Here is a 105,399-nt window from a genome sequence, read left to right on the forward strand (position 1 = left end):
GTTTCTCTGCTGCAGCAGAGGATCATTCATCTAGGAGCCTCCTCGGTCTCTCTGCACTGGGACGAAGCAGCCAGAGCGCTGCTTTGTCCTCATTTGCATGTAAAGACATGAATGGAAGCATGGAAACAGGTTTTTGCTTTTTTATTTCAGCATTCTTTGTCTTTGGTTGGAAGAGCACTTTGACTTGAAGCCTCTTCAGGTGTCTTCAGTGCATCACCGCCGCTCATGCGTGGATCAGAGATTAATCTCATTGTAACGGTTGAAATGTGTGGTTTAAAGGCGACTTCAATTTGCTGCTATGTGGAGGAGAAATGTCTACTTCTGATAATGTCATGTCTTCCATTTTAAGTCTGATCTCCCATATAAGTAACCATGGTTACCATATTGTGTCTGTACCTATAACAGCCAGCTGCTACCAGCTGAAAATGGCTGAGGACAGTAATGAACATTGTTGTGAATGATGAGAAATTATACGGCTCCGGCGGTGGTTTCTGAGTGGGGGCAATCAAGCCTCGCCGTGCTGATGTTGTACATGAGGCTCTCCAATGAGGTCATATTTCCCAGAAGTCTCGTCTTGCCATGTGAGACGCATCCTGTCTCCCTGTATTGTGTTCTGCTCCCTGTGTGCTCCCTCTCCCACAAGATGCCTCTACTTCACCGGGGTTAAAAATAGACATATCCCCCCGGTACAGCTTGGGCCTAACTTTATTTTCATGGGGGAAATGAAAAGCACACATACTGTGCTGGCTGGAGGGACGGAGAGGAAACAATAACCTTCAAGATCCAATGACAAATCAGTTTCTGTCTGTGTAAGGAAAACACGCACGAGGAGGAACAAAGGAGCAAAGAGGAAGGCGAGTTACAAAGGTTCAGACGTGTGTCGCTTTCTGAGTTCACTCTCAAAGCTTTAATCTCTGTGTTTCGCTGGGTTTTGATCTCAGAGTAGTCCGCCAGAACCGGCGCCGCTTGTAAAATCAGACTCTGCTTCAGGAGTGTAAATACGAAATGAAACACAAGTGAACAAGCAATGTTTCATTCAGCTGGTATATAATCACATTCTTGGGCCCTAACGTGGGCATGCGGATATCGATCGGCCAGCCATAGAATTTATCTCCCTCAGTCTGTCTCGTGCACACGCAGAAGAAACACACGCAAAGAAAAATGACAGGGACACAGTTAAGGGGTTTTTTGTTTTGTTTTGTTTTGTTTTTTTTTTTTCCATTTCTGGTTTTTATCAGGCGGTGAGGAATCCTCTCATCTGATGTGGAGACGAGGAGCGCAAGATGGATAGCGGGAAGAAACGGAGGAGCAGACGAGAGGAGAAGCAGACTGAAGGAGAGGAGCAGGAAAGTGACATTACAGGAGAACGAGGACAGAGGAGGACATGTTGGTAACCAGGGGAGAGGGAGAGTATGGCGAGGCAGAGTGAACGCTGGAGCAGAGTGTGACAGACAAGCAGGAGGAGGAGGAGGATGAGGAGGAGGGGGGGGGGGGGGGGGGAGGAAGGAGGGGGTGGGGAAGCAGAAGAGAGGCGAGCTGAGTCAAAACCCCCGAGCTCCAACGATTTCTCTGTGAAAGACACGGTGCTGAAAAGACGGATGGCGTGTGCCCTCGCCGCCAAGGCATGCTCAAGACAATGACATCATCATCTTCATCTTCATCATCATCATCATCATCATCATCATCAAACCAGGAAGGACGGGAGCCCAGACTCACGCTTGGATCTTTTATTCATCATTACTCACTCGGTTAATCATCATTTCCAGTTTGCTCAGACTGTCACTTTTCTCTGACAAGATCATAAAGTCTTCATAGTGAAAAAAAAATCTTCTGTGAACAAAATAGTATTTTTCTTTTATACACAGTCACACTGTTAATTTTACATATGAGGCTATTATAGTCGCAAAGTGACTTGTGTGTGTGCCGAGATGTAACTTGATTTTATATGTGTTTGTGTGCATGCAGATTTGCACGTGTGCATCAAAATTAGAGAGTGTGTAATTAGATTTGTACCTGCATAATAGAATTTGTGTGTGCCCACAAGGATTTCGTCACCTCCTGTATACCTTAGACGAACACCTCACCAGATTGGATTTGGGTCCCTCGTAGTCTATTTTGCTACTCTTACTGTGTCTCCCTTGCTTTCAGAACACTGACAGACCTGATTTAATAAGATTCAATACGATCCCACATAACGCACGCTAAACTGCATGTTCTGGAAAACAGATTGCACTTTCAGTTTGTAGGTGAAGCACTAAGACTGAGTGAAAACATTTGGAAACAACCACACCTAAATGAGAGGTTTGAGCATTTTAGACCCTGTTTACGTAAAAATGAGCTGCAACCAAAAGCTAATCAGAAGAAGCGTTACAGCAAACATGATCATCACAAAGCAAAAACCACACACACAATCTAGGAGAAGATTGGTCATGAAGTCAAAATGTGATGAACAACAGAAAATATCTTACAATAAAGTCCACAAACAAAGGTTGTGGGGAAGCAGCTGAGGAAATGACTCCTCATTATAACAGCAGCGCCTCCTCTTCAAATACCACAAAAACACTGCCAGCCTTTTCAGAATGTTGGGAATCGCATTGCACTTTATACGTTAATCTAGTCAAGACAAATAGAAACACATTCAAGAAACCAGAAAATTAATGGTATGTTATTCGGCACCCAGCTATTTGTGAGTTTTTTGGTTTGGTCAGAGAGTTTTAGATTTCTAAAACTAGCGATGGGATCGGAACCAGCTCACTTTAACTGCTTCTCCTAACTTTTATTTTATGCAAATGCAAACCAATTCTTGCACACAATCTAAATTTGATATGCAAATCTGTGTATGTATGAGAGTAAGCACAAACACACACACAACTTTTAACATTCACACACATATACTGCTGCTTTAACAGCCCCATATTCTAATGATCATCAGAACAAGAAAAATATTTCAAACATTAAATACTGTATGTAATTTTCTTTTACTGTTAAATACATGTACAACCATAAGTGGACACTTTGGTGTGCAGCACAGGAAAAAAAAAAAGATCACAGGTCTAGTTTTAGGAAGCTACAATCACTGAGCAGAAAGGAGGAGATTCCATCCTTCACACTGTATACGATACGCGGGGATTATATGCCGTAGCTGCAGGTGCTGAAAGCAGGCGTCACTGCGGGCGCCCCTGAGCTGCCATTCTCTTCGCTTTCCTCTGGAGGTAGCGTGCGTTGCCCTCTTCGAAACGTCTCTGCTCGTCCTCTCCTTCAATCTGAAGACAGAAACGACGGGACAAGAAGTGTTGTTGTCAGACGCGTTCATCATCACACAGATTCAGCTCTGGAATGTTTCCTCTCCTCTTATCGCATTAGCTGTGGGCATGGAGATCTGATCTGATTACCCAAACTGTGTTATTGTAATTGCCATTCATACCCCTGGTGAAATACAGATTGAAAATGGAAAAAAAAAAAAAAAAAGAGATGATTTGCATTGACACAATTCTTCTGTCAGCGCTTTTGAAATATATGTGAATATGAAATACAATCTGAACACTGCAACACCGAGGAACAGACTTGATGGTTTTCAGGTAAGTTGAATGGTAGCTTTTCAATGAATCTCACAGAAATTGGATAATAGGACCCAGCATTCTCTCCTAAACCCAGAAAATCAAAGGCACAGCAGACTCCTGTGATGAGGGACATTATGATGGAGGGAACCTGCATGGTGGAGGCGCAAAAGTTGTTCAAACACCACTCCTAAATGGAAAAGGCCCGTCTCAACAATGGCGCTTTGCTGCTTTGAGGTTGCATGTTCAAACATTTAAAAGACATTGTTCACAGGTGGCCTGATGACGCTAAACTGCAAGTTGCTGGTCATTCGTGTGAGGGTTGTCTTTCCATGTGTCTTTCCCATTCAAGACTGTTAACCTGTCCAGGGCGGATGTGCTGTTTACAGCTCTCTGCAGGTGAAAATAAATCAGATGTAGGAGACTGATGGACGGATAACATTCCTAAAGTTAAAGACAAACGGCACAAAGTTCGCGCAGGTTTATGTTAATAATACACCTGAGAACTTTCTCTAACAAAAGATAATGTCACTTTAGCCAGTGATGTAATAATTTTGGCCTTTACGTAATGAAATACTGAATTATATTTTTATTATCATAATTGACAGTATAGTCAAGCATAGTATGAATCTCAAACTTTTATCCACGTTACCTATCTTTGAAAAGCAAACCGCATAAAACCTGCAAAACAAGTTTTTTGTTTTTTTTTGAAGAAGTTAAGTTCAATTTATGTATTATTGGCAGGTTTTACATTATTGGCATTTGTTACACCCCCACCACGGAAACCAAGGCTGAAGTCCAGTACAGCCAAAAGTGAGCAGAATTTCTTCAGTAACATAGGTGAAGTGAAAAGTAATTAACATAATCAATAGATATTTTAAGAAACATGCAGCTGCTGGTTATTGAGTCTCAACCTTGCCAAACAGCATCAGTGTGGTCCCTGTTGTTATTAAAGTAAAGCAGGTAACACGCACTGAAAGTCAAACAATTTTCTGCATCTAGTTAAAAACTGTGGTGCTTTTGCTGTTCTGCTGCTTTGACCACATGCTTCAACTATACGATGCTTCATCCATGAAGGATTCATGATATCAACCGAACCATCGAGCGCAGGGATTCTCTCCTGAGTTCCAGCAGATACGGCTCACTGCTGTGCAGCTCCCTCATGCCTGCGAATAACTTCTTTCTACCTTCAATTAGCCGCGGCTCAGTCGGGGTGTTGATTCGTGGGAGGCTGCACTCGCTAGTCTGTACAGTTTAATTAGACTGCCTGGCAACTTCATGACTTAAACAACAATGCCACCTCCAGTGACTGTGTCAACACTCGCGTTTATGGTGTTGCCTGCTCACCCACACCCTCATCTGCATACTGCTTTAATGCAGAATCGTTCGGGAGCATTTTTTCACATGGGAAATGCTGCGCATTTCAAAGTGAATGCCTGCATTATCGATATGCTCTCGACGAGCTTCTCTGCCGTGGTCACGCCATGTGATCTGCAGATTAAAGACTGCCGGTCATGCAGCGAAAGCAGCTACAAAGCCGACAGATGGCACCTTTAACTTTCTGGAGAGAGGGTGGTGGAAACAAGTGGGACAAAATATCATGCCAGGAATGAGCCCGGGAGGTCACGGCTGAGAAACAGTACGATCATTTAAATGCTGAGGTACAAACTCAGCACCAGTGAGACTCGCTTATCTGCGGAGCAGGTTCAGGAGCGTACTGCCATCAGCGTTATGTGTTTGTTGCATGCTGGTTATATAACTGTCAACGTACTGCTCAGTCAGTTTTGCGTTCGCCATTCAGCTGAAAGTAATGAATGATTACAGTTCATTGACTTTTAAAAGAGTAAGAGAGAGATCAGCGCACAATTTTAAATAAAAATGCATTTCTTTCATCCCGAAAATTAATTCCTATTGAGGAGAGAATAACAGTTTTCCTTTACTGCTATTGTGGGGCAGCAAAAATCCATTCAGGGATCACAAATATTCCACAATAGACGACAATCGGCGATAATTGTCGGTAGTTAGTCATGGGGAATTCGAGCTGTCACGCATGTCGCGAACGAATCATGCAAACACTTATCTGTAGCCATGTATAAAGGCAGACAGCTGCCCCAGCATGTGACTCCGTATATAGTTAGACAGGAGCATTTACCTGGATAACTCATTTATAGGAAGGTAAAGCCAAATCTACAGGGTCATTTCAGCGTCATTACAACCAGTCTGGGTAAGACGACGGCAGGATCCTCGCACTGAACACAGGTTCTATTAATCATCCTGCTCTAGCAGCAGTACAGTGTGACTAACAGACTAATCAACTTCATTAAACTCAGAATTCATCTTAAAATGAACCATCATTCAGAAGAACTGCAGCTCTGTAACCGATGTACATTAAAACAAGTTGAGACGACCATTGATCAGGAGAGGTAATACAGTAAAGACAGAGTGTGTTCTATCGTAGCTTATATGATACATAATGGCTCTGTCTTCAGGATGTTTATTCCACTCACTCTCATTGTTTTTCTCCTTCATCTCCTGCGTCCGCCCCCTCCTCCCTGTCACTCCGGCCTCCGAGGACTCGCCTGTTATTTAATTACACTTTTAAAACCATACGGGGTTTCAGCTTCGGGTTGGCTAATGAACAAACTTATTAAGAGAAGCTGTATACCTGACTACTGCTGACAGCACACAGCAGCTCAACCCGACTCCGGCATGTAACAGCGTGACCACGACTGCAAGACTACTGACATACTGACATCTGAAAAGAACATCTTAATTCTATTACTCAGGTGCTAAAATGGATTTATCTCTCAGTGTGTTTTAATAATGTTACAGAGGCATATCGGCGCTATTAGACATACAAAGTCTGAACATCTCTGCTCCCACCCTCTTCTGCGACATCGCTCTCTGCACTTTACGTCCGTGGGCTGTTAATGCTCATAAAAGTTGCATTTGCACAACTCAGGCTCAAAATGTCCTTTTGGTGTCCCCCACGTAATTGGTATTCCCACAGCAGCTCCAGTCAAATCACTATGATTACACAGGATCTCAGACCACGACCTGTCAAACTTAGACGCGATTCACTTGAATTTCTCTGATCCAGTTTTCCCACTCGGTATTTCAGGGCGAAAGAGAAAAAACCTTCAAATAACAGCTCATTTAAATCATCGTCATGACATGAGTGTGCTAGTGGTAAAGTAGTAAAATAATGTTTTATTTGATTTATTATGTTTTAAGGCACATAAGAAGCAGCAGTGTACCAAAAAAAAAAAAAAAATCAGTTGCTATATCAAATAATCTGCTCTTTGCTTCATGAATCCAGATGTTTTAAAAAGAAAAGTTACACATTTGTGCAGATATTCCATCTCTTCGTCCGTCCATGTAATTTCATTCAAAACCTCAAAGGTCAGGCTTTGATGGAAAGTATGATCTGCTGATTGTGGAGGGTTTGCTTTACTGGGAACCACAACTGTAAAAGCAGAAGGTCAAGTCAACCTATCACAATCGGATTCAGGTTATTTCAGTCTGAAGTGACCTGACAGGCTGACACCGCTGCTGTTTGACCCACACGAGACGAGAATAAAGCAAACTGATGAACAAAAAAAAAAAAAGAAAGACAAAAAAAATCATCTAATTCATTTGTACATGGCAACACTTGACCTGATGAAAAATCTGTCCGAATGATTTTCATGTGGAATAAAGAGAAAGATGGACCATGGCCAGTTTTAATTAATTTGTCACTGCAATTTTAAAATTGTTTTCCTGAGATGAATGGAGTCAAGTAAAAATGCAGACATTTATCAGTGGTGTTTCGCCAGATTCAAACACTTAAGCAGAAGAGAAAATACTTGGTGAGATCGTTATGGTAAAGAGAAGAATAAAAAAAACATCATACATAAAGTCCTCATCTTTGTGCTGAGCCTCTTAATGAATATTAATAAGACTGATTTCCGATGGCTGCTGGGTTGTGATCAGAGAACAAAAACTGATCAAGTGGAGTCTGAATACACTGAAATGTATCAAGAATATCTAATTCTAGTATTTTCTCAGTAGAATGCATAAGATATATGGACATGTCAGGCTTGGTTGTGAACGTACAGAAGTATTGGCTTCAATCCATATGCATAAATAATGCATGGTGAAAATCTCCCGGCGTTCATAATTCACTGCAGTTTCACGGACGGAGCTGTGCTGAGAACAGACGGCGGTTCGGACGAGCACAGAGTCCGAAATCTTCCTCGCTCCGGCACGAGTGCACCCGTTAACCCGTTTCTTATTGTCTTGAATGGGAGGCATCTAAAAATAAATGTGCATCACTTCATGTGGACTACAGGAGGTTGCCATGACAACCGGGCTTGTTTTCGTGTCAAGGGAGGCCAGCTGAGTCTCTGCCAGCGAGGAGGGAGGGAGGACGGAGGAGAAGGAGGGAGGAGCAATGAAGAAAAGAGGGTAAGGAGGAAGACAGAAGAAGTGGGGGATGCTGGGAGACGTGAGATGAAGCGAGGGATGGAATCAAAGACGACAAGATGAAAAGACGTGCACAGCAAAAAAAAAACAAAAAAAAAAAAACCCAGCAAGACGCAAAGACAGTCTTTAAGCATCAGCCATCTTTTCATTCACACCCTAATACCCATTCATAACCTGCACTCAGCCACAGTCCATCTCCCATCTTCTGCCACCAGCTGGTACCCAGCATGCACCGAGCCCCTGTTAACAAGACGCCTTTCAAACCCTGAGGTCAGAAAAAAGGCTTCCCCATTAAAAATACAAAAACAAAAGACGAGCTGAAGGTGGGCTTGTCTCCACGTGAACGTGCACGTATAATCTTTCAGTATGTTTTCCAAGACGCTGCTGTACAGAGCCGAGGATTTCCCCGACGCCCTCCCCGCTCATGCTGTCCTCATGGCCCACTTCAGCTCTGCCCACAGTATGCTTACATTAGTGACAGCCCATCTACAACCCCCCCCAGCACACACGATCACATCCGTGCATGAGGTCCCAAACCGCCGCTGAGCTAAAACTGAAACAGGCATATCTAAAAATAGCAAGTGCATTGAGCTCGATCGGGAGAAATCGAGGATGGGAGAACGGGGGGGGGGGGGAGAAAGCACCTGCAGACAAAAATAGCAGGGGCGCTCCTTTCAGTCGAGCTATTTATAGGAGACAACAGGAGCAAAATCTGCCACGGAGGGTTGAAAATTTAAATATTTGAGGTATGAAATTTTTGTTCTCAGCTTTCTGTAGTGTTTTGTATTTAAACTGAATTGTATTCGGTTTTAATATCCAACATGAATAAAGAAGAGGAATAAAAGACGGCTCCAGAGGTGAAATGCACTGAGTAACAGGAGAAAATTCATACAGGCTCAAGAAGAACATGCAAATTCTTCATGAAACTATCTAGTACACAAACATGTGTCACTACAAGCACTCGAATGACGGAGATGCGATGTGAAATTTCACATGGTCGACCGTGGGAGTGACTCAAACGCACCACGTTTGTCATGCGTTGTTCTGTCATCTGGCTCATTAATGTCATTACTGCACTCCCATCCCTCACAGCCACCTTCTCCACTGTCAGGTGAAGTTCGGGTGTTAATTGGATTGACGTGTTAAACCCTTTTTTTTTTTTCCCCGTGTTTATGCACTGGGAGACCAGATGCAGGTTTCCGATCGTCAGTTCAGCCTGACACTCGCCAGCTTTAAGTCAACCTCCTCCCGGCCGGCCGGTCGGTCGTTACAAATCCAGAAATAGTGCTGATAGGGCCTCGTGCTCCTTCTCTCGCTCATGTAAATAAAAACGCACACGCATTTGTGCTCAGTGATCTGTTGAAGCACGTGCACGTTCACATGCAAAGCTCATTTTCACACATAAGGACCTACACAAGCAGGGAGAAGAGCTCTATTTGTGTTTTTTCAGACGCACGAAGACTGATCTAAACCATAACCAACTTTCCCTACACAACACACACACACACACACACACACACACACACACACACACACACACACACACACACACACACAATCTCTTTATTCTGACTTTTGTTTATCTGAAAAGCTACATCAGAGTAGGCAGCTTGAGCTCCATTTAGATTTCCATTTATAGTGTTGAGGATAAATTATTAAAATCACTGAGGAGATTTTTCTTTCTTTTTTTTAGCTCTCCTCTTTTTTTCTTTTTTTAATTTGAGGTGAAGAGAGAAATTATAATGACTCTAATCATCTCTGCAATTCCCTGCAACTAGAACAAAAGCAACGAGCAGCTCGTGTGCGATGGAAACCTGGCTAATGAATGCAGGCAGGGGGAGGCGGACAATGGGGCTTTTCTGAAATGGAAATGGAAAGACTGACAGGGGCTTTTCAAAAGGCTCACGGGACGGACATTTCTGTCCGACACGACCATCAGAGGAGAAGTTTACGGCAGACAGTGCGCCGTCCTGCGTGGAGGAGAGTTTACCGTCAATAGAGCCACTGCGGTGTCATGACAACACGCCTATAAACAACCTGTGTACACACACGGCTTTGTTCCCTGCTATTTTATTACAGCTCGCTTGTGTCACTGAGAACAAGGCAGGACCCGCAACACCGCATCTGATATTTATCATTTGGTGCTGAGAGGAACTGTTAATCCATAAAAACAAACATCTTTCCTTCACTTATATTATCAAGACTGCTGCCGGGGCGTCACCTTTAACGCCTGCACTCACTCAGTATTCTGCACGTACTTAAAGTTTAATGATTAACTGGTGCAAAGTCAGGGAATTTTGCACAAGTGAGAATAATGACCCAGGATATGGTTTGAATGCTAAATCATCATTTTCTACAGGCTGTGCTGTAGTGTTGCCTCGTAAGCCAGCCCCGCCCACTCCTCATCCGCGTTTGGATTTTGGAGATGGGCTCAGGCTGGGTAGGAGCCCATAGAAGGAGGTTTCACTCGGACTGAAACGGCCGAGCCAATCAGCGTTCCCGCTTTTTTTTTTTCAAATTTTTTTGGTGAATTCCGGTGGCTAAACCGGAAGTGACGCTATCGCTGCGTGTAGCGGAGATTATGGACTTTAACCATCGTCTGAAAGCTGCAATAAGTAAAGTTATAGCCCAAATATACCAAGAATTACAACAATCAAGCAAGAGCAAGAGTCTGCGCCTGGTGAGTTTCTCACAGGAAAAGACGTTTTCGCGTGTCTTTGCGTGTAGGGAAGCTAGAGCTAAAGAGCTAAAGCTAACCCATAGAGAAGCGATGACGTATTTGTTTTGAAGCGCTGATTGGCTGAAGTGCGCTGTCAGTCAAAGGAGTAACCGACGCCCCCTGCAAGACGTTTCTATGGGCTCCTATCCAGACTAAGCTTAATTCCAAATCCAAATGTGGATGAGGAGTGGGCGGGTCTGGTTCACGAGGCTAGCTGTAGTGTGAAGAGTGTTGTAACACTCATGTCCAGTCTGATCCTTGTTTCACATATAAAGAAGTGGCATCATGGGTCATCAGCTAGTCTGAGGTAAGAACATTTGTTGTTGTTTGTAATTTTAAGTTTTCAAACTTTTTTTCAATAAAATCTGTGGTCTCAAACTCATCTAGAATCCTTCTGGATCTCATTTTCTGTGAATTAAAAGTAGTAGAAATGAGCAATGAACCTTCAGCTGCTGTTTTAGGAATCATCTGTAGGAGCCGTCTGCAACCTTTATGAACAAAAAGAACCATTTTTAATCATCTCCAAAAAAATAAATAGATAAATCATCAGGAGAACATCTTGAACCTTTAAAATTAGTCAAGTTAAGTTACTAAAGTTTCACTATTCCTTAGGTTTACATTTATGAAGTTTCACAATTGTAATACAAAACAGTGAACATGTTATTATGGTTTTTTTTAGCTGTTTTGACCTATTTATCGGTTTTTATCTTCTTCTTTTTTTAATTGTAGCCGTTAAAGCTGTTTGGGCTGCATGTTTTAAAAACCTTTCTTCTTGGATTTATTTGTTTAAGTCATTCTTGACTCATTTCAAGCAATTTTAGGTGCTTCAGCTTTTTTGCTTTATAAATATTTTTCAGGAAACAGAAGTCGTTTTGAGAGTGAGTCTGGTGTGCAATAAAATGGATCTCAATAATCTGGTGAAATCTTCTCGGGGGAGGGCGCTATGGAGGGACTATAGAGGTACATGTCTGCCCTGTGATGGACTGGCGACCTGTCCAGGTGTACCCGATCGGCTCCAGCGCCCCTCGACCCCACACAGGATAAAGCGAAATAGAACGCGGATGGATGGATGAACATGGCTTTAATGTTCCTCCACTGTTCAATTACAAATGATAAAAAAAAAAAAGTTAATTGGTATTAAAGGATCATATCAGAGGCAGTCGGGGTGTGTCGGCACCAGGAAATCATTTAAAATGTGCTGAGCTAACCAGATGGCCCGTGTGCTCGCTGTTTGCATATAAACAGGGTCTGGAGCCAGAACAAACAGCAGGCGCCTCCACCCTGTCTGCAGGTAAACACACACACACACTTTACACCGTGACGAGAAGTGCTGAGTCAGACGAGACGTCGGCTGTGGGGGTATCAGCATTCAGCCCCCGGTGCTCAAGGTTAATTCTGACACAAAACCAGGACGTGATGAAGTGAAGAGAGACAAACATGCAGATTCCTCAACAAAAAAGGGGTTTTTTTTCTGCTTCTTTTTTTGATTTTAGCTGTTTCGCTTCACAGATTCTGTTGACTGAAGAACTAACTATAAGACGCAACAATCAGAGCACGGAGTGAAGAAATAGAGGATGAAATGTTCACTGGGAAAGAAGAAAAGAGACAGCCGAGCAGATTTCAATGACTTTTGAAAATAACATTTAGTTCCTGCCTTCCTCTCCATAATTCTATCTGTGGACTGAGAATTTATTCACTCTGTCTTTCAGACAAGCTTCCAGCTGAATCTTAATTTGAAGTATCAAAGCTGAACTGGGGAATCGGCCGAGTACCAACCTTAAGAACCGGGACAGGAAGAGGCTTATTGCCCTTGTCCAGGGAGATGAAGGTGAAGAAAGCTGAGACGGCGCGGTACTTCCCCTTCTCTGCCTCCACAAGCGAGGTAGCATCCACGATCACTTCAATTTCCATCGACTTGTTGCTGACAAATGTGAGCCGGCCCGTCACCGTCAGCACGCAACCTTGAGGAAGAAAAGCAGGAGACAAGCGCATCACGGTTTGCAGTTTTTTTTTTTTTTTTGTAATGCAGACAAGTAAGAACATTTTATTTCATTAAGGCAATTGCAGATTTTTCCCTTCTTCATCTTGATTTATCAACATTCCCCCCAGAGCGCCTCAACGCCCAAAGCAGCAACGTTTGATTCAAGGGTCTTTGTTCTTCAGCCAGCCATAAAAAAATGAGTTTGTTTAAATCTTCAAAGTCTCCATCCATCACGGCTTATGCTTTTTCAAACCACACACACACACACACACACACACACACACACACACACACACACACACACACACACACACACACACACTTCAGGAAACCTGAGAAAATCCACAAACACACTCACACTATCATCTTCAAAGTTTTACAAGGGAAAAAAGTTGGATATGAAGTATTTCATGAAGCAAAAGTGCACACATTCATTCAGCCTTTCTTATGGTTTTATACCACTAAATATTTGTTATTTTGATTTAATTCAGCTCAGTTTAATTCAAATATACACGCATTTAATTCAGTTGTATTTTATAAAATTTTAATGTAATCCATTCCTACTGGGACATTTAATGTGTTTTCTCTTTGCCGTTATCTTTTCAGTACTGTTACCTGGTCCTTGCTTGTTCTGTCTGATGATAAATATGTCAGAGGATTGTTAAAGAATGGTGTTAAACTGCATGAAAAGCAGAAAATAAAGATTCATTGATTTTTTTGACTGATCAGATTCTCAGTTACTGAAAAACTGCACTGGAACAGCCTCGCACAAAGTTTTTAGGTTAAAACAAAGTGAGGCAACCCTGATGGGAACAAGTGTCTCTCTAAAAAGAAGACAAGCTGGAATAAACTAACGTTGCGACATAAAATCACAGGAGGAAAACGTAAGATCTGCTCTGGTAATCGACTTGAGGCTGTTGCATCACAAACTTTTTGAAGTTTGCTCCAGCGAGCGAGTTGGCAGCACGAGAGAGACAATCAATCCCACATTAATACAGACGAGAAGGATGAAAAGCATCGAGCTCGTGTGGCTGTGGTTCGCGATCTGGACTGGGCTGCGAATATGTGTTGCCATGAACATAATTATTCATGCGCCTACCGATCGGCCAAATGTTTTCGAGCTCATCAAAAAAGTTCTTGTTTTCTTTTATCACAGCAAAAAAAAAAGGAGGGAAAAAACCAGTCAAGTTACAGCATTCGGTGCTGCTGATATGTTCTTTATTCTCTTTGATGGGCCTGTACTGTAATATTACTGCTGTTGCCATGGAGACGAAGAGCGAAGGTGTTATCCCTGCAGTCTGAGACTGAACTCCACCGTATGAAGCAGTCAAAGTCCAAAAGAAAGAGGAGAAAAATAGATTTACATGCTAAATTTAAAAAGAGAGACTTTTATCAGGCTGCGTGCCACAAACCCTTCTGACATTATGAGGACGAGCTCCGGGAGGATGAGACGAGATCGTTGCTCAGAAACACTTTGAAAGACTCGCAGCAGCACGAGTTCAGGTCGTCTGCCACAAACTTTTTCTTCGCACATCAACCTTTCCTCGTGATGATGGGAATACAACATGTCATTCTCCAGTTAGCAGAAGTTCGGTGCCATAAATATGACCACGAATATTGTTCATCTCGCCCGCGTCTCAACGTGGAGCAAATTCAGAAGATTTTTGTATGTCTGGTATTTTTTTCTTTGATGATTATGGGGTTTCCTTAAATGAAGAGTGTCAGTAAAGACTGAGGACATCCATCCATCTATCCACTGATCAACCTATCCATCACTAAACTTTCATTTCATCCTACAATAGTGCAGAAAGTAGGACATACAAAAACACTGTTTGACTGGGGAATTCACAAAAGTTTACAAACTATCTACAAACGTGAGAACTTTACAGTCACCATATATTTTGCAATCTGATCAAGACGATTCAAAACTGTTCTTCTGTTCCGTTTCCTAGCTCTCCTTTTGTTATAAAATAAGCACAGTCTTTGTTTTGTGTTTTCATTTGTCGTTCTTAAAAATAAGATTTTACTTTTCTTCAAGCAATGGCAAAAACTGCATCCTCTAATCTGTCTGTCTGTCTTACAGTTTTTCCTAAACTAGATGTAGTGACGTTACGCAACCGCAAAGTGATCTGAAAAATGACATCTGGACGACGAGGCAAGCTGAGCAACAACCTGCAAAAGGACAAACTAATGCACATCCAGGCTGTGGAGGACTCAGATCGCGGCTCCGTGCAGCCTCTTAAGAAACTAGACTGCTTTGTGTCTTCCTGTCTGGAACCTTTGAGTGTTTTTACATGTAATGACTGAGAGCGAGTCCACTCTCATTCAGATAAACTATCTCTGGCACAGATGTATTAGGTCCAGTGAAGAGCTCTGCTCAGTGACATTACACAAAACGCAGCCTTGATGATGGGGGATTTTTTAAAGGCCTTCATGATTAATGATTGATGTATGCAGAAGTAGATGCTGAAGGTCAGCCAACATGAAAAACTGGCAGAGTCCCGTTTCCAAAGCGCTCTTTGATACAGCTAATCTCCAGAGGAGAACGTGTGGACTGGAGAGCCCAGCTTGGTGTCATATTCACTAAACTAGGCTGTAATGTCACTGAACAACAGACTGAATATTTTAGTATTTTAATGTCGCCCAGTAAAGCCTTTTTCTTCTCCACATAGGGAAATTCCATTTGGTCACTTGTGTTGGTCAGTTTGCTCTTCACCCCTCTGTAGGAGCACATATCGCCTACTCTGATAGATCTTTTCACTTATCTATATGACTGTTTTTTGTTATTTTATATTATTGTTGCCGTTATTATTTATCTATCATGTTTATTCGTTTTCTAACTGCTTCTCACTGTTTTGTTTTCTCTGAAAAAAAAAGGCCTATTCATCCCTATTCACTGTATGTATAGTGCGTTTCATGAAGAGATGTGTAATATTGAGCAGAACTGAGTTAACCTTATGGCGCTCCCCTCCACAGATGTGGACCCTTGGGAAATTTAACAACCCACCGCTCTTTTAAAATAAACATCTCTTTATATGACAAATTTCAGTTCTGAATATGTTCTTTTCTTTCCACCAGCCGTGCAGCATCTATTTGTGAAAACACTACATAGAAATGTCAGGACTGCATGAATCATGCCTGATTATTGAAATTAAATATAAAATGGACAAAGAAGAGCAGCATTGTGAACATTCACAATGAAGCCGTGTTCTCTTTCTTCCTGACACTTCGACTCTCACCTTCAACGCTCCTCTTATTCCTCCATGAAATGTCCTTTCATCCAACTGGCAGTTTTTGAAGTTTTACGCCTTTTTAGTTTTTTTTCTTTCTTTCTTTCTTTATTTGTACCTCTGGCTGTTTTTGCCATAGTGGATCAGAGAGCCGACTCAACTTTTCTCCAGAGCATCAATGACTCGGACCTCACAGAATTACATTCTGTGAATGTTTGATGTGAGACAGGTGCTGCTTCACGTTGTGCAAAGTCTCATTATGTAATCTAATGTAGTTCCTCGCCGCCGCCCTTTCGTGTGCGACTGGACACCCACTCTGGACCCCCAGTGACAGTTTTCTATGCAGGCCTAATGAATGATCCTGAGAAACTGCTGTCAAGACGCATTATAGCAGAATGTTAAAGACCTCACCAGAGGAGGTTTTTTCACTCCGCACGCCGCTGATGGCCGCAGTTTGTGCTGTTCCTGCTCTCTCGCTGTGAAGCCCCCACATTTCTTGCCTTTTTGGATTTTTGCTCCATCATTATGCCAGTGGTGCTGCCTGTGCCTTCATTCTCTTTTTGCATCATTGTGCCCTTTTTCTTTCTCCAATCTCATCTGTCTAGTCGAATCTAACATTCATTACAATATGCAGATATTGTTTGTGCAACTTGCACTATTTTACTTCAAAAAGACGTCAGATCGCTTGTTACTGAGGCATACATTGACCTTGAAATGTGAATCTGAGGAGTCTTTAAAAAAATTCAAGAAAAATACACGAAAATCAGCTTTTATAGATGTCTGAAGCTGTGCACATGAAATGCACTGCAGACATGATTTAACAGTATCTGCAGGCTGGACTGCAGTGAATTATTTGTACACCACAGTCTGTTTTCAATCGGAGAGAGGCCTCTTTTGCAGAGCGGCGTGCCTCTCGAGAGCTGTGAGTGTGAAAGTACAGTAAACAGTAAATTAGGTGACAAATGAGGTGTGATATGGAGCACAACAAGAAGAGGATGCGTTTCGTAAATGGGGAAAGCAAAAAGCAAAATCACATCCAAATAATGCATTAACCATTGCCTAATTAAATGCTGCCTGCATAATTTATCTCACTAATAAGCAGCATAAATACATGTAAATGAAGTTGCCCACAACTAGTTGTTTTGAACTGTAATGAGCCACTTCTCTCTCCTCTGAGCAGTCCGAAGCGTCTCTGATCGCAGGTTGAACTAAACACATCACTCTGCTGCTGCTTCTTGGCTCCGAAACACTAATACCGAGTCGTTGAAATGTTTGTAGGTAATAATGCATAAACGTCATGACAGAGTCCTGTTCACGTTAACTTTGCGGACAGCCTGTTGACACTGGGACCAGAGGGGCAGGTCATCTCTGGCCAGTTGAGGGACTCGAACCATTAACCCTCACAGTTACAGCCTTGCTTCTTTAACCACCACTGCACAGATGTTATACTATTGCAAATATTAATCAAACATAATATATGATCCAGTTCAGCTCACCCTGAGGCACAGCTTTTAAAATATGATTTTATTCTACGACTGTTAATTTCTACAATTTTCACTTGACTTCAAGAATTTTTTATAGCCCAAAGTCTTATTTATCTACTGTCTGGGTTTTCTCCATTTTTCCTCTTTAATAATATCCACTAACCTTGTCGGTTTTAAACTGACTGAGAAAAGTGGACAGTTTGGACCTCATACAGCTCGACGTTAAAAAAAACCAAAAAACAAATGAAAACCCTGAACAGACCAGAGTCTGTTTAATGTTCAGGGTTTTATCTTCCCACTTCAACGTGTTTAATGTTCATTTTGTCTTTTTGTCTTCAGACACCTAACACAAGCATCCATAAATGCTGGCTTAATGACATTAGGAGGTAATTAATCAGCATAAACTCCTCCTAGTGTTTTGTGTGATCTTGAACACACACTCTCAATATTCCATATTCATGAAGGAACAAATGAGAATGAGTAAAATTCTGTCTGTCGACTTCGATCCTCGGTGTCCCGGCTTTATACACATGAAAACACTTGAGTCGATCCAGCCCTGTGTGTTCAGCATGTCCTCCAGTGTGTGCGGTGGAATTGTTCAGTGGTGGTTCAGCATCAGACTGACTTCTTTACCTCATGTGAGTGAATCTCGTCCTGAGCTGGGTTCACGTCTTCCGGCTCGGTCTCACCAGAGTTTAACGGATTTGCCATGAAGCTCTGCAGAAAGCTTTTTAATGAGCCACTGATTACAATCAGTTGTGTTTAAGAGGAAAGATATTTCAGGACTGTCATGTTTCTGGACCAGTTTCCTCCCTCGTTGCTTCAGAAAGACAGTTGCTGTATCAGAATAGAAAGAGGAAAGATGTTTCAGCTGTTTCAGCCCATTCTGCCAATAAAGTGGTGCTCAGGAAGTCTGCAGCCATTGACTGTCAGCTGGAGGCTTGATCGCCACTTTAGATTCACCACATACTGAATACCAGATGAAGTTGTTGTGATATTTGCATAAAACATGTGTATCCAAAAAGAGGAATTTCTTTATAAACGTGGAAATCATTTTTACTTGAACCAGTGAAGGATGTTAGACATTTTGGGCATGTTTATTTATAAAAGCATCATTCAAACATTCAGGCAATTTAGGCTCGAAATAATCAGATATAATGGAAAATATGTTGCTTTTACGGGGACAATAAAGAAATCTGTGCAGCTTTTATCAAAGAACTGGACTTGGGTCCTAAAACATTCAGTTCCCTCCACCCTGCTGACTTTTACAAATCAGTGGAGAGGTGATGTGTTTCACTTTTGGCTTGTTCTGCACTCCTTACCATCAAACTTCATTCCCTCAACTTTAATATTTATGCTGGTAGACATGAAATAATATGCAAAGACACTTCGTCTCCGCAGAATAACACGTGGAAGAAAATGTGCTTTTTCCTGGAATAATGAAACCTCAGTCCAAGATGACACACGTGGAAACGGCACGCCAAAGCCTGACATTTACAGTGCTTGCACTTCTGGATTTTAACCTCAAAGTTATTCACTGATGAGAGAAACAAGTGGCAAACACAAGACAAAAAAACTCAAATAAATCCACCGCTGTGGTCTGCATCGCCACTGGCTGCTATTTTCAAGGTCTTCAGGTCTTTTTTCCTAATCACTCTTGCATTTTTCCAAATCACCTCAAGCAAAATGGGAAATCTGCTGGTGACATAACACCCAAGTCACTGTGGAAGCCAGGGGAAATCATGTCAACACCACCTAAACTCAGGGGACAGACCGAGGCTGCAACTGGAGCAGCTCAGAGCAGCGGAAAGATGCGGCCATGGATCCCAGCCAGGCTCCACTGTTGAGTTTTCTGGTCCTGAAATCCCCAGAAAGGTGTGTTTTAAATGTTTAAAAGGTCCCTTCATATCCCACCACTCACTCCTTATTACTCAGACGTTCTCAAGACCCGAGTGAATTATCTCGCTTGAATAAAGCCGTCGGCATTTTTAAACACGTGTACTGTAAATGGAGAGCTGTTGGAGATGACCTGGCATCATCGAACCGCTTCATAATTCAACAGCGAGTGGATCGTCGACTGTTGACACCATGTCCCGGTGTAATTATAACACAGGAAGGTGAGCGCTGGAGGTCTGGACCGCATCAAGCTCAACATATGAACAGAAACACGTGAAGTCTACTGGGTGACCTGTAAGGCCTCTTTCAGGCCTATTTCAACTCATCAAATGACTGAATGAACAAACTGTTCTAAAAGTAGCTCAACTGTATGCAAATGTTCTCCTAAAAGACTGTCTAGCTTAAAAAACCAAATGTTTATTCATGCAGTCATTTCCTCAGTCACACTCAGTCTTTATTTAAATAGAGTAAATATATACTTGGATAAAAATAAAAGCAGCTTCTTGATAATGTTTCAAGTGAAAATGCACTGTTACGGTAAAGTTTAGCATTTCTACAGAAATAGTAAAAAACCTGAAATGTTCTAAAATACAAAAGTAAAAATTGATTTTCAGCTTTTCATTCTCTTTCTTACAGTAACTTAAAGTTTTTCTGGTGTACCTGTGTCGATATACCTGAGATGTTGTGGAAGCACAGTAACAAAATGCAAATATATTGACAGCTTTAATTCAACATGAGACAGCAAAGATAAAGGCAAAGAAAAGAAAAAGGATGAAAAAAAACGGGAGCTGCTGATGCATTATAAAGAAATTCACGTCAGTTAAGCACTTCTCCGAATGTCCCCGCGCCGTGAGGCCAGATTAGGCGTGCGCACGTGTCGGCCTGAATGTTTGTGCCATCTTGAACTGGCCTCGACAGAAACAGCTCTTTGGATCACTTTCTGTAATCAAACAGTCCTGCGGCAGTATAAACAGAAACTCTCCTGTCATCTTAAACTGACACGTCAAAGGCTAAGTGGAGGGCGCTGGTTGTAAAAATCCTCAAATAAATGTCAAGACAGCGTGCTCAGTACTTTTTAATTTTATCATGCGCTCCTCACAGGCTGAGAGGACGTCGCATGGCAAATACAGTATAAATAGACGAAGCTCTGTAATGGAAAATAGCTGAATCATTAACAATGATGTGTTTTTCCAGATGCAGTGTCAGTCCTGCAAAACACAACTGGTTGCGATTAGCAACAGTGTGACAGCTGTTAGCGTTACACAGCCCAATTTAAACCAGCACCGTCTGAGGCTGAATTTAAACACTGCTGAGTTTTCCACATTATCGCGTAATTGGGTTTTTCAGAGATTGCAGTTCATTAGCAGGAAAGAGCCAAAGAAGAAAGCATGTGGACGCAGTTCAGCTCTGTTTCCTCCAGCCAGCACTGCAGCATTTGTGTTTGCTGTGTGTCATATGTGTGTGTGTTTGTGATTACGGAGCTCTCGGGGCGCCGCAGCGTGTCTTCCTCACCCTTTTTGATCTTGCGGTGGAAGTTGATGGCGTCCACTGAAGCCGTGACGATGTTGGTGTTGCAGTGCCGGGCTGCCACGATGCCGGCCACCTCGTCCATCAGCTTCATGGTGACTCCTGTAACACACACACATTCATGCATTACTGACTTATGAGGAGGATCACTAGACTTCACCTCCTTGAGTGGATCTCAAAAACATGATTAATGAAGACACTGTGATGCCTCTGAAAATGTCTTTGGTCGACTATTTCTAAAATTAAGTGTTAGTATTGACTGTTGCACTCTGGACCAGTGAAACTTGTGAGACTCTCTTTCTCTTTATCACCGAACAAGTCTGTAAAAGTAAATGAAGTCATTAAGTCGGAGGGATTCTCGAATGCCTTTTCAGACGCTATTTTGCTGAGATGAGATTGCTGGACGTGGAAGCTAATGGGTTTCCTGATGCAATTAGAAAACTATCCACCTGAAGCTAAATTATGAATGAGTCTGCACACCATTTCCTCAACATTAGCCCCTCGTTCAGACTCATTAGTCCCCTGTTTGTCAGCCGGCTGCCAACATAACGTGTTCCAGTGGACGTTCAGAGAGCTGATATTCATCTGATGGATTGCTGCGAATGCTTGAAGAGAATATTGCATTCTTATTTATGTTGCCTCCACGGTAAAGTCAATAACTCAAGTTCAACTTATAGCCCTGCCGGTGGTTCACTTATTTACTGTCCAGAAAAAGCTTCACCGAGAGAACACTAAAAACAGCTCTGCTTCCTTTGAATGGCATTTTTCTTTTCGTGCAGCTGTGGAGACAATAGCTGTCATTACACTTCAAGTGTTGCAATACAGCCTACAGCCGGTACTGATTCCACTAACTAGTCATGCAGTATGAAGAAAACAAACCAAAGTTAAAAGCCTGACTGTCATGTTGATTTGAGAAATTAAAAAAAACTTTAGTCACTGGCTCATATGGAGTGTGTGTGCCTGTGTGTGTGTGTGTGTGTGTGTGTGTGCGCGCCTGCTGTTTGATTCTTGACTAAATCTCACTGGCTTGCAAGAGCCATTAACGTTGGTTTGAAAAAGGCAGTGCAGCAGTAGGTGCAGCGATAAACATCGCTGCATTGCATGTTCCTCTTGAGTTAATGAGAGTTTTTTTTTTTTTTTTTTTTCCTGCAGGTACACCGGCTTCCTTCTACAAACCAAAGGCCTGCTTGTTAGTGCTGTCGTGAACCGTTCCAGAATGTACACAGATTTTTAACCTAAACTTCTGAGAAAAGGCTGCAGTCTAGTCCGGTGTGGGTAAAACAGAAGATAAATAGATGATGACACACAACACGAAATGTACAAGATACTTTGTTTCTGGCTCAGTATGTTCACTTATCATCTGTCTAATATTGACCAAAAAAACTTTTCATGAAGCACAAAAATAAACAACACGGAACAGATTTTGCATTTTTAATGACCTTCATGGAAATAATTTCTGTTTTTAGTATAACTGTGATAACAGTCTCATCAATGACTGCATGCTCGATCTCACAGTTGCTGCCGCTGCCAATAAAACATGTAAAAATCAGAATGCGGTGTGAGTGGAGGGAAGCCAGCAAATCCTGTGGGCGATGAAACATTTAACAGCCGCCGTTTAAACCTACTGGACGTTCGTCTTTGACATAAAAAAATATAGCTTGGGTGAAGTATCAAGCTTGATCATCATGATGAAGAGTCCAGAGCACTTTCTCACATAATAAGTGCGTCATCTGAAGTGCTTTAAGCCGGAAATCAAAGTTCATAGACAACTATTGAGCTCTCAGCTCATTACTTCCACATTAGAGCAGAGTCCATAGAGCGGACGGACAGGTCCACTGCTCCTGGATTTACATGGTACACGTGCACAGCTCTTCGCGTTACTCGGATAAGAGTCATTTGTTTCTTTACAGAGAGGAGGACATACTGTGTAGATTGAGCGGCTCTGATATGAGAGATATAAGGAAGAGGAAGGAGTCTGCATCTCATCTCGGAAAAAAGCACGTGTCCACATGCAGCGCATGTTCATATATAAAGACAGTCAGACCGTCTGCGAGACGCTCCAGTTGCCCCGGCCACTCCCTCCAAGTCGCTTTTTGTATCTCTCACGATACAGAAAATCAATAAATGTGCTTGCTGATGGCTGATTTTGCTCTCAAAGGTTGGTACCATCTGCACTGTGTGGCTCTATTTATGACAGCCAAATGTGTGGGAGTACAAACAGAATGTGCTTCTTGCTCCCAAATGCAGCATTCGCTGCAAAAGTGGTCCCACTCAGTTGATTAAGAATTAACCACGCTATTACTTTGGCATCCTCTTATCCCAAACGGTTGGAGACTCACTTTCATTTTATTTCACTGATAAAACCAATATGTACAAGTGCATTCTGTCTAAGCCAAACCTAATGTCTCCATTAGGAGCCACAGGATGCTTGTGTACTTAAATTTTTTGTGGATTAATGCTGAATCAAGCTCACGCTCTGATGTGTGGTTGTGTAGAGTGTTTGCTCTTTCAAAGGAAAAGGACCACTCGAACCAAGAGACCATTGATTGGTCAACAGGTTTGGTTGTGATTGAGGCTGACAGATGATTTCAGGAAGGTGACAGCGTGTCTGCCTTAAACCGTGCGTGCACACAGAAGCGTATCTCATCCCTCCATAAGCCGTTTGACAGCCTTTTTCCAAAACCCGTCTTCTGTTTTTCTGTTTTTTTGGGGTTTTTTTTTTGGTCATCTTTGCTATGTTGTGAAAATTGATGGGATCTCACCTAAGATTGAAAATTTCCCCTGAGTACAACACACAGCAGGCTGCTGCTATTCAACGCCCGGAGCGGTCATGTCTGAGCCTGTAACACTTAATGGAGGAAGATCATGACCTGAACAAGATGATGAAATTGAATGTAAACACTGAATTACCCTTAAGTGCCAAACCGCTCAGCCGGAGTTTGCTGGAGTGACCACTAACTCCATCAGGAGCCTAAAATGTTCACTTCAAACCTTGTTTGAGGCAGTGATATTCAACATATTCACTTTGAATTATTGGAACCTGCAAGACTGCATACGTCTAAAACTGTAGAGTTTTGGCTCAACTCTGCAAAGTTCTGCTTCAGCTTTGAGTGTTTGTTTTGGTCTGTATGCTTGTGACTGCTAATAAACAGTATTAAATAAGCGTTCTGTGTTGGCACTGTTAAAATGTTCGTATGATTATGATAATATTGTGCAAATGATCAAAGGCTATTTGAACACAATGTGCCTGATTTACTGAGACCCTGCATAAAACGTGCCACCAGCAAAGAAGTGCATTGAAATGAGAGTGTTGTGCACATTAGGTCTGTTTAGGCTTCCATGTTTGTTTACTTGAGTTCGCCGTGGAGTGATGGGATGCAGCGCTGAGCTGCCACAAGCACGAAACAAAACATAATACTGAAGAGGCATCAAACATACTGGATCAGCAAACAAAGCTGAACCTTAACACTCAGCTTGTTCGACAACAGTTAGAGATCAGCTGATAAAATTAAATCAAATTAAATCCCGAGACAAAGTGACCCAAGTTTTTATCTCATTTAATCTTCCATCTACAGATATTAATTGTGGGAAATGTGATTATGTGTTTTCATTGTTTCTCTGGAGTGTGATGACGGCTCCCATCGAAATGAAATCATCTTTAGGAGGTCATAGAGGGTACATAAAGGAACCATCGGGGATGGAGGAGGAAAGCACCGCTCAGTGCTGAGGCCGAATGCTAATGTGCTAAACGGCTGAAGTGGAATATCTGAGCTCCACTTTAGTCTTCTTCATTTCACTGCACAACCTAAGAGATTCCTCACAGATGAAACTACAAGTAGTTAAAGCTTGGGTGGTTTGCAGGAATCTGATGGGACTACTGACAGTCAGTTATTTTCAAAGCAAAGCCTTCATTATCTAAAATCTGCTTCACCATGTACTTATCCAATTGTGAGAAAAAGTTGCAGCGTTTCCACAAATCACTTTAGTTCCAATCTTCAACCAAAAAGAGGTTTTGAAAATAGAGAAGTTGCATAAAACCACCGAGAAGAAGCAAGGGAAAATTTAAATATACTGCATCAAAGCGTACAATGCAGTTTTGAGCTTTCCTGTGCTGAGGCGTCAATCAGGAGTTCAGAAAGACATTCCTGACCGCTATGAGCACTACCACTCGTTCTGGAGGACCCTGCGTCCTTCTCGAGCTAAGCGAGGGATTAAATCTCTTCAGTCGTGGGTCGACCTCAGGGCCTCGTCCCAGTGGTGCATCTCCCATGCAGGGTGATCGGGGGGCATCCTAATGAGGTGCTCTCAACTGTCCTCAGCGTAAAGGAGCAGCGGCTCGCCTCTGCGTTCCTCCCAAACGGCCGAGCTCCTCAGCCTGTCAGGAAGCATTTGGCCCCCCATCCTCTGGAAGAGAGGTTCTTCCTCCTGACAGAGGTCACGGCATCGTACGTACCAGAACAAACTAGAAAATTCAGATCCACTTTGGGACAGCCTTAAAGATGATAAAAGAATAACTTTCATCATTCGGATTTCGTCAATCATGATACTAAGATGAAGTGCTTACATGGTGTGAGGATGGACTGAAGACCATCATGATCTGATCCCAAATCCCCTCGTGACTGTGGGAAGAAACCGATCCTCTATCCAGCCTGAAGGAGGTTTTACAACCAATCCCTGAAGCCATGCTTGAGGCGATTTTCAACAACACATTCATGACAAGCGACTGCAGTGTTAGCACCTCTGCTCACACTGCAAACTTTCTGTTTACCAGATTTATTAATGGTATCCAGTGAGAGGCGGATACCGGGACATTTCCCATGACAATGTCCACTTTAGCACAAAGTAAATTAAACTGAACGGGCGAGACACAATAAATGAAACTGAAAGAGGGAATAATGAGGTTGGTGATGCTATCGCAGTGTATAAATGCAGTTTGAAAGCAGGTGACTACAACTAAACCATATGTGTATTAGCTTCAATTCACAGTTCCTGGCATTGTTGTGATTTCACAATCTGCTGCAGACATTACCACGACACGCCCACATCACACATGCTCCACTGCATCTCGCATGTTTGTTTTCCCCCCGAGAAGGAACAAAGTGTGTATTTTCATCACAGGTATGTTGATCACGTTGGATACGCTCTTCATGCAGCGCACTGGAAACCTTTAACTGAAACGTCAAGCCGAATCAAGCGCAGGGCCACGCTGAGCGTCCTTGAGGACCAAAGACGCTTGTCTTCATTAATCACTGGCATCAGTGGAACTGTTAATGCAACTCCTGCAGAAAAAAAAAAACAAAACAAACAAACTCCTTGTACAGTCAATGTAAAAAGGTTGAAGTGAAGCTCAATGTGAGACTGCAAATGAGGACAAGTGAGGCCAAGACAGCCCTGGGCCCGGCGTTACACATTCACAGGATGACATGGCACACCATGACTCCCCCTCGGCCCCAGGGTGGGAACACAAAAGGCAGGGGGGAGGGGAGGTGTACACGAGGAGGAGAGACAGCTCATTCTAAATGGGGGGAAAAGAGGGCAATTAGCTACCCAGTCCCCAGTGCAGCCCAGTTTGCCACGGGGCAGAATACCTCCGTGATTAGATCCCTTGTGACGATTCCCCAAAATCTTCTTGCACAACGCCGTCCATAGGCAACCGGCATGAGAGGCAGTGAAGGGAGTCTTCCAGGCAGCACTTTTCGCCCATCAACTCTGCACACTGACTTCAGACCCTTTTAATTAGAAGTGGCTCAGACAGTGCGCACTTCGCAGAGCAGCCGCTGATGAAAGGCGGCGAGGCTGTGAGAGCGAGAGACACGCTCAGCCTCATCCTCTCCTGCACGGCTCCATCACTTCCTGAACTCTCCCCCGTCTTTGTACCTGTTTTTCATCTATATTTTCTCAGTTCTTACCCTCAACCCCAACCTACCCCTGACAGTCCCCGCCTCCTTCCTGCCCTTCTCGTCCTCGCCACACCTGCTTTAATCATGGACAGTATCAAACAGCTCAAACTGCCTCCTAATGAGCCGTTACTATAGAAACAGGTCCTGTTAGCATTACTGCCGTGCACCAACCCACCCACAACCTCTCACAGAGTCCCATAAGCAGAGGGTGTTTTCTTTTTTTTCTTTTCCATAAATTTTACCGTTCCAGATGAGTTTAAACCAAACACCGGTCAGCTCCCTAACAAATCCATATGTGGTTTCAAGCCCCGCAAATTGTGAGCGCTGTCATGGTAACAATGAGCTCCATGTGCACCGCAGGCCGGGAAAATCACTGAGATACAATTCATATAATGGAAATACTGTCAGATAAAGAGCTTTCAGATAAAATGTTCCTCCAGCTGTGATGGTAAAGGTCATCTGTTCCCACAGATTACTTTCCTGAGTGTACAACTTAGGCCTCAGTAAAGTAAAATAATAAAAAAAACAAAATGTATGTCCTGTTTTTTATGAGCTTCATTTAGTGTCAGGGAAAGCTTGTTAACGTGGTACTGCAAAAAAACAAAACAAAAAAAAAAAAAACTGGGAAGTGCATGGCCTCCATTACATTTCTGATGTCTTTTTTGGAGAGGTTAATGCTATTATTCACCTGCCAAAATTCAATATGAAAATACTGACACAATAACATGAGCTACATTTACTTACTAATGTAAAATGATAGAAACAGGTTCTTTGGATTTTTTTGGATTAGCTTTAAAAAAACGCCCTGCTGTCGCCTGACTGTAGGCTCCATATGCTGCCTGATGAAGGGGCTGTGAGACATATTCAGGGTCTTTTCATCTCCTGACCACCTGATGTGCAGGTTTAAAGCAGTTCACTGTAATTTGTGTGTTAACGTCTCCTCTGTTTGATCACTTTAGGTTTACTGCTTCTATACCAGGGCTGTCAAACTCAATTTAAAGGATCATAAAGAACTAAATGTGATCTGAAATGGGTGAGACCAGAGATAACGAAGCATAATAACCTCTGAATATAGGCTACGATGTGTATTGTGAGAAAAAGGCTACATTTAATTGAACGTGAACAAGTGGAAATTTCCTAACAGCACAACTTCAACACTATGTCCAAACGGCCTGTCATTCATTTTTATTTCCAAGTTAAAGTACTTTTTTTTTTCTTTTTGCAAACCGGATACCCAAGCACTGATCTAGAAGGGTGTGATACAGTGAAATCAAAACTGTGCTCTTGCACTTTTAACCACAGCTCAGTGGCATCATGTCTATTTCTTCACTCAGTTAAAGTAAAACATGCACTGATGCTGAAATCTGAAAACATTCCGACATGTTTTCAATATAAAGACATGAATGAAACCATCTATGGGATACAAACCCACTTTTTTAAAGACTTGCTTAAAGTGCACAAACAGCCATCATGGCTGAGCGTGTCCATGTGGGCTGAATACACAGAGATTCTCACACAGGGCTTGTTAGAGCAGTCTGCGGGCTTCTGACGTGCTGAATCAATTGGAGGCAGCTCGTTAAAGGTTTCGTGTTTTCTATCTCGCATTGATTCTACGTCAGCATTTCAGCCGAGTCTGTCTTCAGGTAATGGCCGGTTTGCACACGGTGAAGTCGCTCTGCCGTGTTTCATTAAGGCTCTTCAGACTCTCTGTTCTGACACGATACTCAGGAAGACTCACTCATTTAAATACACTCAGTTAAATCTAATAAACTCCTTTATTTAAGGTCAGTCCATCTGCTGCACCTTTTTAATCTCAAACATATGTTTTTGGGCTGTGGGAATAAAATATTAGAAAAAAAAAAATCGCACATACTGAGAAAATCCAGACATGCAAACGGCAGAGAAAAGCTCCCATCCTGGACTTGAACACAGGATATTCTGTCTGTGAGGCAGGCAGGTGAACCACTGCCAGTGTTACTGTGATCAAATTAATCTTAACAACTAAATAAATACACCTACTGATGCCTGTGTGTTTAATTCATTCATACGGTTTGGTGAAAGTTAGATCGTTGAGATTCCTGTACGACCCTCATCCAGGACGTTCTGTCCATGAACGGTGTGTTCGTGGCCATTTTCAGAGGTTAGAAAGTTCGGTCTTTCCAGAGACCGTCTGGTTAGGTGGGAGTTCGAGTCGGAGGAATTGGCAGCGTTTGTCTCCATGAGAACATTGTTTTTCTCAGCGATGAACTCTGTAATCTCGCTCATATCTCCAATGTCAAGAGGGGCCTGAAGTACTCACATTCTTTACTTCTGACTTCATATAGTTCCCTAAGTAGCAGTTCAGAAACAACCTGAAAATTTCTTCAGGAAGAAGTAAAGTTAACTTCAGTAAAAGTTAAAAAAAAACAAACTTTTGAAAAGTAAATGGGTATAAAAGTTAAGAGAATTTTTTTTTTTTTTATTGCAATACAACATTTTTGGAGCTCATAAGCACATCGCACCCACTTAACTATTGTTTTGGGATGTTGTACTCACCCAGGTGGATACACTGGTTTCATCATTAATTCTGACAAGGACCAGGATTGTACAATTGTACAATAGTTTGGAGTCTGGATTCACTCAAACAGGCCTTGACAACTCCACACTTTCTATTGTATTAGTTTTGTTTTAATGCAAGTTTTCCACTGACGAGTCTCTGCATTGAGTGCGCTTCAATGTGTCGATATTTCAGTCTGTAAGAAGCACAGACCAGCCGAGATCCTGATGTCTCTCTATATGAGTTGCACTTTCAGCCATGTTGATGGTATAAAGACACAGAACATGTGGTTGACACTAATATATCGATATGTCCTCATGATTATCTTGAGATTTTTGTAGTTCTTCCTCTCACTAGCTTCCGTAGTGTTTTGTTTTGGGGTTTTTTTTTTGACGTGGCTAAAACAACATTAGTCTTTACTTAAGCTTTTTACATTCTACATGAGTTTCACCTTAACTTTCCTCCTTTCAAGACTCTTCTCATGTCTTGCCAAGTCTCCACCTGGGAGACTGACTCACTCTTTTATTTCCCGATCAATGCTGGTTTTGGGTGAGAGAAGGTCTGCCAGAGGAAGTAATGCACACACACACTCACACACAGTCGTGTGTGTAATTCATTGGACACTACCGCCGCTTACATTCCAGCTACTCTTTACCATAGCTACTTCATTCCTCTTCATATTTTCAAAGCATTTCTGCTCATTAAGATTCATAGATTTGCATTTTGTCTCCATCACGCATCCTTGCAAACAGATTCAGGTCCCCACAACTTGAGCAACACCTGAAGCGCATCGCGTACACACTCAGAGACACACAAAGGTCGATGGCACCAGCTCCAGCGGACATATCCCCGTCTCGCTGGATTCCTCGGTCTCAGACGCTGACATGTTTATATACCCACCGAGCACAGCACCGAGCAAAGGACAGATAATATAAAGCCAGGGTGATGGATGCTCTCTGCTCGCACACTCGCTCCCTGGATCTGCCATGTCACATATCCTGCATTAAATCTATGCACCGCGACCATTTTATGGGCCCACATCTGTATTTCCTCTCATTTCTGTTGCACGCATGCAGACGGATCGTATGTGGAAGGTGAGTGTGTGCACAAAGAATCAAAACACAGGGACAAAAACATGAATCAGAACGCACACAGCCACTCACAGGCCAATGGCTTCTTCAGAAACGCATAATTCCATGCAACAAAAGCACATAATAAACATCACAACAAGCAATTTGTCATTTTAATCCTTTTTGTAAGGGGGTCTGGTTGTTTTAATCAGACCACAGTGGTGTCCACCTGTGGCAATCAACGACTGTTTCCATGGAAACAAGGGGTACACTTCCTCGGAGCATCAGAGGAGGAGGAGGAGGAGGAAGAGGAGAGCGGCGTGAGAGGAAGAGGGAGCGTGAGACGATGAGGGGAGGAGGTAAAGTACTGGACGAAAAAGAACAGGAAAAGAACAACCCTGTTCCAAACAAGTTGGGACAATGAGTGGAGTTAAAACACTTTTTTTTAAAAGCACTGATTATTAAATCTAATTAAAAATAGAACAGTCAACAAAATCTGAAAAAACTAGCACACTGCTCAACAAAGTTGAGGCAAGAGCCACAAAAGACTGGAAAAGTAAGTGAGTGGCAGTGATTTAAAAAAAAAAAAAAACATATGAATGAGCATTCTGAAACCAACTTATGATTCACGTCGTTCAAGTCTAAAAACCGGTTATACAAGAGTGAACCTTACATAAGAGGCAACATAACATGTCGCTGAGGCAGAAGTGTTTTGAGATTCGTCACTGCCATCAAATTCAAAACCAACATCCACTGTTCAAGGAGTGATAAAATGTCTCCATTTTCAGCATCTGTTCCGTCATGTTTCAGGGAGGAGAACTGTACGTTGTTGCATCAGTGACTTTTTGGACCTGAGGTGGAAAACAGGAGGCAAAGAAAGAAAGAAAGAACGGCGAGTGACTGGACATGACGACGGGCTGCAGCCAGAGTCTCCTCTGCTCCACGATTAGAACCAATCTCTGCTTTATGCTCCGCACGGAGCTGATCTCCATCACAGATGTCTGCAGTTTGACGAACAGCTGCGGAGGCCTCCAACTCGCAACATCTGGAGCCGTAAACATTTTGTGTATTTAGAAGAACTGTTTTTACCTCTAAGCAGGCGTCTCTCTTTTCCCACGGGCAACCAGCATATGTGCAATTAACTGTCCAATCCAATGCACAAAAGGCTGCCACACAACTCACTTACTCTTGTCCATGTCTTTGATTTTTAGGTGAAAACCTTGATATTTATCGTTTACTATTAATATTCTTACCCTCTTTACCAGTACTCTGTGGAGCAATGCTGAAAAGAATTTCTCATTTTTTCCGATAATTTTGCAACTGTAGCCAAGACGCTGGGTTTATTCTGGATCATCGCACTCCTCAGGGAGCATTTTGTCAACTGTTTCAGCGAGATCTGCTCCTAAATATAAAAGCCTTTTTCCGTCCAATGCAGAAGCATGACTTGCCATTTCCAACTTCAGAAGCAAAATAAACAGAAAAATGCATTTTGAAATTAAATTCTTAAACAGGAATAACACACAGCCATAAAAACACACTGTATTAGTGTCCAAAGATGACTGACGGAGAGATCAGAGGCTGAGTGTGAATGTAGAGTCACATTTTGGGTCAATCGGTTTGAACTGGAGTTTTATCATTTGTTTATCTTTTTAATGAGAACTAAAGCTTTGACACCAACCCTCCACGTGTTTTTGCTCGTGCCTTAACCCTCCTCAGGTTGATGATAAAGCCAGGCTGCCATGTCGAAGTCAGTTTACTTTCCTCCAACTAAAGTGTAAACATGGAAGAAGTAGAGGAGAGAGAGAGAGAGAGAGAGAGAGAGAGAGAGAGAGAGAGAGAGAGAGAGAGAGAGAGCCAGGCGGTGCGGTCTGACTCGTTATGTAAACAAAATACATGTAAGTGTGTAGCGAGAGCTGCAGCAGCAGCAAACAACAGGGAGCGCCGCCTAATGAGCTGCGGCGTGTACCGAGCAAGTCAGCACCGCGTGCGCATCCTAAATGACCCGTACGCATGTTCCACGTTTGATTTTTAATTGGACACATTTCTCGAGCGAGCTCGCCAAATTAAACAGGCAACTGTGCAACACGTGCAGGGCTTATCTGTCCAGCCTCACTGTCTACTGTCTCCCCTTCACTCCCGCCTCTCCCTCGGCCAGCATCGCTGTTCTTTTTCTTCCTCCTCACTATATGATGTCTCTTTGATGGCCTCTTTATATAGCTGACCTCAATAGAAATGGCAGTATGCGCCGGGAACATCCAGCCAGAAACAATATACCTTGACTGATTAAAAGCATCTGGCCTGTGCTGATAAAACACTGGATTTACTGCAGGCACAAGTTTTCATTCACCACTGTTTTGTTGTTTTTTATGATTATGGGACATAAAATAATCAGATTTTTGGTTAAACCGTCAGATCTGGATATGCATTCATTTCATGAATTGTTTTTCTCTTAATCTCTAGTTTGATTTTGCTATCATTTGGTCAGTAAATATGTGGAGTTTTTCGGTAATCTGGATCAAATCCAGAGAACAAAAGAGCACAGAGAAATAAGTAAAGCACAAGCGACAGCTTTCTACAAGCCGAACGTAATCATGTGTGCTTCAGCTGAAGTAAATATTTCCACAAAGTGAAGATCGATATAAACTTTGTAATCCTGCCTTAACAACCACAAGGATCCCATAGAACTGCATGAAATATCAGACATGCTCTTCAGACGTGTTACATTAGACTTGGCAAAAGGTGAAGATGACATTTGCATGACATTTTCAGAAATTATGAAAATTGCCATCCTATTAAATCCACAATTTTCTTTATTACAAATTAGCTAAGATCCAAAGAAGGTTAATTTCGAATGCATTACGTGTGGCTGGGAAGTCTGACTCTCCTCCTTCTATTACTAAATGAAGAAATTAACTATTTTCCTCAACAGAACATCACATCAGAAAGACGTTATCTGTCTGTGGAGCTGATAGTTTGTCAAATTCGAACGTTTAAATACAAAAACTCCCCAAAAATGGATTATTGGATTTCTAGTATTTAAAAGTGTAATACAACATTTTGATTTCCGGGTGGATCACCTAAATAATTGGTGGGTCCGTTTGTCAATCATTCTGACGAGCTGCTTTCGTAAGGTGGTTCTACGTGCTTGCGCCCAATCAGCTTCTCCCTTTTGCGCATGCGCATTCAGAGTGTTTATGTAGCCGGTGAGCTTCTGAGCTAGTACTTACCGATGGCGAGTCTGACATAATGAAACTGTAACTGTTTCGGAAAAAAAGCTTTATTTATGAGCGAGGCGGATCGCAGAAACTGTAAACAGAGCCGTGCACGCCGGAGAAGAGGAGATCGCGCTCGTACACTTCCGCATTTCCTGGGAGAAGCAGGAGAGCCGGGCGGATGGTCTGGCGCATGCGCGTTGTTCAAAAAGTGAGTAACAGACGCGGGGCTTCGTCTTTTCGAGAAAATCGTGTATTAGACCTTAAAATAAAAATCATTTCTCTACTTGAAACACTGCTTCAGTAATCTGCACTCTCACCTCAATTCTGGCCTTTGGTGCCTTTTTATACAGAGTTTGCATGTTCTTCCCGTGCATGTGGAGGTTTTCTTCAGGTATACAGCTTTGTCCACACAGACCAAACACATGCATTAGAATCGATGGATGGATGGATGGATGAATCGATAAATGGACAGATGGATGGGTTAACTTTCCCAAAAACCAACCGATTGAAACACAGTTTACAGCAGAGACTGGATTCCCTCCTAGAACATCAGTGAAAAGGGCATCAGCGCCACAAAGTTCAGGTTGCGAAGACCTGAAATCTTCCACTCGTAGTTCCAGCTGTTTATTATCCTCTTTGTTCTCATCACTCTGTTCTCTCCCCGTTACAGCCGAGTGTCGCCATGCAGGCAACATCCAGCTGCAGCGAACCCGAGCAGCTACTTAAGCAACATCGCATGAACATAAATACAGAAAAGTGTCTCATTACAAGAGTTCGGTCACACCGATGGAAGACTTCAGTCTCGCGTCTCTATTGTTTTCACTCTGCTTAGTAAAAGTAATAAAAGTTCAAAGCTGAGGGTTGCTTCACGGTACAATATTTGGAGGAATTCTTTCGGGGTTTAAATCTAATTATACAGACACTGTAAATGTACATTTATCAATCATTCTGCTTCTGTTTCTGCTTTTCCTCGCCTCTGTTTCGATTGCCTCCATATCACTCTCCCCCATACGTATCTTTCCCCCTTCCTTTGTGCCTCCCTTCATGCTGTTTCCTGTCGACCGCCCCGTTTCATCCTCTTCCCAGGCAGGATTTCCACACTGTACTGGATGCTCAGGCCCGTCCCTGCCTCGAATACTAAACAGCCTCATCCTTCTTATGAGCTCCTTTGTTTCACACACGTGTGAGAACGACAGGCTAGTCTGACAGACACTGCAGACTAGTGGCAGAGAGTGATTTAGGAGCGCTGGGCTCGGAAACGGCCTGTCAGCAGCTGTTCGCGCCGGATCAATCTCGCAGCGTGGCGCCAACTTACAGAAAAACTCAAAGGAGCCACAAAAACTTCTTTTCCCTCCCTCTGAGGTGCACTAAGCAGATCCTTGATTCTTGCATTTGGTTACATGGACACATAATTTTTATTCAGAAGAGATCAAATCAGAAGGTTTAGATAATTGTAAGAATACAGAAAATTGTATACAAAAAGTAACATTCTTAATTAGTTTGAAATAGTAAAACAAAGCAAAAATATCTGATTGACGGTTGCACGAAAATTCTATATAGATTTATTTGATTTTTTCACATTAGAGGCCTCCAACTGGCCTGAAACAAAAGTTACTATTCAACATGAGGCGAAGCATGTGTAGTGTTCATGTTTAGATTTAATCAAGTGACTTTTATTATCACTGAATGAACTTGTTGACAGCATTCCTTAGGTTTAAAATTAGAATATATTTGACTTTTTTTGTTCTTAGTTAATAATCGATCCTGCACGTTTGACCATAAATTAAAGCATTAACTATAAATGTAATGTAAAATGCACTGAAAGTAATGTAACGCTGACAAAGTGCAAACATCCAATCATCGACAACTGTAAATAATCTTCTTTAAAAAATGATTTTTCATTTTGTAAATACAGAAAATGTACAACATGATGTGAGGCAAACTGTGTGTGAGTTAAGAGTTAACTGTGTGCTTTAGTAGGACTTAAATTTACATCCTCTTTGATTTGATGTGATATGTCCATCCTGCTGGGGGAGAAGCTTTAATCATTATGCAAAGGAGATCGATTTTCTTTTCCCCCTGGCAGCAAAAGCTAATTGAGCAGAAGGAAGGGCGAATATACCAGAGGGAGGGATACATCCCATAATCTAACTCAGCAATCTGCACCCTGATTAATCTGAGCAAAATGAAGAAAAAGCCAAAAAGGAGGAACAAGTTGCATTCAGTGAGAAATAGAACTGCATCTACTGCTGTCAGTAAATCAGCTTCAATCCTTCCTCTCAACACTTCAGTCACTCAGAGCTTGTGTGAGGAATCTGAATTAACGCACGGCAGAAACAAACACGGATTTGCACTTTAGACTGCTGGAATACTGACTTTCTTCAGCAGTCAGGTCTTTTTGATGCACACATTACATTTAGTGGACTTGTGATGATAACACTGCTTTTTTTTATGGGTTTAGGAAATTATGATTCGACTGTTTAATGAAAAAAGCCATAAAGCCCATTAGAAATGCCTGAAGGCCCGATAATCCTCATCTCCAGCGTGTGCTGTGTCCCCTTGTACTGAAGTATGAACGCAGTTCTTCCTGTTTTCCCATCAGACCTCCAGCGCGGAGACAGACTCACCTCCGTGGACGTAGTCGTGCAGGGTGCAGTCTGAAGGCCCCACCAGGTGGATCAGACTGGACTGGCTGAAGCCAACTGTGTGCTGCTCTGCAATGCACACACACACACACACACACACACACACACACACACACACACACACAGGCACACACATTGTCAAAAAAAAATGAACCGACAGACAGAAATGTGTTTGGCCAAAGCAAGCAGAAGCCCCGCGCTTTCATACATGCTGCCCAGCCGCAGTACCGACATGCTGCTGTCTGACTGATCAGGCTCACGTACCTTTTGGAGAATCCTCTGGTAGAGCCAAAATGACAAAATTGGAGAATTAAATACAGTTAAATACAAAACGTCTTTCAGATGTCGTCTTTGAAACACTTGGAACTGATGGAAAACAGCCTGATGAAACGCATGTCAGCGGTTCCCAACCTTTCCTTCGAGAAGGAGCGTCTTCCAGGCTTCACAGGCCGAACTGTCAGCAGCTGTAAATGTCACAAACTCCAGATTGGAGAAGGGTTCACAGTCTTTCTTAGAGGTGATCTTGGAAGGTTCTAGATCAGGAAACGTTACACTTCAGTCTGTATTATGAGGTAAATCAGTTCAGGAGATCAGGATTAATACACAGTGTAGAAATGTTTAAGGGTCATTTCTCAATTTGGACAAGTCATTCTGATCATAACATGAACTAGTCGACTATGTTTTTCTATCTACATGCAGCCAAATGTTTCACGCCTTTGAAGACAGAAATAGAGTGACAAAAATCCACTGCGATCTGGAAGCTGTGAAGCTCAATATTGTTGAAATTGTAGATCTTTTATTCAAATTTCAGGTTTTTCATGTTTCATAAAATGAAAGTTCAATAAGTATAAACGTGTTAATATACTACAGTTATATTTTGCTGCGTTGAGACAAACACTAAGATTTAGAGTTTCAGTAATTTACAGATTATAATGCTGTTATTTATCAATCCAGCTGCTTCAGATGGAATTGTGCTGTCAGTGATCCGCGAAGTAAAGTGAGTCTGACGCCACTGATCTAGAGAAAGGAAGGTTGGGAGCCACTGCTCTAGAAACAACAGTGCTACAAAATGGAATTATAATTGCTTGGACTTCAGGGCTGGGGTTATTTTGTGATGATTTTTGATGAACACACGGGCACTAACACACACACGAAGTAAAAGCTTGCTGAAATCAATGGAATCAAGAGCATCTCACACAACTAGAACTACGACAGTGAAAGCCGAGTTTGGCAGCTCTGCCACAGCTCAGTCAGTTTGTGTTTACTTGTATCTGGGTTGCTAAATTTGTTCGTGACCAAACACTAATTTCACACTAGTTGGTGGGAAAATGTTGAGTCAGTTTCAAATGTTTGCTCAATTTTCTAACGGTGGAATTTGTCTGTGTTATGAAACATCATGAAAGGGATTAAAAACTACTTTAAGAAATATCTAACAGTCTTCTATTGATATTTTCAGTGCAAATACAGTGATTTGTTTCACTGTGTAACAACATTATATCATGTTATTGTCTCCTTCATTGATCTCTTTAGGGGGAAATGATTTCTTTGCATTCCTATATAGGTCCTGTGGGCTGCCAGGGTGTGGTGCATGTGGAGCTGCTGCTGGGGGGGTCAAAGGTCATCATCAGGCACCCACAGTAGTGACCTGTAGGCCGGGGAATTCAAACCTGCAAACCTTCCATCCCCAGTGCAGTTATTCAACCTCTACCACTTCTCTAAATGTCTCTTTGTCGCAATGAGTGGCTTTTAAAGTGTTTTTTAAGCTTCCTCTCAGGACTCCAGGCAGGAAAATGCTTTTTGAAAGCATTTCTAGGAAGTCATTACAAAAATGAAAAGAAATTCAGTTTTGAGGAAAATCTAATTTTTCGAAGAGAATTAAAACTGATTGACATTATGAAAGAACAGAAACATCATGTATAACCAGATATAAAGACTTAACATATATTTCACGTTTAAAGGATCTAACTACCACAAGATGAGTGAGAATTTGTTTGCTTATGAATACAGGCAATCACTAACAACAATATGTACTTATTTCTGAAAACGAACGGTTTCACATCACGTCATGCTGTGATTTATTCGCTATACCGACAACAGAACGCTGCATCTTGTGTTTTATTAGTTGCTGGGCCTTTTTTTCTCCCCGGTGTAAACTATATTTCCGTCCTTCAGATTACGCCGCGATGACACACGTGGTGACAAACACGAGGATGGATGAGTCATGAAGGAGAGACGGCGGGGAACGTAAATTACCGGAGTTGGGCTGAGGTGGAACCACCTCTTCAATCCTCGCTTTGGTCTCCAGTCTCTCCAGCTTCTGCGCGTCGTAGCGTTTCCTTCCCTCCTCCTCTTGCTCGGCGCTGGCATACTGCAGACAGCATGTGGGCTGTGTAAACATCTGCACATCTGCATGCATGCACTGGTTTCTGCATGAGTGTATTAAGTATAAATAAAGCCACGAATCACGGATATATTGATGACGAGAGAATCTTTCACTCAGTGATTCTAATCCTGATGACCTTTCTCTTCACTCCTCTCCTCTTGATTTGCAGCCAAGTCTCATGAGCGATAAGAAAGTCTTTCAAGACACAGAGAAGCTGACAGCTCAAAGTCCGGCTTGTCTGTACCTTGATGGGCGGCACCTCCATGATCTTGTCGACATTCTTCAGGGAGCAGGGGACGTACCACAGCGCCGCCTTGTTGGACAGCTTCTTGGCCCCTGCAGTCACAAAGGAAAGGTTGGATTCTCATCAGTGAGGAAATGTCAGGACGTCGAAAGCTTCGGGCCTCTCCGAAACTGCATTCTGCAAGCGTAAAGCAGTTGGCAGAAAGCTCTGACACATCTTTTAAACAGATTAACAATGGAGCAAAGGATTTTTGAAAAGCCTGTTGTCAAAACAAACACTTTCGCAAACACCCCGACAATTCAGTTTTTATTAAACGCACTTCTACTTTCTGAAGATTTGTCTTTCTTCTGGGACAAATGAGCATAAAACAAGCGAGCAGTTTGCTCTGAGACAATAGTTTTTTGTTTTTTTTGTCTGCTCACATTCGCTGCACAGTTCAGCACATTCTCCAAATCCTCCACTTTTCAGTTAATTTATACACATTTAATGAGGTCAACACAAGACTTTGCACACGTTGAATTCTCTGCACACACATTTATGCTGGAGACTGAACAGCGACGTGTTACAGAAAGTTAAGAAGCAGAGCCTCAAAAAAGACAAAAGTCTTGGATTTCACATCTCATAGCAATCAGGCGGAGAGGTTGTCATAGTGATACTTGTTCTTTTCTGCCCACACTTTTTCACTTAATTCACTAACAGAGAGAGAGAGAGAGAGAGAGAGAGAGAGAGAGAGAGAGAGAGAGAGAGGCTATTTTGAGGTGGTGCTGTTAAGACACGTACGACAGACACACAGATTAAGGACAGCATGCGGTCACAAGATGGAAGAAAATTCACTTTCTCTGAGCATCATTTACTTGTGGCAGCACCATGAACTTATTTCATAGGCTGAAAATCTTTTTTAATATTTTAAATATCTTATCCAACTCTTTTCTTTCTCATGCTCCATCATTACATCCATAAACTTCCTCTTGGACACGAACTAATATCGTTTCAGTAGAACAGCCTCATTGAAGTGGAGAATCGATCCATGAACTCGACTTTACCCTGGAACATGTGAAAAAAAAAAAAAGCAACCTCTTTCAGGAAACATTTGCATTTTGCGCCCGAGTTAAAACCGTTCAGTCAGCCTGGCCTCGTTGCCATACCGACCGTGCTGCTTTCCGCCTCCTCTCATTGGCTCTCGCCCTTGTCAGAAACCAGGAAGTTGCCCAGAGGAACAAGGGAGGCGTATTTACATATCCTCCCAAGAGTGTGCTATTACTAGCCCCTCCTGGACCTTTTTAGCAAGTGGAACAACAGAGGAAGAGGAGAAACTCAGAGAGGAAGAGTGAGCTGCCACCAGGCAGGCGGCAGCTCCCAGTCCGACCGATGACCTTTCTGACCAGAACACAAACCCAGAAAGTGGCTTTGAATCTGGAGTCCCTGTGTGTCAAACGCCGACCATGCCGTCGTCTGGACATCCTTCACAGTGCATTCACTAGACCAGCACACACTCGTCCTCATCACGCTTGCAGGATCATGCACGTTATCAAGGGAGAATAATCCTGAAGCAGACTTTGAAAGTATGCTATGGTCCATGTTTGCCATTCCATCTTCTTGTTTGTATCTCAGGAAATGTGCTGTTTGCTGAGGAGTCGGTTAATTGTGCAGGTTGGTTTCCGTGAGACACGTGACTGCAGAATATTTAGATGTGTCTCACATAGCAGCAGGGACAGCTGGCCGACTTAGTTTGGATTATTAAATTTGGCGACGTCCACCGCGAGCACACGCCGCACCAATCTGCTCGCTGAAATGTAAACACGCTGCGGCTCGCTGCTTCGCAAACCTATTCCACGGTGACTTTGGCCACGCGTCTTCAAGTTCATCTGATGGCGGCCTCAGAACAACACAGCAGCGAGAATACAAAAGGCAGAATGGCCGCTGCTGACAGCCGAGACAAATGGCGCCTGGGAGGAGAGGGTACTTTTTTAAAAAACTGACGGTTTATTGCAGACGGGCGTGTGATGGATGTGCAGCCGTACAGTGAGTGTATTAACATGCAAAACGAGAGGGAGGAGAATGTTTCACATTAGGCAGCCCAACTCTGAATGCTTCGCCAGTTTTACAGGACTTTCACATCCAGAAAAGGATGCAACATTTTCACTGCTCTGTACTGAAGCTGCTCCGTCAACGGACCAGACGAAACACATCGAACAAGTGGAGATAACAGTCATACAGAAACTCATCAGATCACAGTCAGGTTACACGTTTTGAGTCACAGCAGTACTGCATTTTGGTTTGGATTTGCATTTGTTGAGGCTTTTAGGTTGAAAGCAACAGTTCCAGTAATTCTCTGCAAACTTTGCATCTGCAGCATTTAATATAGTATCATAGTGCATTTTATCTTTGATTCATTAAATCATTACATGACAATATGTCATGTATTTTTAATTGAAAATGAACTTTTCTCCTTCTTATCTGACTAAAGAGCAAATATCCAGTAAAATCTCGTGCTAAGCAGTTTGTAGGTGAGCTGGCTCCAACGCACAGGCAGGCCAACCTCTTCTGAACCGAATGACAGGCAGGATAATCCCCAAACACCACGCTCTGTCACATCTCATTACAAATTAGAGCATTTTGGGCACTAATTTAAGGTTTCACATGGGTGTTTAAGTTGATGAAATATCCCTTCAGCACAACTTATGCATCAGGCAATCCTCTGTAATCTAACTTTTAGATGCCAATCATGATTTCATCCGGTTCCTGGTATATCCCTAAGTGGTACTTTTCATTTTTTAAAGATATTAAACCATCTCGAGCTGAAAGAATCCTGACGTCTTAGATCGAATTTTTGCCTTTCTTCCTCTTTCTCTGCCTCTTTAACTCCAGCCTCCTTCCCTTTGCTCCCTCCATCACGCCGTTTCTTTCACCACAAGCAGTTTCACTTGATTTATTGCCGCCTTTAACTGATTCTGCTCCCCTCTTTGTCTTCTATTCACCACCCTCAGTTCTCTCTTAGAACAGGGGGGGGAGAAAAACCTTGTTTTCTTTTCCCCTTCCTGAACAGCATGTTCCAGGCTGTGAGACAGTGCAGAGGATCGTTCCTGGTGCTTGATCCCGATGATCAAAACCACAGATTTTCCATTGTGCTGAGCCAAGGCTCCATTACTTTTAACTATGCTCCAGTCCCACTGAGGGACGTTACAGCCTGATAGGAATGGAATAAATCATAGCAGAAGTAGAGCATCGGGAAGGAGTTTTCTGACTGAAGCGGCGCATCCCATGCTTCAACATCACTGTATATTTTTAAAGGTGAAATGAATGTTAATCTATTCTCTGAGACAGACTCCAGAGTGAGTCTGTGTAAACAATTCTCAGCTTGACTAACAGCTCAAAGAAAGAGTTCATATTTTTAGCCCCATATATCCTTGATCCTCTGCCAGAGGTTAAGATTTTAACGCAAAAAATCTCAATCTCATTTTCCTTGAACAGCATATGAAATATAAAAATGCAGTGCAGCTGTACATGAGTGTGGGCGTGCGCATGTGTGTGTGTGTGTGTGTGTGTGCTGACGTGACGCTCTGAGGCTGTAGCTGTGTGACCTACCAGGATCATGACAGAAACTGTCATGCTTACAGTATTTTAAGCCTCGTCCCACAATGCATCACTCTCTGCTCTGTCTATGCATACGTGCGTGCGTGTGCACAACCCATGCCCACTGTCTTTATGCAAATGTGCGCCTGATTGCGCATGCAAGGCAAGTAGCGGGAATTTGTGCGTACGTGTGTGTTTGCTTCACGTGTGGCTGAGCGCACACACATGTGTAATTATGTCAGCGTGCAGCGTTTTTCCGTGACTGCCTTTGTTATCCGCAAACCTTTGGGTGTGTGTGGAAGCGTGCACAGGTCTGCGGCGGATGAGGCTGCGCACACGCAGCTCCTTCAAAGTGTGATTCTGACTGTGCGCCGTCCTCCGAGCGCGAATGTCTGCATATTCTCAGACGAGCGCCTGTGTACATGGGCACACACCAATCTGTGTGTGTGTGTGTGTGTGTGTGTGTGTGTGTGCTGTGTTTAGGTCGGACTGTGAGCGCGCATGTGTAAGTTAGTACGCATGTGCAATCCCCCCAGCGGGGACAATCATCACGGCTCGTGCCCACAGTAGGCAGCCTTACCCCGGGGGTCTGTGACTGAGGCCTGCCTGACGAGATGCTGCCTGACTGGCTGTGGAACCTGGACGCCTGCCTCCTCTCCCAGCACACACACACACACACACACGCCTACACGCACGCACGCACACACGCACACACACACACTCTACCACGTGAAATAATCATAAATGCATGAATACAGAGATGCATACGCAATGAAAGTAATACACAAAGAGCACGCACGTTTACATAAGAACACAGCTACAGAAAACATGCATGACTACACAAACACACAACCTCTCGTGCAACACAACTGTTCATGAAGATAAAGCCCAAACACAATTCACAATTAAAGCAGTGTTTTTTCTTCTCTCCATTATGTGTTCCAGCCCAGCGAGGTCCATTGATGGAAAAAAAGATCTGGTGAAACTGGAGCAGTTCATGTGTGCGTGCGCGTGTGTGTGCGCGCGTTGCATGGGAGCATGTGTGCAGGTACATCTACTTGGCGTCCGTGTCTGACTGGGCCACAGTGTGTGAGACCTGACGCTAAGTCGACATGACAGAAGCAAATAATGTCTGCTCCCGTTATCTTCTCTTCCCCCTCGGCCCCGCAGGAACCTTTTAAAGGGCCAAACACTGATGAACACACACACACACACACACACACACACACACACACACACACACCACACACACGGAGTGTACCATTCAAGAACACATTTACAAAATTACGCAACCAGATGCCGGGAACAAACCAAGCTACACCGCTCTGTTTCAGCATTCATAAAAACTTGAGCAGCACGTAAACAACAACATGTGCTCCGCTACAACCGAGCACACCTCACTGAAGCTTTGGGAAAAAAAAAATATATTCAGAGGACCACATATCTATGGTAGCATGTGAGCGGAGGTTGTCCTAGCTCCAGCATACTCCAGCATATTTTTACACTTATGCACTCAAGTGTGACCTATTTCAAATAGATATGACCTAATAATACACCAGCCGCCCGCAGCAGCTCCTCCGGCGGTCAATGTCAGAGCTGACGGAGGTCAGATTTGACAGCATAAAGTGATCCGCTTACTTTACATAGTCCAGGAATACAAAACACATCACCGTATCTGAAATCTATGTTTTGGAAATAAGAAAGGAAAAAAGAAAAAACAAGCCATGACATGAAATAGTCTGCTTCAAACATCCAGCAGCACCACGTTTTGTAGAACTCCTACAATAAAAAACACTTATTTCTGACCTGTGAGGCAGCTAGGTGGCAGTGTTACCAACTATTCCCTTCAACTGGCAACACAGAAAGCAGCAAAAATCACAACAAATCCACGTAAATACAAACACAAGTCCATTATGTTGCTCTACTAAAGTTTATCCATGAATCCCACATATTGAAAAACATGCAGCAGTTCAGAGGAAAGACAAATCATCTTATTTTTATGTTAATTAAATCCGTATTTGTTGGGGAAGTTTTACTAAACAGTGCAATTTGAAAAATGAAACATGAAGGAAATAACGGATAAGTAGAACATTGTCTGTCCCTTTTTCTCCTTAAAACACAGATTTTTAGAATCAAAAGAAGTCTTAAACGTAGAAATTGTTCCTGGATTTGATGGAGGATTTTTGTGTGCCATGTATGTGGTAAATATTTTACATCTCACCCTCCTCAGTAAATAAGATGTAAATGTTCTGAATAACTGAATCCTGCTCGTAGCCTGACGCGGATCTCCCAGGTTCAGGGGTCCTTCTTCTCGGGCTGTCCAGTGTGATGCCTGCTCGTACAGTGCGTCTCCACCTGTCACCTCACGTCCGCGCCTCCGCCTCCATCAACCTGCCTCCAGCCCAGCAACCAGCCCACCAACCAGTACAGGCCTGTTTCCAGGGCAACAGCTGTCTGGGGGATACTTCTTTTGTTTCTCACACTTCCCTCCTTTACATCTCTTCCTTTCTCTCACTCTTTTTTTTCTCTTTTCATTTCCTTTGCTCTCTTTCTGCCCATTGATGTGTCTTTAATCTCAGCCCTGCACACTTTAATCTCACCAAGTCGAGGCTGAGCAGGTCGCTTCAGCTGATGCAGTCTGACGTCTTCTTCCCACATCTGACTTCTGAAGAAATAACCGCATCTACTGATGGAGTTTGGTCAAACTGTTCCCCACAAGGAAAGAAACCATTATATTTTATACATCTTTTGGAGTTAAGCTAATGTTTTTGGTTAGAGAAGTAGTGATTATGGTGTGTGTGTGTAAAAAGTAAATTATAAAATAAAAGCAGAATCCCTCATTGAAAAATACTTTAAAAAAAAAATACAACAACAACAACAACATCAACATAGTTTGCTTAATGTTTGTCTGTCACATATTATTTCAGCCTATCAGGAAATTAAACTCATTTTTCTAATTGTGTGCTGCCCTCTGCTGTTCAACATGTAGAATAACAGGCGTTTTTTTCCTGAATGATGACAAGAAACCACAAAATGCAAATACTGCACACAAAAAAAAAAACAGAATTACAAATAAAATAAAATAAATGCAGGCAATTTAAAGACTCCAATTATCCTGTTGTCATGTAATATTAAACACATATCCTGAAACTTTAATTATCCCACTTAATTTACAGTATATCACTGAGACAACTTGCATCAGTAACACCTGTAAAATGGAATATCTTCTCTTCGAGTCTTATTTGTACACACAGTGCGTGAGCTACTAATGTAAATTATGATGACATGAGGAACTGTGCAGATTGAGAAGGACAACATCAACATCACAGCCTGCTGGAGGTGGTCAGAGGTGCAGCTCACGGTTTCTTGTTGCACTTTAGACCCGAGACTTAATCAATAAGTGTGAAAAGCAAAGACAGAAACACACACACTGCTGGGGGATCGGGGACTGCTGAGTCAGCAGAAGATTAATGGAAGAGGTCAGGCTGGGTGTGTGTGTGTGTGTGTGTGTGTGTGTGTTATCACAGAACACGAATGTTCTTCATTGTGTTCCTCCTGCGGGTGAGAACGGGGCCAAAGGTGAACGAGCCGCTCTGATAGGAGGAACAAGTTCAAACTAAGTCATCCAGGAAGCAAATAAAGAAAACAATCAGCGGCAACAATCCAGTTGCAACTCCGCGTCTCACGGCCCGTTAATTATTACTTTCAGCCTGACTAGGCGTGTGCCTGCAGAACGGGTGCGTCACCTGTGAGGATGTTCTCCGCCACCACTTTGACCTGGACCTCCAGGGAGTGTGTGGAGGTGTAGGTGATGTCCGCCGTGACGTGAGCCACCTCGCCGATGAACATGGGCGACAAGAACTCCGTCTTCTCCACCCGAGCCAGGACGGCCAAGCAGCGGTCCTGTGGAGGACAGACAGAGAACCTCAGGCACTGTGCGTGTGAATCTTTATGAAATTTAGAATTCTGATTGGAAATGACACGACTTTTTAAAAGTCTGTCTGATTTCAATCGATTTCAAAAAGTGCAGATGTGGCATGAGAAGCAGGAGTGGGTGGAAATACTTTGCAACAGCGTGATGTCTGTCAGAGATATTTCTCCTAAAGCATGTGAAGCATCTGCAGTCAGAGTAAAAAGATGTGGAGCGGCTGAAGGACACGGTTCTCCTTTACCACCAGACCAGAGGCAGATCTGCCACTTACTTGGATTTTTAAATTTTACTTCTTACGGTGTTTGTTTACTTACTAGAAAAAAAAAAAAACATCTTTTGGTCAAACATGTTCTTCTCTATGAAAACTAACAATATGTGTTTTTATATGAAGGAATAATTAAAGCTGACAAATATATCTGTGAAAGTTATAAATAACGGCTTCAAACCTGCATCTAATAGATCAGCTGACTGAGGGCGAACAGACACACACACACACACACACACACACACACACACACACACACTCATATTCACACTTACAGGCAATTTTAGGGTCACCAGTGAATTGCAAATATGTTTTTGGACTGTGGAAAAAAATCAGACTACCCAGTACAAACTCATGAAGGGGGAAGATGTAAACTCTGCTAATACAGAAACACTGTGAAAACTGTACCACTGCACCACTGTGCCACGCACTGAGGATAAAAATGTATATTATGACTTGAAAAAAAACAGAAAAAGTACTCAGGTTCTTCACTGGAGGAATATTAGTGAACAACTGTTTTTACTTCAGTTAAAGTAAGAAATCTGGAGATCTGAAATGATTACAGAAGTAAAAGGTTCTGCTCTGCTTATAGGTCTGATTTAGGAATATTAGCCTAAAATATCAGATGGAAGCAAACTAATCTATTAGGTTTCATTAACCTGGGGATATTAACTTCACTTTTTTTTATATTGTGAAACAAATTAAAATCATTTATGTCACTTCTGACATCTTTTTTTCACACAACTTATTTGACACAATGTCTGTGTTGAACTCAGATACAGTTCCGTGTATTTCTGCTGTTAACAGCTAAAATACTTATTTTATTACCCATAAATAAACAATAAAGACTATTTCATTTGATTTGTTCTTTGTTTGTTTTCTTTGGTGAATTTTTACTTTATGTTTATTGATGCAGCTCAAAGCTGAATGTGTCCTCATGATATCAAATGAGCACAGATTTAATCTGCGAGTGTGTGTGTGTGTGTGTGTGTGTGTGTGTGTGTGTGTGTGTGTGTGTGTGTGTTATCTAATGAGTAATCAACCGGAGAAAAATGCCTCAAAGAGATGAGGCGACATACAAAATATGAAGAAGCCCAAAGTGGGCTAAAGTTCACCAGGTGAAAAGTGAAATGAAGACACACAGGAAGGGCTTTTTTTAATTTATCTTTTATGAAGTTATTTAGGCTGAATAAATAAAGTTGACAGAGCAGTTTAGTGAAGTTTGTTTCCCAGTTCAGATTCGCTGCAGCAGGTTTCTCTTTTATGACTTTAACCTGAAAAGTTTTTTTTGTTTGTTTTTTTTAGTTCTGACTGCACCGCTTGACCAACTGGACCACATGCTGGAGCAGACAGTAGAGTCAGTCACTTGATTGTAGATTTTAAATTTTAAAAAACACACATTCACACAGCTTCACACACTTTATGTGAATAGTTTCCATCATCATTGATTGATTACATTAGTGTGTATATTTAGTAAACTATTCTAAAACAAAAAAACTTTTTCAGCTGGATATTTAAGCTGAATTACCACAGTTGGTCTGTAATAAATGCCTTAAATTGGGCCAAACCAACAAGCCTCATAGAGGGGGGAGCTGGAATACAATAACTATTTCAGAAACAGATTTAAATCGAACTGTTTGCTTCATTTGTGAGTCTGTCTGCGTTACAGTTACAGAGCTCACCTGTTTATAGTGTCTGTCTTTAAATTATTAAGTGCATTTATTGTGTTAACTGCCTTCATTTATCCTAATGGTCTGATCAATCATTAAGTTTCCACTGTGGCTTCAGTCTCTCATCAGAAGGTATTATCTGTTTCTGTGGAAGGTGCACATGTTTCCCACTGTTGCATTCCTTACATTAGAAAGTATATATAGGGAATAAATAAAGTCCTTTTGACGCCTTTTTATGTGTTTATGTTGTTTTTGCATGCACCATGAATGCATGTCCTGACCTGGGATACTTTATCACCTTAATTTGCAGTGATTTACAAGTTTTGCTCTTAGTGAACTACCACCTCCTGCAGATTTAGCCTCATTAATCAGCATGTTTATGAGAAAACTGATATTATTTGATCTGCCTCATTTAATGTCAGGGAGGTTCTGATTTGTTTTTGTGGTGTTTGACACTGGAAATAAAATCGGCAGGGAGACAATAAACTGAGGTAAGAAGACTGTTTTCCAGATTTTTTTACCATATATCTGAGCTAAATAAAGCTCTTATTTTGATAATCCGCCCCTGTCCCACTTCCACTGCCTGCTGTCCTCAAACATCAGCTCCGTTACAGTAATGTGGTTCAGAGGGGACCTGTGGCGTCTCACCCCCTCCTGAGTGTTGCAGTGTCGCGTACTGACGATACATCCAGCCTCCTCGATCATCTTGAGGATGATGCCGCCGTGCACGTTGCCCACGATGTTGGCGTCATCTGGACGCATGATCCTGCCGTTAAAAGAGACAGTGTGTTACTGTGGATCTGACGGTAAGAACAAAACACACCTCTGGTATTTTGATCACACTGAAAGCTGTGAAACTTCCTCACTCTTAACTGTGGAGAGATTAGAAGCTTTTCTGACTCAAACAAACAGAAACTTCCCGACAGAGTTTCTTTTCAGTTGTGTCTCATTTCTCGGGTTTTCATCCGAGCTTCCAGTCAATTGTGAATGAAAAAGATCTCGTTCAGTGATCTGCCACTCTGAACATTCACCTTAAAGGGATACTTCAACATTTTGGCAAATTGGCCCATTTAGCGCAATTCCTTAGTCATTTCGAACAGCATACTTACTTTTTTTGTGAGGGCGAGCTGTTGTTTATTCAGTGGTGAGTCGGGGAAGGTTTTTGGGACGGACACAATGGAGGTGAACGGTATTTTTGCTTCCCCTCGTCAAACTCATCAAATACACAATCCAACAACCCCAAAACACTTTGGTGGACACGTTATAATCCACACATTCACAACTCACCACCAGGTGGTGATCGGTCGACAGCTCTGCTCCTCTCTTCACCCGAGTGTCCAAAACATGCGGCCGGAGGTCAGATGACAAGACAACAAAGTCGATCATCGACCTCCGACCTGGGGTGTCCTGGTGCCAAGTGCACTTATGGACACCCCTGTGCTCGAACATGGTGTTCGTTATGGACAAACTGTGGCTAGCACAGAAGTCCAACAACAAAACACCACTCGGGTTCAGATCAGAGAGGCCGTGCGATCCAATCACCCCCTTCCAGGTCTCACTGTCGCTGCCCACGTGGGCGTTGAAGTCCCCCAGTAGAACAATGGAGTCCCCAGTCGGAGCACTGTCCAACACCCCTCCCAGGGACTCCAAGAAGGCTGAGTACTCTGCACTGCTGTTCGGCCCATAAGCCGAAACAACAGTGAGGCACCTGTCCCCCACCCGAAGGCGCAGGGATGCGACCCTCTGGTTCACTGGGGTGAACTCCAACACATGGCGGCTGAGCTGTGGGGCTATAAGCAGACCCACACCAGCCCGCCGCCTCTCACCGCGGGCAACGCCAGAGAAGTGGAGAGTCCAGCCCTTCTCCAGAGGTTGGGTTCCAGAGCCCCGGCTGTGTGTGGAGGTGAGCCTGACTATATCTAGCCGGTACCTCTCAAACTCCCTCACAAACTCGGGCTCCTTCCCCGCCAACGAGGTGACATTCCATGTCCCTAGAGCCAGTCTCTGTGTCTGAGGATCGGGTCACCCTGTCGTCGGCTGCCACCCAATCCACGTTGCACCCGGCCCCTACGGTTCCCTCGGTGGGTGGTGAGCTCACCGGAGGTCAGGCCCACGTCGCCCCTTCGGGCTGAGCCCGGCCGGGCTCCGTGGGCAAAGGCCCGGCCACCAGGCGCTCGCTTACGAGCCCCAACCCCAGGCCTGGCTCCAGGGTGGGGCCCCGGCTGCGCCATACCGGGCGACGTCACGACCTTTGTTCTTTTTCTCTGCATAGGGGCTTTTGAAGTGCTCTCAGTCTGGCCCGTCACCCGTCAGTCATTCTGTTTGTGTGGTTATTATTTGAAGTGAGCTCATAAACACTAAAACGAAAACCCAATGAAAAGAATTTGAGATATTTGTTGACAGAGAGCCAAGAGCATATCTGTTACGATGTGTTTCCAGATAAGTCATTCCAGCAGAAATCCTAAACTACGCAGAAACCGGTTGAGCAAATCTGGCCATCCACCCGCCAGATCGCTGCCTCCACACTGCAGCTATAACCACTGAGATTGGATCGTCTGGCGCATCAGCTGGAGCCAGGTATCCAGCCTTCAACTCGTCTGACCAGTTACTCTCTGACCTGCCTCCATATTCAGAAGCCACAAACATGCAAAGTCAAACCTCACAAGGTATGCAGCGATCAAATCGTAGTAATTAGAGGTCTGAGTAACGCCGTGAGTCACATCGCAAAGGCTGACAGTTAGATGTGTGTGTGTGTGTGTGTGTGTGTGTGTGTGTGAGTAGGGATATATGGTTTATAAAACCAATTTTCAGGTTTACTCACCAGCATTACAAGACCAATCGGGTTACGGAACCAATTTTGATGGTCTCATAAACATAAAACTTTATAATGTTATAATTATTGAAATATAATGGTATATGTCATAATTACTATATGTATGATTACATAACTTCCAGTGTTATTAGTTAATATAGTTGATGTACTGTTATGGCCCACCCCCTGCCATTCTGAGGTTCACACATATTGGGCTCATATGCCAGGATGGCTTGTGAGACCAAGACGTTGTGTAACCCGTGTGTGTCCAACAGCGCCCCCAGAGGCAGCAGGACGCATTGCAAGTTATACACATTTGCGGGAAAATATACACAATTACCCGCCAATTTATACACAGGATGTGTAAAGGCGGGAGCTTCAGCAGGTTTGGACCGGATCAGCACTGGGATGAACGATGAAAAGTAAGACTTTAATATTTTTTAATTATTTTACATATATTACGTATTTTATGTTATATTAAATTCACTGTGCTGTGTCATTCACTAGTTCCTTTTATTTTTTTAAGCTCTCTATTATTATGTTGGAAAATAACAATTTTCACGCTGTTTGAGACTCAATTTGAGACTGAAATAGGCTTGAAATCTTTTCTGAGTGTTTTTAAACAGTTTAACAAAGCGCTCTTGAACACAACATTTGACGTCTGGGAGGAGTAAGTGTCCTCCTTTGAAGAAGGCTGCGTCTTCTGTTTTAACCTTCTTCTGTGAGGCTGGATTTGTGGGAGAGAGGACGTTTTATTTTTATTTTGTACAACCGAAATGTCCTTTTTGTGTCATGCCAGAGCGTGTCTCCCGTTGTCTGCATCACGCCTGTTAAAGCCGGACCGGAGCTCGTGTAAAAGGCTTTAGCACTGCAGCTAGCTGGTAAGCTAATCCTGTCGTCAAAGTAACTCAGGGGCTCAACCATCATTTGGCGAAGCCATTACTGTTTTTGTTGTGTTTGGCTGCTTGCTTTCGGACGCTTGATTGTCGTCGGCTTTGCTCGGTAGTGATGGAAGTCGCGGCTTTGTTTTGAGGTGCCTTACGTGCAGATTGCTAACCGGGCTAGCCAGTGGACAGGTGTCGTGCCAAAAACCATAAAGTGATTTCCGGTCCGCGGACAGCTGAAATGCGCAGCTTCTGTGGCTCTGCGGCAGTCTTAATCGGGCTCAAACAAGTTTGTTTCTGATCATCCAACGATGTTTATTTATGTTTGCGTTTGATAGCCTCCTGTACGTCCAGTTGCCTTATATCGCTGTTAAATACCGGTAAGCTAGTTGGCGATTTTAACGTGGCTTGTTGTTATGCTAATTAAGATATGTCACGGAGGTGACACGTTTTCTTTTCTTTTTTTTTTTTTGCATCAAAATTGCTAGATTGCTCAACAGAGTAATTTCATCCCAAGCAGTGTGTTGTAAGGTTTGAAAATTGAGAAAAGGGACATTACAATGTCAAAATCAGCTTATTTTGCTTGCCAAAAGCTGATTCATGCCTCCAGTTAGGGCTGCATGATTATGGCCAAAATGATAATCACGATTATTTTTGTCGATATTGTAATCACGATTATTCATCACGATTATTCATTATGTTATGTAAAACATACCTTTTTATTGCACTTTTTTTTTAAACAAACAAGTGTCAAATTGAAGATGTGCGTCTTCAGCACTTCAGCGAAGTCTGGTGTGCATGCGCACATAATTGAAGATGTTTTAATTAGAATCTAAACAACTATTTAGAACCATGTCAATGTTGTGAACGATCGCTTTCCCTTAGAAACGAACATATAGACGCGCCGACTGTGAGTTTTTACAAACGTTTGACCAGACCTCTGTTCTGAAAAGAGCTGGATTATGACTTTGGAACCTGAACGCCTCACAGCTGAGCGACCGTCACTTGCTGCATTCTAACCCCTGAGAGCAACACGATGATCACTGAACAACAAGATGAAGATAAAACAACAAGAGAACAGTAAACAGCCACGCTAAACCCAGAAATGAAACCTACCACAACAATGATTCCCTCTTTCTCTCCAAGCCGCTGCTACGCCGCTCACATCCTGAACTGTCCGTCAATAACAGCTTTTCCCGTTCTGTCCGAGACGCTCAGCGTTTACATCTTCTTTCCACCGGTTCAGAAGTTGAGATGCGTTCCATCGACTGATGTTTGAGCATGAAGGAATCGTTCAAAGCCAGCTAGTTCATCGGTGGCTAACAGCTAAGCTAACAGCTGACTGAGACACCGCAGTGGCGTCCATCAAGCAGCTACTTTTACGGAGTGTCCCTGAAGGCAGCAGGAGCTACACGGCTCAGGTCGCCCCCTGGTGGTTGGCTGATTGTTGGATTAAAAAAGTGCTTGATTTGACACGCAACAGAGCCTGTTTTTTCAATTTAAAAATCGCGACGATCATCTAAATTTAATCGCAGCAGCCAAAATCGTGATCATGATCAAAATTCGATTAATTGTGCAGCCCTACCTCCAGTATTGCATATGGATCGATGTTTTGCCTCGAAATGATTTAATATAACACAGCAGAGTCACATTTACAACATTTGAGTAAAACCAATACTTTATATCTCTTTAAAAATGAGTAAAGGGACATTACAATGTCAAAATCAGCTTTTTTTGCTTGCTACAAGCTGATTCCGCGGACCGGAAATCACTTTCTGGCAGAAATCAAGTTTTGGCAGGACACCGGCTAGTGTGCTGGCTGACCCGTAGTTTTATAAGTCATGGTGTGTAAAAATAGCTGATATTTTCGTGTAGCCCAGGTTCGGCTGTTGAATTTAATGGGCAGCATCATGACATTCTATTATAAATAATTAATATTATTAGTAGAGTTGTTCCAATACAATCCAATTGTTTTCTGTTCCTCCAGTTGGGGGACCTTCAGGTTAACACAATACTTTAATGCAGTGTTGTCCGTGAATTCATTATTTACCAGATTTGGATGATAAAGTGGTGGAATGACTGAGATGAGACACAGGAGCAACTGAAGATGAAACATAGACATGAAGACATATATATATATATATATATATATATATATATATATATATATATATATATATATACGGTGTAGATCAAAGACATGAAACATGTTTGTAATCTAACACTTAAAATTTACTGTTATTTAACCTCATTTCAAGTGTTAATCCCCTCACTGGAACAGATTGTTATAATACAATAATGTCTGATCATTTTTAAAATATTCACCTTCAGCTATGCTTGTCATGTTAAAGATGAAAAGATTTATTTAAATGTAATGTATCTTTGGCCTGTCACATTCCACCAAAAATTAAATGTGCACAGTCATCATAATCATGTATTAATATGTCTACTGAATTAATATGGATAGATGATGGATTTTTTGCAGGTGATTAACATACTTAGAGTTGATTGAACCAATTCAGATCAGCTGCTCTCGAACCATACTTGGAGTTCAGGGTTAGACGTTTGTTTAACCTCCTGTCTGGAAGATCCCTCTTGTCTAAGCTGGAAGTAAATGTCGACATTGTTTTTCCCTGAACTGTCTGATGGAAGCTGTAAGCTCACTTCAGCATCATCAAGCTGAAGCTGTGTCAGTGCCTAACATAATACCTTTTTAGGCCACTGATAAAATGAGTTCAGATAATGCTGTATATTTGTAAGGACTGACTTGACATTATGTTTTGCAGTGAGTCAAAGCAAACGAAACCCCAGATGTAATGCACAACATCACATGAGACAAAATAATGACAAGGCGTCTTATGGATGGAGAATCTTTGCCCCAACCAAAGGTAAGTGTTTGCTTTAAACCCTGTTGAATCTCAAATTCAACACAATACATCAGTACTGTGTTGAATTTGAGATTTGATGATGTCTGTGATGTCTTGTCTCAAAGCCCCCCCCCCCAGTCACATTAAGCTTTAGTCATTTTAATTTCCTTTTTCAGTTTTTGGTAGTTTTTGTTCAGTTTTCATGTCAGTTTCAGTAGTTTTTGGTCAAGTGTGGTCAGGTTTTGCACACAGCAGGCGTGTCTCTCGCATTCCTAATCAGAGGTGTGTCAGTACACTGTGTCAGTGCAGATTCAAAGACAGGAAGTGCTTTAAAGTGACCTGAAACAATGCCAACTTACTGCTTCTGTGTGTAACTGAGATTCAGTGTGGCATGTGTTTGTGTTTTTGTGTGTTTGCATGATCATGGTGTGCGAGACCAGTGTTTGGCATATGAGGACAACAGTGAGAACCAATACTTTAGTACAGAGACCTGTGTGTGTCTGTGTGTGGCGCAGTAATGGTTTAAAAGGACGGAGTGAGGCATACAAGGCCATACAGTAAAATACAGTATGTCACATCAGTTTTGCATGATTTAAAATCTTGGTTTATGACAGAAGCAGTTATATAGGATCAAATTTCACTGTTTTCATCAAGTAATGCCTCTTGTCATTGAGGAGAAACAGTAAATATTGTGAATCTGTCCAGTAATGTTGAGATAATATTTGATGAGTGAATTAACAGATTTAGTCCATTTAATTATTTTCCTAAAGATCGACTTTTTTAAAAATCATAATTTCACATTTTCTAACAGATTCTTGAATGACAGCATTTAACATATTTTGAAAGATAATTCAACACATTTTTTGGATCAGTTTTTGTTCAGTGTTTAATCTTTTGGTTGGTATTTGTTCAGTTTTCATGTCAGTTTCAGTAGTTTTTGGTCAAGTGCGGTCAGGTTTTGCACACAGCAGGCGTGTCTCTCGCATTCCTAATCAGAGGTGTGTAGGGATGGGAATTGTTAAGAATTTAGCGATTTCGATTCCATTGTCGATACTGCTTAGCGATACGATTCCTTATCAATTCTCTTATCGATTCTCATTGAGTGAGAAATGAAACAACACAAATGGGGTGTTTGCATTAACTCTTTAATATCCTCATCCTGAACAGAAGAAAAAAATATCCATGTCATGAAAACTTTGCAAGCTGCAAATAGCCCCAGTTTCATCTTTTCGTGTGAAATCCAGCCAAACTCTGGAGCTTCTTCCTGACGCCAGGCTGGAAAGCTCAAAACTAAATAACACTGGATGCCTGTGCATGTCTGGTCCAGCTCCACAGCTCTGTCACTCACACAGTCTCGGTGTATCTGCTGTCAGCTGATGGAGGTTGCCAGATCTGCCCCAAATATAATATTAAAACTGTCCAACAATAGAAAGCAATCCAAACCCCCATCTCTGTACAAAATGCATGTTAAAACGTAAAAAATGGATTTTCATTTATAAAAGCACGTCACAAACACATAACCATTTCATCAACCCACCTCGGGTTCAAAAGAAGCTTGATTGTGCAGAAACCCGCCCAATCTGGCAACACAGTCGCTCTGGTCATAGAGCTTTGTTTTGTGCAATTTTGGTGTCGTTTGACTTTCCTACAGTGAGTAAGTACAACATTGTTCATTCTTCTAATGCATGTAATGATTAGATCGTGTTGTTTGTTATATATTCTACCAGAAGAATTACAAATGTTACTGCAAAAACGCGACACAGATTTTATTTTGAAATCACAGATTTTGGAACACGTAACTAGTTTACATCTGGCACCGACTTGTTTCTGTTTAGATTGAAGCAGCAGGGCTCCGGAGTGAGGAAAAATAAGATTCTTGCTGAGAGTTTCTGGTCCACGACTCTGTAGCTGCAGTAGAGCAGACCGCAGCTGCGCTGTGTGAGTGCATGCGTGCCGTGCATGATACGTCGTCACGCACACAGCGGAATCAATAGTGGAACCGTTAAGGAGACAGCCAAACGATTCCTTGGAATCGAGACATGAGGAACCGGTTCTACAAAATCGGTTCTCGATTCCCATCCCTAGAGGTGTGTCAGTGTAGATTTAAACTGGGGATGCACATTTTATATTTTTTCTATGACGCTCTTTAACCGGTTAATAACCGTTAACCGATGAGATTTAAGGCCCGTCCATGCTTCACACGTCTGCGTCGGTGTGCGTTGCGCATTGGTCTGCGCGGACAGCAGCCAGAATATGTGACCACGTTGCGCGCAAGTCGCGCCGGTTTACGCATCGCCAGAGCGCAACAGCAAACAAAACATGACGGTAGAAGTGAAGGCATACAGAACCCTCGTCTAATCGCTCCACACACCAGAGTGGAAAATCTCGTGGATGGAGACAGCAGACTGTCTGGAGGGAGGAGAAGGTCTGCCGACAGAATCGCTCTGGCGGCGCCCCGCGATTCAGATAAAAGAAAAAAAAAAGGCTAAATAAACTTTAATATTAAATGATAATGTACTGACAATGTATGTGCTTAATTTTCTCTAAATAATCTGTAATAAAGGAGCGGATAAACAGTCTGTAGTGCTGGAAAAGCTTCTCGAGAATTTGTGGAACACTGCGCCTGCGGAACGCGCACTGAAAGAGCGTGCGCATCAGTGGAGCGCTGAGGCTCCAAAGCGACTCGAAGCATGGACGACCTTTAAACGCCCTGTTGAGTGGTTACATGCTGCCGCTCCGACATTCCGACGCACCACCATTTAGACATATCACTATTCCGAAATACCGCTATTCTGACACGCAAACGTCTCACCATTCCGACACGGAAATGTGCGCTCCGAGTGAGTGGCTGACTCGGCGCTGTCCAGTGCTTAACTTCAGATTTACAATGACAGCAAATTCTCATCTAAAATGTAAAAAAAGCTACAAGATTTAGACATAATTAACAGTACTTTAGGCTTCAGTCATCTCCTATTGCTTTTTAAATTATGTCGAGAATGAGCACGCCAGTGATTTCCTTGTGCGTTATGATTAATTTCCTAAATAAAGTTTTGGCTTCTGAAATCCGACTTTTTAAACGGTTCTGATGGAGCTGAATGTTTATCTGGACGATGCGGCTTCACACCAAACCATTTCACTGTAAATCTGGACGACCCGCGGCGTCTGGAGATAAAAAAATTAGATTCAATGTAACGCCGGTTTTGTGTCACATGCGTAAATGCGCACAAAGACACACACCCTCCCCTACTGTACAACATGAAGGCAACTGGAATGAATCAGTGACTTAAAGAGTCATCTGCAGTACCGTCATTGATACCTGTAATATAATGCTAGCATGCATGAATACGCACGGCTCTGTGGAGAGCTCCGCTCCAGCTGGAGCTTAAAAAAAGAAAAAAATAACCGATAGTATTAACCGGTCAAAGTTCCTGTTATCGGTTAACGGTTAAGCGGTTAACGATGTGCATTCCTAATTCAAACACAGGAAGTGCTTTGAAGTGACCTGAAACAATGCCAACTTACTGCTTCTGTATATAACTGAGATTCAGTGTGGCATGTATGTGTTTTTGTGTGTTTGCATGATCATGGTGTGCGAGACCAGTGTTTGGCATATGAGGACAACAGTGAGAACCAATACTTTAGTACAGAGACCTGTGTGTGTCTGTGTGTGGCGCAGTAATGGTTTAAAAGGACGGAGTGAGGCATACAAGGCCATACAGTAAAATACAGTATGTCACATCAGTTTTGCATGATTTAAAATCTTGGTTTATGACAGAAGCAGTTATATAGGATCAAATTTCACTGTTTTCATCAAGTAATGCCTCTTGTCATTGAGGAGAAAGAGTAAATATTGTGAGTCTGTCCAGTAATGTTGAGATAATATTTGATGAGTGAGTTAACAGATCTTGTCAATTAAATTTTTTTCCTCAAGATCGACATTTTTAAAAGTCATAATTTCACATGTTGTAACAGATTCTTGAATGTCAGCATTTTACCATATTTTGAAAGATAATTCAACATGTTTTTTGGATCAGTTTTTGTTCAGTGTTTAATCTGTTGGTTGGTATTTGTTTAGTTTTCATGTCAGAATCAGTAGTTTTTGGTCAAGTGTGGTCAGGTTTTGCACACAGCAGGCGTGTCTCTCGCATTTCTAATCAAACGTGTGTCAGTACACTGTGTCAGTGCAGATTCAAAGACAGGAAGTGCTTTAAAGTGACCTGAAACAATGCCAACTTACTGCTTCTGTATGTAACTGAGATTCAGTGTGGCATGTGTTTGTGTTTTTGTGTGTTTGCATGATCATGGTGTGCGAGACCAGTGTTTGGCATATGAGGACAACAGTGAGAACCAATACTTTAGTACAGAGACCTGTGTGTGTCTGTGTGTGGCGCAGTAATGGTTTAAAAGGACGGAGTGAGGCATACAAGGCCATACAGTAAAATACAGTATGTCACATCAGTTTTGCATGATTTAAAATCTTGGTTTATGACAGAAGCAGTTATATAGGATCAAATTTCACTGTTTTCATCAAGTAATGCCTCTTGTCATTGAGGAGAAACAGTAAATATTGTGAATCTGTCCAGTAATGTTGAGATAATACATTTTCTAACAGATTCTGGAATGTCAGAATTTAACATTGTTTGATAGATAATGCAACATGTTTTTTTTGGATCAATTTTATTCAGTGTTTAATCTGTTGTTTGGTATTTGTTCAGTTTTCATGTCAGCTTCAGTAGTTTTTGGTCAAGTGCGGTCAGGTTTTGCACACAGCAGGCGTGTCTCTCGCATTTCTAATCAAAAGTGTGTCAGTACAGCAGTGACGTTATTAGGATGCCCGGTGTGGGTGGGCATTTGTCTTACCAGCGGGGCAAAGGTCCAAATCCAGCGGTGGTTGCTGCTGACATGGACTGTCGGACGGGGGTGGGGGGCTACTGTGACGGAGTGTCGGTCGGACCACCAGTAGGACCGCTCAGCTGAGTTGGGCGGGGGTTGCACGCGACTGACACGGAGCTTCGGACTGGGGGGGAGCTTTGGAAGTTGGAGGGGGACTTTCGGCCCGGGCGGGGGGGGGGTTGGCGACTGACAGGGATCGGACTGGGGGTGGGCGGGACTGAGCAGACACTACATAGTCACGATACATGAATGGGCACGCCCCCCCCCCCCCCCCCCCCGGTAACGCCCCACAGTATAGTGTGTCAGTGCAGATTCACAACAGGAGGTGCTTTAAAATAACCTGAAACAGTGCCAACTTACTGCTTCTGTGTGTAACTGAGATTCAGTGTGGCATGTGTTTGTGTTTTTGTGTGTTTGCATGATCATGGTGTGTGAGACCAGTGTTTGGCATATGAGGACAAAAGTGAGAACCAAAACTTTAGTACAGAGACCTGTGTGTGTCTGTGTGTGGCGCAGTAATGGTTTAAAAGGACGGAGTGAGGCATACAAGGCCATACAGTAAAATACAGTATGTCACATCAGTTTTGCATGATTTAAAATCTTGGTTTATGACAGAAGCAGTTATATAGGATCAAATTTCACTGTTTTCATCAAGTAATGCCTCTTGTCATTGAGGAGAAAGAGTAAATATTGTGAGTCTGTCCAGTAATGTTGAGATAATATTTGATGAGTGAGTTAACAGATCTTGTCAATTAAATTTTTTTCCTCAAGATCGACATTTTTAAAAGTCATAATTTCACATGTTGTAACAGATTCTTGAATGTCAGCATTTTACCATATTTTGAAAGATAATTCAACATGTTTTTTGGATCAGTTTTTGTTCAGTGTTTAATCTGTTGGTTGGTATTTGTTTAGTTTTCATGTCAGTTTCAGTAGTTTTTGGTCAAGTGTGGTCAGGTTTTGCACACAGCAGGCGTGTCTCTCGCATTCCTAATCAGAGGTGTGTCAGTACAGTGTGTCAGTGCAGATTCAAAGACAGGAAGTGCTTTAAAGTGACCTGAAACAATGCTAGCTTACTGCTTCTGTATGTAACTGAGATTCAGTGTGGCATGTGTTTGTGTTTTTGTGTGTTTGCATGATCATGGTGTGCGAGACCAGTGTTTGGCATATGAGGACAACAGTGAGAACCAATACTTTCGTACAGAGACCTGTGTGTCTATTTGTGTGTTACAATACAATTTAAACCCCTCTGATCTATTTCTGCTTTCATTGAGCTTTAAACAATCAATATATTGCATTACACAATTGAACAACATGTACTATTCAAATAAAATGCCTGTACTATGCTCTTCTGTTACACACTTTTCAGGCAGAAACTTGGACACTCCTGAAGCTGACGAAAACATGGACACTCCTGAAGCAGATCGATTGCTCCCTGTGCATAATGGTATGGTCAAGTTGAATTCTAATACTCATCAAGTTTATACTATCCAGTCATCATCATCAGATCAACATGTAAGGACAGAGACAAAGTTAAAAGTTTTTACAATGAGAAGAAGTGGAAAAGTCAACATATCGATGAACAAAACATACAACCTTTTGCAGTGCAAACAGTTTTATGGAATAACAGATGTATGTGTACAGGAAGTATGTCATCTTTTATTGCAATTGGTACACAACTGAGTGGCAAACAAAACTCCCATTAATTCTCACGGTTCGCCATTGATATCCAGTTTAAATAAAAACGTAGTCAGCCATACTAACAATTATGTAATCTTGTTTGTTTTCAGTACGCAAAGGCAGAACAAGAAGACCATGGACCAAAGTGGAGAAAAATGCTGTGCTGAGAGTCTCACATAAAGAAATCCACATTGAAGAAGGAGTGCTTGGTTTGCATAGAATGTGAACAGCCAGCACTGAAGAGCCGAAGAGATATGCCAGAACATTAGAGACTACTTGAGAAACGGGGGGCTGACTTTTAAGCCCCAAAAGTTTCATCCACACTGAAGAGGAATATGGCCAGAAGCCAAAATTTCACTGGTCGGAATCACTCAAGGTGGAAAAGTTTCGCTATTTTGAGCAGACATCAAACTTCCGGCCCGCATTTCAGCTGTATCCAGTCTGCAAGAATATATCATATCCCTATCAGAGAGGGGAGACAGAGAAGACAGATGGCACGGAGAGAGGACAGAGAGGAGGTGTAGACGGGAGACAGAGAGAGAGAACAGGGAGAGGATATGGAAACAGGAGACACAGAAGAGACAAACATGACAGAGATTATATGGAGAGGAGACGGAGAGAGGACAGAAGTAGGACAGAATAGAAAGAGAGTAGCCTCGTAAACCAGCCCCGCCCACTCCTTATCCACATTTGGATTTTGGCGCTAGGCTCAGTCTGGGCACGCGCCCATAGAAAGAGAACGCGACGGAGCCGTGAAGTGGCCGAGCCAATCAGCGTTGCTGCTTTTTTTGGGGCGAATTCCAGTGGCTAAACCGGAAGTGACGCCATCACTGCGCGTCGCGGAGATTACGGAGATAAACTTTAACCATCGTCTGAAAGCTGCAATAAGTAAAGTTATAGCCAAAATACCAAGTATTACAACAATCAAGCAAGAGCAAGAGTCTGCGCTTGGTGAGTTTTCGCATGTCTTTGCGTGTAGAGAAGCTAGAGCTAAAGAGCTAAAGCTAACCCTTAGAGAAGCTAACGCGTTTTGATGACATTTGTTTTAAAGCACTCAAGTATGCTGTCAGTAACTGACACCCCCTGCACGAAGTTTCTATGGGCTCATGCCCAGACTGAGCCCAGCTCCAAAATCCAAATGTGGATGGGGAGTGGGCGGGGCTGGTTTACGACACTAGAAAGAGAGGGGACAAAAAAGAAAGAGAGGGGACAGAAAGGAGACAGAGAGGATGGAGAGAGGACAGATATAGGACAGAAAGAGGAGAGAGAGAGAGAACAGAAAGGGGACAGTGGCAAAAGAGAGGACAAAGGGGACAGAAAGAAGACAGAGGAAAGACCAAAATAAGTGTGAGGAAGTAGCAGAGTTGCAGTGCACGCATGAAGAAGCCGATGCACGTGTGTTTCTTCATGCATTCCATGCAGCTAATGTTGGCTCACAGACCTGTATGTAAGATGGATTTTGGTTCGCCCTGAGTATTCTTAATGTTTAAAAAATTGATATAGGGCAGATGTTCAGAACATTCTTTGCTGTTAATTGATGTTCATTGTTATAAGTAATAAAGTGTGATCCATTCTTGACTATTGTCATTTCTAATTGTGATACTTAAGTGTTCTTAAGAATAGTTACATCAATATGTAATGCTATACAAAAATTGAAGGCTTCAAGTAGACCCTGTGATTGGTATCAGCCCAAAAAATCCTAAATGTATGCCCCATTTGTATGGGTGAGAAGGCTTCAACACTCCCAATATATGTTGCATTTGAACTCTAAGCACATCCATTTTTTGTGTTGTTAGCAGCTTACAAGAACATGTGACAAAATAGATAACACACACCTGAAATAATACAAATACTAGAATTTGGCACTCAGATAGCGCAGACCTCCGCCACAGCTCAAATAAGTCACCAACAACCATAAAAACACCATATATAATAAAACAACATTGTGATCGGGGTGTGATCGGAGCAGAGCGTTGTGGCGTGCGGTGCCCCTCTCTCTCGCCCTTGTGTGTGTGTGTGTGTGTTTATCTGAAAAGGAAAAGCGAAAAGCAACATAGTTTATGTTATTTTACTTTATTTTAATTAGAAAATTGACCGGATTCTCTCGTATTTTCCGTTCCCGACTTCCTGTCTGGTGCGATCTGCTCTGTCCAGCTTTACAACTGGCGCTCCACGGCTGGCGGAGAAAATACAGAGGAGCAGAGCACCCGCGGTCCATGGCGTGAGCAGCGCTCCCCCGCACCTCCTGTATGAACCGTCAGATAGGTAAACGGGCACCGATCTGAACTCGGTGCTCGGCGCTTCCGCCTCCACGCGCAGCGCGTCCTGTGTGAACCAGGTGTTTGTTCCCCCTGTCGGCGAGACTGCCCAACTATATCAAAGACTGCCCTATCTCTCAATGATAAAGAATCCTTTAAAAAAATTCCTGGATCCAGACAGTGATCCGGATCATCACAAAAATTTAATGGATTCTAAGTTAGCCCAAGACCCACCTTTCCACAAAGTTTCATTGCAATCTGTCCATTACTTTTTCCGTAATGCTAACAGACCAACCAACCAACCAACATACCAACAGACCGACGTGATTACATAACCTCCTGGCGGAGGTAATAAAGTAAAAGTGTGTAGCCTAACAAATGGCATTGTGCGTCTTGATAGCAACAGGAATGAAAGTTGTCTTTAATCTTTCTGGTCTCCAGGTCAGGGAGATGAGTCTGTTACTGCAACTGGTCCTCTGTCCGGTGGGGTCACCCAGGATGGCCTTCAGCTTACAATCAAAACAATGCAACAATCGGCACATGATGAGATGTGCATGTACCAACAGCGTCTCTGAATTCTCATCATGTTAAAGAAGTAATGGTTGTCATTTGTTCATTAATTTTTGATACGATTTTCTTCATTCCTGTGCAGCAGGCATTTTCCCCCCTTTCTTTGTGCTGAGTGCATCGGAAACTCGGGCATCAGTACTTTGGTCTCAGGTCTGTGCTGCCATTTTGTGAGGTGCTCTGCCTCTACACCTCTGTCTTAACAGTGTTGATTAGTCTAACTCAGATTTAATTGGTTAGTCTCTTAAACTGACGAGTAAGGTTTTTATGTGATGCTTAGAACTTGCAATTTTGCATATAATCTTTGTACTGACTCTACAGCAGCAATCAAAACTTGCAGTTTCGGTTGGTCGCTGCTCAGCAGTCTGAGGAAAAACTCAGCACTCCCAGAATTGGTTCTTGCTGCTCGGCAGACAGAGCAGGCAGCTCTCCTGCAAGGGGGAACGCAGCAGAGAGCATTGGATGCAGGGCTTGGATCACTTGGACTTGTAAAATATGCTAACCTTGCTCTATATATCTCTAAATTAGCAGAAGCTTTCCTCGATTGAGATGTGGCGTTTGAGGGGGAGGGTGCAGAGCAGTGCTGTCTCCGCCCACGACTCGGAGGCATATTGCTGACAAGCTACTGACGCTCTGCAGAGAGTGAGTCCTGGAAAATGACTTTATTTTGCAAGAAGGCAAAGGAAAAAAGCTTTTTATTTTGGCTATAAACTTCATACCCACAATTTAAAGACCATTGAGAAAGGAAAATGGCTAAAAAGCTTGAGGTGGGTGTTTAAAAGGGTTTTTTTTAGAGGTTAAATGTAAAATTGTATTCTTGTAGACCTTGTAATGTTTGTCGGTCCTTGTATACCATTGTATGGTTTGTGTTTGTGTGTTACATGTAAACAGATCCTGTAATGTTTGTCGGTCCTTGTATACCATTGTATGGTTTGTGTTTGTGTGTTACATGTAAACAGACCCTGTAATGTTTGTCGGTCCTGGTATACCATTGTATGGTTTGTGTTTGTGTGTTACATGTAAACAGACCCTGTAATGTTTGTCGGTCCTTGTATACCACTATGTGGTTTGTGTTTGTGTGTTATATGTAAACAGGTCTCATAAACACTGTTGGTTTCACAAAACACTATTTGGTCTGGTCTCATAAGCCTGTGAAATGTCACATATTGTTCTGAAAGAGAAATGATGATTTTCAAGTCAGATTTGTGTTCAGCAGATGAAATGAAAATTTTTGATATGTCTTTCAAGTTCACCGGATGTTGCGTTAGGTGTGGTTCCGTAAACCACCGCCATGCAAGAATCTGCCAAATTGGTCTCATAAACCATATATCCCTGTATGTGTGTGTGTGTGTGTGTGTGTGTCCGCCGTCAGCAACCTCTTCCTTCCACAGTTGATGGTTAAATTATCAGAGGTGTGCCACTGCTGTGGTAACGGTTGCAAAAGTGGTGAAATCACATCTTTCACTTCCATTAAAAATCTGCCCCAAATGTGCAACGTCAAAATGACTTCTGCTTTCATCGCATCCATGACGCCACTGTGAATACTAGACATTGAAAAGTTGAGTCACAAAGAGGCAAAGGTTTTTAACAGAGCAGTTTTAAGAACAAGTAGAAGTTCATTAGGAATCACAAGAACAAAGGTAAAAAAATTCAATCGGGGAAAAACAACATGCAGAGTTATGCTGGTTAAGATGAGTTTCATAGGTGAGGATGCAGCTGTATTAAGCTGTATGTATTACGTGTGTGTGTGTGTGTGTGTGTGTGTGTGTGTGTGTGTGTGTGTGTGTGTGTGTGTGTGTGTTTATTTTAGCTGCAATAATATAGAATTAAGCTTCCAAATAACAAATACGTCAAAGTATCATAGTGTTTAAAATGAGAGAAACTCTCTCAAAGTTGGATGTATCAGAGATGAACTACCTGGTGATTTCATATTTGGAGCCTTGCTGACCTCCTGCTCCTCCATCTCCATTAAAAACCCTGCTGGCTTGCTGACTCTGAACGAGCTGCCGCTTCTCCCCCACCGCTGCTGCTTTGTCCACCTCGTCAGGCAGCTTGCTGCTCCGGGGCCTGAAGCAACGCATCATGACGCACTCCCGAGACTTTCCTCTTCTCTGTGAGCGCCTCAGTCATGCCTCCGGGCTTTTCTAGGCCCTGACGCCGCTGCTGGGAGTGAAGTCACACGGCGAGGAGGCCGATCCCGCCTCAAACGTCACACGGCTGACTGGACAAACTGGATCCCAGCACACCTTCGCATATAATACCCCCCAAAAAATGGTAACACACGTCATCATCACACTGAGGTCTATGTGTCAGAAAAAGACATCAGGGGAGTTTTTTTTCTTCTATCTGCCTTTTTTTCTTCAGTTATCTGAAAGTGTGTCTTAATATTTAACAGCAGATAGAAAAGTCTCGTCCAAGACAGTGAAAATCTCAAATATTAAAACCTTGTCAGCTCCACACTACTGCTCTGTTTACACAGAATAACAAGCCAGAAGCAAATCTAAAGCCACCAGTCTGGCTTTTCCAGCAAACCCACACGTCAATTTGTGTTTTCTAGTCCTAACTATTCAGTTGAATGTTTATCAACTTAACCCAGCACACCAACAAAATTTAATTCCAATATTGAAATAAATATAAGAAGTCAGATCAGACCATTACTGAAAAAAGATATTTACCTGTGTATAGGAAGAAAGCAGCGAGCAGCCTGAATTAGCTTGAGGACATTACAATTTGGAGTCATTTCTGCCTGGGCATGGACAACACTGACAGAAACACTGAGCGGTGAGGAAGGGGAGACATTTACATGACAGACGGGGCCTGAACTGTATTTGAGCTGGAAAATCCTCTATTGCCAGGTAAGACAGACATTCATCAAACACACAGGCACCTCCCCTCCGCTAGAGCAAGCAAGCAAACATTAGAGCTCGAACACTGCTAAAGGGCACAAAATGTTTCTGTTTTTAAATCTAAAACACCACGACCAATGAGTCAGCTGAGAAAAGATGTCTGTGAGGAAGAAAGAATCCTGGGAGTAATTTTAAAAAGGGCAGAGTGGCCCACATCCCACTAATGATGGCACGCAGTTTCCTGAACATTCAACATCAGAAATCCAGCTGAAACACTTTAGTGCAGATTTACATCATAACTAAAACGCTGTCTGACGAAGAACTTCAAAAGTCTTTTTTCTTCCACCACCACAAGGGAGTCGTCAAATATAAACTTAGCCTCTCCTTTACACAGCAATCAATAAAAAATGTGATCCAGTGCTTTGTGAGTTGCTACTCCATCACCAAACATGTATCAACATTTTGGAATCAGATTCTTTTCACTCATCATCTCTGTAAACCATGATTATGGTAACTGTTAAAGGGGTACTTCAACATTTTGGCAAATTGGTCCATTTAGCGCAATTCCTTAGTCATTTTGAACAGCATACTTACTTTTTTTGTGAGGGCGAGCTGTTGTTTATTCAGAGGTGAGTCGGGGAAGGTTTTCGGGACGGACACAATGGAAGTGGATGGTATTATTGCTTCCCCTCGTCAAACTCATCAAATACACAATCCAACAACCCCAAAACACTTTGGTGGACACGTTATAATCCGCACATTCACTATGCTGTGAAATATTAATGCAAAATTACGAGACTGAGTTGTTTATGCGAAGATTGCTAAGACGGAACTACTTACTAAACATGGCGTCTGGGCGTAGTGATTTCAAAAGAAAAAGTAGTTCCCAGTATTTGCTTCAGTGTCGTAACGCTACAATATTATTTGTTGGTGTTCCACAGCGTAGTGAATGTGCGGATTATGACGTGTCCACCAAACTGTTTTGGGGTTGTTGGATTGTGTATTTGATGAGTTTGACGAGGGGAAGCAATAATACCATCCACTTCCATTGTGTCCGTCCTGAAAACCTTCCCCGACTCACCTCTGAATAAACAACAGCTCGCCCCCACAAAAAAAGTAAGTATGCTATACGAAATGACTAAGGAGTTGCGCTAAATGGGCCAATTTGCCAAAATGTTGAAGTATCCCTTTAATGCAGTGAGGTATGGATGAGTGTATAAACAATATAGCGGTAGGGACATGTGTATCTAGGACATAAACTGACAGAAATAAGGTTTGTGGGACTTTAATGAAACTTATATTGTTCTGTTCATTTCTGCAAAAACACAGTTCTGAGATTTGAACAACCCCCATCTCCATCTCCATCTCCATCTCGCTACATGTGCGCTATAGGGTTGCAGTAGTTTTCTCTACACATGCCATAAGAAGTGTGGATTCCAGTCTGGTACCTGAGCTGCTCACAGAGCTTTTTTCCAACTACATTTGAATTTCTTGCATGCGCCACATCCACACAGGCACATGTTACAAAGACAACAGCACCAACTAGTGGCCTGTCCTGCAAAGTCGAATGCTTCGGACGCTTCTCCTGAAGCTGTGTGTACCTTTCTGGCTCTCCAGTTACACTACAGCCAGTGCTATTTCCAGCAGACCGGTCTTGAGAGGAGGAGCAGAATGACCACAGGTTGGAACTAAATGGTGACACACGGTAAATAAAAATAGCACGTGTGTGACTTCCTGCTGTAATGTTGTGTGATTGTTTTGATGCTTAGTGGGACAAACGAGGAGGATTTATACTAATGTAGCCCTCAAAAGGTTTGTTTCTTCTTTTTTTTTAGTAAGTCTGTCCTTGACAGCAGACAGCGGGGATACTGAGACACATGACTCCGCCTACAAGAGAGCAGCAAGCCCCCCCAGCCCCACATCCGCATGCTGCCGGCCCGGGAGAGGAAGTTTATCACACACTGAAGGCTTTGTTAAGATCAGCAGACGCGGAATCTCACACAAACCGCTGTTTTCTCCTCGTAAATAAATCGCCTGGGGGATGAGGAACTCACTGCTGACGTTCAGCGCGTCTATTCATCCACATCTTGTCACAGAAAAGAAACTTTTATTATAGAGAGAATGAAATGATGGCGCCCATGGTAACGCGGTGTCCTTGACCGTTAGCGCGCGCGACCCGTGCTTCGGTCATCACATACGACATGACGGCGCGCACCGCCGGGCAGTCCCCTCCGCACGGCCAACAGCCCGCGTGCACCGAGAAAAACAGCTCGCGTCAGACACAGAGCGAGCGATTCAACCTGCAGCGGATAATCCGGGTTTATCAGCCGGTCAGCCGGAGCGCGCGCCGTCCTCCTTATCTCTGTCAAGTATGGTGCGCGTTATCATGAGCGCGCGTGCGTATCTGTGTCTGTGTGTGTGTTATTGTTTCGAATTCCCACCTGCATATCTGGAGAGGGGATGCTGCCTCATGCATCCGGGGCACCGACATGGTTTCTGGTGTGAGGAGCTCTCGCGGAGGCGCTCGTGTCGAGTTGCGGCGAGATTCCGGTGTGATGTGCAGGAGAGCGCAGGATCTCTCACACCGTCCTCATTCAGCGGCAGAGCGCGCCACACATCCACATCCACCAGCAGAGCCACGCGACACGCGTCCTTCGCCGGCCGGTGCCTTAATGGAGCAGTTCCAACAACATCCACTCAGATCTCACGTGAAAGGAGCGTTTTACAGCGAGAAACATGACTGGAAACAGAAACTGGGAACAGTACCAGCTGCAGCCAGAGGGGGCAGCAGAGACCACATTTATTGCCTGGCGCGTCTTATGGCCTCTTTTTACCTCAACATGAATCCAAGAGATTTACCAACATTGTACATTATAATCTATCCTGAACTGTCCAGCTGAGAGTCCCAGACGCCAGGTGCATCCTGGACAGGTCCAGACAAAGAAACACTCACACACAACTTAACATTATTCCTTTGTTTTGCCGACTGCAGGGAAATTCCTGATACTGCAGCAGCTGAATGGAAATAGCAAAAAAGGAAAAGTAATATGTGCATAATATAACCAAAACAGAAAATACACACAAGCTCTAACGTTGGTTTAGTGATACAGTCCATCCATCTTCTAAAATCACTTCTCCTCATGTCTGCCTGCTGGTTTTAATTTTTCTTGGGCCATTTGTTGGAAGAGAGTTGTGATATTTGGTTTCTCAGGCCACTGGATTTCAAAGAGTGTGGGAGGGTAAATTTCCCTTTCAAACCTTTCATCTTTCATCTTGGGCCAAGAATTAAAGACGTTGAACATTTTTCACAATTTTAGATTTTGTGAACTGTTGCGAGCCAAAGACAATGAGTTGGATGTTTTTTGTAGTTTTTATTGCAACTATTTGAACTAAAGTTTACCTTATTGTTTAGATTTGTTTCTGTTACAATTCCAATGAATTCAGTTGTCAAATTGAACTGTTTCTGTAAAATAAGTAAGAGTTTCCCACTTTTTTATTTGTTTCTTAAAATTAATTGTTTGATATTTGAAGAAACATGAAGAGAAAGATGAAAATGGGCAGAGGCGTCACATTTATCATCTCTTTGTGTGAATGCAACTGAATTTCTCTTTGTCAGAACAAAAGAACAACAAGAATACGACATCTGTTTTTTTTTCTTTATTTTTGTACAATATATACACAGAATTTGCTGGAAACAGCAAACAATAAAACTATATCCCAACAGAGATACTTGGTGAGACATTTGATGTCAACATATTTCGTCTGCACAGACTCAGAACACTGAAGTCCATTGTGCAAATCCATACATACACTGACCCCTTGGGTCTTACAGGGCTGTTTCAGTGGCCCTTATGCACTTAGCCCACGAGCAGGACTAAATAGTTACCGTATACATACATGCAGATTTTTAGAAAATACGACTGTCTAAACTTGCCAACTCATACCGGACAACAGACACGTGCGCATAACGGGAGTATATAATACTCAAAACAATTCAACGATGAAGTCAAGATTTTCATCTCCGGGAAACCGAGCGGTCTGAATCACTGTGCGCATTTACAAGTGACGCTAAATCGACATGTTTCCTACATATCAAACATCGTACAGTTTCTGTACAGCTCAGAGATGCTGGATCTACCAGGGTCTCCACATGGCGGCGGTGTCGGGCTGCGGGCCGGACTGCGCTCTGCGGGGGGCCGCCGCGCCGCTGCTGCGGGACTGGCTCTCCGCTCTGGAGCCGAAGCTGGATTTCAGGCTCAGGAGCTTCTGCTGGATCTGAGGCAAAGTCCTGGAGCTCTGCGCGCAGCAGTTCAGGCAGGTCGGTTTGACGGTGGCGGACATGGACTGCTGGACGAAGTCGTTGACTCGCTGGCACGCGTCTTGATCCAGGCTCGTTTTGGGAAGCAGAGCGGAGACGCGCTGCAGGCAGGCTTTGTAACCTTCTCTGTAGCTGTCTGCGGAGTCTGAAAGGGCAAAGGAAAATTAGTCATGCTGCTTAACAAAATACCAGAGTAAGTTTATCAGTATATTGGGGATAATGTTCATGAAGTTGAACTAAAACTCACTTGTGGTGTTCAGAGGAGGGATGTCGCTCAGGAACCTCACAGTCATTTCCAGGATGTCGGCTTTTTCCAGCTTGGAGTAGCGAGTTTTCTGGAGAAAAGGAAAATTTTATGTTAAAATCTGAGAAACGTGCATTTTAAAATGTGAACGCAAGTGCTATTTTGATTATATCTGCAAATTGCGGTTAATGAAATTTAAATGAACTTACATCTCTGCCTGTGAGGGGAAGGATGAGATTTTTCAGGTGGTTCAGGCTGTCGTTGATGCGAGCGCGCCTTCTTTTTTCCATCAGTGGTTTCATAGTCTGAAAGGAAGACAAAGAGATAAGTTTCAATTCTTGCCAAATAACAGAAAGGATTCATACAATGAGACAAAACTCGATCACGTTGCTTACCTTTCTCAGCTCGAGAGCTTCCTTCCTCTTGGCGACAGTCAGTCTTGGAGAAAAGGACTGGAGAGCTTCACAAGTCATGTTTGGAGACATTTTCTGCGTCGTCTTTGTGTGCTTGAAGTGTTCAGGGTTGATCTCGGTTGAGATGTGTCTCAAACTGACCCGAGCCGTGGTATTTATCCAGGTCCATGGCGTCGGTTTCCGTGCGTCACGGGTACGCCCCCAAGCCGACCTAACGATTGAAATGGCCCCGTATTTGACAAAAAAACAACACAAAAGCATCACATTTACGATGATAACCATCTGTCTTCTATTTTAATCCACGCGTCGCTATAGTGCGTGTCTGCCTTATGATCAGCAGAACAAATTAAACAAAACCTGCGTCAAAAACAGCCGAAGCTCTGCGTGCGTAAAGGAGAGAAAACAACCCACTGCACCGTTCAGAAAATACCAACATCACAGCCTTTTATATTTATATTGCATTGCACAATTGAACATATAATTTAATATGTTTTATGTACAAATCATGCTTTTTGTTCATAAGATACATGCACCATTGGTGCGTAATTACGCACTGCACTGAGGAGCCGGGAAGCAAAATATAGACTATAGTGCACATTTAATTTGTAATTATCTATCAAATTTTGCCAAATGACTTATAAAAATGTTTTCAAAGCAGGGAAAGATCCAACTTTTTATCTTATGAGAAGTTTTTGTTTGTTTGCTGATTGGTGTGTTTTGATTCTATGTTGACGTTTCTCTTCGGGCGTTTTTATCATTGCGCGCGTGTGTGTGTGTAATTTATAATTCGCCCCAGTCGTGCTCATTTATCTTTCATACTTTACTATATATTTTGAGTAAAATTCACTGGGAGCAACAGGGTGCAATACATGTGTTGCTGCATAGGGGTCAGGCGTGTGTATATGTTGAATATCCATATTAAGACTCCTTCTCCAATCACGTACCCAAGCCACGCTACTTTCAAATAACATCTGCTCTTAGATTTCGGCAACAATAGTTTTGCATATGACGTTTACTGCAGTTTCTGCCCGGGGGGAGTCTGTACCTGCAGGGTGTATCCCACTGCTACAGGGAGGTGGGGGCTGAATAACAAAGAATGAGTGGTGATGCTGTGTATCCCTTAATCACAATAGGCACCGTAAAATACACAATCACTGTAATGTTCAAGTTTGGTTGTCTTTGTTTTTTTTTTAAAAGAACTTTCATTGTTTTCTTGGTCTCGACATACTTGAAGCACTTCTCTGTCAGGCGCAAACGAAGTTTGGAAAGGGAACGAAGAGAATTTCAAAATTTTGAATAAAAACTACAACAACGTGACAACCCGTCAAATGCCACTGCACTCAGGGGAACCACGCGCGCAGCACGCGCCACGGGGACCAGATGTCTGTCTGTTACAGACCCCACCCGCCCTTAACCTCCATTTATGACCCCACCCCCATCCTCCTGCGCCTCTCCACCATCCCCGAGCATCCTCCCATCCCAATGTAGCCCTCATCCATCCCGCATCCATGCCGTGCGCGCACTTACACACACAACACACACAAATGCGCATACTCATTCTCCAAAGTTAACGCGCACGACACTTTATATCCACGCAGGTTTGGCGTGGGTATCCCATCTGCATGCTTGTAATGGGTTCTTGTTGTCTAACTGAAAGAAGCCATTCGGACCCCTCCCGTTTCTCTCCCTGCTGTAATTGTCTCCTGTAGCTTGACTCTTGGATATTTCAGCGTCCAAGCTATCACGAAATGCTTGTTTATCACTTGGAGACAACACATAAAGCAGTGTGTTGATGTTTGGGGAAAGCAGTTTCAAGGCTTTGCAGATGTTACAAAGTCTTTACATGCAAACTTTAAGCATCCTTTATTGCAAAATTATCGAACTTTTTTCGAAGAGCTCTTTTTTTATTGTTATTACTTTCTTTTCTTTTTTTTGCTCTACTCGTGCTGATGGCACAGCACTGTAAGCAAAAATACTCAGTTCAGACTTTGATGGATTTGAACTTATATTTATTGAACATTTCAAATAAATAAACTCATGTAAAAAACAAACAAACAAATGGACTCAAAACAGCAGACAGACGATGGAAAGCATCAAGTAGACATGATCCTTCAACAAAGCCAAGCCATGCCGTGAAACCGAGAGGCACACTTGCTGCACGCGCCCTGCTCCTCCCCGCAGGGACTCGCGGATGGAGATGAGGATGGTGATGATGATGATGGTGATGGTAAGGAGGGGTTGAAGTGGGATGGAGGGGTCGGCACCTCTACGGTTAGAGTCCCCCTTTTGTCTTTTCGAACAAATCCGGCGTCTGCAACCCATCTGTGCAGGTCGGATAACAGGGAGCCTTTGTGCCACAATGTACCGACACTTCATGGGAATTATCAGAGCGCCGGGGGGAGAAACTGGTGACTTCTACCGCGACGTGATGCGAGCTGAGAGATATCGGGTCGCTTCGACGTTTTCCTCCTGTTTCAAACAACAGAAGACACTCGGTGCTGCTTCATCAACTTTTATAAACACATATGATCAGTAAATATGACCAACAACTGAGCTGAAGTGGCTGCGCCGTTCACAAAAACGAAGCGGAATGAATTGGCGCGCCAGCATAAAGTATTGATGACAAACACACACACTCCAGGAGTAAAGACAGCAATTCATAATTGCTAGCCTTTATATGAAAGAAAACACTCCACGTTCTGAATTAAGACTTTTTGTGAAAATAATGGGGGAGGGGTGATGGACCAGACAGACTGACAAAAAAGTCAAAAAAGAATGAAAAAAAGATAGGACCAAGCAGGTTTTGTGTAGTCTTTATTTTCCTGTTTGGTTGGGTCTAGATGGTCTGGACATGTGCTGAGGACAGATAGTGAATGTACTGGATGAAGGATGCTGGGGATGGAGCTGCTCGGAGAAGATTCATGGACGTAAAGGAGGACATGAGTCTGGCTGGTGTGACAGTGGAGAAGGAAGTTGATGGAGGGGGGAAATTATCAGATTAAAGTGCTTTACTCAACTAAAAGTGGCATTTTGTTACTTTTTATGCTTTAATTTCAACAGAGGCATAGATGTAAGTCATTCACTTGTGACAAATGTAATTGCATTCCCTCATTTATTTTCATTTTGCTGAAGTAGAATGCCATGGTGTTTATGTTTTAGTGCAAGGGTGTCCAACAGGGTTGTGTGGCCAAAACCGGTCCACAAAGAGTTCCAATCCAGTCCAAAAAACATCAAGCAAATAAAAAAATTCCCAAAGAAAACACAGATTATATTTTTTTACACACATTTCTTGAGTGCAGTTGACACGATGCAACACTGAGATCTGAGCTGAGATATAGGTGAAGTTGAAATTTCGTTGCAAACAGCCTCAAAGCCATGCTGCCAGGGTGAGCTTGTAAAACGTTTTTTAATGCAATGGCTACATGAGAAGTTCATAGGACTTTTCACTGTATTTTGCACCAGAAGGTTTAACTGAAATTGGCTTTATGTTGAGATTGCAATCGTTTTTGGTATTAATTGTTTTTTGAAACTATAGACATTTTCATCATGTAGGCTCTGCACCACAACAAAGAACAACTTTAAAGTTAAAATCCAAAGGTTATTGTGGCATAATTTTACTGGTCCAGCCCACTCAAGATGAAATTAGGCTGGATGTAGCCCCTGAACTAAAACGAGTATCACACAGTCTCACAGCTCACAGTCTCACAAAATCAAGAATAAAATCTCCAATAAAATGAAGTGTTGTAGATGACAAAATATGATCAAAATTATAAATTTAACATTGATGAAATTACATTCAAGTGGCTTCAGTTTGACAAGGGTATGAGTTCCAATACATCATGTGCAGATGATTCAAGTACAACTTGAGGTTGAGTTCATTTCTTTTGTGAGATGTAAGAGAGAGAAATATGTTAAACTTCACTGTCAGCGATATTCTGACTCTCCGGTCTTTCTTTCAAACAAGTGAACATGCTGGAGCTTTAATCATGTCAGAAGCAAATAAGGTTATAACACATTTCTCTTTGTAAAAGTGCTGAAAATCAGATATATTTGCGATGCTAAAGAAGAAAAAGCCTACAAAAGGACGCCCAGCCGCCCCGGACATCACCTGTTCACCCTGAAGGAGCTTAACCTCCACAAAGAGAAAGACACAGCTCCCCCCCCACCCATCAACCATTTCCCCACCCCCATTACACACACACACACACACACACACACACACACACACACACACACACACACACACACACACACACACACACACACACACACACGCGTTCTACAAAAGACAAGCCAAAAGGCACAACAACCTTCCATTAAGCTTTATTGATTTTGATATTTGGAAGGAAGGACAAATCCTGTTCTCTGGTGTTGTATTTAGTGTTACACTCTACAAGCAAACTGAATCCTTCTACCACATCAAACAGAAATATTCACACAAGTGAAAAAGAAAGCGCAGTTTTAGCACTCTTGTTCTCCTGGATGTTCACAAATGAGCCTCTTTTTGAAAGCAAAGATAAACTGGATAATCTTATATTCCTGTTTCGGTCATACAACCTTTTTGTTTGCATGTTCTCCCTGTGCGTTGAATGCTGTGGGTTGTTTTTGGAACTGCAGCTTTCTCACTTTCCTGTATTGTTGTAGATTACAGTAAAAACCTACCTCTGACATGAGTGTGAACATGCATGTTTCTCTGTAGCCCTTCGATGAATGATCGACTTTCTCTGGGTGTCACTGTGCTTTTGCTCTATGGATGGACGGCTGCGGAGTTGGCGATTACAGTTTTATTCTTTTGACTACCAATATAAATGAATTGCTTTTTACAGATGTTGATGCTTTCTGATGTAAAGTCACTTAAACATTAAAATGAAGAAAGGACATTTTATATTAAAATAAAGACTGATCTGAAAAAAGTGAGCAGATCATTTGAAAACACTTTATGCAGCGAACAGGAGACACAGAGCAAGAAAGAGCCCATCACCACCAGATGAGGAGCCCAGTCCCTCACAGCCTCCATCATCTTTCTGTGCCGGTTGACTGTGAGCCCATCCCCCACCATCTGCCTCCTTCCCCTCTCTTTGCTGTATGAGGCTGGAGTAAGGGTTTAAAAAGGGGGCTACAGTGCCAGATCAGCTAACCACAGCTGCTGTTTAGTCACTGTGCAGATCAAGTGGCCTCGCTGTTCACTGACATTTTCAATTCATTCAGTGTGCAATCCCACAGAGTTCACCACCACCCCAGGACTGATGTCGGCCAGCACAGCATGGACCACTAACTTCAGCCGAGTTGTAGTGACCTTGAGTTTTGGACCTTTTATTGCCTTTAGTCAGTTATCCTCACTAAAGTATCCTCAGCCAAGCTCCTTTATTTTTGTCATTGAGTTAATAGAGAAGACAGCAACTCAGTTTACACCACAGCACCCCATGTTTCTAAAAGACTCAAGTTTGGCTTTTAGTGAACTCATTAATGTCTCATCAGTATTGAGAAGGTTGGACAATAGGCGAGCCATCGTCACAACATCTACATCGTAAAATGAAAAATGAGAGAAAAATCTGCATGGAAATACTTAGAGGAGACGTCATTCCTAGTACAACACAATCAATACAGTTGATTTGAAGCAATACAGAGGAAAAAAAAAACAGCTTCAGCTTTTTGGGACTGATTCTCCCATTTCTTGCTAAAAGTATGGCAGTGGCACCATGATGTCAGGTTTCTCTTACATGAATTCTTCCAGACCTTTTGTATTTTTCCAGAACTGTTAGAAAACTAACTGAGCATAATTGTCCTTCCTCTGGTGTTTTCTCTGCGGAGTTTTCATGCTTTTCTTAATGAGTTCTAGAGTTTTACAGACTGTATTAATTAATAATCTATACGCCTCTGTTATGATGCCTTGATGAACCAGCTGTCCAACATGTACCTTACGTTCACTCATAGTCAGCTGGGCTCAGCCCCAGCCCTTCCCCTCTAAACTTATCAAAGCCATGTAAAAGAGAAATGCTTCTGCTAACTTAAATACTGAGCGAGAGACAGCAAAATATCAAAGTTATGAGTTATCACAACTGATATTTCATTGGTACAAGAGGATTTGAGCCATCAAGCATAAAAGATCTCATAACTGTTGACTGGTGTGAGAGTATGAGTAGCTGCTTACCAGTTAGGCATGGATACCTTTCTTAGACGTGAGAACCTGACTCCAGATATTTAAAATGTGATGCTACATAACTTGAAAATGGATGCGAAGGAATAACTGAAAGTTTAACATGGTTAGGTGCATGAGACTGCTTGTTTACATCTTGAAACAGGTGAAGTGTCCATGTCATGGAGGAAGATTTGGCTTTCCAAATAATTTACAGCACACCTGAAGTCAAGCCTAAAAGTCCCTTGACTCTCTGTATTGAGAGTAGAAATATGTTGTAGAAGCATAAAGTCAAAGCTGAAAGATTTAGACTGAACATACCATACAGGGAGTTTCCTTGCTGGTCCAGACCCCGAGAACCCAGCGTTACACAGGAGCAACTCAACAGCTGGTGGTGTCGATGTCCTTTCCAATAAAAACAGTTTTCACACCCTGTATGTGTCTGCATTTACTGGTTCTTGCTCAACAACCACCACAGCGATATTTTTGCATTTGGCATTTCTTTCTCAGTAGTGGTGCTGAATGGAGATGAAATAACTTCATTTGCAAAGGTTGCACGTGGTGTTTTGAAAATTTTATATGGTGATTATCATGAACTTCAACCCAGACAATTCTGCACTGTGACACGTTACAGTAACAGGTCCTTTATGGAAACACACACTTCAGTCTGTTTGCTGTTGAAGAGCCAAAGGTAAGGTGGAGCCAGTGTCATCTACATACATATAGGAAGAAGCCAGTGCTGATTTAATCTTACCCCGTTACATCTCTAAACACAACTGTCACTAAATACAGATGTAAATTATAAATGTAATTTTATCCGAGTATTGAAACATTAGGAGCTGAGCAGAGCTCCTCAGAGCTCCTCCACTCCTCCGTCTGATGTCTCGTTTTGCTAATTCTGGCACGTTTGCCGGCGCGTATTGACGTCACTTCCAGTGGCCGTTCATCACCCCTCTTACATTACAACAGCAACCCCACGGCATGGAAACCAACACAGATTTGTGCCTGGTATGCTTTTAACCGACCCGACCCGAACCGACCCGAACCGTACCGACACCAGCTGCGCAGTGGAAACGAGCTATACACCATGAATGGAGTCAATATGGCCTAACCAAAAAATGCTTCCATCAATTTATTAATCCATCCATTCAGGAATCAGATACATCCATCCATCCATCCATCCATCCATCCATCCATCCATCCATGAATCAAATCCATCCATCCATCCATCCATTACCCATCAGCCATCACCCATCACTTATCACCCATCTATCCGTCAAATCCTTCCATCCATCCATCATTTAATCCATCCAGCAATCTATATAGCGATCCATCCATTCATTTATCCATTACATCCATCCATCCATCCATCCATCCATCCTTCCATCCATTCCATCCATCCATCCATCCATCCATCCATTACATCCATCCATCCATCCATCCTTCCATCCATTCCATCCATCCATCCATCCATCCATCCATTACATCCATCCATCCATCCATCCATCCATCCATCCATCCAGCAATCTATCCATCCATCCATCATCCATCATGCATCAATTTATGCATCCACCCATTCATCCATCATCATCCATCCATCCATCCATCCATTCATTCATTCACCCTTCCAGCCGACAAGTCCATCCAACCATTCATCCAGGAATCAAATCAATCCATGTATCCATTCATCTAATCCATCCATCCTTCCATCCATTCATCAAATCCACCAATCTGGGAATCAAATCCATCTATTCGTCCATCATCCATCATCTATCATCCATCATCTATCATCCATCATCTATGCATTCAACAATCAATCCATCCATCCATTAATTTATACATCCATCCATTCATCCATCATCATTCATCCATCCATTCATTCATTTTTTCCTTCTTAACCTTTCCTCTTCATCATCAACACAGCCGAATAGAGGTCTGTCTGCAAAAATGTTCCTGACAGATGGACTCTTCCAAGAGGTCACAGGTAAAGCTCTTCTTGATAATACGATTTCTTACTTTATTTTATTTATATTTGAATACTTATATATGATATTGCTGGACCTGACAGGAGAACAGAAAGGTGGGTTAGAGAGACAGAGTGGGAAGAAAAACAAACACAAGAACAAACAAGCAAACAAAAAAAGAGTGATAAAGGAAAAGAGTGCAACGATAAGACAATCCTTCAATAGGAACCGACACTCCAGACGCCAAGCTACTACACCTGAACAGAGATGTAACAGACACATCCTATGGACTTTTTTTTAAAAAAAACATAGCTGATAGTTATCTGGGACATGCAAGCTGAAGATCCAGGTATCAAATTACAAACCAGGGCCTCAGGAGAGATCTAATACACATAGCCATTAGTCTAACACCCAAAAAGACAACAAGGTGACACGCAGAATATGAAGACTGATTAAAGATCAGCGTGATCATGAAATTTGTGATGGTGATCATGCAAATATGATCTCTGGCCTCTGAGAAGACCAGAAGCTGGCGAAAAAGGCCCTCAGGGCCCAGACAACTGGCAGCAATCCCAGAGCCCAGACCCTAGCCATCCCCCCAGGACGATGTCCACTCTTGAACAGGGCAGACGAAGCCCTTGGCTGTGCCGACCCCACCCACTCAGGCAGAGGCCCATGACCATACCCAGGAGAACCGACCCCCACGGGCATCTACCCACCCAAAGCCAGCCCCCCTCAAGCACTCCAGCCACGAACCCCAAGAACCAGGGTGTCACAACCCCTTAAAACCCTTCCAGCTCCCTGCCTCCATCCTCCCACCACCCATCTCCACTCTCCCCTACTCCTCACCCCTCCCACCACCCATCTCCACCCTCCTCTCCCCTCCAGCACACCTCCTCCCCTCCACCACACCATCAATCATCAACCTTAATTCAAACACCCCCACATTCCTGCGCCATTCACCTGTCATGTCCCGTAGGAGACCCCCCCAAAAAGGCAAGGGGACACTGAACCTCACATCCAGGGCCTCACCACCACCCATAGCCGCCACCTTATTGGTGTAAGAGTTGGAGGGTTTCTACCAGGCTGTCAGAGATGAATTTGAATTGCTTCACAACACAGGTGGCTTTTGATGGAATGAGAAAGAAGTAGGATGTCTGAGATGAGACTGTTGTCGAGGACGTAGTTTTCCTCCCTCCGGTGCCGGGCTGGGCTCCCCTCCGATTGCTCCTCGTATCCTACAGATTCTTTCTTGAATCCCAAATAGAGTGCAGAAATAAAGAGTCTCAATGCAGATTTCCAACGCTGATTACAATTTATTTGTGCGAAGCCTCTAGACAGATTTTCGGTCCTCTGTGTCCCTAGTCTGTCTGTGAGCAGCCCTCACTGACAGAGTCAGAGCAAAAGGCGATGTCTAATCTAATGTGTGTGTATTTATGAAGTCTTCCGCTCACAGGCGGGGTGATATTTTCATTCTTCTGGGTCACACATCCCTGGAGCTGGTTTGGGCTGGTTGGGCCTCTGCTTCTCTCACACTGATGTGGATAAGGTGTTCCTCCTGTTGTCCCAGCACAGCCACTCCGTGCCTGATAAGGAGTTGTCTTTCTGCACAGAGATACTCAAAGATTCCTTGCATGAACATTAGCATATGTCTGATTAGGCGAGCAAAATTATGAGTCACAAGCTGCATCAGAAGACAGTAGAATAGTAACAGAAGTTGTAAATTTCCACAATTCCCCATCTTGACCTAAGCTAGTCTTAGGTCAATAAAGCCAATATTAAATAGAACAGGAAATAGAAAGATAGAACACAGTAAATTTGTTATAGGAAACAGTAAAATTTCACACTGTTCATTGTCTAACCTGGTGCACTCTGAGTCGTTGAGGTGTGTCCATTAGTAAATGCAATGCATCTGTGCATATTTAAACTTTGGTGAAAATTTTTTGAAATGCTTTTCTTTTTTTCTCAGTTTAGGCATTTTTGGTTTTGTTTGCACCACCTGAAAAGGTGACGGTGCTACGTAATGTTACACAACATCACTGTGGTTTAAAAAAAAGGCTTAGTTTGTAAGGTAAAAATATTTGTCAATCAAACTCACTTTTTTTTTCCAATACTATTTCTAAAAGCTGTTTCTAATGAAACACCACATCACCTACAGATGAGAGAACTTCACATTCATGTACGCATATTTGTGAATTCAGTTTCATGAACTATAATTGAACATCAAGTCAGAGAAATCTGCAGGAACTCGTGAACTCACAACATTTCTCTCATAACTGAGTTAAAAAATCTAATTTAAACACTGATTGACACATTTATTCAGAACTTCTTACTGAAGACCATTAAAGCTGAATGTTTCTAAATGGTGAAATGACTTTGGCCCAATCCCAATTCTCTGCTTAATCCTCACTCCTCAACCTTGATCCTCAATCTCAAATTAAGTGCCTCCTAAAAACAAGTGTTAAGGAATGTAATGTCACTTGGAAATGGGACAACCCTTAAAGACAGTTACGTCCTTGGACCACAGGGGGCAGCACTGCGCAAGAGGGTAGAAGAAAGCTGGAAGAAGTGCAGCGTTTCCTGCAGGAAAAAAGTTTAGCCAGGGGGGAGCGCGCGGCGGGGAGTTTTTGGACCGCCGGGAGGGTGCTAGGGGCTCGCGCGACGCTTCTTTGGACCGTCCGAAGGAGAGAGAGAGCGCACACGCGTGGACCGCTGTTTTTTACCCCCTATCCGTTGTCAAGGCGCTGCAGAATTTAGTGCGGTAGCGGTGGTGGTGGTGGTGGGGGGGGGGCTGGCAGCAGTGATAATTTTGGTCAATGATCCATAACAACGCCCTTTATAATTGTAAGTAATGCGCCCTGCATTAGAAATGTTTAACATTTTGCATGTGTGACCTTGTTAATAAATGCATTCAAATGAATTTTCTTGATTTCTTTCTAATAGCCTTTGTAAATATTATCTGTGATAGAAAGTTAATACAACTACTCTCAAAGTAATATACACCATTTTTTATTAATAAAATAACAGCAAAACGAACTATTTAACAAGCATTCTGGATTCTCCTTAACTCCAAGGCCCAATCCCAATTCTCTGCTTAATCCTCACTCCTCAACCTTGATCCTCAATCTCAAATTAAGTGCTTCCTAAAAACAAGTGTTAAGGAATGTAATGTCACTTGGAAATGGGACAACCCTTAAAGACAGTTACGTCCTTGGACCACAGGGGGCAGCACTGCGCAAGAGGGTAGAAGAAAGCCGAAAGAAGTGCAGCGTTTCCTGCAGGAAAAAAGTTTAGCCAGGGGGGAGCGCGCGGCGGGGAGTTTTTGGACCGTCGGGAGGGTGCTAGGGGCTCGCGCGACGCTTCTTTGGACCGTCCGAAGGAGAGAGAGAGCGCACACGCGTGGACCGCTGTTTTTTCCCCTCTCCGTTGTCAAGGCGCTGCAGAATTTAGTGCGGTAGCGGTGGTGGTGGTGGTGGTGGTGGGGGTGGGGGGTGGTGGGGGTGGCAGCAGTGATAATTTTGGTCAATGATCCATAACAACGCCCTTTATAATTGTAAGTAATGCGCCCTGCATTAGAAATGTTTAACATTTTGCATGTGTGACCTTGTTAATAAATGCATTCAAATGAATTTTCTTGATTTCTTTCTAATAGCCTTTGTAAATATTATCTGTGATAGAAAGTTAATACAACTACTCCCAAAGTAATATACACAATTTTTTATTAATAAAATAACAGCAAAACGAACTATTTAACAAGCATTCTGGATTCTCCTTAACTCCAAGGTAGGTCTGGTAGAATCTCAAAATTAAGGGAGATAACGTCCCTTAGTCTCGCTCCTTTCCTCAACTTGTTTAGGAATGGGACAGCACTTAACTTCACGGGAGCGCGCATTTTGAGGAATGAGGAGTAAGATTGAGGATTAAGCAGAGAATTGGGATTCGCCCCAAGGTAGGTCTGGTAGAATCTCAAAATTAAGGGAGATAACGTCCCTTAGTCTCGCTCCTTTCCTCAACTTGTTTAGGAATGGGACAGCACTTAACTTCACGGGAGCGCGCATTTTGAGGAATGAGGAGTAAGATTGAGGATTAAGCAGAGAATTGGGATTTTTTGGAGTACTGTAGTACTATGATTATTCACACATATATGTATTACACCGAGTCATAGAGTGATGTGCAGTGGACACTCATACCTCTGAAATAATCTCAGGTTTCAGATGTGTGTTTTTGCATGGCTTGACTCCAGGGCAACTGGGATTGGAACCAGCACCCTGTAATCAGTACACATTGTCAACACTACTGAACATTGAAATTGGATTTAATTCAGAGGAATTAACAAGAATGTATTGCTTTCTAGAGAGGTGTGCTGAGCTGGCACACTGCTAAGGGCCAAATTTGGAAACATACTTTTCCTAAATTCATTATTGATCCTGTATTTGGCCAAACATTTACATGGCCTACTTTATTTGGTTAACATCACAAACACAACATCTTCAAAGACAAATACAATATGAATTCATTTCATTCATGAATTCAGCTAAAGATGCATTTACACATCAACTTTCATGATGGGGAGTCTTTCATTCTTTTCAGGTTTATGGAACTCAGGGAGTTGTGAAATCAAACAAAATAAACAGCCATCAGTTTATTATTTAAAACAACTCATCTTTCAGAGATTCGATCAGCGAATGACAGTTTGTCTGCTCAGAAATTCTATTAACAAATGTAAACCTGAGAAACTGCTCATTGCTTCACTGAGTGGATGGCTCTGCCAGCTTTTGGCTTCACTTGAATGTTTTGGCAAGTCAGGGATTTGAGAAGAGAGTCGACAGCTTTTAATAGATATCATCTCGAGGGTTCACTCTCCAAAGAAGAAAGATTGGTAACATCTGATCTGGAACTAGTAATGTGTGATTCTGTAAATAAGACTGCAGAACCAATGAGTGACACACTTGTTTAACAATGTGTGTATGTTAAGCTGCTGGTAGAGAATTGACATTCTTCCCAATATATGACTATTTAATGACGATAATAATTTCAGAAAAATAATAAAAAATTAAAAAATTAAACCGCCTTTCCAGAAGCTCAAATGATATAAATGATGTGGAAACGTTATATATTTTCATTATTTAAAAATAGTTACCTTTAAATCAATTCTCAGTGCATGCCTGTGAAAGGTTCTAACAGCATGTTACAAAGTTGAATAATTACAATTTCATCAATTACTGTAAATACAAAATATCCGCAATTAAATGTGACTTTGAAAGAGGGTTAATAACAAATGAATAATTGAATAAAGACAAAACGGATAAGGGGAAAATCTTTTTGTGATTGAGGTGGTGTATATATGGTTTGATGAAAACAAATAAAACTTAAACTTCTTGGGAAAAACATGTTAATGTGATGAGTTAAGTTATAAGCCTGAGAATCTTATAAGTACTTAGATATTTACTGAGTCGTGGGAGCAAACTGAAGACCATTTGTTTGGGGTTTGTACCAAATCCCACTTCAAAAATAACCTCTGCAGAGATCACGGTGTGCTTCCCATCACTTCACTTCTTCCCACCGATTTGGCGGCAACTCAGAGAGGCGCCTCACATCCGCAACAATGGAGCAGCTGCTCATCAGCATCAATGGGCTCCTCCTGACCTGTGGCTTCTTGTGTCTGCGCGCCTTTTTTTTATTATTATCATTCCCTTTATTTCCCCGAGAATCCTCTCACTGAGGAATCTGGAGTTCACCATGAATATTAACCCCTTCAGAAACCACAAAACCAAGGATCATACAACACGAATACTTTTTTATGTTTTTATTATTTTATTGAAAAGAGCGTGTCATGACAAAAAAATTAGAAATGTCACAAAATGCGCGTAATCCTATTGAACACATAGTGTTTACAGACTATTCTGTTGCACAGACCAAAATACTTTTAAGTCCATCGTGCAAACCTCAGACAAAATAACCCTTGGGGTTTTACAAAAGTGTTGCTTACAACCCGTATCTTTGAAACCCCAAAGAGGATTGCATTTTTAAAAAGCTCATAGACTTCAGTTTCTTTGAGATCTGTGCCCATGCTCTCTGACATCCATGCAAAACAAATCTTCATTTCACATATTATACAGCATCGTTTTCCATTGAGACTGACTAAACAAAAGAATCAACAATAAATAGCATTGCAGAATAAATAACACCGTCTATATTTTCCAGGCTACCAGGGTCTCCACATGGCGGCGGCGCAGGGCTGCGGGCCGGACTGCGCTCTGCGGGGAGCCGCCGCGCCGCTGCTGCGGGACTGGCTCTCCGCTCTGGAGCCGAAGCTGGATTTCAGGCTCAGGAGCTTCTGCTGGATCTGAGGCAAAGTCCTGGAGCTCTGCGCGCAGCAGTTCAGGCAGGTCGGGGTGACGGTGGCGGACATGGACTGCTGGATGAAGTCGCGCACTCGCTGGCACGCGTCTTGATCCAGGCTCGTTTTGGGAAGCAGGGCGGAGACGCGCTGCAGGCAGGCTTTGTAACCTTCTCTGTAGCTGTCTGCGGAGTCTGGAGAAAGAAACGAAGAGATCTGATCAGCAACATAACGTCAAGATGAAGGAAATCTAAGAGAAGCTGGCGGGTTTTTGTCATTTGTACGTGGAGAAGACGCGCACCTTTGGCAGGACTGGACGGCAGGTCTCTGAGGAAGCGGACGGTCATTTCCAGAATATCAGCTTTCTCCAGTTTGGAGTAGCGTGCGTTGTCTTTACCAACAAGTGGGAGAATCAGGCTCTTCAGGTGGTTGAGGCTGTCGTTGATGCGTGCGCGTCTTCTCTTCTCCAACAAGGGTTTCAGAGTCTGGAAGGAGAGAAAAACCTGTTATTCAGCTGCAACTTTCGCCAAATCGGACGTAAAAATGGTTTCCTGTAACATAAACGGTGGCAGTTTGTCTCTTTTCCTTACCTTTCTGAGCTCGTTGGCTTGTTTTCTCTGCGCCACGGTGGACCTCGCAGGCAGAGGCTGGCTGCCCTCGGTCGTGCTGGGACTCATTTCTTTTTCTGCTTGTTGCTGTGCTTGGTGTTGAAGGGGAGAAACTTGCTCCGGGAGCTGCTGGGTGGAAGTGTGCGGAGGAGCCGCGGAGCCTCCTATTTATCCGTCTCCGGGGCGTCAGAGGGGAGGGAACACAAGCCGCTGCACTGTGGGGTTTGACACAGGGGGGCAGAGGTGGGGGCGGTACCCCAGGGAGACGGAGGGGCTCCAGTCTGGACCATCTGGTCCCGGAGGGGCCCTGCGTCCATACAGCGGTATGCGAGGCTCCCTGACAGTGTTGCGCCTTATTGCGTTTAAAACTTAATGATTCAACGTTCATTCAGGATCTGGTTGCAGAAAGAAGCACAGGAAGTAACCCCAGCGTAGATGAGCTGGTAATTTGATTTTTTTTTTTTTTTTTTTTTTAAGAATTGTTTATTTTCCACTTTGTTGACAAAACGGTAATGATAACGATAAAGTTATTATAAATCAATCTGGGTTTTTTTTTTCCATTCGAAAGTTCATAACAAATAACGACTGAATCTTGATAAACATCTTCAGATGACACGTGGATGTTTGGCCTCTTCTTGAAGAATTAATAAGTTCAACCAAAAAAAAACACAAATAAAACTGTGCATTCAGCCCATATAAAGTGTGTTTTTATTTATTCAAGCATTGCTCACCCTTCAGAGCCTCCTGTCTCCCGCTACAACAAGACGAGCACCGAGCCAGTGAGTGAATCTGAGGTGAGCAGACTAATCTATTCCCAAAATTAATAAACCAGAAACCCAAGCCACGCCATGGATTAACATCTGCTTTGAGGACTCAGCTGTTTGTTTGTGTTTACCTGGAGTATAGGAGGAGCATGCAAGCAAAGAGAAACATGTCTGCATTTGTGAAATGTGAACGTAAATGATCATGTTTGGAAAATAAAATAAAAGAAAGATGATGTGAAAATGTTTATATGGTGAAAAGGAAGCCACTGATTCACACTAATAGGAAAAAAGGACCTCTTTTCAAAATTAAATCTAAAGTGGGAGAAAACACATTCTAAACACACACTGTCCACATCTAAACGTTTAGCCAAGCTGCCTTTATTTCTTTGTGCTGTGTGTTCAGGTTTCTTCTATATTCGCTGTTTGCGGTGAGACTTCGCAGGCTCGTGAGATGTGGTATGATTCACGCGCTCGGCACGCGCCACGACCTGCGCAACAGATGGGACGCGATCCTTGTCTCTCCCCACCACACTGTAAAAAGCGATACCCTCATTTAGTTATCATAACTTCTTTTTAAAATTTATTTCAATTTAAAATAATGAGTTATGGAATATCAACTTAATTTCATTAGTTATTGGCATGACAACTTAAAGTTAAAAGCTCATTCAATGAAATGTAAATTTTAATGTGTCAACGTAACTTAACATTGTGAGTTTTAAAATGATAACCGGATCTTTCAAAAACTGATCATGACCACTGGTGTGGCGGCAATATTAATGCGCGGTACAAATAGTGCTGGAAATTTGGTCTTGATCTGATAAGGGACTAATATTGATATAAGATTTTTGTCACACTTGAGCAGCTGCTCCAGCCAGTCGCATTGTCCTGTTAACAGAAGAAGAGGAACACCACCTGAGCAGATTGAGGACCTGAAAAGCGAAGTGGCGGATGAATACTATTTGTCAGCAAGGTCCGGATGAGACGACCTGGAGAGTCGACATCAGGCGGGCCTTTTTTCGACGAGGAGCAGAGAGGAACGAGTGAAATAAGGTTAGTTGCATTTATGAAAATGTTAATGCAACCCAATTTGCAAATTGGTTATGAAGAAATTAATTTCCGTCTCTGTAATATTTTAAAACACAGGTGATTGAAACAACAGCTTGTTAATGCCGAGTAATGGAGGTGCACCTCGCTAAACAGTGCTCAGGTTTACTTTAAAACTTCTATTAGGAGGAAATGTAGGCAACTAGCGCGAGTTTTATAACACGCAGTCCCTCAGAAGCATACATAGTGCTCGGTAAAAGTTTTGCATCACACCGGGGCTGTTTGCAGGCGAGTTAGCGGCTGCGGGAGAGGTTCTGTGTCAGTAATTAGCCGTGTCCCGTGTTGTGTTGGTGCGTGTTCCTGTCTGCGTGTGCTGTTTCCGGCGGGGACAAACGCCATTTCGCCTAGTGAAAGTTTTTCGTGCTATCGGCGCTGTTTGCAGGTGAGTTAGCAGCCGCAGGAGAGGCTCTGTGTCATATTTTGTCAGTAATTAGCCGTGTCTGTGTCACAGTGTCAGTAATTAGTCGTGTCCCGTTGTAGTTTTTTATATATATATAAATCGTGTGTCTTGGCTATGAAAAACACTTGAATGCATAGTTTTATCATGTCGCATGCCTTATGTCAAGAACGCCAAAACTGCAGTCATATTTTCTTCTGAAATTAATGTTGTGTAAAAGAAGCTGAGTTCCCCCGTTTACAAGTCAGCGCATTCCATCGGGATATCCCCATTCAAACCACAGCGCACAGATGACGCCATGACTGCATTTGCACTTCATGCCACTAGGTGTGCTGTTTGCATGTTCAACCTTATTTCATAGACACCACAGAAGAAGAAGGGCGCTGCAGGCTCTCTCTGCATGTTGTCAGAAAGAGTGTGAGACGGCAAGACGTGGTAATATGTTCAATGATCCGATGCAGCGTTTTTTCAGTAAAAGAGAAGAACTGGACGATCGTTTCTGCACATTTTATTTACTCAGTAGCAGTTAAACTGTGTCACAAGTAGTTTGTGTACTCAAAAGACCAAGATTCCTTGCAGATAGAACATGCGCAGAACAGTATTTAATGTCTCTTTCAACCGAGATATCCCGATTATATGAACAGAAATTCGGGTTTGAAAAGGAGTAACCCAGCGGTCTTACTCGGGTTTTTAAAAACTTGAATATGAGCTAATTCGTTTTTTTTGTAGGTGTTTAAATGGCCATGCTCAACCGGGTTATTGCCAATATTCTGGTTTTAAAAGGGCTATTGGCTGCATGTTGTTACACTAGTGCGCAAAGTAATTTGAGAATAATATTAATATGCTCACACATCATTTTCTCCTTTTTCAACCCTAACTTGTTTAATGGTTTTGTCCTGTTTCCAGTTCATATGACTAATGCCATACTGTATACCATACTCTCAAAATGTATGTTTTGTGTTTTAGGTGCAGAACGTCCATTCATTAAAGTTCCACTAACTGTGGATGAAGTGGAGCTGTAAATTCTGCGGTTTTGCCACCTACAACGAAAGAACTATAGTGAGTCATTACAAAGACACTCATGGACATGGAAGACGGGGATTGAGCTGCATTTACCCAAACTGTCTAACTGTGCTTAAATCCCATGTGGATTTTGCAAAACACATCAAGGAACATAAAAAAGGATCAAATCCAGTTGCTAAACTACGCTGTGAACTCTGTACTTTTTCAGCACCAGCCAACATCAAGCAGTATTTTCTTCATTTAAAGAGACATTTGAGAAATCGAGAGACTGTGAGTTGTCCATTTGTGGGGTGCTCTTTTCAGTCAAGGGTATTTTCAACTTTTACTGCCCATAAGAGTCGATATCATCATACTGCTACATTTGTTGATTTCAAACCTGACCTTGTTGTAAAATGTCACAGTCAAGCCATTGTAAATGATGAAGAGGAAGACCTGGATGATTTAGTGTCATCAGATTTATTGTTGCCTGAATCTGAAGTTCAACCTGTGCATAATTCAATTCAGCGCCGGATTGCATCCCTTTTACTTCGCCTTCAAGCAGTCCTTCATGTGTCACAATCAGCAATTCAAGACATTGTTGATGACTTATTTGATGTTGGTGAATGTGTCGGACAAATAACTAGGCAGACAATTGAAAATATTTTGAAGGAGCATAATTGCACATCTGAGGAATTAACAGTATCTTTGACTGAAGCATTGCAGAGTGCAAACCCACTCACTTTACTTTCAAGAGAGGGGCCTTTAGGCACAGAATTTAAGAGGCAGTCATTTTATAGACAAAACTTTACTGTCATTGAACCTGTTGAATATGTTTTGAATAGAGAAAAAAAGTCTCATACTGTTGTTTATGTCCCCATTCTAACATTACTTTCTGAAATTCTCAAAAGAGATGAGGTACTGCATGAATTGAGGGTAAACAGAGCAGTTGAGCAGTCTGGGCAGTACAAGTCAAGTCTGGATGGTGACTACTTTAAAAGAAATCATATACTTTCACATGAAGATGTTGGTTTATGCATAACTTTGTACATTGACGATTTCGAAATCTGTAATCCCTTAGGCACATCCAGAAAAAAACACAAAGTCTGTGGTGTGTATTGGGTTCTAACCAATTTGCCAAGAAGATATAAGTCATCACTGTCATCAATCTACCTGGCTTTACTGTGCAAGACTGAACACGTCAAGATTTATGGGTATAATAGTGTTTTAGAGCCATTGATAAAAGACATTCAATGTCTAGAAACAGTTGGTGTATTTGTTGAGAAACTTGCTTGTAATGTAAAAGGGACCATTCTGTACGTGGCTGCAGACAACTTGGCTGCGCACTCTTTAGCTGGCTTCCAAGAGTCCTTTAATGTGGACAAATTTTGTAGGTTTTGTCTGTGCAATCGTGAAGAAATACAGACTTGTGATGTCAGAAGTGGTAACTTTGTTTTACGAACACCAGATTTGTATGATGAAGCTGTAAACTTGTTGACCCAGAGTGAACTTGTGTCTGTTGATGGTGTGAAACGAGAATGTCCTCTGAACAGATTGACAGGTTTTCATGCATGCCAAGGTTTTCCACCTGATTTTTTACATGATGTGCTGGAAGGCATTGTACCCATAGAGCTAAGTCTGTGTCTTGCAGATTTTATTTCCAAGAACTATTTCACATTGGACGAGCTTAATAGTGAAATACAAGGCTTTCCTTTTAAGTTCTCTGACAAGACAAACCGGCCTCAGAAAATTCCATCAACTTTCAAGCGGAATCGGACTCTAGGTGGTAATGGACATGAAAACTGGAGTCTTGTGCGTTTCCTTCCTCTGATCATAGGTCACCGTGTTCCTGAAGGTGATCAGACATGGGAATTAGTCCTTGAGCTCAAAGACTTGGTGGAGTTATTGTCAACCCCGTGTTTCACTTCAGATTCACTTTGTTATTTACAAGCAAAAATATCGGACCACAGACAGCTGATGCAGACAGTTTTCCCGGAAAAAAAGTTGTGTCCCAAACATCATTTTATTGAACATTATCCATATCTCATTCAAAAGTTTGGACCTCCAACTGAGTGTTGGACCATCAGGTTTGAAGCCAAACATTCATTCTTCAAAAAGGTTGTACGGGATGCCAACAACTTTAAAAACATTTTGCTTACCCTGGCCTCAAGACATCAACTTATGTTGGCACATTATCTTGCAATGCCAAGCATTTTCAAGCCTGAGACTGAGACTTCCAAGGTGTGTGACATGAGCCTCGAAGTCTTGGATGCTGCTATCAGACAAGCCATCTTGAAGAGATTCAGTGACGTTGACACAGTCGGACTGACCCCTCACATCTTTCTAAATGGAACAAAGTATTCAAAGGGAATGATCCTCTCTGCTGGGAGTACAAGTGGATTACCGGACTTTGGAAAAATTTTGGAAATATGCATTGTGTTGGCTAGTCATGTTTGCTTCATTGTTGAACCTTTCACAGCATACTTTGTGGAGCATCTGCGGAGTTACCATCTTGTGAAGAAAAACCCTGCTGAGTGTCTGTTGGTGAAACCAGAGGATCTCAACGACTACGTGCCACTGGTGTCATACTTCATTCGGGGCTGCCTCCTGGTCACTCCAAAGACCTTCTTGTTGAAATAAACCTGCTGTAAGTAACTGGACAATCATTTCATGCCTTAACAACTTTGAAAAATGTCTATAATTGCAAAAGTTTTGACTGATACTGAAATTAAGATGATTTGTGGTAGAGATAATGATATTTACATTTGTCATTTTAAGCGAAAAATATTTTAAAAATTATGATGTGAGGAACTGTACCAAACAATGATAAGTCAGTAGAATATAAATTTTAGGCTGACATGATAATATTAAATGTAGTATTTTGACGGATTTTGTGTTCATCAAACATTGGATCGTCTATGATTTTAAAATTGGTCTAGGTCCCATTACAATTTTGATAAACGTTCCGTTGTTCAGCCTGGAACTTATACACATGCATATCATCATACATACCCATATACAGTTAGTCTTTGTCTCTCACAGTGTTATATTTTAAAATTTGTCATAAGTTGTTCAGCCCTTTTGTACCTTCTGTTTATATTCATACGACAGAAAATGACTTAAGCAATGCTTTAGTCTGTCATTTGCGTCTGTCACTTTTGTTAAATATTTAAGTTATTTTAGTTATTTTCTCTGCTCCACATTGTTGCTGCTGATTAAATTAGCTGTTAAAATACTAATGATTACTTTTTACATTTTTTTCCCTGTAAGTTCATTGTTATATTAATTAATGAAAAAAATGTTTGATAAAATAACCATTAGATTAATTTAAAAAATTTAATAGCTGCCGCCCTCATATTTCATCAGTGCTGATTCCTTTAAAATAGTGTTAAAATCATGTCTCTTATTCACGTGAACCCTATATCTTGTTGGGACCACATATTAATGTGGCCAAAATCAACATTAAACGTGTCCTCACAAGAAAAAAAGAAGAATTCTAATCTGGCCAATGTTTTGCCTGCAGTCATTTGTGATTAAATAACTTTTAAGAATAAGAACAAGTGTGTGAGGGGGAGTGATCCAAATGGTTTGTACTGAATACTTAAAGTGTGCATTTTTCTCCATTGTCAGGTCAAAGTGGTGCACAATGCTGCTGCGTGTCATCGTGTCAGAAAATGAAATCAGACGTCTTTCAGTTGAAAATACCCCCTCAAGCATTGAGGAACTGTACCAGGTGTTACGAACCAACCTTGGTCTAAGAGGAGGATTCATTTTGCAGTTTGAGGATCCTGATTTCAATAATCAGTTGTGCAACCTAACTGACATCAAAGACCTTCCAGTGGACCGGGCAACTTTGAAAGTATTGTTCACAGCCGATGATACCTCAGATTCCACACTGGACACAGGCAGCCTCCCTTCCCTCAGCAGTGGGGATTCTGCTGACTGGCCTGACCCCTTCCCAATTCCACAGTTCTCACATGATGTGGAGCTGCAACTGAAGGAAGCAAATTGTCGATATGCAAAGGATGGATCTGTGATGGTGATTCCTAAAGGTTTGAAGACTGATATCCTTGACATACTTGCAGACAGTATGTCAAAGATTAGTGCTTATCCTGAGAGGCAGCACTATGAGAATGTAGCCAAAGCACTGGTGGAGAAGCATCCCTGTCTGCGAGAACCAGGGTCTGAGAAGGGATGGCAGTCATGGTTTCACAGCCTGAAATTTAAACTGGGAAACTACCGGCAAAAATTAAGTGCAGCAGGATGCCCGGAAGTGGTCATAAATAAACGAAAAGCAGGAGGCTCGATGGGAAAAAGTGTCAAGAAGCCAAAGAAGGGTGAGGTGAACTACTGTCCCGATGCATCTGAAGGACAGAGTCTTGAGATCATGGAGGAAAAACGCAAGATAATGGAGGCTGAAATGCTGAAAAAAGATCCTGATCATCAGCTGCTAGAGGATCTGATGCTTGCTACGTTTCCCCAGCGTAGAAAAGAGATCATTGGAGATCAACCACACATCACAGAGCTCATTTCCAGATGGCCAGCTCTGTTCCATGAGAGACAGGTAATCACACGGCTGTGCATTACTTCCACAAAGAGATTTAATCATGTTATGTTAGACAATGTGGACTGTGTCCTGTTGAAAAATATGTTGATTATTTTCTGTCTGTCTCCTCAGATTAGGGCAGAATTCAAGAGAATCGTCACCGCAGACCTTCTGGAATCTTTTCTTGATGGACTTGACGACCTGGTCCCAAGACTGCTGGAGATTTACAAAGCAGCAACTAAGTATGGAAAGAAGCAGTCTCTCAAAGACATTTTGGACTGCCTTGTGAAAGACGTAAGTGGAAATATGGATGGATAGAAAATGAGGCACCGTTTATGTTTGTTAAAACATTGTCATCTTACTGCATGTCTCTTGTCATGTCTCATGTCTTGTAGGACACAAATGAGAGGAGAAGGACTGCTGCTCTGCTTGGTCTGCCACACTTCATAACGGGTGAAGATCCATCAAACATCATCAGGATGTGTGATGTAAGACCATAACAGTTTTAATGCAACTCTGTGTATGTGTGTTTGTTTACATTTTTTGTAATCTTTTTTTTAATTTTCTGTAATTTTTGTGTGGGCGTGGGGGGGGTGGGGGGGTGAGCAAGGGTGGAGAGTGAAGGGATTGTAAAAACAGAAAATTTTTCCAGCACAGAAACAGTGAGATGTGGATCAGGCAAACAACAGAGAACATTTTGAACATGTTAAAGAGGTCCCACTTAAAAAAGCCAGTATCGATTTGTGTCCAACATCTTTGGGATATTTTCAGTGCTTTACTTTGCTGATCTTTGGTGTAATACGGTATACAGCAGACACAGCTGTATATTGATTCACATTGATTCTTTCAGGTGGGGGTTCTTTTACATGGCTAAAACATCTTTTGCTGTTTGCCTCATCCACAACACTTTATCGCCCTGCTTCTGTGCCGCACTGTGCTCTGGTTCTACAACCTGGGAGTGTACTGTGCGCTCTCTGTCAGGTATGACAGACTGAACAGAAGTACCGTATTGGCCTGAATATAAGACGACTCTGATTATAAGATGACCCTATTTTTCAAATATCATTTTGTGAAAATAGAAATATGTTGAAGACAATGAGGTTACTCATAGAACAACTTTCTACTGAACAATTATTGTAGGAAAACTCACAACAGAGAAAACATTTCATGTGATTTAAGATCAAGAAATATTACTGCAGTATTAAATAAAAAACTATATTCTCTTTCTCAAAATTTGAGGCTGTGACTCAGTGAATAAGCAACAATTAAGTCGCCTCAAAGGTTCAATAACTGCATTAATGATGTAAATAATTTTAGAACCATCAAATTCAAGTTCTGTTCAACTTCATGAGCATTAATAATTCAGTTTAATACATCTTGGCGGCTTGGCAGTTGTTTGAGTCTGCTGTGTGGAACCATCAGTTTAAAGTTGGCATCAAAACTTAGTCTCTGTTGTTTGCTCACTTGTCTAGCGTTCCAACTCCTTCGTTCCAGATGGTCACGTTCCTCCATTTTTCATCAGATCACTGTGACGCTTGAGTCACTTCCTGGTCACCAGTACTTTGGCTCCATCTAGTGGCGCTGATGTGTAACGACAATCTAGTCCTCAATTATGGTACAACCCCATTCTGGAGAATACAGTTTGTGGGGAAAAAACATGGTCCTATATTCGGGCCGATATGGTACATCATACAACCCCACTTCAAAAAAACTGAATTATCCTCTTAAAGTGTCAGGACAAATAGACATTAAACCTCACAATAGCATCAAGCAACTTGCAGTACATGCAACTTGGAGTAATGAGATCCTGTGTTTGCACACAAAAATGGTCATACATTATTATTTCTTCTTTTCAAGGCTCATATCGAGATTCTGGATGAAGCCATGAAGGATATGCAGCTCGGGATCCTCATAGGCTGTGAAGGTGGTGATCAAGGTGCCATTCCACACGCGATCTTTGATGTGGCAGTCGTGGTTGAGGAGACCATTGTTCTTCACAACATTAAGGATGTGGCATATGGCTTTGCCATGCTTCTGGGTGTCATCTACTGTGTCAATCTGAGGTATCCAGACGCCATGAAGTATTCCTTTGAGTTTCTTCAGAGAGTGGTGATGAAGATCAAACCAGACCAGGCCTCGGCTCGAGTACATGGATTGAGAAACAGAATCCTGAGGTACAAAATGTAAGATCTGCGATGTTCTGTGTCTCATCTGGAAAGAGTTCCTGTAAAAATTTTGTTCACTGTTCTTTTAACAATCAGTATTGTACTGATGAATATGAAAAATGTAACTCTCAGGACTTTCATTTGAGATTGATTGCCAGAGAAAAGACACTTCATTTTGGTGGACTGATTGAGAAGTCTCAACCGTTATCTGCTTAGGCGGCAGACATTTGGCAGACTGTGTTATAAATGTTACATACAAAGTTTCAGCAGGCAGACATTTAGTATACTGTGTTTAATAAATGTGAAATACAAAGTTTCAGAAGGCAGACATTTAGCAGACTGTTAGAAATGTTAAATACAAAGTTTCAGCAGCCTCAACATTGAAAGCACTGTTAATCCAATGTTGTATTTCAAACACATTCTTTAATGTGAAATGCATTGAAGCGAAGAAGCTGAGTTGAGACAAATGTGAAAATAAATGTTTTTGAACATGTGAGCTGTGTTCAGTGTAATCGTTTAGAAACAGGTGAACTTGCCATGATTAGTCAAGACAGGGGATGCAATTTGAAAATGTTAGTCGACTTAATTTGCAATTTTAAGTTCAATTGCTGCCTTAAAAACATGAGTTAACTTTACTTGAAAAGGCAATTGGTATGAATATAGTTAGTTTAACTTTGCAAGTTGAAAGGATATGTAATTGTATGTTACTTTGACAAAAGAAATCAAGTTGTCTTCAATGGATAATTTAAAGTTGGGAGTTGTTTCAACTCAGATTATAAAGTTCAAACAACTTATAATCATTAATTAAATAACTGGCATAACTGAATTATGTGAGTTGAAATAGCATAGAATTGTAAGTTTCCTTGACAAGAGAATGCGAGTTTTCTTGAATGGATAACATAATACAGTTAGTATTTTCAACTCAGACTATCAAGTTCAAATAATGCATTATTATTAACTGGGCAACTTCTATAACTTGCCTTCCGGAGTTAAAAGAAAGATTTTTTTGAAGTTGAGTTTACTTATGTTTTTAAGGCAGCAAATGAACTTAAGTTTTTAAGTTGAACCACCCTAATAATTTTTACAGTGCACACACAGAGCTCCCTCCCCTCCGGTCCCCTCCCCTCCCCCACCCCCTGCCTGCCACCGCCGCCGCTGCTGCTCCGGTCAGCATCCCTGCTCCGGCCCGTTCTCCCCTCTGCAGCGGCTCCAGCTCCGTTTTTGTCCTCTCTGTTTGGAGGGAGGGAAGCTTGGGTCACATCGCAAAAACACAATGGCGCGATTGTTCTATAGCTTGGTAACAATGTGAAAACTACACTGCTCTCAAGATGAAGGTCCCACACAACGGGGAAAGTATTTTTAAAAAATGCCTTCGGTAGGCAAAGATTACAATTTAATGTTGCACATTGGCCATTTTCTTTTCTTTTCTTTTTTTTGTATGAAATTTACCAATAGCGGGCACAGTTTGGACGTTGCAATTGATATGAAACATTTTAAAGTCATCTAAATATTTAAAGTGGCTATCAGTGAACTGATGAAAACATATTCAACTTCAGATCATTTGTGTTGATTTTTCAGATCTCCCAAGGTGTCTTTTACGCACAGACTTTGCGCAAACAAATATTCACACGCACGTTCGAGTGTTTAAAATGTTTGAACAAAATGAAGATATCTCTCCAATAATGTGATTTCAGCACCCCTGAAAAACGAGGCTCATTTCTGAAATGCTGCCCTTCGACTACAGGCTGTCCCGGTCTATAGTTTGAGAAATTGTAACTACACTTTGTCAAGCCTTGCAGATGCGCGGGTTTGCACGCGCCCTGCCCCGTGGGGCCCCAAATAACTGCCACCAAATCCAGTCTGGGAACTGGCCCTTCGAGATAAGACAAAAAAGTCCAAGAGAGGCTTCGGTTAGAAACTTTTTTTGTCTTGATTTCAGCGTCGGTATCCATCTGTGCAACCTCACAGCAGAGATCCTTTGTTGAAAGATCTAAGAAACATGGAATCTTCGTTTTCCAGCAAATGTAGAGGAAAGGGGTGGTTATGGTTTATTAATTCATTCTTCCCCAAGAGATGTATAGAATTACTGCTTGTTCGTACCGAACAGTGATGCCATATGAAGACGTGACTGTAACCAAATCGCTTATAGCGAGAAAAACCAAAACAGAAAGATAGCCACAACAATATATGAACGTTAAAAGGTAAACGTGTATATTAAACATTTCAGGATCATCTCAGTGTTTGAGCCTGTTGCATTTAAGTTAAAATCCATGTATAACTGGCATGAGACTGACACGAGCCACCTCGTCCAGACAGATGGGCTGGAGCGCGCGCATCCATGCGTGGAAGCAGCAGTGCCGTCTATCAGGTGATCTCTCCATCACAGCTCCGCGGAAGTTTCCAGACTTCGGGGGGTTTATGTCGGCCTTCAAGTCGTGACAGCAGATGAAAGGCTCTCTGGCATCCCAAGCCAAAAACTACGCCATCATCATCCGTATGGCTGAAGCAGCTGTACGCAGCACACGAGACCAGAGGGGAGAATCCTCAGGTTGACTTCAACATTAAAAAAAGACTTTAAAATGTTCATGTTTTATCTACTTCTCTCATGATTGTAATATAACATTTAATTTTTTTCCTTTTCGAAATTATGCAGATTTGAAATATAAAGTCTGTCTCATGCTACTTTACAAAAAAAAAAAGAACTTTATTTGACCAACAAGCAACATTTTACTGGCATATACTGCACAGTGCCTTTAAATCCTATATCTATATACTCTTTTATCTTTAAATAATGCATCAACATGTTCTGAATGACAAAAGAGAACACTGACACATAATGTTATCCATTTTTTCAGTGTGATTATTCAGCCATGAAATGTTATTAATTTATTGTAGACCATCATAACCTAAAGGAAGAACTGTGGAAATTCATGAAATGTTTCAAGCATACACTTTTGTCAAATCACAGAGAGAAGTTAACTGATTAAATGAAATGATATTAATATGCAATGTGAAAAATATTCATAAGTAGGTCAGGGAGTCTTTTTTAAAAGAATAACAAACACAATATTACAAATAAAATAGTAAAAATGTCCTGAACATGAACCCAAACCAGGATTCATAATAAAGTCTATGGGAGATTTAATTAGATTTTTTTGTACAGCAGACATTTACCTATTCAGAATTTCATATACAAAAGACAACCAATCATCACTGTCTGAGCTGACATAGAAACAAAAAAAGCTTGAACCATTGCAAAGAGCTCACTGTTTCTGGTGTTTGGATGCTTGCTATAAAATACTGAAATGCAACAACTTGCTGACTCTGAACTTATCATTGCAGTATAGCTTCCTGCTTCACAATTATGTTGCAACCAAGGTAAAAACAATATTAACATAAAGTTTATCAGAGCCTGAAAAAAAAATATTAAATGAATTTATTTAGGTTTCTTTAACACCCATTCAGTTGCTCACATGATAATCAAACGAAGGAAATGTCCTTAGAGCAGTCCTCTAATCGGGAGGTTGTTGGTTCCATTTTCCATCTCCCTGTCCATAAGCTGAAGTGTCCTTCGACAAGACACTGAACTTCTAACTGCTCCCAGTAGATGGAATGAGGGCCTTGCATGGCAGATCAGATGCCTCCACTGGTGTGTGAATGGATGAATAATTCAATGTAAAGCATGTTGGGCCCTATTCAAGCAGTGTAAAAAGTGCTATATAAGAGTGGTCCATTTACCATTTACTCAGTCAGAAGGACAAGCGGTCACAGAGTGGCTGCCAAAAACCATCCCATTGGTTTTGATGTCAATACTGCTTCATTGGTTTACAGCCATCCAGGCCTCACTATGACTGTGACAGTGAAGCAACACACTCAAAGACTTGGTTTGTCTTAGAAGGATACAAATCTGACTTTCACCTCTATAGCTGTGAGCAGCATAGCGTTTCCTAAGAGGGTGAAGGAAAGAGGGCCCAAGTGTGAACCTTGTGGAACACCACTAGAGTGAGAAGCAGGGGCTGATGGAGGCTGACACAACAAATTTAGTGTTTAAGAGTCCAACAGTTTGCAGTAAGTTGCTGCCATATTGAAAAGACACAACACTTCACAAACATTATACAATTAATATGAAAAGCATAGCATGCCTTTAATTTCAGTAATGGCCTTTCTGGAGTCCATATTTGAAAAAAACACTGTATTTTAACATCAATTTTTTTGGAAAAATATGAGGGCTGTTTTGAACATTTTTAACCTTGAGTCATTTGTACTGAAAGCTAATGACAGAAACACACTTCATGCCTTTATTGTATTTGTTTATGATTAATCTTTAAAAATTTCAGTGAGCCAGTAATCCAAGGTTTGGATGAAGCTCAGATCTCCTGTTGCTCTCTCTCCAAATTGTGTAATACCTCTATTGGTCCATACATATTGTAGACCTGTAATTCTTCGTCTAGTCGAAGTACACGAGCCATAGTTTATTCGTTTTGGTGGACATTCTTTCAGCTTCAAATATTTTATGTTCATAGTATCCACTCGGTTTATATACGTGATCTGCAGTTTTCTGTTTCGACTCGGTACTTTCTGAGTCTGACCGCTTTCTTAGCAGAGCTGTAGCTCCACTGGTTGCTGTGCTGGTTATAGAAGGACTCTGACCTGCAAGAGGAAGGAAGTGGATCTATTTCAGCCTGATTGTTTTTCTTCTTTATGGAGCAAGCTGCTGCTTTTAAACTGATTGTATTTATCCACAAATATGTTTCTGTGCATTAAAAAACTATTTCTGTCTGTTTTGCAAAGAGTTTTTATTTATTTTTATTTTTATTTCAGATTTGCATATTCATACTGCTGCAACAATTCTGCCCCTCTTCTCTTGTAAATCACTTAATAAATCATTCAGTCTGTTTGTCTGCATGTATTATATCACAAAATTAAGATGATTTATTTTCCAATGTTTTAATTTTACTTCTGATGTAGTATTGATACAACAAACAATAGAGGATGATAAATTAACTAATTTCTTTTAACAAAGGAAGCGAAGTCTTGAAGTGAAGGAGTGAAGTCCAGAAGCCACATGGTCAGCTTGGTGATGTAGAGATTAATGCTCTCGCCTTACAGTGTCTCCTATTCAAGTTCGGTTGGGGGCATTTCTGTGTGTAGTTTGTACAGTCTGCCTTTTGAAATGTGTATTTTAAGGCTTCTTCTTGGTGTCTAAAAACTTGCATTTAAACTTAACTGTTCAGTCATATGGCCTGTGTGTGAGTGTGTTTGCACTGCCCTGCTGACAGATTCCCTGGACTTTAGACCTGTCCCAGATGTATCCTGCTCTTGACCATTGTTATCAGGGATTGACTCCATCACACCATGATCCAGAGGTTTACTCAGTACAAACTCAAATGTTGACCTTTTTTAGTATGAGAATGTAAAGAGAGCATCAATATGTCATTACCAGGTGTTTTAAAACTGATCAGACTGAACAGGGAAAAACACACCCAGTTAGGAGTGATCTTGAGAATAAAGTTGATTGGGCCCGATGGATCTGTGACTTTGAATCAGTATAAAAGTGTCAGTCGTAGTTCGGTGATGGGAGCAGCTATCTACAGATTCCGCTGGGTAAATAATGGATCCTTATTTGCGCACATATTGGCCATTGGCGCAAGCATTGATCAATCGCTTCTGGGTGATGGTGCAAATAATGGCTCCATCTTCCACGGATCAACTTCAATGCCCGCACAACATGCCAGAGGTGGGAGGTGTTTTGAAACACATTTCTGATCTTTTCAACATTCCAAAATGTGCAAATTCAATAAATTGTGCAATTATAAACCTGCGCCATTGATAGATTACGACCTGCTCATGTTATTCGGTATCGGTAAATGCGCAGCGCGATTGACGGATCTTTGCACAAATAATGGTTCTATACTTTGCTTTATGAATACACCTTGCCTGGGTGTCGCTCTCCATGGTGCTGAAACCGAAGTTTGACAGGTAAATGCTGCCGGAGGTGTCTGAGATTTACTCCAAGATCATACATTCAGACATCGCAGTTCTGATTGTTAAGTATCACCTCAAGCTATCAGTATGTCTTCAGTTTTGAATGGCTTGTAATGGAATTACTTTATTTATTTGTTTGATTGAAGATACCATGAAAGGGAAAAATAAACTTGAGAACCGACTCAGTGGCCAGAAGATTTCTATGTTTGGACATTATCTGAGGAACTTGCAATTGTTTTACAATGAATTACCTCTTTACAATATTTAAGCAGCACCTCTAGCAAACCTTTTTTTTTAAATTTTATGAGTGACATGCCTCACGTTTGATATATAGACCATTAAAATTGTTATCAGTTTACAGACTCCCCATTTGTAATCACATTTCAATTCATTTCTGCGTGTCAGAGGTAAAATAGCTGCTCTTTGTTTAGCAGGATGTCATAAAATTTGTAGTAAATAATGAAACATTTGCTTTAAATAAAATAATCAGAAATAACGGGAGATATTGGTTTACAGGCGTTTTCATTTTGTTGTTTGCTCATTTCTCCTCACACTGATGTGACACCGTGTCATTCTCTGGGGAAGCAAAAAGAAACACTTATTAAATGAGCTTCCCAAGCTTAAAGCAACGCCATTTTCATAAAGCATCTGCCACCAGAGACAAAAATACAAACTTTTTCTGTCCTTCTGACGTCAATGAAATCTGCATCGGCGTCCTTCAGAGTCACGCCGCACGTGAGGCGGTAACAAAAGACCCTGAGTAGAAACCTTTTAGAATCATAAAAAACCTGAAAAGTAACAAATGTGATCGATGGTTCAGATAAAGGTACACCAATTTTGAATATAACGAGTGCGCATATTCTCTATAATAAAGTCAGATTATTTCAGATGCCAGCTTTACTCATTTTATTCTTTTATTTGAGAACAAGGTATTTAGTTTTATTGTATACTGTTCTTGATAAAAACTGACCAGAATTAATCAATAATCAACTATTAATATCTTAATTTCAAAGTTAAACGAAAAATAGAAGGCTGGATTAATCCGAATGCAGTAAATATACAGACAGATTTAACAAATATCATTTAAACCGACGCGTCGAGGTTGACGAGGACGTGACTCTTGTTATTGTTCCACATTAGAAATAAATCCCACTGCACCAGCCGCGTCGAGCAAGGCGTCGTTTGCAGTCTGCAAACACTTCGCACGTATAGCTGCACATTGCAGAAATCAGACGGATGGATCAGACAGGATTTGAATATCCACAGAAGCCTACACCAAGCGACAAGCGAAGCCTCGGCTCACATCTGGTGGTGCACATTTGTTTTGCTCCTCAAAGTCGACAAAGGTAAACTTGAAGCGTCACACGAGCTCCTCAACCAATGGCAGCGTCTGCTCGGCGTGCTGAGCATCCACATGATCCACCGATGCTACTGCAACATGCATGGACGATATAGCAAAGGGAACATGGGATATCTAACTCAGAAGCTGCATATTTCTGCAAAATAAAAAACCTTGCATGGATCAGGGGAGCCTGCAGCCACAGGAGAGGCTGGACAGGCTGCAGAGCAGGCAGGATGGCGGGTTTTTTGAATGCTGGATTTGTGGCTGAGGGGCTCCATTGTGCTGCATATCAGGGGCACGAGAACAGCACGAGCCAGGAGAACAAAGGCACCAGATGGCTTTGAATCATTCTGAAGTTACAGAGACACAGGGGCGATTAAGAGACGTCCAGGGGGAAATTAGGGAGTGTGCAGTTTAATGCAAAATATGAGCTACAGGCCATAAGGCAATGTCTCCAAAGAAGATACATTTTATATGAAAAGGATCCAGCAGAAGATTTTTGGGATGTTCTGCAAAGTAAGTATCAATCAGAATTTACTAATATTGCACTTTTCAAGACTTTATCAAGTAAAAGGGTTCACCATTAAGTGACACTAAGAGTAATAATTAAAAAAAAAAAAGAAATAAGAGTAATAACATCAACTGGACGCCTGACACAGGTACACAAGATCACTGGAGATCTATCAGATTATAGGTAATATTATATCATAATAATAACATACTGTTATTGTCTTGGATACCAGAATAGCACTAAATCGATCAATATGCTCCAACAGTAAATGATATTTGTTGTAATCGTTTTAAATATGAGGATTAGAATTATTTGTTTTCTCTGTCTTTTGTTACAGCTGCTTCTTTATTCTCTTGATTTTTTTTTAATTGTCCTCTTTAATTATTTGTGATATTTCCAATAAATAAATGATGGAAAACACGGTCAGTGTTTAATAAATACATGAAATTTCATATAATTTGAGAAA

General features: G+C 42.1%; 3 protein-coding genes across 5 annotated transcripts; all 3 read right to left on the reverse strand.

Annotated features, from left to right (window-relative positions):
• Nucleotides 1-1,712: 1,712 nt before the first annotated feature.
• Nucleotides 1,713-69,767, reverse strand: acot7 (acyl-CoA thioesterase 7). Of its 3 annotated transcripts, none has more exons than XM_030118249.1 (10): nucleotides 69,539-69,767; nucleotides 48,939-49,056; nucleotides 46,171-46,327; nucleotides 38,852-38,943; nucleotides 38,478-38,592; nucleotides 36,489-36,503; nucleotides 36,207-36,293; nucleotides 20,844-20,960; nucleotides 12,517-12,701; nucleotides 1,713-3,263 (listed from the first exon to the last, which is right to left on the reverse strand). In XM_030118249.1, the coding sequence occupies exons 1-10, from the start codon at nucleotides 69,586-69,588 to the stop codon at nucleotides 3,165-3,167; spliced, it is 1,035 nt and encodes a 344-aa protein (XP_029974109.1). In that variant the 5' UTR covers nucleotides 69,589-69,767; the 3' UTR covers nucleotides 1,713-3,164. The 3 variants fall into 3 exon arrangements, with proteins under 3 accessions (XP_029974109.1, XP_029974107.1, XP_029974108.1); XM_030118247.1 differs by lacking the exon at nucleotides 69,539-69,767 and adding an exon at nucleotides 66,169-66,381; XM_030118248.1 differs by lacking the exons at nucleotides 36,489-36,503; nucleotides 69,539-69,767 and adding an exon at nucleotides 66,169-66,379.
• A 972-nt stretch (nucleotides 69,768-70,739) lies between these two features.
• LOC115408395 (transcription factor HES-2-like) lies at nucleotides 70,740-72,192 on the reverse strand. Its single transcript, XM_030119123.1, has 4 exons — nucleotides 72,055-72,192; nucleotides 71,869-71,964; nucleotides 71,663-71,750; nucleotides 70,740-71,560 (listed from the first exon to the last, which is right to left on the reverse strand). Exons 1-4 carry the CDS (start codon nucleotides 72,142-72,144, stop codon nucleotides 71,232-71,234), a joined length of 603 nt encoding a protein of 200 aa, XP_029974983.1. The 5' UTR covers nucleotides 72,145-72,192; the 3' UTR covers nucleotides 70,740-71,231.
• A 14,185-nt stretch (nucleotides 72,193-86,377) lies between these two features.
• LOC115408424 (transcription factor HES-2-like) lies at nucleotides 86,378-87,189 on the reverse strand. The gene is made up of 3 exons (XM_030119180.1): nucleotides 87,103-87,189; nucleotides 86,814-86,997; nucleotides 86,378-86,706 (listed from the first exon to the last, which is right to left on the reverse strand). Exons 1-3 carry the CDS (start codon nucleotides 87,187-87,189, stop codon nucleotides 86,378-86,380), a joined length of 600 nt encoding a protein of 199 aa, XP_029975040.1.
• Between the last annotated feature and the right edge of the window lie 18,210 nt (nucleotides 87,190-105,399).

Source organism: Salarias fasciatus, chromosome 20 (assembly GCF_902148845.1).
Source record: "Salarias fasciatus chromosome 20, fSalaFa1.1, whole genome shotgun sequence".
NCBI lineage: Eukaryota > Metazoa > Chordata > Actinopteri > Blenniiformes > Blenniidae > Salarias > Salarias fasciatus.

Coding starts and splice junctions, on each gene's coding strand:
- acot7 (XM_030118247.1), bottom strand. CDS start 66,335: ATGATGCGTTGCTTCAGGCCCCGGAGCAGCAAGCTGCCTGACGAGGTG. Junction 49,057..66,168: donor TCCAAATATGAAATCACCAG/GTAGTTCATCTC, acceptor TTTTAACGGCAG/GATCATGCGTCCAGATGACG. Junction 3,264..12,516: donor TTCCTGTCCCGGTTCTTAAG/GTTGGTACTCGG, acceptor TTCTGTCTTCAG/ATTGAAGGAGAGGACGAGCA.
- LOC115408395 (XM_030119123.1), bottom strand. CDS start 72,144: ATGTCTCCAAACATGACTTGTGAAGCTCTCCAGTCCTTTTCTCCAAGA. Junction 71,965..72,054: donor AAGCTCTCGAGCTGAGAAAG/GTAAGCAACGTG, acceptor TCTTCCTTTCAG/ACTATGAAACCACTGATGGA. Junction 71,561..71,662: donor CCCTCCTCTGAACACCACAA/GTGAGTTTTAGT, acceptor TTGCCCTTTCAG/ACTCCGCAGACAGCTACAGA.
- LOC115408424 (XM_030119180.1), bottom strand. CDS start 87,189: ATGAGTCCCAGCACGACCGAGGGCAGCCAGCCTCTGCCTGCGAGGTCC. Junction 86,998..87,102: donor AAGCCAACGAGCTCAGAAAG/GTAAGGAAAAGA, acceptor CTCTCCTTCCAG/ACTCTGAAACCCTTGTTGGA. Junction 86,707..86,813: donor GCCGTCCAGTCCTGCCAAAG/GTGCGCGTCTTC, acceptor TTCTTTCTCCAG/ACTCCGCAGACAGCTACAGA.